The 117,377-nt window shown below is 39.8% G+C and overlaps 7 protein-coding genes across 17 annotated transcripts; 4 read left to right on the top strand and 3 right to left on the bottom strand.

Annotated features, from left to right (window-relative positions):
* Nucleotides 1–5,463: 5,463 nt before the first annotated feature.
* prr18 (proline rich 18) lies at nt 5,464–7,193 on the bottom strand. The gene has a single exon (XM_047350824.1). The coding sequence runs from the start codon at nt 7,032–7,034 to the stop codon at nt 6,282–6,284; it is 753 nt and encodes a 250-aa protein (XP_047206780.1). The 5' UTR covers nt 7,035–7,193; the 3' UTR covers nt 5,464–6,281.
* A 4,914-nt stretch (nt 7,194–12,107) lies between these two features.
* Nucleotides 12,108–24,908, bottom strand: sft2d1 (SFT2 domain containing 1). 2 transcript variants are annotated; one of them, XM_047352315.1, is made up of 9 exons: nt 24,707–24,908; nt 24,109–24,195; nt 22,535–22,617; nt 18,459–18,540; nt 17,842–17,877; nt 17,702–17,760; nt 16,718–16,784; nt 15,421–15,450; nt 12,108–12,820 (listed from the first exon to the last, which is right to left on the bottom strand). In XM_047352315.1, the coding sequence occupies exons 1-9, from the start codon at nt 24,770–24,772 to the stop codon at nt 12,665–12,667; spliced, it is 666 nt and encodes a 221-aa protein (XP_047208271.1). In that variant the 5' UTR covers nt 24,773–24,908; the 3' UTR covers nt 12,108–12,664. The 2 variants fall into 2 exon arrangements, with proteins under 2 accessions (XP_047208271.1, XP_047208272.1); XM_047352316.1 differs by lacking the exon at nt 16,718–16,784.
* lhcgr (luteinizing hormone/choriogonadotropin receptor) lies at nt 24,855–38,773 on the top strand. 3 transcript variants are annotated; one of them, XM_047352313.1, is made up of 11 exons: nt 24,855–25,000; nt 31,503–31,574; nt 31,822–31,896; nt 31,990–32,064; nt 33,155–33,229; nt 33,379–33,456; nt 33,561–33,629; nt 33,725–33,799; nt 34,049–34,234; nt 34,996–35,064; nt 36,062–38,773. In XM_047352313.1, exons 1-11 carry the CDS (start codon nt 24,855–24,857, stop codon nt 37,272–37,274), a joined length of 2,133 nt encoding a protein of 710 aa, XP_047208269.1. In that variant the 3' UTR covers nt 37,275–38,773. The 3 variants fall into 3 exon arrangements, with proteins under 3 accessions (XP_047208269.1, XP_047208268.1, XP_047208270.1); XM_047352312.1 differs by lacking the exon at nt 24,855–25,000 and adding an exon at nt 26,504–26,953; XM_047352314.1 differs by lacking the exons at nt 24,855–25,000; nt 31,990–32,064 and adding an exon at nt 26,504–26,953.
* A 345-nt stretch (nt 38,774–39,118) lies between these two features.
* mertka (c-mer proto-oncogene tyrosine kinase a) lies at nt 39,119–65,189 on the top strand. Of its 2 annotated transcripts, none has more exons than XM_047352311.1 (19): nt 39,119–39,430; nt 42,512–42,827; nt 42,914–43,014; nt 43,103–43,273; nt 50,520–50,606; nt 50,685–50,800; nt 50,880–51,069; nt 51,746–51,891; nt 55,940–56,078; nt 59,324–59,468; nt 59,915–60,003; nt 60,117–60,212; nt 60,885–60,965; nt 61,056–61,148; nt 61,257–61,375; nt 61,473–61,582; nt 61,667–61,826; nt 62,443–62,579; nt 64,343–65,189. In XM_047352311.1, exons 1-19 carry the CDS (start codon nt 39,346–39,348, stop codon nt 64,821–64,823), a joined length of 2,862 nt encoding a protein of 953 aa, XP_047208267.1. In that variant the 5' UTR covers nt 39,119–39,345; the 3' UTR covers nt 64,824–65,189. The 2 variants fall into 2 exon arrangements, with proteins under 2 accessions (XP_047208267.1, XP_047208266.1); XM_047352310.1 differs by having other exon boundaries at nt 39,120–39,430; nt 59,318–59,468.
* A 1,028-nt stretch (nt 65,190–66,217) lies between these two features.
* tmem87b (transmembrane protein 87B) lies at nt 66,218–82,896 on the top strand. 3 transcript variants are annotated; one of them, XM_047352284.1, is made up of 19 exons: nt 66,218–66,409; nt 67,151–67,211; nt 67,756–67,847; nt 67,944–68,078; nt 68,177–68,230; nt 69,782–69,929; nt 70,075–70,136; nt 70,490–70,673; nt 72,677–72,776; nt 72,866–72,959; nt 73,480–73,551; nt 75,594–75,702; nt 79,829–79,887; nt 79,981–80,084; nt 80,165–80,238; nt 80,342–80,412; nt 80,582–80,634; nt 80,741–80,771; nt 81,076–82,896. In XM_047352284.1, the coding sequence occupies exons 1-19, from the start codon at nt 66,260–66,262 to the stop codon at nt 81,115–81,117; spliced, it is 1,695 nt and encodes a 564-aa protein (XP_047208240.1). In that variant the 5' UTR covers nt 66,218–66,259; the 3' UTR covers nt 81,118–82,896. The 3 variants fall into 3 exon arrangements, with proteins under 3 accessions (XP_047208240.1, XP_047208241.1, XP_047208242.1); XM_047352285.1 differs by lacking the exon at nt 73,480–73,551 and adding an exon at nt 73,158–73,229; XM_047352286.1 differs by lacking the exon at nt 66,218–66,409 and having other exon boundaries at nt 67,769–67,847.
* Nucleotides 82,897–85,486: 2,590 nt separating this feature from the next.
* On the bottom strand, nt 85,487–104,134 carry LOC124859485 (fibulin-7). Of its 3 annotated transcripts, none has more exons than XM_047352287.1 (8): nt 103,127–104,134; nt 100,999–101,164; nt 95,177–95,353; nt 90,061–90,186; nt 89,838–89,975; nt 89,276–89,413; nt 88,771–88,909; nt 85,487–87,503 (listed from the first exon to the last, which is right to left on the bottom strand). In XM_047352287.1, the coding sequence occupies exons 1-8, from the start codon at nt 103,202–103,204 to the stop codon at nt 87,131–87,133; spliced, it is 1,335 nt and encodes a 444-aa protein (XP_047208243.1). In that variant the 5' UTR covers nt 103,205–104,134; the 3' UTR covers nt 85,487–87,130. The 3 variants fall into 3 exon arrangements, with proteins under 3 accessions (XP_047208243.1, XP_047208244.1, XP_047208245.1); XM_047352288.1 differs by lacking the exon at nt 103,127–104,134 and adding an exon at nt 101,507–103,035; XM_047352289.1 differs by lacking the exon at nt 103,127–104,134 and adding an exon at nt 101,259–101,473.
* A 733-nt stretch (nt 104,135–104,867) lies between these two features.
* On the top strand, nt 104,868–116,857 carry LOC124859483 (zinc finger CCCH domain-containing protein 6). Of its 3 annotated transcripts, none has more exons than XM_047352282.1 (12): nt 104,868–105,144; nt 107,795–108,020; nt 108,597–108,719; nt 108,804–109,038; nt 109,176–109,318; nt 109,439–109,567; nt 109,657–109,771; nt 110,466–110,575; nt 110,667–110,899; nt 110,979–111,376; nt 111,548–111,670; nt 113,534–116,857. In XM_047352282.1, the coding sequence occupies exons 1-12, from the start codon at nt 104,915–104,917 to the stop codon at nt 115,045–115,047; spliced, it is 3,579 nt and encodes a 1,192-aa protein (XP_047208238.1). In that variant the 5' UTR covers nt 104,868–104,914; the 3' UTR covers nt 115,048–116,857. The 3 variants fall into 3 exon arrangements, with proteins under 3 accessions (XP_047208238.1, XP_047208237.1, XP_047208239.1); XM_047352281.1 differs by having other exon boundaries at nt 111,467–111,670; XM_047352283.1 differs by having other exon boundaries at nt 104,868–105,374; nt 111,467–111,670.
* The last annotated feature ends 520 nt before the right edge of the window (nt 116,858–117,377 follow it).

Below are 117,377 nucleotides of genomic sequence, written 5' to 3'. Positions count from 1 at the left end.
ATCTTCTGTTTTTGCAATGCAGAAAAAGACAAAAATAAAAGCAGGAGGAGTGAGTCCACCTACTCACATTTTGTCACTTTACAACGACAAACTTCTCTGTAATTTAATTAAGACTTTATGACAGACCTACACAACGTAGCACCTAATTGGTGCAGGAAATATTATATATGCCCTTTTTTTCCAATAATGGGGCGCTGGTGATTCGGTTGGTAGGGCGAGCGCCTCATGTGCAGAGGCTGTAGTCCCTGATGTGGTTGTCCTGGGTTTGATTCCTGGTCCGGCTGCATGTCTTCCCCTTCTCTCTCCATTATTGCTGTGCAATAAAGGCCACTAGTGCAAAAATAAATCTTAGAAGTGTATTTGTATTTGCTCCCCTTTTACCCTGAAACCCCTTAATGAAATCAAGTGCAACCAATCACCTTCACAAGTCACCAAAGAACTAATCAGATAAGACGAGTCCATCTGTGTGTGATTTTATCTCAGTATAAATGCAATTGTTCTGTGAAGGCCTCAGATGTTTGTTGGAGAACATCTGTGAACAAACAGCATCATGAAGACCAATAAACAGAGCAGACAGCTTAGGAATATATTTGTAAATATGTTTAAAGCAGGTTAGGTAATAAAACAATATCCCAAGTTTTGAACATCTCACAGCTTAATCCATTATCTGAAAATGGAAAGAGTATGGCACAAGAACAAAAATACAAATACATGCCTGTACACCTTAATCAGAAAAGCAGACAATAGGCCTATGGAAACTCTGTAGGAGATGCAGAGATCCACAGCTCAGGTAGGAGAATCCAAAGAGAGGAGGGCTATTATCTGTGCACTCTACAAATCTGGCCTTTATAAAAGAAAGCCATACAAAGTCCTGTTTGCCATGAACCATTTAGGGGACACATCAAACATGTGGAAGAAGATGCTCTGGGCAGATTGCACAAAACTGAACTTTTTTGGTCTACAAGACATTATGTGCATCAGAAATTAACAATGCAATCATGTTTTACCACAATGGTGTAAACCATTGCGGTAAAACATAATCTATATGTTAAAGTGGCCTAGTCAAAGTTCAGACCTAAATCAATTCAGAATCTGTAAGACCTGAAAATGTATATTCAATCAGGCTATTACAGGGGTTGGACAATGAAACTGAAACACCAGGTTTTAGACCACAATATTTTATTAGTATGGTGTATGGCCTCCTGTTGCGGCCAATACAGCATCAATTCGTCTTGGGAATGACATTTACAAGTCCTGCACAGTGGTCAGAGGGATTTTAAGCCATTCTTCTTGCAGGATAGTGGCCTGGTCACTACGTGATACTGGTGGAGGAAAACGTTTCCTGACTCGCTCCTCCAAAACACCCCAAAGTGGCTCAATAATATTTAGATCTGGTGACTGTGCAGGCCATGGGAGATGTTCAACTTCACTTTCATGTTCATCAAACCAATCTTTCACCAGTCTTGCTGTGTGTATTGGTGCATTGTCATCCTGATACACGGCACCGCCTTCAGGATACAATGTTTGAACCATTGGATGCACATGGTCCTCAAGAATGGTTCGGTAGTCCTTGGCAGTGACACGCCCATCTAGCACAAGTATTGGGCCAAGGGAATGCCATGATATGGCAGCCCAAACCATCACTGATCCGCCCCCATGCTTCACTCTGGGCATGCAACAGTCTGGGTGGTACGCTTCTTTGGGGCTTCTCCACACCATAACTCTCCTGGATGTGGGGAAAACAGTAAAGGTAGACTCATCAGAGAACAATACATGTTTCACATTGTCCACAGCCCAAGATTTGCGCTCCTTGCACCATTGAAACCGACGGTTGGCATTGGCATGAGTGACCAAAGGTTTGGCTATAGCAGCCCGGCCGTGAATATTGACCCTGTGGAGCTCCTGACGGACAGTTCTGGTGGAAACAGGAGAGTTGAGGTGCACATTTAATTCTGCCGTGATTTGGGCAGCCGTGGTTTTATGTTTTATGGATACAATCCGGGTTAGCACCCGAACATCCCTTTCAGACAGCTTCCTCTTGCGTCCACAGTTAATCCTGTTGGATGTGGTTCATCCTTCTTTGTGGTATGCTGACATTACCCTGGATACCGTGGCTCTTGATACATCACAAAGACTTGCTGTCTTGGTCACAGATGCGCCAGCAAGACGTGCACCAACAATTTGTCCTCTTTTGAACTCTGGTATGTCACCCATAATGTTGTGTGCATTTCAATATTTTGAGCAAAACTGTGCTCTTACCCTGCTAATTGAACCTTCACACTCTGCTCTTACTGGTACAATGTGCAATCAATGAAGACTGGCTACCAGGCTGGTCCAATTTAGCCATGAAACCTCCCACACTAAAATGACAGGTGTTTCAGTTTCATTGTCCAACCCCTGTATTTTGCAATGAAGAATTGACTTAAATTTCAATCTTGATATGCAAAACTGGTAGAGGGATAATCCAAATGATTTACAGCAGTAATTGCAGTTAAAGGTGATTCTAAAATTTATTGATTCAAGAGGGGTTTAATATAAATGCATGTAAAAAAAAAAAATGTAAATCAGGTATTTTTATGCTGGTCTATCCCAGTACAATACATTGAAGCATGTGGATCTATTATGACAAAATGGGAAAGATTTTACAGGCTCTGTATAAAGCACATATAGATGCCAATGATAATTAATCTTTTCATAGCTTTTTATTGGAGGGCGCCACTCGCTGATGTCGCTCTGTCCTTGAGAAATGAAATGAAATTTTATAGGCCAAGTTCATGCAAGAAGCATCTGTGTTGCTGGTTTAACAGGTTAGCTGCTACAAACAGAAATACTGTCACTGCTAGGGCAAAAAGGACCTGCAGCTCTCCTATTGTTAGTGCTGTGTGCAAAGTGTCAATGATGAGGCGGAGGCAGCATCCATCTGTTCTTCTCTCTGACACTATAAATCTGCTCCAGATAATTTTGCTGCTCTGCTGCACTTAGACACCGACCTAGAAAGCGATCTCAGGACTGAAGAGGGTTGCAGCAATTTCCTTTTCATTTGTTATCCAAAAAAGGCAGACATTTGATTGAATTTGCATTGTAGACAAAAAATAATTAAAGCATTAGATGCTCCAGTTTGAAAATGGCAAAAATAAGAAAATAATCATAATATAAATGGTTTTACACAAGGATTCTTGTTTGCTTCAGAGATAATACATTTGCCCATTCACCCTTAGACAAAGTCATGAATAGCTTGGCTTCAGGCTTAAATAAGGCTCAACTGAATAACAGACAGAGACACACAGACAAGGCTACGATTGAAAAGACACAATAGAAGAGGGGATTGCATAACTTTTGGTCAACAAGCCAGATGATAATATCTTTACAGGAGACACTGAGAACCAAACAGGCCCTGGTACACATTGTTTTGGCCCTGACTTGATCCAAGTCTGAACCCATGTGACTGGAACATCTGCAGTGACCCTGAATGAGAGCGCCTGTCCAGGGCAAGGTGCTTTGTTTGGAACAAAGTGTTTACTTATTTGACATACTGTGGATGAGAATGAAAGTAATGTATTGCGTTGGGTCACACAATAACAAACGTGTAAATGGTGTCTGAATAATTACAGTATTGCTTGCCAAGACTTTAGCTGAAGAATTAGAAATGCCTGTTGCCAATAAGTGGAATGGATTGGAACCTCACATAAAATAGTAGATACTACTTCCATTTGTTTCATATTTCATGAAATCAAGATTGCAAATATTACCTGAAGATAGATGGGGAGTTATTTTCATGCAGTTCTGATCGAAAGTCTGAGTACATTCCTTTTGCACGAATGTTTGCATGAATGTCATTAGTTTGGGTCTTTTAATGATGCATTTGAGGTGTTGTTTTTTTTTTTCCACATACAACTTCAGGGGTTTTCAAAGCAAGAACTGGATGCAACTAGATAATTTACGTAATGGCTCAAATATATACATAAATCCTGGCTAATATGTGAAGAAACTTTGTTTAGCAACAGTAGAGAAACAACTCACTTTTGTAGCATTCACAGAGATCCTGGCCTAATTCTGGCTTAATGTTTGACCAATCTGCTTAGCAGAATTGGCAAAGTTCATTGAAACAAGTGAACTTTTATAATAGTCCACACGTTTTCAACACTGTTGAGATCTGGGTTTCAGGGAGTCCATTCCAGAAGCTTAACGTGAGCCACCTTTATCAATGACTGAGTGAACGGAGAGTGTGCAACTGAGAAAGGGCCTCCACCAAAACAAATAGCTTCCAGCAGCTGCCCAAACAGACAGGCTAAATGCCCTCTGGAGAAAGGTTTTCATGGTCACACGAGATGAAGACTCATCTTTTTTTTATGAAATGAAGAATTTTTAAAGGAGTCAAGGTGAGACTATTCATCCAAACAACATCATGCAAGGTGGGGGAAGCATTATGATTTAGGTCGTTTGTTATTTGTGCAATGCACAAAGTGGGTGGCTGTTTGACTTGTTTGATGATCTTTCATGTACAATGACATAGAACAAGGTGAAATTAATCAGCACATAAGTGAAAAGAACCTGCTATAACTTTATTTCTCTTTCACTGTGACACTGACTATATTTTGCCACCATGTTTCCTGATCAGCTGTTTTTGTCCCTGAGCAGCACACTTCCAGGGTATAGACATAGTTCTCAGTGCAGAAAACAATAGAGAACATCAGGATGAAGCCTGCAAAAACGCCTAACCTTGAAACGGAGATGCAGAAAATAATAAAGTGTCATTTTTGTATGAACATAAGTGGGATATTTAGTTTGATGTAACAATATATTTTGGAGGTAATTTCCTGAAAGGATGGTGCACCTGGACATAGAGCATGCAGCACATTTGCCAACCCTGCTTAACAGGAAATCTAAGAAGCTTACAACACTAATGCCAAATGGCCCCAGGTAGCTACAGAGTAGAAACAAAGAGCCTTTGTAAAAATACAAACTGAGAAACAGCAACAAGATGAGACCTAAATGACCACAAATCAGCAAAAGAACAACACACGAAAGTAGTGGATTTAAGTTATTTAAAATGGTCAGTTAGTATTGAAAACATTTTTTTATTCAAAATGGATAGGAAGCATCAGCTGAGAAGAATATATGATCATATAAATATTATATTTAATAATTTTTAAATGAGGGAGATTTTATTAGGGCATTTCTTTGTTATCAAGTTTAAAAATTAACCCAATGTATAAAAAATTTTGAATTCGACTTCCTGTAAGTGAGAAAAGTTAAGTGTGTGATAGTTATGAAAGTATAGCTCACAAAATGATTTTCATTTGACACATTTTGTAAATTGGGTCTATTTAACTGTAAATATAATGGATGGTTGTCCATTCTCTAATGTGTTTCTTCATCCTGTCCCCCCTCCACCTGTTCTTCCTCCCAACTAACTTTCTAGTTAAAACAGTACAAAGTGTACAAGCAGAGACTACACACACATCACACTAAAATTGCTTTTATTGAACTGCCAAACAGCATCTGGTGTCATTTAATGTATATAAATAATTTGTCAAAAATTATTTCAGAAATGTGTCAATTATAGCTTTATTTCAGGTCTTATTTCATGTTATACACGTTTTTAATAATTTATGTGTAGTAGTCATTCAAATCTTAGCCTATACCTTTGAATGTGATGTCACTTCTATTATATCATGACTTTGGTTATACATTTCAAAGTCACTGTTAGCAGCCTTAGCTATGCCACATACATTTTAAGGCAAGGATGACATGTTTTTTTTACCTATCCTGTCCCACTTTACCTGAAATCAACCCTACAAGGAATCCATGCTGGGTTTCAGCAGTCGGTGCATGAAGTGCTGATGTTATCCAACAGTTTATTGTTCTCTAGCACCAAAGGAGCGCTTTGGGTACCTCCACTGACCCCTCAGCCAATTTATGGGGGCCTTACTGGAAACAAATCCGTGTGCAAAAAGAAACTGAACAGAACAGTAATAAAATGGGATCATTTTTGGAAAAAACAAATCAGAACTTGATCAAAGATGATAAAAAGGAACACGACTTCCATATACCTGGCTTGTATTATTAAATGTTTTTTTTATCATTCAAACATATTCTTCCCCTTCTGCCATTTTAAACTTAGTGACATCAATTTAAATCTTGGCATAAACCGACATTCTTTTGGAGTAGATCTCCTTTACTTGCTTGGAATCTTGTAGAGTAGATACAACAAGTAACACTAGTCCATCATGTCTTTTTCCCAACATAAAATAATAAAGATAAAGATTTTAAGTCAGGTGTCAGCAGCCTTTAAGGTGCGAAAGTGCTGAAAGTTTGTCTGCTTTTCCCAAAGCTGCTGCATTCTCCACTCCTTTCAGCCACTCTTTACATTTCCTCACAACAGTCTCATCCACATCTCCGTCCTCGTCCTCGTACTCCACATCGTCGTACTTATACTGGTCGTTCAGCAGAGAAATTTTAACAATAGCGGTGATGTCCTGCTCAGCGCTTTCCGTCTTGGCGCCCGGAGCGCAGCTCTTGGACGCTCCGTGCGCCTTTTTGGACGGAAAAACTCGCCGGTGCCGAAAGTCTGCGGAGCCGCAGCACTTCTGCTGTTTAGCCATCATCTGTTTTTCCAGGTTCCGCTTTTTAATAACTAGAATGGCTTCAGGAGTCAGACTGAGAGTGAACTGGATCTCCTTCTTTGTTTCCTCTTTCCCACTGAGATGTTTGGAGGAGTCCATGGAGCTGGAGCGCCTTATTCCCAAGGATGAATCCTGTGGTTTGGGCACCGACAGCCAGGAGCCTTTTCCCTGAGTCTCTTGCCCAGAGCTGGGTTTCTGAGCTTGGCTTTTATTCTTCTCCGGCTGCGATCTTCGCCCCAGATTCCTCAGGTTTGCTGATGCCCAAGAACGGGACTGTTTTTCCTTTTCGGATGCCGATTTGCCGGTTTGATCAGTCTGAGTGTGGTCTGCGTTGGCCTTCTTTTTTCCAAATAGTTCCCTGCCAGGAGAGGAGATCCGCTGTTGGAGGCTGATCGGCGGAAAAGGCATCTTTGTGGCTGGAAAAATAAAGAAAATCAAGACATAAAAACCTGCGAGTGTAGCCTGGAGAGCCCTGAGCAGAGCGAATGCAGACGCTCTGCAGGCATCATCCAGCAGAGCGGTGAGGTACACCTGTTGTCCTCACGGACTGGAGTAGCACACATGCGCGTCCTGGCTGTTTTATAGTGGAGCTGGCAGAGGGGGCGTGGCCAAGAGGCGCGCCAAACAAAGAAACGGAAAACCTAGTGACGTCATTTAATAGTTTTAGTTTTTTTTTAGGGACTTCCCCAGAAGCAATGAGCCACATCAACCTCCTGATGGTCAAATATATTCATAATCCGCTGTTCCCTCCATGTACTCTTTATTTCGGATTTTCTTTGGATTTAATAATAGAAAGCTGTGTTTCAATAATGCATTCTCAATCAAGAATATTCATTTTATCTTTGTATATTTTGCTATTTTCAGACCTATCTCAAGCTAAGGTTTCCCAGATTTAAAAATGGCATAAAAGGATCTAAAATAAAGGTTTTATAAATCTCTGTCACAGATGACTGTAAGTTTATACATTATAACAATGTTTGTATATGATTCAAAGCTGAATAAAATAAATGTACTGGTATACTGTCTATTTAGGTCAAATAATGCTGCCAAATCTTAACAAATGATTTATAGTCGTTTTTGAGTAGTTGATCTTTTCAAGTGGGACACAACTTTTCATCTCTGACATCTATCTAGAAATAGGGAGACGGACTTCCATATAATGGTTATACACTTTCTGGCAATGCAAAAAAATCAATTTCAGCAACATCTGTTGGCTTTTCCTTAATTGGGTACCAACATTTTTAAAGTCCCATAATAAACATATTCGGGGAACTAATGAAAATGGTATTTTCTGAAACATTTGACATAATGTTGGAAAAGTCATGCCAGAATGGGTTTATTTATTTATTTTATTTTTGCAAAACCACATAGTGTGTAGGAATGTACCCTCTTTAATGCCACATCTAAAGCACAAAGTACTTAACTCTGGTTTATATTTATGTAATTTTTGTGGCATACGTTTAGTAGAGAAAAATGTAATGGGTCAGTCTGTATCTGCAATTTATTTATGCATTTAAACATTTTTGATATAAAAAAAGTTTTATAGTTCTTCCTCTGGTGATGTAAGGACATCAGGGATCCCTTTTCATAGCAGTCCTCCAGGTAACAAACCTTTCTGATGCCCCTGTTCCAGAATCTTATTATCCAATGATCTAGGTATAAGTTCATCCTTTTTCAAAGGTGTTTGGGGGAAAATATTTATTAATCCAATACCTTTATGGGCTCTATGCCATATGTAAATTATATGAAACAAAACAGGGTTGTCCGTTCAGCTAATAATAGTTGTATGTGTCCATTTGTAAACAAAGTCTGTGGGCAAACTTTCTTTAAGGCCATTCAAACCAATATAAATCTACGGAGGCACATTTCCCTTCTCAAAATAAAAGGAAACAAATCATATTTGGCCAGCCAAGTAATACTTTTCCAGGTAAGGTAATTTTGAGATTTTTAAAGACACTGCGAGGTACTGGGATGGGTAAAGACTGGAAGAGATTCTGCAGCCTAAGTAGTATATTAATTTAATGCAATTTATCCAGTCAATCAAAGTAAAAGGTAAAAGTATCCATTTTTGTAAGTCCCCATCCACCTGCTTACCCAGTGCCAAATATTTGAGTTTGTACTGATTTTTAAGATACTTATCTACCATAAACCCAAAGTATTCTTTTCCATCTGGGGACCATCTAAATTGATTTGTTTGCTGATATTCAGCATAATAAAAATTTGAGAGCAGAACAATTTCTCTTTTATCACAGTTAATTTCATATCTGGAGATGAATCAAAATAATGTAAAACTTTCTGTAGTTTAGCAAGAGACTCCGATGGGTTTGTTAAATAATAAAATTATGCTATCTGCTACAAGATCAATTTTATGTATCATCTGGAGCACTTTTATACCATTTATCTCTGAAACCTGTCTTATTATCCTAGTTAGAGGCTCGAAGGCTTTTACAAAGAGTCCTGGAGACAGGTCTGGATCGGTTTAGAGGGACGTTTGCAGCACATATTCTACACTGTTCACCTGGTTTGGATGTAAATACCTTCAAATTAAAGCTGAAAGTCTGCAGTTTAAGCACATCTTGGTTGTTGTCAAATCTATTGTGGTGGTTTATAGAGCCTAATAGATAAGAATGAGTAAATGTCCCAATATTTATGGACCTGACTGTATGTCCATTTTCTATTTGAGTAATTAGATTTAAGTTCTCCTCCTTAATTGCAAGGATAAAACCTGGATCTTTAGATTTTCTATTAACCAATGAAATGTATATGATTTGGTTTCTCTTTTTCAGTTATTTATTCTTCCAAGTTAAAATAGAGGTATGTTGTGTATGCCTTTTAAAGCTCCTTTGTGTAGAAAATTGTCTTCTTAAATAAACGTTTAAAGTGTCCCATAATATGAAACTATTAGCTGAGGAAAATCAGTTAGTTTTGGTGATTTGCTTCCAGATGAATGAACAAAAGTCCTGCTTCTTGAGAAGGGTTGGATTCCAGTACCATCTGTATGTATTCTGTATTTTTTCTAGCATTTCTATGGACAGAGTAAGTGACAAATGATCTGAGAGCAGCCTCGGCAAATATTCAGACTTGTTTACGTTAACATTAGAAAAAGCTAAATTCTGGTATGTCTGTTAGAATAAAAAGAATAATCTATAAATTGGGGTGCAAATACCTTCAAACATCTGCTAAAATTTGATCTTCCATAAATGACAAAGTAGTGGTGGCTGATTTATTTTTAGAAATTGAGGTTACTGTTTTGTCTAATCTTGGGTCAAGCAAAAATTAAAATCTCCTCCAATGAGAATACTTTTATTACTTCCTTATGGTTTTGAGAAAGATGTCCAGAATAAAAGAGCCATCATTGTAGTTCGGAGCATAGATATTTAACAATTTGACAGTTTATTAATATGCAGCGGCCTAGAGAATCACCTCACGGATAGTATTTTTGTTTATTAATATAGCTACTTCCTGCGCTTTTGAGCTAAAGGGTGAAAAACGCACCTGGCCACACCAGCCTCTTTTTAATTTCCTGTGCTCTTGCATGGTAAGTTGGGTCCCCTGGATAAATGCCACATCTGTTTTAATCTTTTTTTAAATATGTTAATACCTTCTCATCTCTGTGTTTTAAAGAATCTCAGTTGAATGTAGAAAAATCCAGTTAATGTTGGCTAGTCTAAGCATTGACGTTGTGAACCAGAGATGAAAAACTCCTTAAAAAAACAGCAAAAGGTCTCTTTATTTTGGAGCCAAGCTTTAGGTTGGTCTACCACCTGATTTGCACAGTTAGTCTTTTACAATGCTTACAATGTTCACAGCACAGCGGAGGCAGTCCCAACTGACTGGACATGCAAATAAGCATGCTTTTTCAACAGGAGTTGATAATATGGAAAGTTGAGTGGAAGGAAACAGTTTTGTTGAGTTTATCTGCAGCACATAGACCAACTGAGTCTGATGTATATCAAAAGGCTGTATACTTAGAAATGCACCTCATAGGTCCATTAAGTACAGTTGAGGACCTGTGATGATGTGGGCCTGTTTCTTCTCCCAATTCTATGGGTAAGAGTGAATGGCATGGTGAATGACATCATGAACCCCTAAAAATGACAGGACATTTTAAACATTGATCCAAATCAATACAGAAAAAAAGACCTTCTACCACGGCCTAAATCCTATAAAAAACCCTTTGAGGTGAGCTGAAGAGTAGCGAGCATAAGACAACTTTTAGAACAGCCTTTTTTTAAAACACATGTAAAAGGAAATAAGTGATATTTTCTGTTTTAAAATTTAAATATCAGGTTAACTTACAGAACCTCTAACAAAAGAATGTTTTTTCGTCAGAAACTGTCACTGCTCAGTGGGCTAAAAGACTTGCAATTTCTACCTATAACTTGTATAATTATAAGGATTTAGGGTTCCTACACATTGTCATGGAGAAAAACATTTATTTATGTTTATAGAGGGTAGCCTTAAATATGCAACCTGCAAAAAACAGAACCTAAAAGGAAGAAAGGACATCAGAACAAAAGCAAAATAACAAGGAAAAAGGCAGCACACAATGAAAAAAGCATGAATAGCAATAAAGACACAAAGAAGGAAGGATATAAGGAAGTGAAATGGAAGGAAGTAAAGACAAGGAGGAATAAAGAAACACAAAGAAGAAAGGCAAGATGGACGGATAAAAGGGAGGGAAGAAGGAAGAAAACAGGGAAGGAAGTACGTAAAAATGAGGAAGGTAGGACACAGGGATAAGTAAGCGACAATGGGAAGAATATGTAGGACCCCTGTTCACTATGCTTTAAGAAAATAGTATTTTGTTGTTCACAGGCCTAAATTGATGCAATATCACTTATTTCTGCAAAAGGGATAACAAAAAAAAAAACACCCACACACAGCACTGGCCAAGTTATTTATCTTTACGAGAAGATTTGGAGCGTTAATCTAAAGATGCAGCACAGGCGTGTGGGCTCCCTCATCTCTGTGACATAACCCCAGATTAAAAACTGTAGGAAACTGCAGGAACACCAGCAGATTACACTGACGGATTTAGTGGATCTCTGCCAAATTAGTTGCACAGATGAGAGGAGATTGTGTGCATGCAAATCCACTGCATTATCCAAACATCCAGTGGCTTCATGGGCATTATAGGACAAGAAAAAGAATGCAGTGATTAATCGGGAAGAAACCCTTACAGAGGAATCTAGAATGGATATAATAAACTGTTGGTCCAGAAAGACTTCATTTAACAAAAACCCACCTCGGTATAATGTGAACATCTGCTCTAAAAATGGGGGTAGGCAGAGACATTGCATCCTCTAGAGGAGGTTGTCAAGGCAACCACGTCCTCAAAGGCTACATGCCAACGCAACAGAGGGAGAATGATGCAAGCTGGGTTATTAGGTCATGTCAAAATCACAATGCTCAGGGAAGCGTAATTAACTGGGTCACCGCTACATATGGCAGGAAATCATATCTGAAAACGGAGAAGCATTTCTTTAATGTCATTTATTGTGAGGAGGTGCAACGTGTGTGAGAACGCACACACTTAAGACCATTAGAGAAGACACAAAAGCAGCATCTTAAAATCTCATTAGCAGAAAAAAAAAAAAAAGAAATCCTCAGAAGAGATGTATACATTCCAGTGCATCATCAGTGAAGCATTGACTCAAACAAAAAACACCCTTAAGCGTCAAACATGCAAGAAAATGCTTCACACCTCTTCTAATAAGCCTTAACACCACTTTAAAAACCCAGAAAACAAAGAACTGCAAACTTACACTGCTTAAAGAAATGGATAATGTGCTTGGCATAAATACAGACAGACATCGTTGTTTCATTGAGGTGTTAAGGTGCTGTTGTTGATGTTTGCTCTGCATAAAGTTAGTAATTTCCCTGCATGTGAATTGCATAAAAACTTCAGAAAGCATAAGAATATCATCAGTATTTCTTAAATATATTAAGCATTGAAGGCAATGATTACAGATTATGTTAATTTAGTTAGTGTGGTAAAATTTAAACACTTTAAGCTTAACCCGAAAGGCAATAATTCACAATGCAAAGCAGAAATTGACAAAAACTGAAGGAATACTGTATAAACAATGTATTTTACAAGTATTGTGCATATTGGGACCAGTCTTCATTGGAAACTGCAGCCTCCTGAGCTTTAACTCAAGCAGGTTGTGAAGCACTTGATCACTGCATCTCTGTAAAAAAAAAAAAAAAAAAAAAAAAAATCACATAAAAACACCAGGAATAGATTTAGCATCTCAGTTTAAAACAACATCGTTTATGAAATAATAAACAGATTTATAATAAAGGGAATAAAGATATGATGACTGAGTCTATCTCCATGATGTTTGAAGAGACCAGCATCCTTTGTCACTAACATTTGGGTGGGGCTCGTCATGAATAAGTGGGTATGTTTTGGCGGGGAAGAACAGTGGTGGGGGCTCCCTAGCTGCAGGTGCACCATGTCAAATGGTGATGCAATGCGAGAGATTCACCATGGCAACCATGCATTGTTGCCAAATCCATCTCCTGCCTCTTTGCTTTTTGCCATCAGTGTGTTGCTATGCAAACTTCAGCTTGAGCCACCGTCCAAATTCAGCGCAGGAGCTGTGAAACCCCGTCAAGGTTAAAAGGAGGCAGGAAGAGGGGAGGTCAACCCCCGACAGGAGACTCGCTCCTTTAATAGATATTTTTAAAAACAGGTCTCCTTACTGGATGGCTCAATGCCAGAGTTAACTCAGTCATCAAGGTTTCTCTTGTTTTAGTATCTGAGGCACATTTTGGTTCCCAATAAACAGGAACACATTTCCAACATGTTGTCAATTTCAACCTTTCATTCTTTTTTTTACTTAAATATTGAAAATTTCAGCAACTTTTAAAGGATTTGGGTTTTATTATATGTATGCTCCACAAATCATGAAATCAAATCTAAAAAAAGATGATTTAAAGCTCAGTTTGTGAACTTTAACATCTTTACTGTGTTTGTGGACTTCAAAAGTTACTGGTCCACTTTTCATTGATGTCACGTATTTTCAGGATTTAAAGAGATATGATGGTAAAAAAAAATATTTAAATCTCAGATGTAATTGTTTTTAAATGTATATCGTCTCAAAACCTTTTTATTTTGATTCTGCTCCCTGTTCGTACCAGCTGACTCAGAATTGTACAGATTATGACCCCTGATAAAAAAAAAGTCCCCTCCTGCAGACTTTAAGAGAAAATAACTTTTAATTCCTTGTTTGTCAGAGTGGATATAAAATGTCCCCCCTCAGTACAGTTCAGCAATCAAGTTTCAAAGATAAAAAATGGGAGTGGGGGTTGTTATCTGAACCAGACACTGTTTAAGAAGCACCCTGAGTCTAGGAGCCTAACATTGACATTTACAACATAAAATGCTTTTTCCATTATCGTGTTTACTATTTAGTTTGATTTCTTTAGCAGATCAAAAAAACCCTTCTTTCATGACACTCAGAAGTTCCGATTTTTGTTTTTCAGATACTAGAATAAGGAATAATATCCGGAAATGTTTTTTTTTTTTCTCAGGCTCAGTTTTGTGTTTTTTCAGACAGATCCAATTCCATCTGTTTGAAGCTGAACCAGAGCAACAACAGCCTGACAGGTCAATGGGAAGTGGACATGCAGCAGGTTTTAGTGCCTCGATCTACGAACATTGGAGGTTATCCAAGGCAACAAGGTAAAACACATTAAGGGATCAAGTCTACTGGCCATGTGGTGTCGAGTTGACAGGTATGGGTTAGTCTGACTAGAGACAGCTAGTAAACCTGTGAACTCTGCTGCCGTCCAGCAACAGTAAAGACCATAGGAAGCCAAGTGATCAAATCTGAAGTATATTAAAAATGGATTATTGTAAAAGGCTTAATAGAAATAATGAAAAACAAAAACTTTCAATGCAAATAAAAGCTGATACCCAAGATTAAAATAAAAAAAAACTTAAAGGAGGGAGATAAATGTGTATTTCTTCAAAGGAATCTGCTTTTCAGGAGACTGCCGTGGTTCCTTTGTCTTGGTTTTGTTTTGTTGTCAGCATTTGTGTTGGGGGAGGGAGATCTCAGGGTGGCTACGTGATGTCTCTCAGCTGTCAGGACAGATTATAGGGGTCACCCAAACACACAAGGCACTTAATGGGGGGAGCTGCACGGAGGCGAGGGGGATCCGCACCGTTCACCAAATGAGATATAACCCTACTTACAGCTGGACTGACAAAACAACATCACACCTCCTGCTTGGTTCAACAAAAGCCCTCAGATGGCACACCATATGACCACATTTTTAAACGGGAAGGCTTAAACATTTTCATCTTAACACCGTTAATCATTTAAAGCTGTAAGATTTTTGTTCTGGTAGAAAAGCACAAAAAAAAAAAAAAAAAAAGACTCGAATCCCGTCTACATCTAATCAAATATTTGCACTGAGCGTTAACCCTCGAGAGCTTATAACATAAGCTCATTAGACGCAATATAAAAGCTAGATTGAAGAAATGTATTTGTCAAATCTGTCTGAAAGAGCCTTACTCCACTAAAAATCTATTTATTCTGATATTAAGAACAAAACAACCTCACAGGACTAATACCTAGAAAGACAAACAAACGGGCAGCCGCCATTTGTCTGACACAGAGAGCTCACACTTGTCATAGTGAGGCGGATTAGGGCCATATGGTGGAGACAAACAGTGGCAAATAAAAACATGTTTTCAGGGACGACTCTCTAAGCAAATTTCTTATTTTTACACGTGAACTGCAGACGAACAGAGCATCATTAACCGTTAAGGTCTTACCTGGCAAAAGGAATGTAAGAGATGCTGTACCTGAAAACAAACAAAACATGACACACAATTACTGGTTATGTCAAACTGCAAATTTGAACAGGATATATTTGTAATAATCTCCTATTTGTTTTATTTTCCAGGATTCTAGTCGGCTTGGAATCTAACATGGATTTAAAATGTAAATGTAAGTTTCTTAATGTCTCTGTTGTTGTTTAAGCTTAATTAAAAGGTGTGTCTTCGACTTGTCGTTCAAAGCGAAATTTATTTGAAATAAAAATCTTAGTTTTATCAGTTTAATCAAAAGTATTCACTCCCCTTGAACTCTGTCACACTGCGTCATGTTAAAGCCACAAACATTAGTGTATTTTATTGGGATTTTATGTGAGACCAACACAGCGTGGTGCATATGTGTGAACTGGTTGGAAAAAGATGAATTGCCTGAAATTCTTTCACTAACAGAAGTCTATCTAGAAAAAGATGAGCATATAGATTCAGCCTCCATTACTCTGATATTAATTTATGACAGTGTAAAGAATTGGCTTAAGAAGGCACCTAATTAGTAAATAAAATCCACCTGAATGTGTTTTAATCACAGTACAAACACAGATGTTCTGTGAAGACCACAGAGGTTTGTTAGAGAACAGACCAAGGAACACAGCTGACAGGTCAGGGAGAAAAGTCAACAAGACGTTTGAAGCCAGGTTACATTAAACCTGAGGATTAATTAAAGAAGTAGCCAAAAGAACAATGACAACTCTGCAGGAGCTGCAGCAATCCACAGCTCAGGTGCAACAATCTACTGACAGCCATTACTCATGAAATCCACAAATCTGTCCTTCATATAAGAGTGGGAAGAAGAATGCCATTGCTGAAGAGTCCCTTATGAGGTTCTCCACAAAATGTGTTTATTGGATTTATCAAGTAGTTAAGTCATAAATACCGTCAACAATGATTTATAAATGTGTTGGCAAATCATATGCAAATACGTTTTTGACAAGGACTTCCAACCTAAACATTACTGGAACCTTAGTTTGATCTTAAGAAGCTGTTATTAAACATATTCTAAAGATGTGAGGTATATGATAGAGATAGATAGAGCTGAATTATTAACCAGAGCCCATTAGCCTGTCTTGTTGAGCAAATATTTAACCCTCATGAGGAGAATCGAGAAAAATCAAACTGATATTTTGTTTTCTTTTACCAGCTGCCTTTGCTGAATTGTCAGATTTCTGACTCAGTCATGAATTAAGTTCAACTTTCAGCCTAACAACTGGACTTTCTGTGAGGGTCAGTGGTGACATCTTACAAAACAGCTGGGGCCTTGCTCTGAGTCTGGGCTTGATATGTGTGACTTGTGGGTCCCATGGCGACACCTTTGAAGACACAGGCAGACAGGAGATGAAAGAAGGAGAGGCACCTGAGGTTAGGAGGCTGAAGCAGAGATGCTAATTCACCATCTTCCTGAGTATCCACTGTCATCCTTAAACTATTGGTGAGGAACTTTGTTCAGATCACTAAGTATATCTCCTGACATGCTGGTGTCGCTGTTAGGGTGAACACAAACTACATCAATATGCAGCTGCAGTAAATAAAGTGCTGTAGGAAGGTATCGCTTCCGTTTTCTTCTAAAACAGGCCGTTCGTTTTCAAAAACCCTCCAATGTGTTTAAATTAAAACAACTCTGCAAAAAGGAGTAGGCCAAAATTCCTCCACAGTGGTGTAAAATCATGGCCAGTTACACATGATGGCAGTTTTTGCAGCCAATGTTGGGACATTCAGTCCTTAGGTTTAAGAGACAATTACTTCCAAATAGGGCGCAGACTTTGCTAGCTATTTTTCCCGTGAATGAATGAAACTATTGAAAAACTTCATTTTCTACTTGTTCTAGTTATCCTTCTCTAATATTAAAACATGTTTGATGATCCAAAACATTTTAGTTTGACAATAAAGCAAAAACAGAGAAATCTGTTAGAAGGGAAAACACTTATTCTCAGCATTGTAAATCTATCCTTATTGCAAAGACCCCACACAGTTTTTATATTAATACGTCAATACTATCCCAAACTCAAGTTTCTAGAGTTCTCTATTTTTTAATATTTACTATTCACTCTAAGGTTCACAAATGGATTTATGGCAGATATTTCTACAGAGTCTTTTTTAAAGATGGAACTGGCAAAAATAAACTGTAAAACTACTAAAGTCTTGGGGATTTAGTTGAAGCAAAGGGAGCAAGGCTCTGTATTGTCAAGATAAACCTAAGAAATATGACCTAATGGAGGGTCAATCTTACCAGGTCATTGCCAAAAACTGCAGAATACAGAAGATGATAGCCAACCCATTTTTTTTCCACTGTAAAAAATAAATATATTAAAACAAGCATTTCCAATGGGCCGAATACTGATATCTATACATTATTTGTTGAACACTTACCCAAAACGCTGCACAAAGTGTCAAGACAAGGCAGAGCTGGTGGGAGAACACAAACAACTGTTACCACATTTAATAGGAAAAGATAATTGCACTTTATGCTGGGATCAGTCAGGCCTCTCTTTCAAGCCTTCAGCCCGTTCCGAATGCTGCTGCTTGTCTTTTAACCGTTACAGTCATCTCTCGGCTGGCTGCCAAAATGTCGAACAATTGATTTTAAACTCCTTCTCTTGGCTTTTAAATGCCTTCACAGTCTTGCTCTTCTGTACATCTCTGACCTTGTTTTTGGTTGTATTATTAGTATTATTATTTCTTGGTTTGACCTGTTTTAGTACTATACAGCACTTTAGTAAGATTGTTTTTATATGCTTTATAAATAAAATGGGTTTGAATTTTGAAAGGTAAACTTCAATGCACGTAACACACCAACACTCTACCTAAAGAAAATATCTGCATAATAAAACAGATTTCAGTTGAGAGAACAAACTTTTTATTGCCAGTTCCAAAAAGATCATAAGATGAAAACTGTAGAGCCTTTAATTATCCCTGATAGGAGTTACAGTTAAATATGGTGTGTATATTAAAGTTTTACTAAATGTGTAGTAAAAAAGGATATTTACCAGCATAACAATGGTTGCTATGAGTCGTGTTGGTTCAAACATCCTCTTCAGCTGTTTTAATGGTCCCATCAAGAAACAGGTGCTTTAGAAATTGAAGAAAAGGAGAGAAAAATGGCATGTTAATATGGTGCAAGGTAATCTTCACAATAAAGTTAAAGATATGAGTCACTTTTCATTTACGGTCTTGTGTCATAAAGCACAACCAAGATACGAGTTCACAAATGTTTCTTTGGCCAGCCCAGCACAGTGGCCCTTCTTTAAGTTAACTTTCAGATCCAAAGAAAAATAAAAACCTGTGTTAGAAGTTGTACAGAAACAAAACTCCACAGTAAACTGTGTGCAAATAGTACCTTCTACATGACCATAGCAGCACACTAGGGTTGGGTGAAATGACCATTGTGGTATCTCTCAGTGAGGCGTTGCGATTTATGCAATGTGGGAAATGTGGCCAATGCCATGCACATCAGCAAACAGCCTGGAATCCATTGGAAAATATGGAATATCTTAGAACTTCAGTAACAATCTAATCATTCTTCACCCTTTACACTGACGTCCACTGTGAAAAGGCAGTAAAAAGACCATATTGGTCGCTGCAGCTTTCCAGCTGTGTGATATGACGTTCCCAGCGGGTGATTAGCTCTCTCACACAGACGCTTGTGCGGAGGACACCTGAAGTTGGCCTTAAAGAATTATTTGTTACAGCAAGATTCACTGGAACCTCAAGCAAACACGTTACAGCAGAATTATCAACAAGGCATATCAAAACAGTGGACTAAAGATAATGTCCTATCTACAGCACTGTTTTAGAATGATATATTCATGATTATTATAAATAAAAACACCTCTCTTTAAAAGCTTTCCATTTTCCTAACTCAGCATTAACCAGAACACTCCCATTGTTTAGTGCGGTTTCAGCCCAGTGCGCAGAAAGAGATAACTTGGTTACAAAAATCTAATAAACAGGTGAAAGATTTTTATAAGAGGATATGAAAAAGAAAGATTAGCTTTGAGGCAATGCCTGCAGGAGCTTGTTGCTGGACCTAATTCTTGACTTTAAGAATATGAAGATGGTTTATATGTAAACGTGTCTCATACTAATTAAACAGAAAGATACAGTGTGGAGAACAAGTATTTGATACACTGCTGATTTTGCAGGATTTCCCACTTGCAAAGCATGTAGAAGTCTTACATTTTTATAATAGGTACTCTTCAACTGTGAGTGACAGAATCTAAAACAAAAATCCAGAACATCACATTGTGTGATTTTTAATTAATTTGCATTGTACTGCATGACATAAGTATTTGACACACCAGAAAAACAAAACTTAATATTTGGTACAGAAACCTTTGTTTGCAATTACAGATATTAGACATTTCCTGTAGTTCTTGATGAGGTTTGCACACACAGGGATTTGGGAGTCCCTATGATAAAAATTTAAGACTTCTACATGCTTAGCAAGTAAGAAAACCTGCAAAATCAGACGTGTATCAAATACTAGTTCTCCCCATTGTAGCTCTACATTCTGGTCCAAGAAAATAGAAATTTCCATTGGTGAAATCATTCTCATTTTTCAGAACATAATGTCTTTATAATGTGAACATCACAGTGGTTCAGGACTCCAGATCCAAGCAGTATGACTAACACTAAAATGGTTTGACCAATGGGTTCAATTTAACTCAACATGCTGCAGTAATTATGGGTCCGGCGCTTCCTGTCCATCAGCATGATGACGCACTCAGAGCCACCTTGCACATGATGGATGTCTTACGTCAGAGACGTTAAAGAGGAAGGTTTTCCCAACTGGTGAGGCATGCTGAAATGCGCCCAGCACAGCTGAGTGGGTAGCAGGAATCACTTGAGTGTCACATCTGTTAGATGAGAAATTAGAGTAGTGCTTGTTGACGTAGAGTCTTTAGACTGACCGGAAGAGAGGGTCTGTTGCTTCGTCTCTCCGTCGTTACTCCAACTGCTCGGTGTGACAGAGACACTCAGGACGTCCACGCACATGATGCTCCTGCTTGCTGACGGGAAGGAAATCTGTCACCTCTAAAAGTCTACGACCGACTGCAAAAACGACTCAGTCATTCACCCGAAAACAAGGTTTTCTCTTTTGTTTTGTTTTTTAGACACATGAATAGGTAAAAAAAATTAAAAAAAAGGACTTCCCATAACCCATCCAAAAAAAGAAAAAGAAACAAATTAAAGCTTAGGCACAGGGACTCTAAACTCAATAAAACTTAATCCAGTCTTGTTCAACATTTTAATGGGGATTATGAAGAAGGAGATTCAATTTCTTTGTACAAATCTCTTGGGGATTTAGTATGTTGGGGACCGTCTCCGGTCAGAAATGAAACAAAACCCTGTATAACAACTCTGCTCATCGAGGACATCAGAAATGGCACCTTTAGAAGCAGACTTTGAATTCTCCTTTGGCTTCATAGCCAACATAGACCCTAGAGAGCCAGTAGTCAAACCAGCTACTGAAAACAAACCAACAATTTAATATTTCAATCTAAACAAGATTTAATGAGAAGTTGCTTCTGGTTTAATTAAATTTGGTTCTAGTTTCTTGATGGCATAACCACCTTACCACCTCTTTAACTTTTTATACTGCAATGAAAAAACAAAAGTCACCAAATATATTAAAGCCATATGGCAATCCATGCAGTTTTTCAGCGTATGCATGGTGCGTGCAGTGGGATTGTGATAATTATAAATCTGCAATATATAGTACAGAGACAACCAACGCTTTTATAACACATCTGATTTAGCAATGCTGGCATGTTACTTCAAAACATGCAGTGCTACATAAAACGTATGGAAACTCATTAAACTTTAACTCATGTTGGTCATGTTACAACTACAAGCTGATGTATTTTATTGGGGATTTATGCAGTAGCCCATCACAAATATTATTAAACATAGCAGCAAAAAGGCCCAGGGTAACTCTGGAGGAGCTGCAGAGATCCACAGCTTAGGCAGGAGAATCTGCTGAAAGGAAATCTATCCGTTGTGCACTCCACAAATCTGGCCTAGAATAAAGAGTGCCAAGAAGAAGGCCATTGCTAAAAGAACCCAACAATAACTGATTTCCACAAGCCATGTAGGGGACACAGCAAATATTAGGGAGGAGATGCTCTTGTTAGGAAAGAACTAACTTGATTCCCCCGAACCCACCAGCTAAACAAAGAGAAATGATGGTGGCAGCATCATGCTATGGGGATGCTTTTCTTCAGCAGAGATGGGGAAGCTGGTAAGTTTATAAGAAGATAGATGGCACCATATACAGGACAACTCTGGAGAAAATTTTCAGAGGCTGCAAAAGACTTGGGACTGGGACAGAGGTTCACCTTCCAGCAGACAACAACCGTAATTATGCACCATAATTAGATAACTTCTAAAGGAATGATTTAAATCAAATCATATTCTGGCATTAGAAAGACCCCATCAAAATCTAAATCTAATTGAGACATTGTGGAACAAAGTGTATAATCCTCTTTACAGACATTCTCCATACAATCTGACTGAACATGAGCTGTTTTGGAGAGAAGAATGGGGCAAAAACAACTTGTCTTTAAAAGTTGGTAGCAAGATACCCCAAAGGAAGCGCAGCTATAACTGCAGCGAGGATTTAAAAACCATGTGTCCCTCCTCTGCACTTCTCAATACCGCACAACTTTGTATTGGTCTGTCACATTACATTCAACCAAAAAAAAAAAAAAAACATCACATTTTTGGTTGTAACGTGACAAAATGTAAAAATGGGTAGGAATGCTTTTGCAAGGCACTGTATAAAGCATCTTTTTAAGCCATGTTGGCATTCTAGTTAAAAAAAACAACAACTGTTTGGTCACTTTGAACACAGAAGCACATGGACAGCGACATGATCAACTTTCGTTTGAGCTAATGGAGAAAGTATTTGTAAAAATAAAAATAGGAAAACATATGATTTTCAGATGATAGACAACTCCGTGAAAGGAATCAGAGCAAATAAAAATAAATAAAAAACTCGCCACACTCAACATCAAGTGAAATATCTTTAAATGGACCTGCGCCATCACCTAGAGAGTCTTACCTGGACAAAGCTAAAACATTTCCTAGCGTGTAGAAGACAGCAAAAAGCTTGTAGCCACCAGGAATGAAGAGCAGTGCTGACCCCTGGAAAAACAGTAGAATGTTATTGGTGAGCCGCAGAGAATAAACATCCTCACACATTTATTAGAGGTCAAAGATAAGAGAACCCAGCCATGGCATACCGCTATATCAATACATCTAATTATTATGATTGAAGATATTATAAGTTATTCCTTTATCAGAGAATGTAACACAGGTAAACATTTTTTGGTGTGCTTTTAAAACTTCACAGAAACATAACTGTCTCCCTCTAGTGACAAAATAACAACGTTTGGTTTAAATGTGTTTGTTATTATATTTAAGTACATTTCTACACATAATGGATAGTTGTCAATAATGAAGACCTGTAGAACAATGCAAACAATTTAAAGTCATGTGCGATGCATTTAGACATTTTATAAATTAAAAACATATTAAGCTATTTAAAGTGCATTGCAAAAATATTCATACCCCTTAACTTTCCCACGTTGTCACCTTACAATCACAGTTGGATTTTATTCAATGCCTTTTTATTGGAATTTTGACTTTTTTTTGTTTTATTTTGTTTACAGATAAAAATGTTTAAAGTGAGACATTCATGTTGTGTATTTCTATTAAGTGTAAAGACTTTGTGGAGCCACATTTTGTTGCAATTACAGCTGCAAGTCTTTCCATCCATCTTCCCATGAACGATGACCAGCCTCCTGTCTCTGCTGAAGAAGTGCACCCTCACAGAATCATGCTGCCACCGCCAAGAGTCCCAACGAGGATGCTGTATTCAGGGTGATGTGCAGCATTGGTTTTCTTTTACACGTAGCATTTCGCGTTCAGGTCAAAAAGTTTAATTTTTGCTTCATCTAACCAGAGCACCTTTGTGTTTGCTGTGGCTATGGCTTGTGGGAAACTGCAAACAGCAATTTTAGGTTAACTTTATTTAATAATTAGGTAACTTCTAAACGTAACTGTTACACTAGATTTTTATTTACTGGTATCAGAGTAGCATGAGCGGAATAGTAATACAAAATTTAAAAGCATGTGAAAAATGATGTGCTACTTTGTATCGGTCTGTCTCATAAAATCCAAATAAAATACATTAAAGTTTGTGGTTGTAACGTGACAAATCACACCAGTGTTTGAAGGGTATGAATAATTTCGCAAGGCAATGACTGCTTGGTCATATATGGTAGTTTTGTTGATAGATCTGCTACGCCTTTTTAACTTTTACTTCAACTCAACAGGCCTGACTCTAGACCACAAAAGGCTGTTTTCTTGCGTCAGTGTGAATTATAACAGTTAAGTGTGTGAGTCGAGACTTCCTGTCATCTTGCAAACTGTATGCCCCAACTGGTTAGTTCAGGTATTTAATTTATTAATGTGGAAATGATGACAATTTCCCCTGCAATGATTATTGAACAATGGCTCCTTCTCATTTTAGCTAATTTAAGTTTAAAGAAAGAAAAAACAGGATCTTTATGATGATGTGCATTCTCTGTATTTTCACGGTCAGTTTAAAACCAGAGCTGCAGAAACACTCACTAGTATGGAGCACAGGACGCCTCCAGCAAAGCATATGACAAACCATTTCACCCTGGTGCTGAAGCTGAGAGAGCTGCCATCAAGGACCTGGTGGGAACAATGGGAGGATATCACACGACTAGTCTAATGACCTACACTGAGACCCACTGGCTTCCCACGGACATTCAATCGTGGTAGCTGGAGCCAAAAATGTTAAAGTTGCAGAGCATACAGCAGCTTTGGTGTTTGTTAAAAAGAGACAAATAAGAGCAAAAAGTTCAAAAAGAAAAGCAGCATTTGGATAAAAGTGAACCTAAGCCGCACCTTACCTCGTATCCTCCTAAACGTGAAGGCGTGCAAACGTGTAAACAAAACAATTAGAGTTAAAGCTAACAAGGGCATGAAGGTTAATTTAAAAGCAGCATAACTTACAAATATGGTGTTACCAATTCTGCTAAAGGCTACAGAGTGAATATTAGCTGTTATATTCAAAAACCGAAAACAACAAGAAAACAAATGTGTAAGAAAAACAGGAACTCATAAATTTCTCGAAAAAAAGGAAACTATCACAACACTTTTTATACAGTTAGCATTAGCAGCTGTCATACGTTATGCTAACCTGTGCAGTTAGCCCGAGCTCTTCATTTTCCTCCCGGCCGCTCAGCACACGACGAAGCTTATCCATCGCTAAAATTCAAACGAGTAAACTTTTTGGGAAAAATAATAACGTCCAACTGTCTAAACTGAATCTTGTCCTTCGGGGGTTAATGAGTACTATCGCTGACATCAGTAGCTGTACACACTTCCTCGCTTCCTGTACGACTTCTCTTCGTCGTGCTGACCTGGAATCAGTTTATAGTCACTCAGGATGTGGTCTGTTTCCTGAAAGAGGCGTTTTACTAACAGAACGCAGGTCAGATACTTAACGCAACTAAACGACACTTCTCTGAACGGTCACTGCTGCTACAAAACTTTCTAAAAGTGAACCAAATAGCAGGAAGTTTTGTTCGTCTTGCTGGACAAAGTTTTGATAATGTTATAAGATTTTATTAATGTACCTGGCCGGAGCCAGTTTACTGTTAAAAAACGACCATAAAATTGTAACATACTATAAAAAGAGCGGGGAAGTTTTATACATCGTAGCAAACGGAATTTTCACATTCTAATATGTTATTATTATTATCAGTTAAATGAGTTTAACCGCTACATTTGGGTGTCCATTTTCATGTCCCGTTGTCGCCATCTAGTGGAGATGTCACAAAATGCAGCAGGCTCTCCAGGGTCAAGAGTTATGAGGTATGGCAAGCTGGATGGGTATTTATTCGACATCAGCAGTTGATGAATCCGGGTCAGTTTCTCCTCTTTGCAGTTTGCACTCACGTTTTTGCACATACGAGTTGCCATTTCATCCTTCCATATCCCTATTTTATACCGTGAAATTAAACTATTAGATATTGTTTACGACCGATTTTTGGTGAAATCAAAGAAGTACCGAAACAGCCTGCCATACCGCTTAAAAACTAAATGGACTGAACTTAAATAGCGCTTTTTCAGTCATACAGACCACTTAAAGCGTTTTACACTACAGCCACATTCACCCAATTCACTCACTAACGCTCACACATTCATACACCGATACGCAGTTCGGTAGGCAACTTGAAGTTAAGTGCCTTGGCCAAGGCCACATTGACATCTGGCAGGAGGAAGCTGGAACCGAACCCACAATCTTACTCTTCCTACTGAGGCACAGTCGCCTCTTTGTGGCTCCTATACTGCGGACCAGTTGGCCCCTGCAACATGCCATTATTTCATTGTGCTTTTTATGCTTGTTTTCATACAATGTGTAACTTAAGAGGGGTTAATGCTGTTAAGCGCTTTGTGACTTTGTGTCTGTGAAAGACGCTTTATAAATAAACTTTACTTACTCACTACTTTAACATATCTTTAGGCAAAATTTGGACTATTTTGATGTCAGTTAAACACTAACCAACCCAACCTTAAAACAAATAAAACATTTTTTATTCCAGTGTGTTAATGAAGGGAAAATACTTAAAGCTGTTCACATCAATTGATGATACTATACTATTTACATTTATATTCTGGCTGGGTTTGTCCCACACATTCATGTGGGTTCAAGATGAATGCATTTAAGAATGGAATATTTTCTTCTGTTGTAATATTTGCCAAAACATTATGTCAAGGCTGAATAAATTGAATAACAAAAGAGATATAATTGTGGGAAGCTTTTGAGGTCACGCTGTTCTTCTGATGCGCCGTCACTGATTGGGTGTTTGTGAATATGCCAGCAGGAACGTTATTTCACAACAATGACAATAAGTTGCTGTGGAGATACAATTTCTTCAAAACGTGCAAATGAGTTTACATCATCCGCAGGGTTTGTTGAATATTTTTCAGACACAAACGGGCCCAGATTTGAAGTGCAAACTTTAATTAATCAGATAACCTAACTCGCATTCATTTGTGGAAAAACGACAAGGGGACGCATCAAAATTTCATAATAATGTTGGGCATTAGAGCAAAAACAAGAGTTAGAAGTTCCTGAGAACTGGCTTTAGTTCAGGTGACCGAGACCCGTCTCTGCGCTGCCAGGATGATCTGTTTCAAAAGCTCCAGCAGGAGCAAATATCTCCATGCGCAGTAACCCGGGAGTGGACAGCCCGCCTTCTCGGTGTTCACAGACGCGAGCAGCGATGTGGACGCCGCTCCCAATATTCCTGCTCCTGTTTGTCCCGTTCTTTTACGGATGCACCAGTTTCGTGTGCCCGAGAATCTGCCGGTGTTCCTCCGAGACGATCAGATGCAGGGTTACAGGAGAGGTGGGAAGGGATCAGAGAAACATAAGACTGTAAGTATCAGGGTATTGTGCATCTCATAAAATCTTACAATGAATATGTTTAGCAGCTGTATAGTTGTATAAAGCTATTTTCCAGACGTCCGCGCGTAATTACGCACAGTGAGATGTTTAATCTTGATCCAAATATATTGTTTGGGTGGATTGTTAAATAACACTTTTCAAATAAATAATTTTATTAGCTTATTAACTTTTTTCCAGCGGATCCAACTCACCACCAGGTGAGTTGGATCCGCTGGAGGAGGAGAAAGCAAAACAGACTCGGCAGGCCCAAGCGCATAGTGAGGGTCTGCTGGGAACGTCTGGCGGAGCCTTCGGCCAGGGATGTATTCAACTCCCACCTCCAGGAGAGCTTTGACCTGTTGGAGACATAGAGTCCGAGTGGACCATGTTCTCCGCATCTATTGTTGATGCTGCTGCCCTTAGCTGCGGCTATAAGGTCTGCAGTGCCTGTTGCGGCAGCAATCCCTGAACCCGGTGGTGAACACCGGCAGCAAGGGACGCTGCCAAGCTGAAGAAGGAGTCCTATTGGCTGTGGTTGGCTTGTGAGACTCCTGAGGCAGCTGACGGGTATTGTGAGGCCAAGCGTGCCGCAGCCCGGGCGGTGGCAGAGGCAAAACTCAGGCCTGGGAGGAGTTCAGTGAGGCCATGGAGAAGGACTACCGGATGGCCTCAAAGCGATTCTGGCAAACCGTCCGCCGCCTCAGGAGGGGGAAGCAGTGCTTCGCCAACACTGTTTACAGTGGGGGTGGGTGGCTGCTGACCTCAACTGGGGACATTATTGGGCAGTGGAAGGAGTACTTCGAGTATCGCCTCAATCCTGCCATCACGCATTCCGTGGTGGAAACAGAGGCTGGGGACTCGGGGTTGGACTCTTTCATCACCCAGGCTGAAGTCACCGAGGTGGTTAAAAAGCTCCGCGGTGGCAAGGCTTCGGGGGTGGATGAGATCCGCCCTGAGTACCTCAAGTCTTTGGATGTTGTAAGGCTGTCATGGTTGACACGCCTCTTCAACATTGCGTGGCGGTCGGGGACAGTGCATCTGGACTGGCAGACTGGGGTGGTGGTCCCCCTTCATAAGAAGGGTGACTGGAGGGTGTGTTCCAACTACAGGGGGATCACACTCCTCAGCCTCCCTGGTAAGGCCTACCAGGGAGGCCTTACCAGGGTATTGGAGAGAAGAGTCCGGCCGATAGTCGAACCTCGGCTTCAGGAGGAGCAGTGTGGTTTTCGTCCCGGCCGTGGAACACTGGACCAGCTCTATACCCTCTACAGGGTACTCGAGGGTTCATGGGAGTTTGCCCAACCGATCTACATGTGTTTTGTGGACCTGGAGAAAGCATTCGACTGTGTACCTCGTGATGCCCTGTGGGGGGTGCCCCAGGAGTATGGAATCGGGGGCCCTTTATTAGGGGCCATCCGATCTCTGTACAAGCGGAGCAGGAGTTTGGTTCGCATTGCCGGCACTAAGTCGGACCTGTTCCCGGTGCATGTTGGACTCCGGCAGGGCTGCCCTTTGTCACCGTTCCTGTTCATAACTTTTATGGACAGGATTTCTAGGCGCAGCCAAGTGCCGGAGGATTTCGTCTCTTCTTTTTGCAGATGACGTGGTCCTGCTGGCCCCCTCTAGCCAAGACCTACAGCATGCGCTGGGGCAGTTCACAGCCGAGTGTGAAGCGGCTGGGATGAGGATCAGCTCCTCCAAGTCCGAGGCCATGGTTCTCGACCGGAAAAGGGTGGCTTGTCCTCTTCAGGTTGGAGGGGAGTTCCTGCCTCAAGTGGAGGAGTTTAAGTATCTCAGAGTCTTGTTCACGAGTGGGGGAAGAATGGAGCGGGAGATCGACAGACGGATCGGTGTGGCTGCCGCAGTAATGGGGTCGCTATGCCGGTCTGTTGTGGTGAAGAGAGAGCCAAGGCGAAAAGCGAAGCTCTCGATTTACCAGTCGGTCTACGTTCCTACCCTCACCTATGGCCATGAACTTTGGGTCATGACCGAAAGAACGAGATCCCGGATACAAGCGGCTGAAATGAGCTTCCTCCGTAGGGTGGCCGGGCACTCCCTTAGAGATAGGGTGAGGAGCTCGGCCATCCGGGAGGAGCTCGGAGTAGAGCCACTGCTCCTCCACATCGAGAGGAGCCTGTTGAAATGGCTCGGGCATCTATACCGGATGCCTCCTGAATGCCTTCCTCGGGAGGTGTTCCAGGCACATCCCATCGGGAGGAGGCCCAGGACACGGCCCAGGACACGCTGGAAGGACTATGTCTTTCGGCTGGCCAGTGAGCGCCTTGGGCTCCCCCCGGAGGAGCTGGAGGAGGTGTCTGGGGAGAGGGACGTCTGGGTGTCTCTGCTGAGTCTGCTGCCCCCGCGACCCGGTCCAGGATAAGCGGAAGATGACGAGTACGAGTGTTAACTTTTTTCTACTTGTTTCTTTGCATAAACCTGAAATGAACTGGCAGACTGTGTGAGCACTGTCATATTTAATAATGTAGTCCTTGTAAATCTTACTAACTAGATCTAAGCTTGTTCCTAATTTAGAGAACATCTTAATCTGGCCATCATTTATTTTATTCAGCCTAAATATTATCTATTTGTTTTATATTTATGCATTATATAGACTCATTGCCCAATATAAAATGGACACAGTTGATATCTGACTGTAAACAATAGTCTAGACTTTGTTCTAGAAGACTTTATAGCAACTGCCCAGCTGGCTTCCTAACATAGTATATTGTCATAATAGGAACAATTTGGATTTTAAAAACAGCTGACTAAAAACATATGTCCAGATCTTCAAGGTTACGTCATTCAACAAGAAGAACCCCAGTGTGTGTTCGACTTAATTAGCTCCGAAGAACATGTCAAGTTGGCCTCACAAAGTCAGGTGCAAACAGCATCCTCTCATCCTATGAGATTCCTTGGCGACTGAGCTCACCCGCAGGGCCCACCAGGAATCTTGACCCCTTCTTTTGTAAATCACTGGACCTTGAATCTGGACTGATAAGTGCCTGACCAAGGCTGGCAGCTTCGTGACTGGATCAGATGCCAAACCCCACCCCCCTTCCCACAGTACAGGCACTACAGAAACTTCATATTTGGAAAATTAGATGCTGTTGGGACAAAAAACAAATTCAAAGAATTTTAAAATCAGAAATTGGATTCACAAAGTTAAATTTATTAAGGATTTTCTAAGTCTACTCTGGCCAAATATTTTACATACTAGCTCAATTATTTACATACATTTTTACTAATGTCCGATTAAAACATTGCTCATCAAGTTCCACCATGGCTGCATGGTTTTTGTACCCTTCAACAAGGTTTTAGTAAAACTAAATATTTGACCACCCTTCCTTTCAGAAATATTAGTTAATTTTTTAGTAGCTGTTTTCAAAGCACTGATCTGGTTGTGAATATATAGCATATAAGTTTATAAATACGGTTCGAGTTCAAGGCCCTCCTCAAAGCTGAATGTTAGCTTGCTTTAGCCGTTCTAAAACCAGTTTTGATGTATGTTTGGGATTGTTTTACTGTTGGAACACCCCACTGTGTCCAAGTTTCATGTGTATGGCTCAGGGGGTCTCAAGCTCCAGTCCCCTGGTGGTCCTATTATGTGATTTTGGATGCATCCCTGGTCCAACACCCCTGAAACAATCAATAACCACCTCAGCATGCAGCCAAGTGCCACATAGTTGTGGTGGTAATTGGTTGTCTGATTCTGGCGTGCTGAAACATACACATCCAAAGTTGCACGACATTGCCCCCCAAGGATTGGAATTTAGCTTGTCCTTGTATGCAACTGCAAATTGTAGATGAGCTTAAAGGTGTTGGAGGTTGGAGCACAGGGCTCTTCCTTAGTCAGTACCCTTTCAAGAAACGTTGATGTTAAACTCACTTCAGTGTGGACAGTGACACCGCTTGTCCAACAAGTTTCAGTGCGTGTCTGGCATGAACCTTGGTGGTTCCTGGATTTTCCTTCATCTGAAGATAACAGTTTCGGTCAGATGGTTGAAACCTGGACACAATTTGGGCAGCCGGACAGTCATCCCAAACACACACCAAAATGGTTTTGAAATCAGTGAGGCAAGCTATAAATATGTTTTTAGAAAGCCCTGTTCTCAAACCTTTTGAAAAATTGTGAATCGGGCTTTAAAGTTTGTTCCGTTGAAAGTAACCAAGCAATTTAAATAAGTTCTACTAAATCTGTCAAAAACAACAGTCAAATATCCAAGCAGAAGTACACCAGAAGTTAGCTGCAGGTAAAACCGGCTACAAAAAGGGTGTGGTCAAGATGCAACTTGCAACTTTAAAATTAATTGAAGTCGTTGCTCATCATCATTCCACCCTGGAAAAGCTTAACTGATACAAAAATACTTTCAACGTCCTAACTTGTAACAAGTTTTATGCTATGCAAACATCTTGCGCTGAATCTAAACTGATCATTTTATGCCTATATTTACTGAAGTCTCACCATCAAGCGACATTAAATCAAGATGATGTGTTGGTTAAAGATTCACTGTATCTAATGCCCATCTCCTATCTCTTGTAGGTTTCTTTATCATCTTTCTTTTAAAACTATATCAAGCCATTCTTTTGAGGACTTGACAGGAGTTCAGAGGATGTATGTATTTGTCTTTTCTTTAGTGCACTACAATGAGAGACAAAACTAAAATGTCAGCTGTATATTGTGATATGTGAGAAAGTGCTACATATATAATCATGCAACATGTTTTTAGCTCTAAATTTCTATTGTTTGTGTGTCAGAATAAGCTATTCTGCACTTTTAGAGGTCATGTTTAGTTGACACTGAACAACAATGGGTACATTGAGTTAGTATCTTAAGTGTGCTTTGTTTGTGATGTTTGCAGTGAGATTGCTCAAAGTATAACCCTGGAAACCATCGAGGCATTAGCATTTAACAACCTTCTCAACCTCTCTGAGATGTAAGTCCTATCTGTGGGTTTCCTTTGGATGAATTTTTGTCCCGAACACTGTGGTCCACCTCAGCTGCTCTTTTCTCCCACATAACTTAACAGTTCAATCCAGAACGCAAAGAGTCTCAGGCACATTGACAGAAGAGCCTTCAACAACCTTCCAAATCTTCACTACTTGTGAGACAACTTGAATATAACGTTATAACTTTTTCAGGTTTAAAATCAAACCTAAATAAATTTATTTTACATATTTGTGCCTTTCAAAACGAATCATCCATTTGACTTTAACAATATATCACATTACAACCACAAACTTCAATGCATTTCATTAACAATTTGATTAATAGATCAACACAAAATACTTTTTAGCAAAAAAAATCTGAAATGTGAGATTTGCATTATTATTCAGCCTATTTTACTCTGAAACTCCAAAATAAAATCCAGTTCAACCAATTGGCTGCAGAGATCACTGAATTAGTAAATAGTTTGAAGCATGCTTAGGTTAAAAAGCTATATTCCATCAGCAAATTGGTAATTATGGGGGAGCTACAGAGGTCCATAGCTCAGGTGGGACTTTATGTCATGCTCTGCACAAACGTTGTTTTTATGGAAGAGTGGGAGGAAAGCCATCAACGAAAGCATTTTATGTGAAGTCCCATTTGTTATTTGCCACAAGCTATATAGGGGACATAAGAAACATGTGGAAAAGGAACTTTTTTATCCCACATGCCGTGTGGTAGAAAACAAACATTCCACATCAGTGCCAACGAATCCTCCCTATGGTGAACCATGAAGGTGGCAGCATCATTCTGTGGGGATGCATTTCCCCACAGCATGGATAAATGCATTTCTTCTGCAGGATTAGATAAGCTTGTCAGAGTTGTACATACCGGGCAACCCAGGATAAGAACCTGGGGCTGAGATTTTCTGGCATGGCTGCACTGAATCATTCACTAGATTCAGTGTCAGTTTGGTTGAATACAAATGTACGCCACACTTTTCAGATTTTCCTTTGTAGAAAGTTTTGAAATCAATGTATCCTTTTCTTTCTACCTCACTATAATGCAGTACTTTGTGCTGTTCTCTCAAATAAAACCCCCACTGAACATTTTCGGGTACCATGGGTATGAATAGTTTTGCAAGGTGTGCTACAGCATCAGATGCCTATAGAAAGAAGCCCAGATTATAAGAAAGTTTTTTCTGTGTTTTGCTTCACATCAAAGTAAAAAATTATTGCAGATGTTTCATGTCTGCTTTATCACTACAGGAGCATCTCAAACACTGGGCTAACACTCTTCCCTGATGTTACATCAGTCAGTTCTCTCAAATCAGAATTTATTCTGTAAGTCCACTGAAAAGTCACAATAATAAAATGAAAATCAAACATAACAATGATTTTTTTTACCTCACACCAAATAGCTCAAAGGTACATTCTGACTGTTAGTGTTGTAACAATACAGATTGTTCCAGTCTGAACTGTGTCTGTTGCAGGGAAATATGTGACAACCTTCATCTACTTGAAGTGCCTCCAAATGCTTTCACTGGAATGACTGACGGATATGTTACATTGTAAGTGTGCCGCTGCAGCCTTCATTTTATCAGCTGCGGAGATTCACTTAATTGACTGTCATTTTCTTTCTAAGCCAACTTTAAACACAAACTGTATATCGCAGGAATCTCTACAACAATGGTATCAGAGGAATACACAACGACGCCTTCAATGGGACAAAGATAGATAAGCTGTATTTGACAGATTCCTACTTAATTCTCTTTTTTTTTATTTTCTGCTCAGGCAGTGAAAAATGTGCTCACTGGTCTTTTACTCCACCCTGCCCAGAGTACTGAAGAATAATCGAAACCTTGAAGTGATCCACAGAGACGCTTTCCAAGGAGCCACTGGTCCTGGGGTCCTGTAAGTTAGACTGTGTGTGTATGTTCTTTTAACTCAGATTGACATAAAGAAGAGAGACATTATTCAAATTTGCTTTTCAGATCAAAACGTTTTATGAGTTTAGGCCATTCTGTGCCATGACCCACTTATGAAATATGTGTTACAACAGCTTGTTGACTGGTGCTGTGAGCTTTTACAAGGCAGTGTACTTGTGCTAAGGTCCAAAAATAAAAGGTTGCTCATATGATACTGTTCTTGGTTATTTTACAGGGATGTTTCTGCAACAGCTCTCACAAAGCTACCTGCTCACGGACTGGAGTCGGTTCTGGTGTTGTCTGCTCAGTCAGCATACGGTATAAAAAGTTTGCCTCCTCTGAAGGGACTGGGCAGCCTTCGAGAGGCCCACCTCACCTACAATAGTCACTGTTGTGCCATTCTGAGCTGGAGCACTCATAGGTGACTTGCTCTGTGAATTGTGTATATAAATATATATGAAAGGATACAGTGCCCTGCAAAGGCATTCATACCCATCAAACTGTATGTATAGGGCCATTGTCTTCCTAAAAGGCAGAATACCTTTCACAGCCTTTAACAAATTTTTTTATTTGATGTCGCTGTATTTAGTTCCCCACAGCTTCCCATCAGCTCTTACCAGCTTATTATCAACTGCTGAATAAATGGATTCTCACAGCATGATGCTACCACCTCAGTGTTTCATCATGAGAATGGTGGGTTCAGGGTGATGTGCAGTGTTAGTTTTCCACCACAAATTACATTTTCTATGTGGGCAAAACAGTTTGATTTTGGTCAAATCTGACTAGAGCACCATCTTTCATGTGTGTGCTTTGCCCTTCAATGTGCAAAGGAAACTTCTGATAGCTTTATTCTATCCACTTTCCCATAAAGGTCAGGTTTGGTCAGATTTGGAAACAACATCACAACCCTGGAAAAATGAATCTAATGCTCTAAAAGAGCTTCTGCAATAGAAGCAGAAAGCTCCAACAAAAGCAGTTTATTGTTTTTTTATTTTCAAGAATCAGACAATAGAGGGTTTCTTTGTTATTGTTGCAAAATAAAAAGTAAAAGATCGTGTACACATTTTATACATTATAAATTCACATTTTAGAATTTTGTGGGTTCTTTATGCTCTTAGCAATTTAATATAAGACATTAGAAGTATGAAAAGTGGAAATAAATTTCCTTCTGTTTTTTTCCAGGGACTTCTCAGTTAATCACTCTTGGGATAATATTTCTACATCTTGCGAAGAAGGGAATCCATCAGCAAGGTGAAACATTTGTCCTGGTCATGCTAAACTAGTGGTTCATACAAGTTTCTATTCATCATTTTCCAAAAGAGATCAACGTGCCGAAAAATGTATTTAAAGTAATTTGGATTATTTTAAGCAAATAGTTTTCTTATTTGTAACAGAAGGAGGTCATATTGCTGTAAGTTTATAGAAACCCCTGGTTTTAGTTGATCTTGGAAACTTTAACAGCTCAAACTAAAATATTCAAATGTATAGGATGAAATGCTGTATCTGTGGATATTAAACATCTACACTTTCATAAGGGACTGTTAACGGTGTTGTTTTTTTCTTAGCCAACAGTGTCTGTGTTAGTAGGTGAAATTACGCTTCCATCTGAATGGAAGGATCCCCCTCATCCGCTGCAATTCGACAGTCGATGATTCTAAGCCTGCTAAAAGTGGAGTAAATTTGAGATTTGTGCAACTGCATGGAAGAATGAATGTTCCCGTGCTTTCCATTTTTCTGAGATTTTGGAAATAATCATGTCCAGCTGGTGAGGAGCACTGATACAGCCTCCCTCCTTTGCCAGCGAAATTACATGCTGTAGCACGGAGAATGTGACAGACTTTACGGTGCCTTCTTTTTGTACTTGGAGTTTTCTGAGTTCCTATTCGGAAAATTGACAAGAATGCCCCCTGCAGCCGGGATTTCTACCAGGAAAGTCAGAGCTCACTGTGTAAGCTCAAGGTCTGCATTCAGTTTAGATTTGAACATATTAAAAACAGTGAAAGCTGTAGGTATGATTTTTTTTTCCAGCAGTTCTTATAGTTTGTATCTCATTAAACAAATGTCAAACATAGAGCTTTATAATATCTGTTTTGGGTAGGGGAACTATTTCTGACCTTAAGTTTACAGAACCTCACCTCAAAACATCCAAACAATCCCTCAAAGAGGAAAATCTTTAGTCCTTATTCTTTATTTTACTGCTTGTTTTACACAAAGTTTTTTCTCCTCTTTTTCTGTCTCTTAAAAACAGATTTCAGAGGGTTACTGGAGGCACAGCTGACACACCTCCGCTTGTGGGCGTACCCTTTTTTTCTGAAGCTGACCTGCAGGATATCAACTTCCAAGATCTGGATTTCCACTACCCTGAGCTGGACTTCTGCCGCTCCCACCCAATAATCTGCACACCTGAAGCAGATGCTTTCAATCCCTGTGAGGACCTCTCCGGTTTTAGTTTTCTCAGAGTTGCTATTTGGTTCATCAACATACTTGCTATCACAGGCAACCTGATGGTGCTTCTGGTTTTCTTTACCAGTCGGAATAAGCTGACTGTGCCTCGCTTTCTCATGTGCCACCTGGCTTTCGCTGACCTCTGCATTGGCATCTACCTTCTGGTGATAGCTACTGTAGACATGAGGACTCGGGGTCACTACAGCCAGCACGCCATTGAGTGGCAAACTGGACCTGGGTGTAGTGCTGCGGGCTTCCTGTCTGTGTTTGGTGGTGAGCTGTCGGTCTACACGCTTTCCACCATCACCCTGGAGCGCTGGCACACCATCAATAATGCTCTACATGTAGAGCGCCATCTGGTACTGACACAGGCTGCAATTATAATGGCAGCTGGTTGGTTACTATGTCTGGGGATGGGGATACTGCCCCTGGTTGGTGTGAGCAGCTACACCAAAGTCAGCATGTGTTTACCGATGGACATAGAGACCCCTCTAGCTCAGGCCTTCATCATCATCATCCTACTCCTCAATGTGGGGGCCTTCATCGCCGTGTGTGTTTGTTATGTACTCATTTACTTGACTGTGAAAAACCCAGAGTTCCCTGAAAGAAGCACAGACACCAGGATAGCAAAACGCATGGCTGTGCTCATCTTCACTGACTTCCTCTGCATGGCACCCATCTCCTTCTTTGCTATTTCTGCTGCCTTTAAGGTTCCTCTCATTACAGTCACCAACTCCAAGATTCTGTTGGTCCTCTTCTTCCCCATCAACTCCTGTGCCAACCCCTTTCTGTATGCTATCTTCACCAAGGCCTTCAGGAAGGACGCCTTTCAGCTCATGAACGCCATGGAATGCTGTAAAAGCAAGGCCAACATTTATCGTTTGAAGGCCTGCTGCTCAGATAATGCAATAAAGAGCAACTTGAGTTCCAAAAACAAAGGAGCCCAGACTGGAATAAACCTGGCTCCCATATCACAGCAGGATCTGCAAATTAAGGATGAGCAAGAGATAACCTGAAAACTGAAAGGGGCAAAGAATCTGGGCATTAGGGTCCATGGGGTTAATGATCTTTAATTTTTAATGGAAATCTTTACATGTAGTTATGTCTATAAATGACAGTGCTGTCACGCTGCACTGTTGAAGATTTACTTCGTTTTTACAGTTTTTTAGTTTACTACTAAAAACATGAATGCAATCCTCTGACACATGATGCATCTCTTCATGTTCAGATCACAAAAAAATACAGGTTTAGGAAATAATAGCAGTTACATCATTAGTCATGAACCTTCTTGTTTTTCACATCTAGTGCCTTGCAAAGGTATTTATTCCCTGCGGATCCTTTCAAATTTTGTCACGTATAAACTTCAAACTTAAATGCAATATAGGGATTTTATTTGATAGTTCAACACAAATAAGTAAATAACTGCTACAAATAAAAACCTGAAGAGTATTGTGCATTTGTATTCAGCCCCTTTACTTTGATACCCTATGTAAAATCCACCTGCCTTCAGAAGTCAGCTAAGTAATAGAGTCCAGCAGTGTGTCTTAATCTCGGTTTGAAGACCACTGTTTTGTGAAGGCTTCAAATGTTTGTTAGACAACAGAACTGACAGGTTGGACAAGGTGCGCAACACAACCAAGACACCTGTAGTAACTCTGGAGGAGCTGCAGAAATCCACAGCTTAGGTGGGAAAACTGTTAGTTTTGCACCCCATAAATCTGATATTTATGGAAGAATAGCAAGAAGAAAGGAATTGTTGAAGAAAACCCATAAGAAGCCCAATTAAACGTCTTCAACAAGCCATGTGGGGGGCACATAAAGAAGATGCCCTGGTCATATGAGATCAAAACTGATCTCACTGTGAAACATGGTGGTAGCAGCATCATGCTGTGGGTATGCTTTTCTTTAGCAGGGACAGGGAAGCTGGTCAGAGTTTTTGGGAGGATTGGTGAAGCTAAAGACAGTGCGATCCTGGAGGAAAACCTGTTAGAGAAGAAAGACGGAAGATTGGGGTGGAGGCTCAGCATCCAGCAGAACAACAACTCTAATTATAGAGCTGAAAATACAATGGAACAATTTAGATCAAAGCATGTGATAAAGTGGCCTAGTCAAAGTCCAGACCTGAAGTCCTATTAAGAGCCAGCGGCTAGCCCATGAAATTTACGTTTTCAGGCGTCCCCTATCTAGTTTTACTCAGCTTAAGCCATTTTAGCATCTTGAAAGACAAACCCTCAAAGACCTGCAGCTCTAATTTCTGCAAAGGGCAATTCTGCAAATTATTGACTCCGGGGGACTAAATCCAAATAGTTAATAATTATGTTTGTGGTTCTAACGTGACAATATGTTAAAAACAAACTTAATTGAAAATACTTCTTCAAGGTACTTTAAAATAACCACATTGGGACAAATACATTCAACCTTGTGAAGATAATTGCACAGAAAGAAATCTTGCGAGCTATTAACTGTGGTGTGGTTTGTTTTGTTAACTTTTCTGAAGAATAAACAGCAAATTTCATGCATGGAAGTCCTTAAAGTGCTACAAAGGATATTTAAACGTCTAAATCCGGGGACTGATAAAGACACTGAAAAACATGTGCAGTATAATTCTAGCAGTGACCTGTTATGGAAAAGTTTCTATTCTTAAAATTGCCACACGGTGGAGCAATTGGGCACAGATATTTATTAGCTGCTGATGTATTTATTAACTGTGTGATGGTTGCCTGTTTAGAAATAAAACAGCAGAAGTTAATATAAAGTAAAAACCAAAGCTTTTGGGTGATAACTTGATTTAGTTATGCCTGTGTAGCTCCACTGTTTTTAACTCCTGGTGTGTTTGGTTGCTCTCAGTCCCGCCTTTATGGGATCCATCTGCTGTGACGTCCCAAACACTAAAGTTTTCTCTCCAGCCATGCAGCCCTTCAGGCAACAGCTCCACTCAAACAGCGTTGAACCCACTACTGTGTGTGATGGTGCGCTTTATCGGTGCTGAACAGTCCCAGTCCTTCGCTGTCTGTGTATATTTAAAAACTTTCCTCCGCCTGTTACCGCTGCGGGACTGAAAAGACAGCGACGTGGTGAGCCCAGATTATGACGAAAAAGATGTTAAACTCTGACTGGTTCGAGGTTGTTCTCCTGGTGATCACAGCCTGTCTTTTGGGGAGTTCTCTCAGCGGTAAGTTGTTTGTTTTCTTTCGGGGTGTATGAGTTTTCCTGAACAACTTTATGGACCCTGAAGTAGCAGTAGGAGAAATCTGCTCCTGAATTGTAGCTGAAGGCACACCTCTGTGCTGGGGAATGCTGCTTATGTGCATTTAAGTTTAGATTTTAATGGGTTTGTAAAACATTAAAGCCATTCAGGAAACCTTAATTGATTAGATTAGGGTTTGGAGGCTGCTCTTCACCGTTTATACAGGTTAGAGCAGTTCAAAGTTCATTTCTGATAAGAAAAAGACAGTACACTGTAGTAAAGGAGTAAATTATGTTTTGGATTTCACAGGCTTTTAGATTGAAAAAATAAAGAACAAATAATATTTATAATTACTTATGAAAGCAGTTAAGCCACATACTCTAATGTACTTTATTGGGTTTTTATGTAATGGGTCCACACAAATTAGTGTATGAATGTAAATGAAGGAACATTAGAATTTTTCTATGACTGAAAATATGAAAAGGTCGACACTGCACGTAATTTGCCTGTTCTTCAAGCTCAGTCAGATTGCATGGAGCAAACATTTCCAGTCTCCATATTGGATTTAGGTCTGAACTTTGACAGGGCCACTCTAAACACATGAATACAGGTCCTTCTCAAAATATTAGCATATTGTGATAAAGTTCATTATTTTCTATAATGTAATGATGAAAATTTAACATTCATATATTTTAGATTCATTGCACACTAACTGAAATATTTCAGGTCTTTTATTGTCTTAATACGGATGATTTTGGCATACAGCTCATGAAAACCTAAAATTCCTATCTCACAAAATTAGCATATCATTAAAAGGGTCTCTAAACGAGCTATGAACCTAATCATCTGAATCAACGAGTTAACTCTAAACACCTGCAAAAGATTCTTGAGGCCTTTAAAACTCCCAGCCTGGTTCATCACTCAAAACCCCAATCATGGGTAAGACTGCCGACCTGACTGCTGTCCAGAAGGCCACTATTGACACCCTCAAGCAAGAGGGTAAGACACAGAAAGAAATTTATGAACAAATAGGCTGTTCCCAGAGTGCTGTATCAAGGCACCTCAGTGGGAAGTCTGTGGGAAGGAAAAAGTGTGGCAGAAAACGCTGCACAACAAGAAGAGGTGACCGGACCCTGAGGAAGATTGTGGAGAAGGGCCGATTCCAGACCTTGGGGGACCTGCGGAAGCAGTGGACTGAGTCTGGAGTAGAAACATCCAGAGCCACCGTGCACAGGCGTGTGCAGGAAATGGGCTACAGGTGCCGCATTCCCCAGGTCAAGCCACTTTTGAACCAGAAACAGCGGCAGAAGCGCCTGACCTGGGCTACAGAGAAGCAGCACTGGACTGTTGCTCAGTGGTCCAAAGTACTTTTTTCGGATGAAAGCAAATTCTGCATGTCATTCGGAAATCAAGGTGCCAGAGTCTGGAGGAAGACTGGGGAGAAGGAAATGCCAAAATGCCAGAAGTCCAGTGGCAAGTACCCACAGTCAGTGATGGTCTGGGGTGACGTGTCAGCTGCTGGTGTTGGTCCACTGTGTTTTATCAAGGGCAGGGTCAATGCAGCTAGCTATCAGGAGATTTTGGAGCACTTCATGCTTCCATCTGCTGAAAAGCTTTATGGAGATGAAGATTTCATTTTTCAGCACGACCTGGCTCCTGCTCACAGTGCCAAAACCACTGGTAAATGGTTTACTGACCATGGTATCACTGTGCTCAATTGGCCTGCCAACTCTCCTGACCTGAACCCCAGAGAGAATCTGTGAGATATTGTGAAGAGAACGTTGAGAGACTCAAGACCCAACACTCTGGATGAGCTAAAGGCCGCTATCGAAGCATCCTGGGCCTCCATAAGACCTCAGCAGTGCCACAGGCTGATTGCCTCCATGCCACGCCGCATTGAAGCAGTCATTTCTGCCAAAGGATTCCTGACCAAGTATTGAGTGCATAACTGTACATGATTATTTGAAGGTTGACGTTTTTTGTATTAAAAACACTTTTCTTTTATTGGTCGGATGAAATATGCTAATTTTGTGAGATAGGAATTTTGGGTTTTCATGAGCTGTATGCCAAAATCATCCGTATTAAGACAATAAAAGACCTGAAATATTTCAGTTAGTGTGCAATGAATCTAAAATATATGAATGTTGAATTTTCATCATGACATTATGGAAAATAATGAACTTTATCACAATATGCTAATATTTTGAGAAGGACCTGTAGAGATGTTGTTCAGGGCTATGTACATTGTTAGATTTCTGCCACAAAGCATTTTGACCGTGAGACAAGATGTTTTTTGATCTAATCTGATCAGTGATCAGAGCACCATGTTTGCTGTGTCCCCTCAGTGGCTTGTTGCAAACTGCAGATGGGACTTGTTATGGCTTTCCTTCTCGCCACTATTTTGTAAAGACTGAATTGGTGGCAATCCCAACTATTATTTGTTCTGCCAACAGATTCTCTCATCTGAGCCTTGAATCTCTGCAGCTTCTCCAGAGTTACCATGGGCCTTCTTGGCTGCTTCTCTGATTAATGCTCTTCTTGCCCAGACCGGTCAGTTTAGGTGGAAGGCCACATCTTGATAGGTTGATAGATAACAGTGCTTTGTGGATTGATTTATACCAATAATAAATTACACTCAGGTGGACTTTATTTAATAATTAGTAGATTAAAGGCAATTATTTGAGATTTATTTCAGTTAGGGGTATCAGAGTAAAGAGGGCTTCAGATTTTTATTTGTAAAAATGTTTCACTTTACACTCATGTAGTACTTTCTGTTGGTCAGTTCAAGGGGTGTAAATACGTTTGAAATACACAAACTGGGTAGGAATAATAATAAAATACAAGATTAAATTTGGAATGGAATATAGAACATTGATTTCATTAGAATCATATGTGTTTCTCTACAACCCCGAAAGTCAAAAATAAAATTCATGAGCGTCCACAAAGAATTGGTACAACAAAGTTTAGGGTTATTAAACATGCATCACATCAAAACAGCATTTTTCTCCTGTTCATTGCTAATGTTCAACGTTCAGAACATCCTAACATCTCACCCTCTGTGCACAGTTCAACAATCCAGGGCCAACTTCTACAGACGAACCAGGACCTCAGATCCTGTTGTGATTCCACGCCATGTTTCTTCAGTTTATCTGAACAAAGACCAGCTTAGACGGCTGCAGTTCAAGCCTACCATCCACTCAATCGAGCTGTCAGAGGGCCACGAAGCTAAATTTAACTGCTCCATCGACATCCCCGATACGAGGCTGGACCCCTCCATTGTCTGGAAGAAGAATGACGAGGACCTGTCCAGTGACGATCACGTGGGGATCAACGAGCTCCAGAGCATCACAGAAGGAGTCACGACTTTCCTCTCCACTGTCATGTATGTTGCATTGTGAGATGAAATGCAAAGAAACTGATTACAGAATGAGTAGGGAGAATAATATATCAATATGTGCCACATTACAGCATTAAAGCAGTGCAGAGAGTGGATGCTGGTGAGTACTGCTGCACACTGAGTGTCAACAGTGAGATAAGAAGGTCTGAGCCAATCATTCTGAAGGTAGAAGGTGGGTTTTAATACGATTATAACACCGGATGCTTCTTTGTCAGCAGCTTTTGGTCAAATCTTTGCACTTTTTCTTTATTTTCCCTTAGGTCTGCCATCATTTACACAACAACCAGAGGACCTCAATGTGACAAGGGACACACCTTTCACATTGACCTGTATGGCAGAGGGACCTCCAGAACCGGTTCATATCCGATGGCTCCGTGATGGACTACATATTACTGACAAAGTCATGTCTCCCTACACCTTGTATGAACAAGGTAAACCCATCAGCACACAGTCCAGTCTTATTTATCTTTCCCTATTTGAGTTTTATGAGCATCTGCCTCTGTCTGCCTGTTGAAGCGTGAGAAGTTCTTGCTACTCTCCTTATATTTTATTTAATAAAAGAGTCTAATGACAGCAGAAAGTCTTGGTGACTCTGTGAATAAGTTAGAAGGAACCTGAGATTTATCACACTCATATTTTGTTACTTCCCTTCCCTTCAATTTCCTGACTTTTCTTTTTTAAATTAAAGTTCTAGCTTTAGAACTTTTAATTTAAAAGTTTAAGTTGGGTTCGACTGCCGGCCGAGGATCTTTCTGCATGGAGTTTGCATGTTCTCCCCGTGCATGTGTGGGTTCTTACTGGGTACTTTGGCTTCCTCCCACAGTTCAAAAACATGTCTGTTAGGTTAATTGGTCTCGTTAAATTGCACTTCGGTGGGTATGGGTGTTTGCGTGGTTGTTTGTCCTGTATGTCTCTGTGTTGCCCTGCGATGGATTGGCGACCTGTCCAGGGTGTACCCTGCCTCTCACCCTAGACTGCTGGAGATAGGCTCCTGCTCCCCCATGACCCACTATGGAATAAGTGGTATAAGAGATGAATGAATTAATTAATGAGTTCTAGCTTTAATTTAGAAGCTCTGATCTGTCCATAGAGATGCACTGAACCTCTATTTGTTGGTTGCCAACTAGTAAAATCCAGGTGACTTTTTAAAAGGACCTCATGGTTGCCCAGACTGTAGTGCAGTTAAACTAAACAAGCTCTAAACCTTTTAAAGATCATTAAGTGGTTTTGTGTTTGTTCTTTTCCTCCTGGAACGGAAAGTGGAAACAACATAATCATCAGCGTATATAGATATTTAACATTTCTGGATAACCCTGTCGATGGTTTCTATTCTGCCTCGTTTCTGCTGCCTCAGCAGCTGCACCTTGCTTACAGCAGTGAGATTAGTCAGCATGTTGCTCTGCAGAGCAGTTAACAGCGGTCACTCATGTGTTGGCCGTGCGTTTTGTAACACTGCTCAGCCAGTGAAACACTGGAGAAAAAGCTAAATGTGGGAACAGCACACTTCCTAAAAGCTTTCTGAGACCATTGCAAAAATGTTCAACGTTGGAAGTCATAACATTTGAATGATACTGAAGAGACACATGTTGTATAGAAAGAGTGCATGGATATTTAATGTTCTGAGGACGGGGCAGGCGTCATGCTAATTATCAAACTTCAGATGCAGCATATGGTTTTGTTGCTTTTTTATAAACAAGGCTAGACGTGTGTTCTTCTTTCCTGTCATTAACCACACTAATAACGCCGGGGGGGCATTATTACTTTAAAGGAGACATGCGATGCATCTTTTTTCCACAAGTCAGCCACCACAGTTTTTGAGGTCTTCATAAACTGGTTTTAAGTCTCTTTAATGAAAATACAATTCAATGCAGCACAAAAGCTCTTGCATGGCGCAAGTTTTTATATAATTTATTGGCTGTTGATGTAATGGTGTGCAGTGAGATATCTGACGACACTCCTGCCCTCTCTTCACCCCAACAGTTTTACTATTTGTTATGATAATGATGTATGTTTTTGATCTTCTAGGGAATAATACAGTGAGCATAGGCTGAGTAACTTCACACCTAGGTGGGTGGTTTATGCATTGGTCCCAGTTTCACCTTACTCAAACCTTTTGAATTTGTTCTTATAATGTTCAGTGTACTTTACTGGGATTTTATGTGATACACCAACACATAGAAGTGCATACCTCTAAAGAGGAAGTAAAATGACACATGGTGTTCAAATGTTTTTACATTTAAAAACAATATAACATGCATATGGGTTCAGCACCTTTGGTTTTTGTGCTTAGCCCCTCTGAGTAAATACTTTGGAGAACAGCTGCAAGTATTTCAGGTTATGTCCCACATTTGGAAAATAAAGGTTTTACCATATTTTTTGGCAAGAGAGCTTCTTCGCAAAATAGCTTGGTTGGATTGGATGGAGACCATCTTTGCACATTGATTTTCGTGTCTTGCCACAGATTCTCAATTGGATTTAGACTAGTCAATTGGACTTTGACTAGGCCATTCTAACAAATAATGCTTTGATCTGAGCCATTCTATTTTAGCTTCTGCTGTCTCAGGTCTTCTGCATAATTGGCATGTATTCTCCCCATCCACTCTGTCCACCTTTCCTGTACCTGCAAAATAAAAAGCATTCCCACAGCATAATGCTGCTAGCATCATGTTCATGGTGATGTGGAATGTTAGTTTTCTGCCACACATAGCTTTGCATTTAGGCCAGAAATTGTAGTCTTGGTGTGATCTGACCAGAGCAGCTCTATATTTTTGCTGTGTTCCTGACATGCCCTATGGCTTTCTTTTGTCAACGGTTATCTTCTTGCCACTCTTCTATAAATGCCAGATTTGGAGGGACCATTTTAGCAAAGAGGTGTACAGGGGTTGGACAATGAAACTGAAACACCTGTCATTTTAGTGTGGGAGGTTTCATGGCTAAATTGGACCAGCCTGGTAGCCAGTCTTCATTGATTGCACATTGCACCAGTAAGAGCAGAGTGTGAAGGTTCAATTAGCAGGGTAAGAGCACAGTTTTGCTCAAAATATTGAAATGCACACAACATTATGGGTGACATACCAGAGTTCAAAAGAGGACAAATTGTTGGTGCACGTCTTGCTGGCGCATCTGTGACCAAGACAGCAAGTCTTTGTGATGTATCAAGAGCCACGGTATCCAGGGTAATGTCAGCATACCACCAAGAAGGATGAACCACATCCAACAGGATTAACTGTGGACGCAAGAGGAAGCTGTCTGAAAGGGATGTTTGGGTGCTAACCCGGATTGTATCCAAAAAACATAAAACCACGGCTGCCCAAATCACGTCAGAATTAAATGTGCACCTCAACTCTCCTGTTTCCACCAGAACTGTCTGTGGACAATGTGAAACATGTATTGTTCTCTGATGAGTCCACCTTTACTGTTTTCCCCACATCCGGGAGACTTACGGTGTGGAGAAGCCCCAAAGAAGCGTACCACCCAGACTGTTGCATGCCCAGAGTGAAGCATGGGGGTGGATCAGTGATGGTTTGGGCTGCCATAATATGGCATTCCCTTGACCCAATACTTGTGCTAGATGGGCCAAGGGCTACCGAACCATTCTTGAGGACCATGTGCATCCAATGGTTCAAACATTGTGTCCTGAAGATGGTGCCGTGTATCAGGATGACAATGCACCAATACACACAGCAAGACTGGTGAAAGATTGGTTTGATGAACATGAAAGTGAAATTGAACATCTCCCATGGCCTGCACAGTCAGCAGATCTAAATATTATTGAGCTATTTTGGGGTGTTTTGGAGGAGCGAGTCAGAAAACGTTTTCCTCCACCAGTATCACATAGTGACCTGGCCACTATCCTGCAAGAAGAATGGCTTAAAATCCCTCTGACCACTGTGCAGGACTTGTATATGTCATTCCCAAGATGAATTGGCGCTGTATTGGCTGCAAAAGGAGGCCCTACACCATACTAATAAATTATTGTGCTCTAAAACCAGGTGTTTCAGTTTCATTGTCCAACCCCTGTATGTCTTCAATTCCAAGTCACAAGTCTTCCAAGTGACATCAACTTTTTTGGGGTTTGCATTAATTCTTTTTTTATTTCAGTTTAAAGAGACTTTGATTATACACCGTTGCTTAAATGAGTTCATTTAAAGCAACATAATGATCAAGGGAGATTTATCAACTGATATTAAACTGGAAATTAGATCTGTGTTTCTCAACCATGGTCCTCAGGGCACTTTGTTGGGCATCCGTTGTTTCTCTACTTCAACAAATGGAGAAGGTCGTTCAATCATTGTTTGCAGCAGAGTTACATTGATAGCTTGAAGTACAGAACCGGGGTCAAAAGGGCCAGGGCTGAGTAATGCAGCCATAGACAAAGCACTGATAGCACATTTTCATCTATGTTCTTGTTGGATTTGATTTTTCTTTTTTACATATGTACCCTCTGACATTTATCTAAAATATACCAAAACTACAACAAATTATTTTAATAATAATACAAGTTAACAACCATACTGAGTGAATGTTGGTTTTTGTTTTTCGTACCACACACTTCTTTGAGTCAGATTAAATTTGTAAGCAATCATTTGACACAGTCAAGGTCAGAGGAGTATCTGTTTAAAGAAAAACTGAGATAACAGAGCAAATAAAATTACCCCTTTGACTGTGACTCTGCCTAATTCAGTCATATTTCATTGCAGTGTTTTGGATGTTGTTGTGGCTAAACTGGTTGCCATAGACTGTGGATTCTTAATGGGATGTGATGTCATCTTTGTTATGACATATCGGTACAGCTGTGGATGTAATGCATTTGAATAATTGTTACTTTTTCTGACTGCTTTTATAATGTTGACTCCTCATCCTCGGCTTTGCTCTTGTGGTGCATTAAAAAACTGCATTATGTGAGTTACTCTGGTGTTGTGTCCTAGTCTGTTGTCAAAACAAAGTAATGTCCTTGTATGTTACATAAGAAGAGAAACACAGACATTTCTGGTAATCGCATTGTCTTAGTTTCCCAACAAACACACACACATTTTTATGGATCCTTTTAGGCAGAGTAAACATTATCAGAAGCATAAGATTTAATCTATAGGCTTTAACCCTTCCCTTGCAGTTTGCTGCAGGCTAAGCAGTCCTACCACTACCAGAAGAGGTTAAAAGTTTAAAGCTGTGCTCTGGTCCAGTATGTGTAAAGGGCCTGGCTGTTCGGGGGTTGGCTCAGTGGACAATGGCCCCATTCACAGGACGGCCCACCCTCCCAGTAAGAAGAGGCAGAACACAGAGGCTGGCAGAGCTTTGTGCAGGACCAAAAGTGGCATAACAGGGCATTGCAAACATGCTTTGGTGCATACTCACCACTGCACACAGTGAGGGGTTAAGGCCCCCTGATCACAAAAAATTTGGTCTGTTGATATAATTAGAGTGCCGTTATTACAGTGGTGAATTATGGTTAGCAAGAATTGAGTTAGAATTGCAATATATTTTTACAAACTTTGATAATGTCTAATGTTTAAACATGGAGGGTTTTCATATGTTTTTCATAACTACCTAAAGAGCAGACAAGTCTATTTCTTTATAGGTCATTATGAGAGTTTCTCAGATCTCACATATTGGAGTGGAGAATTTCTGGAGTTTCAACAATTAAAACTTCCTTGATTTAAGAACGTCGGAGGGCGGCTGAGCCACCTGACCAAAACCTAATGATCGAGTGATTGGGTCAGCTAGATCTGCTGGTCTGTCTTAAAAAATATTTTATGGACACTTTGTTTTTCTTTTCCACATTTAGCATTAATGAAAAATCAGACCAGAAAACAATTTCTTAAAAAAGAAATAAAAAACCTTTTTTGTGGGTAAAATTACATTTTTTAAATAAAAAGATTGCTATTATTACAAGAATTTTGCTGCAATCTGCTCTGCAAGTATACCCTTATTTTTCTAGTTTAAGTGCAATAAAGTGCCATGAGTTTCCAAACTAAATGAGTAATTATGTTAATCTGGATTTAGAGCCCTATGTGGAAAACATTAAAGCAGATGCGTCCTGTTCAGAGCAACGAATGCCTCAGGGGAGAAAACAGCTGTGCAGCGTGGAGACTAAGTCAACCCTCATCTTAAAAATAAGAGAGACGTCTTTAAGAGGGTTTGACAGGAGCGTCGTTGTTAAAGAGGAGACATTTTAAAAAGATGTTTTGACTCTTCAGCATCACCTTCTAGAGCCCTGTTTAATGTTTGTCCCCTGGAGGCTTCCCTGAAATATAACAAGTCTGTTATCTGAGAGGTGATCTCATAAAAACTCAGTCACATTCTTTTAGGAGATCCTTCCTGCCCACAGCCATCAGCATCTACAACGGCTCTTTCAAGAAACCTTCATAATGAGCTACAACAACATTTAATTTCCCTTTGGGATTAATAAAGTATTTTTGAATTTGAATTGAATTGAATTTTTTTGTTCTAACCTGCCTGTACAGTTTTGGATTGTTTTGGCTCCCTGAATAGAAAATGGAAAGACAGCCGGCTTCCCAAGCTTCTCAGGGAGCTGGAGAAAACCCAAACCTGAAAATTAGAGGGTGCTGGATGCACATTATGCTGTTTAGCTATTCTGGCTCTCTCAGAACCTCATACCAGTTTCCATATGAGAAGAAACCCACAGATTTTTTAGGTGTATTATTTCTTTTGATTTGCAGAAATGACTACACTTGACTCTGATTCACTTCCTTTTTGCAATAAACTCATGAATTCAAATAGTGTGTTGTTTTTGTTTGTATTCCTCCCACCTGAGTCAATACTTTGTAAAAAACCCTTTCACTGTAATTACAGTTGCAAGTCTTATTGTGTATCTTTCCACCAGCCTTACACATCTGGACATTTCTGCCTATTCTTTTGTGCTAAACAACTCAAGCTCAGTCTGACTGGATGCAGAGATTTAGGTCTGTAGTCTCAGACTTAGGTCCGAACTTTGACTAGGCCATTCTTACAAACTGAATATCGTTTGATCTAACAGGTTTTCTTCAAGGATTGTCCTGCGTTTACTTGAGGGCACCGAACAGCTTATTCTTTTGGATTTTATTTGTTAGGCATCAGAGTAAAAGCACAGTAGGCTTTTTTTTTGTCATTTCTAAAAATATTTGAAAGCCATGTATCGTTCTGCTGCTTAATGTTGATCTTTCACACATTAAGGGTTGATCAACAGTTCAAGGCTAACCAGACATTTATATCAATGCATCAATTTGATTTATGAAGAGACTGGTTTCAGGTCGCCAGTGGGAATCAGTTTATAATTGATGTTTTTGCACATTTGTAGTTAGTTTCAGTTGTTTTCAGGCTGCTCTGGGACCAGCTTTGTGAAAATATTTAGGGGAAATAGACGCTGGAAAACAGAGCACACGCAGGACATTATTTCACAGATGGCCTGGTCCTACTCTACTGTAGCTGGGCAGATCTGTGGCTGTTGAAAGAGGAAAACTGTGCATCCAGGAAAAAAGACCCCTCTATTAGGAACCGTTACCACAGTACATCAGAGCAGAAAGGTCTGGGTGTGCCTGAGAAAATTTGGGTTGTTGGCCTAAATCTAGAAAATGGACACAATGTTTCCCACTTGTTTTTACTTGTGTTTTTTACAGCACTGTTGGAAAATGGTAGCAAAACTGTGCAACTTTGTTGAATTTATTGTTCCAATTGCAGGTGTCAACAAGCAAACCCAGTTCAGCTGCGAAGCTCACAACGCAAAGGGTGTCTCTACGTCCAGGGAAGCCAATATTAACATCAAAGGTAAAAACTAGAGCTTTTTGTGAATGTTTTGAGTGCTCCTTGTATGGAACTTTATCAGTGTTACTGGTGTGTTTTTAGTTCTTCCCAGTCCTGTGACTAATCTTATGGTGATTGAGAGACAGTCCAATAAGCTGATACTGAGCTGGAGTCCCGGACATGATGGCTTCTCTCCCCTCACCAAATGTCACATCAGGGTAAGTCTCACATGTGGGTTAAAATGCTGCTACACTTTCATGTCTTCAGATTGCTCACCTGCTCTCTGCTCCATCCAAGGTTAAGGAGGTGAGCCAGAGGAAAGGGGAGGTGACCACAACCAGACTCGTCAACGCCACAGTGCCGCCTTTCCATTGTGAAGTCCCCGGGCTGAAGGCTATGACATGTTACAACATGAGTGTTTCCTGTAGCAATGAGTTGGGGGCCTCTCCGCTCTCCATGTGGATCCAGGACAACACCACAGAGGGAGGTGCGTCATGGTTTAAGCAACAATTTAATCAGGGATTGGATTTTGTTAGCTGTTGAATCAGATCAAGGCTGAAATGGATTTAACGTGAGAAATTCAATTTGAATCCATCATATCTTAAAGAAAACACATTATAATTTGAGCCTGTTTATGTATTTGCTTTCCATACCCTTAGAGTTATGTTATCATTCCTCTTTGGGTTTTAGGGATTGCAACACTGTAATTAGTGAGCCAGCTTCCAATTCCAAATGTACTCAGTATAAGCCTCCTTCTTGTATAAGGGTGTAATAACTGGAATTTCATAACTTACACAACTACTACTTGTACGAATGTCCTTCAGAAAAAGCGTGGTGTCCACAAAATCTGTTGTTTTCTTGATGGGTCACTCAGGAAACAGGAGTGGCCGTACTGACAAAACAGAAAGTTCTTACTGGGTGGAGCTGCTTTCAATTTCCTTCCTAAAGCCTCCACAGGGAATATTGTAACTGAAAGATTTGACGTGGCATTCCTGAAAGTCACCAAATACCAAACTGCATTCAAAACATTTCAGTAATTTCAGTAAGTTTGATGTGGGTCTTGTTTCGTTTTGTTTCTTAGGCTCCAGTTCTGTAGGAAGTCACTTGATTTTGTTATGATGCTATCTTAACCGCTTTGTTCCCTTTGCTTGTCATGTTCTCAGTGCCATCAGGTTATCCCAGAAATGTCACCATGCAGCTGAATGAGTCATGGCTGGTGGTCAAGTGGAAGCCTCCACCAGAGGACAAAATAAATGGCATCCTGAGAGGTTATGATGTTGTTGTAAGACACGGAGCAGCTCAAGATAAGGTGAGCTCATCTGCGACAGAGTTAAAAAAATACACATTCTTTTAGCTTTTTAAAAAAATCTTTTGACTATGTCTTTCGTTAGGAAATATACACAGATTCAAGCTTGAAGCAAGTTAGGAGGAAAAAGAATAATGTTAGGATTAATTGAATGTATGTACCCGACTTGAAATCTGTATGATTCGATTGAACTGACTTTGTAGAGTGCCTTGAGACGGCATGTGTTGTGAATTGGTGCTATATAAATAAAACTGAATTGAATGGAAAAGAATAAGTGATAAACCGTTTCACTAACAATAAATTCTCCAGAAGATTTGTTTTTACATTAGTTATTTAGTTTGGATTGTCAGGAAAATCTTATAGTAAGTCTATAGTAAGTTTATAGTAAGTCCTGTTGGCAGTTTACTTTGGATACTTCCATCTATGCATTAAACAAGTAAAAACAAATGTATTGTCATTTTATATACAGTCATTTTAGTCACTTGTTAATGTACACCTTGCTAGCATCGGGTTAGACGCCTCTTGCTTTCACAAGTACCTTCATTCTTCATGGCATAGATTGAACAAAATGTCGGAAACATTCAGCAGAGATATTGGTCCATATTGACATGTCGTGCAGTTCCTGCAGATTTGTTCACTGCACATCCAGGATGCAAATCTCCCCTTTCCTTCCCTTCCACCACATTTCAAAGTTGCTCCATGGAGATCTGGTGACTGGGGAGGCCATTGGAGTACAGTGAACATTGTGACATTTTCCTGCTGAAAGTTGCCATCAGGAGATGGGCACACTATGGTCATAAAGAGATGGACATGGTCAGCATAATAGATCATCTAGACATCTGCCACACTATTACACCACCACCAGTCGGAGCTGTTGATGCGAGGCAGGGTGGATCCATGATTTTATATTTACACCAAATGCCAGCTCGACCATCTGAGTGTTGCAGCTGAAATCGAGACTCATTACACTATGTGGTGGTTTTCCAATCTGTGTTTTAATTTAGTTGTTTTTATTTAGCCACGCTGGAGGGTTTTCGAGCATGAATGACCTGCCACAGCAACTCAGTAAATATTTATGTCTGGACTTTGACTAAGTCACACCAAACCCTTCATTTTGTTTTGTTTTGTTTTAGCCATTTATAGGTGGACTTCCAGGTGTACTTTGGATTACTCTCCTGCTGCATAACCACGTGTGCTTGGTTTTAAGGTCACAAACTCCATTTAGTATTTGCTCAGGTTATCTTTGCTTGATATTAACAATTGTTTGATGATCTGAAACATTTAAGTGTGGCAGAAAAGCAAAAACTGAATAAATCTGCAAGAGGGGGTGACTTATGACTAAAAGTACCATTATGCAAAGGAGTGTCACAATGACAATATTTGATCCTTCCTCTGTTCTGACTTGTGAAACAACAGTGAACTTCCCTATTGTCTGTCAGCAATAGTTCAACTAGATTTCAACTAGATTTTTTCCTGCTTCTCTCACCAATTACAAAAGCTAAGGAATGTCACAATTTATTATTCTGAGACCATCTTTAGGATTGCTTTTAATTTTATTGCCCTTTTTCCATGGACTCTACTTTGGCTGACTCCACTCCACTCAGCTTGTTTTGTGACCATTACTGGCTTGTCCGACCTGGTACTGACTTTTATGGCACCTGCCCAGCAGCAGATCCCATTGGGGCTGTGCAGGGTCAAAATGTGATGTGAACAGACTGTTGTTCACTGATTGCCCATATAACGTGGTCAACCTTATGAATCTGTGAGCCTAAAAGCAATGGCCCTTTTGAAAACTCACCACACTACAAGCAATCCCTGAAATTCTCACTAGCAACCAGCAAGTCTAACCCTCGGTTAATGTGGTGCAGGTGTTTCTGTGCATCATAGGAGACTGCAATATTCAGCTTGGTGGTGTCTCGGAAAGATGATGAGGCGCATTTTGGTCGCACAGCTATGAAGAACAGCACATGATTCTGATGGCTGGAGAAGCTGGAACGGTGAATGGAAAAGAGGCATATGTGTTCTTCATACAGCGACAACAAATTAATGTGAATCTGAGTCAGAATCTTATTCATAAAAAGTTTTTCTACAAACTAAACCATCAGTTGTTTACTTTTACACGTCAAATACTCATGTATAAGTAGTCATACTTGTGTGTAAAAGGGCACTAGTACAATGCTGTTTCCTGTCTTTTCTTTATGTACTGAAGTCAAAGGAAGTTGACAGTATGAAAACTGGTCATCATTATTTTTCTCCATTGGACAATGAGTCATCTGAGAGAAAGAAGTATGAATACAAAAGGTTGCATACCTTAGGCCTAAATATATTGTAAGATAGTGATGTCATTATTGTGTATGTGACTGAAAATGTGCACAAAGGCAACTTGTTTAATCATTGTTCCTTCAGTGGTTCTCATCTAACCAATGGAGAAGTGTTGATCGACAGTCAGCAGAGTTTCTTGTTTATGATGAAGTGTTTTGTAAGGGACAAGCAGTTAAACTAGATATTTACATAAAGTGTACAAAATATTAAATCAAACTAAACATTATATGTTTTAGGTCTGTTACCAAAATTATTTCTATTTCCCAATTTTCAGCCTGCTTTGAGGGCTGAGGCCTCCATACATGGGTCGTACGCTTAAACTCCTACACCACCAGTGCTGCGCCCAGAATCACTTTTTATACTGAAGGACCAAATGTTTCCTGCCATCAACTTCTCAATGGCTTGTGTGAATTTTGGCCCTTTCCTCCTAAGAGAAACTGAGTCGGGTCTGTAGGCTGCCTTTTTCTATAGAACTAAGATTAGGGCTTTGTAAGTTTAGCAACTCCAAAACATGTACTTTTTTCTACTTAAGCAACTTTTTAACTAATACAGTCATTGTCTATTAGAAAAACCTATTTGTGACCAAGATGTAAATTCATACCTGATTGTCTTGCTTCATTGTTTCCACATAATGTTCTATTGTCACAACACCATCATTTTGTGAAATGTTCCAGTCCCTCCTGCAGCAAAACACCCACACAACATGATGTTGACCCTGTTCTTCAAAGTTGGGATGGTGTTCTCAAGCTTGCAAGCATCCCCCTTTTTTATCCAAGTGTAACAATAATCATAATGGCCAACCACTTTATTTTTAGTTTCAGCAGTCCTAAGGAGAAGTTTCAAAAATGAAAGTCTTTGTACCTGGGTGCATTTGCAAACTTGGTTAATGGCTTCTTCCTCGCTGAGCGGCATCTGCGCTACGGCACTGGGTTAATTGAAGAAAATGACCATTTCTTACCATCTTTAGCCGGCATCTTCACCAGGTCTTTTGCTATTCTTCTGGGGTTGATGCATTTCACATCCAAAAATATTAATTGTTTAAATGCTTAATAACCTTAGGATATGTAAGCGTTTGGAATTGAAGAATGTGAAAATCTCTCATTATTCTGGCATGTAGCTAATGTTGGTAATCCTGAAAGCAGGAAACGTTTAGCCTGATTTAAAGGTTAATTAAAAAAGTTCATGACTTTTTATAGATTGTATGTAAATATCTGGTTTCAGCTGTAATGAAGCCTTTTATTGGTTTGGTTTGGGGCTGCGGGATGGTTTAACTGCTAACCTTCCGTTTGATGTCACCAACATGTTAGATCTCAATCATGGGTTCAGTGTCCTCCATCAGCACTTCGGGAAAGCCAACCACCTCCAGATGGTGCCATGCGGTGTTGTGAAATTTAGAGCCATGTCTGTCACATGTTCCTTCACATTTAGCACAAGCTTGTTCAGAGAGTTTGTGTCCTTCCCTTTTTTTTTGAAGGAAGTTTACAATAATTCCCCGTGTACAATTCTTAGGACTTTCCACAAAGGTTTCATACTGGAAGTGCTTCATAACACCTCCACAGTTAAAGTTTTCATAATGTTTTTACTTTTAGTTTAATTTAAATGCTAACATTAAAACTTGGCTTTGTACTTTTTTCTAAAAAAAAAAAAGATGAGTGAATTTTAAACAATGTTTTTATTTCATAAAAATAGTGGTACACATCTTCATTATAGTTGTTATGTTTTATTTTAGGTCCACACTAACTACACCACTGCCTTTGTACCTGTGAAAGAATTCAACATGACGTACAGCGTGGAGGTGGCTGCATGTACGCAGGCAGGGAGCGGCATGGTCAGCCCGCCATTTTGGCTCTTTGTGCCACCAACGGACGGTAATAAGCCTTATCGTTTTATCTTCTCATCTTATCACCCAGGAGCTCTTGACTGTAAGACCAACCCACAATGTTTCGCTGATGTGTTTCTGTATTCTAACAAGTGTTACGGTTAAGTATTTTAAAACACAACAGCTCTAAATAAATATGAAGAATAAAAAGCTTATTGTGCATTCCTTTGTATTACATTTACTGAACTTCAGGGCTGTGATGTAAAACGTGTTCACATCACTTTTTAAAAGTATCGATACCCGTGAAACTTTCATCACTTCTATGCATTTTATTATGATTTTATGTGTTAGGCAATGCAAAGTAGGGCAACACCTGATAGTGTGATGCATATGTGTTCAGCTCCTTTTAATCTAATACCCCTAAATGAAATATGTAGTCCTCCAGTATAAATGGAGTGGCTCTGTGAACGCCTCAGAGTTTGGTAGAGAGGATTAGTAAACAAACAGCCTCATGAAGACCAAAGGAACACAGCAGAGAGATCAGGGATAATGTTGTGGTGAGTTTTAAAGCAGAGCTAGGTTACAAAACTTTATCTCAAGCTGTGAACATCTCAGCACACTGTTCAATCCATCATCTGACAATGAAAAGAGTATGGAACAACTGCAAGCTTACCAAGACAGCCCCCATCAGCTGGCCAGCTGGACAAGGAGAGCAATTATCAGAAAAGCAGTCGAGAGCCCCATGGTAACTCAGAAGCAGCTGCAGATATTCACAGCTAGTCATAAACACCTTGAATCTGACCTTTATGTAAGAGTGGCAAGAAAAGCCTTAGTTAGAAGAAAACCATAAGAAGTCCCAAACGTACCGGCCTACATGCGACACAATAAGTGGGGCAGAAAACTTTTACTGCACATCACCCTGAATATATCATTCCCATCTTGAAATATGGTGTTGGCAGTATGATGCTGTAGGGATGTTTTTTTAGCAGGAAAATGTAAGCTGAAGATTGATAAAGCTAAATACAGGGCAATCCTGGAAGAAACCCTGTTAGAGGCAGCAAAAGACCTGAGACCGGTTAGAGCTATAATGGGATGTTTTAATTCACGTTTTAAGCTGTTAAACTCCAGTCCTCGAGGGCCGTGTTCCTGCAACCTTTTGTGTCTCTGCTTCAGGAGACCTGAATCACATATTTAGCCTATTAGCAGGACTTTACACAGCATGACTTAATGCTGAAAAGGTAATCCAGCCATTTGATTTAGATGTGTTGGACCAGAGACACATCTCGAAAATGCAAGAAACCAGCTCTCATGGACTGGAGTTTGACACCTTTAAGTTAAAATCCAAGCATACCATGCGTAAAATGACCTAGTCAAAGTTCAGGCTTAAATCTAATTAGGTGTCTCTGGCAAGACACCACTTGCAGCTGTATTTGCATGTGGTTCTAGAAAGTATTCACTCTGGGGTAGCTGAATGCAAATGCATATAAAAAAAATGTCTGTGCAAAAAATCATGTATAAATTTTCTTTAACTTCACATTTATGTGCCACTTTGTATTGGTCTGTGACATAAAGATCCCAACAAGACCCACCCATCAGTTCTCAATGACTATAGACTTGTTGCCCTGACATCCCACATCACGAAGGATCAAAACAGACCACAGTTTGAGAGACTGAATGGCTGTGTCTAACCAGGTAGTCAGAAACACAGGAGCACCACAGGGGACTGTACTCTTACCTTTCCATTTCACGGCTGACTCTGCAGTTGTGGGGTGTATCTGAGATGGACAAGCAGCTGAGTACAGGGAGCTGGTGGACCGCTTTTTGGCATGGTGTAGAAACAATCATCTCATCTTGAACTTGAATAAAACAAAGGAGATGATTGTAGATTTTAAAAGAGGAAAATGAATAGGTCAAACACTATTTCTATCATGGGAGAAGAGGGTGAAGTGGTGGAGGAGTATAAATACCTCGGTGTTCACCTGGACAACAGACTAGAGTGGAGATGCAACTGTGAAGCCGTCTACAAGAAGGGGACAGAGCAGACTTTACTTAGGTGTTTGCAGCAAGATGCTGCATATCGTCTATAAGTGTTGTGGAGAGTGTGATCTCTTCTGCCATCATCTGCTGGGGTAGTAGCATCAGAGCCAGGGACTTAAAAAAGTTCAACAAGCTGATAAAGAAGGCTGGCTCTGTTCCGGGGACTCCTCTGTAACCTCTGAAGATTATCGTGCAAAGAAGGATTCTTCATAAAATGAAGAACATTATGGAGCATCCTCTTTATGAGACTGTTGTACAACAGAGTGTCTTCAGTCAGAGGCTTCTTCAGATCTGCTGTGAGACAGACCACTACAGGAGATCCTTTCTGTCCACATCCATCAGCATCTACAACAGCTCTTTGAAGAAACCAGCATAATATGAGCTACAACAATATTTAATCCCTTTGGGATTAATAAAGTATTTTTGAATTGAATTGAAAATAAACTTCCTCATCCAGTTTGTCACAGTTTTGGTTGTTTAAAACTGTTTAATTTAGACTCTTACTATAGATTTGGACAAATTAAGACGAGTAACAATTTTCTTGAAGCCTTGCCTGACTTATCAACACGTTTCCCTTACTTAAATGGCATGTTCTGCTTCCCATTCTGAGGAGTGGTTAAAACAAATCGGCTTCTTTGTCATGTTATGTTTATACCTCAGCCAAACAAGACGTGATGGATTACTAATTAAAAGTTGCTAGACATCATGATCAACACTAAAAAGTGAAGTATAAATAAACAAAATGTCTCAATTTTTATTTATTTCACAAAGAACACTGTTATTTTTTACATGGGGTTGTTTCCTCAATGTCAAATTAAAAGATTGCTTTTTGAAAAAAAGAATTGTTTCATTACTGGAACTACAGTAAAAGTTTTATTTGCTATGAGACTTTATAGACACATTTGTTCTATAATGGTTTGAATAATCATGGAGGGTGCTGTGGTTGAAGCTACCTTGCCTCTTAGTTTAGAAATATTACAATTTAGCTTCTATTGTCATGCTCCAGAGGGGCTCTGATTGGTCAGTTTGGGGTTAAATGTGGAAAAGTCAAAGGCAGCTGTTTATCATTGGAATCTGCTTAAACAATTAGTTTGATTTACAATGAAAAATTGGAAATAAGTTGGTGAAGAACCAATACTGGGCGTAAATTGTAGTCAGTTAGTACATAGAATGTCAGAGTTTTTTTTTTTTTTAGATTGAATGAAAACATTTATTTTGACCATGGTTTTAAAAGTTATACTCTTGTCTCAGTTACAGGGGTGATCCCTACGTCCGTCCCAGACACAGAGGTCCCACACGCTGTGTCGGTCATTCTGGCCGTGTTTTGTGCCATCTCTCTTCTGCTGCTTATCATCTGGGGGGCCCTGTGTTTACGGAACAGGACGTCCGTCTCTTGTTTTGGGTATGCTGACAATCACACAGTAGTTTTGATTATTCAGTCTTAGAAGTCGTCACCTGTTACTATACATGTAACCCACATGTGTTTCATTTTGGTTAATTTTGGAATAATATTTAGAAGTAGGAAAAAATAAAATAGATTTAAGCTTATCTTTATGAGCTGGAGTTGGTTCATGTTAGTCATCACTGAATGCGGATTATAATTGGTGCAGCTGTTGCTTTTCTTTTTAATGGCGGCAATGACTCAAGGTTGAATTTCAGGAAATGGATAGGAATGTGTCACAGGCTGCTGCACTTGTCTGAAAGTCAAGTCAGGAATAAACAGCCTAGATTGCTTCCTCTCTGCTTTATGACCATTAGATCAGAAAATTCTCACCCAACCTTTCTCTGTTTTTATCTAATTCCAATGACATCAGTGTAAATATTTTCCTCTTCTGTCGCCCTCTGCAGATGGGAGCTTGGAAGTGCAGAAAAGTCACAGCCAGTCATACAGTACACAAACCAGAGATCATACAGCCGCTCTGCCGTTACAATCTCTCGTACGCTCTTCAATATATCATTGAAAACAATAAAATTCGTTCATTTATCATCATTAATTTTGTCAGTAGGTATTTAGAACAATATCAATTTAACACCAGCTTCTTCTGTTCAGTTGGGAACCTTAATATAAGTAATGAACTCCAGGCCAAACTGCAGGACGTTATGACCGCAAGAAACCTGCTCACAATAGGAAAGGTTCTTGGAGAAGGTGAGGGAACCATTTTAGGCATGTGCAGTGCAACCAGAAAGTATTCACACCTCTTTAGTTGTTCCACATTTTGTGACGTTACTGACTTATTCTAATTTAAGTACAACTTTCTTTAAAATAAAGCTACATAAAATATCCTAAAAGGGGCAAAATAAAAACATGTTCTAAGATATTTTTGGGAATTTATAAAAAAGCATTTAAAGTACGTAAGTATTCACAGCCTTTGTTGTGACACACAAAATTAATCTCAGGTGCATCCAATTTCCACAAAAATCGAGAGGACTGGGAGAAAATACCTGAAGACAAGCGTGTCAACCTTGTGGAAACATACTCAAAAATGCTAAATGCTGTGATTGCTGCCAAAACGAATCAAAATATTAAGCCAAGGGTGTGAAATGTGAATACTTAGGAAACACAGAATAAACAAGCTTTTGGAAATAAAAACAATCTTTCTACAAAGCTGGTTTTGGCATCTCATTATTAAATTCTGTGTTTCAGTGTCTGAGAAAAAGAATGATCAAATTGAATTCAGAGTATGTCTGTAATGTAACAAAATGTAGAAAATCTAAGGGTGTGAATACTTTTTGGTGGCTCCATAAATAAAGATCACATATTTTAAATCACATTGCTTGCAGAGTAAAACCTTCCTGAATGGGTTCTGTTGATTACCAGGTGAATTTGGCTCAGTTGTCGAGGGACGGTTAGGACACACAGATGGCACGTCTGAAAAAGTTGCTGTGAAGACAATGAAATGTAAGGCTTGCGGTTATAAACAGACTTTTAAACATTTATTATTTTTAAAACAAAGACGACAAATAAATATTTAACTCTTTTTTTAAACAGTGGACAGCTTCTCTCAAAGGGAAATTGAAGAGTTCTTGAATGAGGCGGCTTGCATGAAAGATTTCCACCATCCTAATGTCATCAGTCTGCGCGGTATGAAAACCTGAAAGACCTCTTAGAATTATGGTACAATCTCACTGCTCTCTTTCCCTTTATCTGTTCTTATCCTGACATTTTTCTGTGTTGACTTGTCCTTCTAAGGTGTGTGCTTGGACGTTGGCTCTGGACATTTTCCCAAACCGATGGTCATCCTCCCATTCATGAAACACGGAGATCTTCATAGCTTCTTGCTGCGTTCACGCCTGAAAGAGAGCCCATTTGTAAGATTTCAGCCAATATTTAATATATAGAAATTTTTTGTTAGAATGGCATTCTTACATCAATAGTATTGTTTGTTTTACCATCTTTTTTGCACAGTTCTTACCCACTCAGACTCTCCTGAAGTTCATGGTTGACATTGCTTCGGGCATGGAGTATCTCAGCGGACGAAATTTTCTGCATCGGGATCTGGCGGCACGTAACTGCATGTGGGTTCCTTGGGGTTTTTTTGTGAAAAATCTTCATTACTCAAGAGGTTTATTTGACCTTACCGGGACGTGCTTGTCTTACAGGCTGCGTGATGACATGACGGTCTGTGTCGCTGATTTCGGGTTATCGAAGAAGATCTACAGCGGAGATTATTACAGGCAGGGCAGGATAGCTAAAATGCCTGTAAAGTGGATTGCAGTGGAAAGTCTGGCAGACAGAGTTTTTACTGTAAAGAGTGATGTTGTAAGTATCATGTGGATCTTTTCCTGTTACAGTGTTACCTGAAAAGCACCAGACAGCAACTAAATGAAGAACTGACTTAATGTGAAAGTGCAGTTCTACGTGTTAAAGCTTCCAAGTTCCTTCAACAGAAGGCTGAATAGTCATCTGTCTTATTTGTTAGATGCCTAAAACATCAGGGTAACAGAACTGCTGGAAGGTGTGGGTATATGTCAAATATATGACAATTGTTCTATTTTTCATTTTATCATTCTCCTATTTAAGAAAAGCCCTAAAAGAAAAGGGAAAAAAACAAAGAATTTAGCATTTAAACCAAAGATCATTTCAGTTTAGTTTTGCCAGCTTGTGTGAACTATAATTAGCCCAAAGAAAACAGCTTGAAGGCCAATTTCTTATCAAGCCTAGAAGTAAACTGATACCGCCAGCTCAGGAGACAATATACAATATTTGAATGAGACAAGATGAGATCTCAGGAATATGTTGTAAATCCTAAGAATCCCCAGTTTCACAGATCATAATCCAGTCCAGATTTTACAGGTTTATACATACTGCAGTTTCTCCGCTTGTCAGATCCCAGTCGTAAAAAAAAAAGGTTTTTACTTTAAAAAAATGTTTGCAGTGGGCATTTGGTGTTACGATGTGGGAAATTGCTACGCGAGGCATGACGCCATACCCAGGGGTCCAGAACCATGAGATTTATGACTATCTTGTTGAAGGCCACAGACTGAAGCAGCCAACAGACTGTTTGGACGAACTGTGAGTGTTTCTTACATCAACCCTAATGTTCGTTTTTAATGTTTTTTTATTACACCTTTGCTGGAAAAGACATGTGTAGCTTTATTTGTTTATATTTTAATAGCAAAGAAGATAAATGTTTAGGAAAATAAAATATATGATATAATAAAGCATATCACAACTGGGCATGTCAATTCCCTTTTAACATATAAAATGTATAGGAAATGCTTGCATAATATGATGTAAAATGTTTCTTTTTGAGTAGGTGTCTGAATAAAGACAGTGCAGTTTGAAAACTCTTCACCTTCAATTAAAATATTTTACACAATTATTTCTTTAATTCGCTTGAATATTTTTTTCAATTAGTTTTATAGTTTTCGAAACTGAAACGCTGTATCCATCTTTGTCAAACTCCTCTCAGTGAACATGTTATCTTGCAGTTATCAGAAATTACATTTCTTTTACAGCCTTCACCTCGTTTCTTTAGTGGTGCTTTGCAGAAATGTTTAATCCCCTTGAACCTTTCCCTATTTTGTCAAGTCACAACCAAGAATATCACTTTTAATAGGATTTAATGTACTAGACCAATATGTGTATGTGTTATTTTTACAAAGAAAAATCTGAAAGTAGTTGTATACGTTTTTATCAAGTCCTCTATTACTCTGAAGCCCCTAAATGAAATTCAGACCCACAAAATACTTACAGAAGATTATTAACTAGTAAATATAGCCTGCCTGTGTGTAATCTAATCTAAGTACAAATCCAGATGATCTGTGAAGGCCACAGAAGAGAACATTTGTAAAAGAATCACGAAGACCAAGGAGCACAGCAGACAAAGAGAGAGATGTAGAAGCTGTGTAGCGTATTGCTCAACTACAAACGTTCAAAGATATGGCTGCTCTCCTAAACCAGGGGTGGCTAACTCCAATCCTCCATAGCAGGTGTTCTGCATGTTTTAGATGTGGACCTGCTTCAATACTTCTGAATTAATGGCTAAATTACCTCCTTACCATATCAAGTTCTGCAGAGGCTTCGTAATGACACATTCATTTGATTCAGCTGTGTTGTTTACCTTTTAAGAACTGTAAGAAAACAACATACAGAGAGGCAGCCAAGAGTCCCTTTATAGCTTTAGGAGAGCTGTAGAGAAACCCAGCTCAGGTGGGGGAATCTGTTGACAGGACAGTCATTAGTTGTAAACTCCAGAAATCTGTTTATATGGAAGAGTGGCAAGACGATGACCACTGTTAAAAGGAAGCTTAATAAATCCTGTTTAAAGTTTGCCACAGACCTTCTAGGAGACACAGCAAACACATGGAACAATGTGCTTTGGTAAGAGAAGACCAAAATGTCACTTCTTGACCTTCATGTAGAATGCAATGTTTGGAGGAAAAGTAACACTGCACCTCACCGTGGACACACTATCCCCATCTTGAAACATGGTGGGGGCAGCATCATGCTATGATGATACTTTTCTTAAGCAGGGACAGGGAAGCTTTCCAGGGTTGATGGAAGATGGATGGAGATAAATACAGGACCATGCGGAAAGAAAACATCATGGAGGTTTAAAAAAATTTGAGACTGGGGCAGAGGGTCAATGAGATTAAGGATGTTTATTATTTATTTTGACACAGTAGCATCCAGCCCAGCAAACACATAATTTTATGTATAAAAAATGAGAGAAAATATTGATATTTTATTAATGTTTCCATTTTTCTTTGTGGTTTACTAAAGGATGAAGTGGTATATGACTTGTATGCTTTTTTGTTTTTACCCTTACCTAGGTATGAGATAATGTGCAGCTGCTGGGTAGCTGATCCAACGGACAGACCGTTGTTTCCCCAACTGCGAGAAATGTTGGAAAAGCTGTTGGAAAAGCTTCCAGAGTCTTCCAGTAGGGAAGATATAATTTATATTAACACCAGCTTTCCTGAAGAGGACCCTGATCTGGAAGAAGGGCCTGCAGCAGGGCTAGCGTTAAGCTCCTCCCCATCCTGCAGCCATGAGGCAGCAGAAAACACAGTAGTTACTGCAGACATTCATGAACACCAGCAGCAGGAGGAGGAGGAGGAGGAGGAGCAGGAAGAGGAGGATGGCAGTAGTCGTTACGTAGTAGTGGTCCCCCCTAATAATTCCCTGGGATCTCCCACAGTGGACACTCCATTTTTGCCGAGGAATACTTTGAGTCGAACAAATGAAGATCGGGCTTCGGACACGATGGCAGTGGAACACAGTTCAGATGACACTTCATTCCTGTTAAAATGATTTACTGCTTGCACATAAAACTGTGATTAACGTCTCACCAAGGTTCGCCAGCACTAACGGTTCTGCCTGTTTGCACCACAAGCCCCTTCAGCATTCCTGCTCTGGATCTTCTCTTGTGATATTATATGATCAGTGTGTGCTTCACATGGCCAGCTTACATTTCAGTGTCAGGAATACTTGATTTATGTAAACTCCAAACACGTTTCAGGACTTATTAGATACACTTTGCTGATCTGTGAAACTCTTTGCAGTTTTGAATAATGTGTTTCAGTGTAAATATGGAAATGTACAGAATGTTTATAAAACAATCCTCTGTTGTAAAAATAAATTTTGTGCTCATAAAGAGTTTTGTACATTGAAACTGAACTATGTGGCCCCATCACTGTGATATTTAAAGGATATAATATATAACCTCACAAATATTTTTAGAAAAACTCCACAATTTGCATTTTCAATAGTTTAAATAGTTTACAAACAAGAATGATCTTGCTTAAAAATGCTTCATGTGTATTTTCCAGTAAAGTCAGTAAAAAAAAACTAAAATGTGGTAAGTAATAAATAATATTAGGGCAATTATTCTGTACTTCAAATTATTTAGTTTAAAAAGACACAATAAAAATAGCTGCATCATTTTATGTCTACACCAAATCTAATCTTTTTTGTGGTGATATAAGAATATGACCTGCCCTTTAATTATTCTATCTTCTTTACAGAGGATGAGTCAAATTACGTTTATCCCCAAATAAGTTCTTGTTATCCAAACATACAGCAATATTATGCTTTTAGGGGGATGCTGAAAACATTTGGAAACAAAACTAGTAAATACCAACATTATTGCTCGTGAGTTCTCTCAGAAAATGTATGGTTATTTATCACATGTTAAGTTCCTTTGATAACTATGTGCTTATTTGTAGGACATGGCAAACATTGAATTCCCAACTTATTTATTAAATGCTGAATGAACAAGTAAATGAATAAATAGCCAGAGACATAAAGGACTACGTGTTATGGACAGTCACTGAAGTGATGCTTTAAAAAGCAAAAAGATCACAATGTGAAAAACATTTTAAAAGAATAGGACTTGTTTAAAGAAATTGAATTTCTGTGCATTTATTACATGAATTGAACTAATAATACCAGTAATAAAAAGCACTTCTGAACAAACGTAAACATGCTATTGAAATTTATTACAACACTGAAGACACTTGTGACAAATAGCCATCTTAATGAGGTGATTTTTTAACTTCATACTTCAAAATAACATAGCAGTGAGTCTAAGGAAAGTATTTATGTTCCGTATAATACTTTGTGATTTTTTTGTCTCTAGTAATAAACAGCCTTGAGATTTGCTGCTGATTTCAGGCCACCTCTCCTGCTCCGGTTGCTGCGTTCATGGCGCCCCTTATAGGGCAGTGTTGGAAACTGCAGGAGCAAACATGGCAGCTGCTGTCAGGATGAGGACGTGGAGCTGTCCGAGCATTGGAGTTTTCTCTCAGTGGATGGTGTTTTTTACAGTTTTATTCAGTAGCGTAAATGAAACAGTCGCCGCACCAGAAGCAGGGCTAAAGGAATTTGTGGTTGTTAATGTGAGTGAGACCTGGAAACACTGTAGATAACTGCATAACCCCAAGCTAACGTTAGCTACATCATTCTTTACATTTTAACTTGTAAGGAGCTTAGTGTGTGATTGTGATAAGTGGCATTTATTTGGAGTTTCGTTTTAACCTTATATTATTTTAAACGTTCTTTTTTGCTATACTAATAAAAGTTAGGTAGGCTTTAAGCGTAATGCTAGGAAACATTCAATGGTTAGCTGTGGGCTAACTAGCACCAGCTAACTCCAGCTCAACATAACTGAACTTGTTTAACCGTCTTTTGCAATAAACCTTAATGTTATTCATGTGCCTATGTTCACGTATCTGTATTTGTCTGGGTTATTTTGGACCAACCTGCCACATAACATTATAACATTAAGATTTTTTACCTCTGAAAGTGTGACCTGTTAACATTCAAAGCTGAGTCCTTTTCTTGTTTATTACCATGATTGTACAATTCTTAGAGTCTGCCCTTGGAGAATCGGAACATCTTGATCAATAATTCAAGTAGAGATCTGAGAAGATCCAGTTTCCTCTACTTTAGTTGCAGTATTACTTGAGCTCCATTACTAGGTGAACCATATGGACAACATCTTTTTTACTTCACTGCAGCACAGACAGAACCCAACTTTGGTTTTAATGTAGTAGACCTTCAGCTTCAGGACTCACTTAACCGCTGTCTTATTCCCCTCACTGGATTTTTGCTCAAAAGCTTTATTTACTGTTCCACAGGGCTCACAACCGCTCATATTACAGAAAGCCATGTTTAAAGACACAGATGTTGTACTTAAAGGTAAGACATGATGGTTATTTTATTTTTGAACTAAACCAAAAACAAATATGGGCTGTTCTGAGATTCTCAGGGTATGCTAAGCTTGGGTAAAAAGTTATAGTAATCTAATCTGTTATATTTATTTATTATTTAATGCATAAATATGATGCTAGCTGATTTTAGTATGTAGTCAAGACTTTATTGTGCAGGATATTATACCCTTATGTTGTTTTCTTTCTAGAGTAACACAAGTATAGCAAGCAGATATTGTCCGGGTAATTAGCTGAGCTATCTGCTCAGGAAGAGCTTTCAGTCAGTTACTTAAAGAACTACTTGCAACTTGCCTGCTGTAGTTTAAAGCAACATTGCCTTTATAAGAGTGATAGGTGACGCTCCTTTAATTTCCACACCATGATGGTCTGAAAAATCTCTAAACAGCTGAATTTCTCTTTTAGTTGAGCAGCAGGGAAGGTGTAATAGCCTCTGCTCAGAAAGCTGAGTCAAGTCTTAACCTAAAATGTTGCAATTTTTGTGTCGTTGATTAAAAAGTATCTTTATCTCTCAGTTGTGTCTTTTAGATGTCCCAAGAAGGTGGAATTCACGATCCACTGGGTTTTAAAATATCATCCCTGTTACAATGAATATAATAATATTGAAGTAAGTAAAATTGGTTCATGCTATCTGGTTCACCAGTTCAGTTTTTCTTTAGCACTTTACGGCTAAATGTTCAGTTGTGATTCTCATATTCTGTAGGAGATATACAAAATGACGCAGCTGAGCCGAGGGGAGAGCCTGGACCCAAAACCCAATGCTCCGGGCGAGTACATACAACACAAACACAGTCCAATTACCTGTAAAAGCGACCTGCTCTCCTTTCCTGGGCTCAGCGTAGGTTTGCTGTGTTGGTTCTTCAGCATAGATACAGTATCTACATATTTAATAACTTGACATTTCTCATTATTTGCCATCTTTTCTTTGTTTCCTAGAAAGCCAAGGCAAAGCCACGGCCAGTCATTTTACCTGCAGAGAGTGAAGTTCTAGTAAGAACACATTACTTTATAAAAGTGCAGAAAAACTAAATGTTTCCATTCAGTGTTCCTGCAGTCGGGGAAACGTCTATTTCATTAAAAAAAAAATTTCAAAGTCTGAATCAGTATGAAAAAAGAAAGTAAAGTATGGAAACAGAGTTTTTCAGTGTCTGTCGCACTGTCTAAATCATCTATCCATATTTTCATCTGTATGTCCATCCATCCATGGGTTTTGCATGTTTTGCATTTAAAACCTTACATCTGTAAAAACGTCTGTGGTAAATGTCAAAGTGGACTTTTGTATCAATAGTCAGACTGAAAACTGTGCAGGAACCCTGTAGATAATACTCTGTATTTCAAATCATCTTTAAAGGGAAGATATCATGCTTTTAAATCTTTCATTGTCACATTTAAATTATGAAGTTGTGGACTATATAAAGTGGAACTGCAATGCTTTGGTCTAAATTCCTTGTTATTGTAGCTCCGCAGGCTCCTCTTTTAACCCTGTTCTGCGGTGCGTCTGAGAGCGACTTGTTTTGGTGTGGTCGCTTTAAGAGCTACTGAGGCACTTCACACCCCACCCCCCCTCCAGGTCAAGGAGCGCTCCATTTTAACCCATTCGCCCATTTTTGTAGTTTGATAAGAGAGATACAATTATCCAGCTCCACAGAAACAAGACAAAAACCGCAAAAACAATGTAAAATTGTTGATGAATAATACTATTTGAAACACGCAGTATGGTTATGTCCTCAAGGAGCTAAAAGCAGCACACCGCGCTAACATAAGCAGAAGGCACAATGCTACTGCTATCAAAACAATGACTAGGACATCATATCAGTACACAATAAAATAATGTCTAAAATAAAGTTTGTCATCATTTTAGCTTTATTTGCAGCTGACCGCTTTGCTGCGTCCATCGTTTCCATAGACAGACGGAACTGAACCCTTAATCAGATGATTCCTTCCTGATACAGGCGGAGGTTGCTGAAGGCACTCATCCTTGAAGTGGGGAAAATAGGTATTTCCCCACTGATGTGGGAAGATTTCCCTTAAAATAAAATGTAACCAGGTACTTTGAAGATGTTCTGATGCTGTAGGACGGTGTAATGAGTTGTGTGGGTTAATAAACTCAACAACTGTCCTGAACTTATCCTCTTGCAGTGTAGACATACTTGAGCTTGGACTACAAAATGACAGCGAGAAATAATTATGGCGGATACGCGAAATTGATCAGCTGGAAGTCCATGACCTTATTTAGCTGTTCCACATCAAATACTGTAACGTAACTGTTGGAAAATGTAACAGATGAAAGAGAAAACTGAATGGACTGAAAAATATGACCCAGACAGATTACAAAGATATATCCGCAGCACCTGGATAGACTAAATTCAACTTTTCTGCACTATTACAGATTCCAAGTACGCAACAAAATTTATTTAAGGGCTAAACAAGTGGATTTTGCATGATATGTCCCCTTTATGTCAAGTATGGATTTATTTTTTTTTCTCGCTGTTAAACCTTTGCAAAAATGTATCTCTTTTGGATTCTTGTTAAAATTTTCAGGAAAAAAGTGATCCTGAATGGATTTCAGCTGAGTACAACACCAACAGCACCAGAGAGAACGTTATAGCCACCACATGGAGGGATGGGCCTTATCTGCTAGTTGTTAAGGTTATTTCCAATACAAAGGAGGCCAACTGGAATTTAACAGGTGAGATAGTTCACCAAAAAAAAAGCTGATTTAGAAATCAACTGGCATAGAGGACAATAGAAGAGATTGGTGATATGTTCCTCAGTCTCAGATTTAAAGGTGTTATTTGACATTACAGAGTTTCTGTGATTTTGTTTTTTTCCAGTTAATGTGGTGATGAGAGGCAGCCACGGCTACATTTCTATCACAGAATGGCCGCTCATGATTGTAAGTAGAAATCTTTAGGATTCAGTTCTGTGACTTGTGCCAGAGCCACGAATTTCTATGTTCATTTTAAGGTTATTTTTAATTACATATGTTACAGCACTGCAAAGGTTAATTCTGTCTCTTTTAAATAAATGTGAATTTGTCAATTGAAAATTAGATGTATATAAGTTTGGGTATGTTAAAGTGAGCCACAGCTTACAGATCTAAACCTCGCTCTGTACTCTGAAGTGGAAAAAATGCAAGATACCTGTAGATAAGCCCCTTCTCAGGACATTACTTCACAGTAAATGAAGAACAACTGCTTCCATGTGTGACGTGTGATTATTGACTAATACCTTGCTGTTTGTTTGTAGTTTTACATGGTAATGTGCATCGTGTACATCCTGTACGCCTTGCTGTGGTTCATATGGGCAGCCTGCTACTGGAAAGATTTGCTGAGGATCCAGTTCTGGATAGCAGGAGTCATTTTCCTCGGCATGGTGGAGAAGGCTGTCTTCTGCGCTGAATATGAAAACACCAATGCTGTCGGCTCTGCTTGTGAGTATCTTTAGATGGACAAACAAACAATGTGCCATCTCTTATTTACAGTAATACACTGTTTATTATGGCTCAAAATCCTAATGATAAATTTTATTTCCAAACAACTAAATACATTGGGCAAGACAAGTTTATTTGTATACCATTTATACACAGGTTCATTAAAAGTGCTTCACAGAATAATGAATGGCACATTAAAAATATAAAAAATGAAATGCACATTTAGAAACATTAAGCATCATATAAAAAGAAACAAATGTTAGGGCATTATTTGATCTTTATAGGTAAGTTGCAGTAATGTTTTAGCCCTGATTTAAAGAAGTTGTAGTTTGGTTTAGGAGGATTGTTTCTGCACATTTCCAGGAGTTGATTCCTGAGCAGAGACGCATGGTAACTAAAGGCTGCCTCACTGGGACTGGGAACACTGAGTAAGCAGGTCTTATTTGACGGAGGGCTATGCACGTTTCATACCTGAGAAGCACCTCTGAAATGTAGGCTTGTAGACCTTCAAGAGGATTTTCAGTTGTTTCCTTTTACAAACAGGGAGCCAGTGCAGTGATTGAGCAAATGGGGATTTTGTTTTAAGCAAGACCAGTAAAGACCCCATTACAATAATCTAACCCTAATAAAAATAAAAGCATGCATGCTCCTGCAGCTTGTTTGTGTGTGTCCTGTTTTATTCTGGCAAACAATTGAAGGTGGTAGTTGGCTAATTTAGTTATAGACTTTATGTGGTTGTCAAAGTTCAGGTCTATATCCTTGCATTTCTGCCACCCAAAAAAATGACTTCTCGTTTTTCTGCATAACGCTGGAGGAACCTCTGGTCATCCACTGATGGATATTTTGGACACACTGACTTAGTGATTGTAGTGGATTTTGGTCAAGTGGTGACACAGAAATGTGAGGTCAAATGTCATCAGCATGTATACATAATGTAAGAGATACTCCATTATCTGAGTTAAGCGAATTATGTAGACGCTGAATAAAAGTGACCCGAGATTGGAGCATAGAGGAACCCCACTTTCAATTGTTCAGATTTATAATTACCAAATTATATAAGCACCAAAGTAGGAACCATTTTTCCAATTTATCGACCAGGATGTTATGAACCGTTTTGAATGCAGCATTGAGATCCGGTAAAACAAGGAGGGTTTTGATTCATGGCTGTTAAGACGTATGCCATTCAAAACCAAAACAAATAAAAAAATGTGTTATGTTTGCAAAACGTCAGGTGAAAATAGCAGTGTCTGTAGTTTTCTTCAGAAACTCAAACATTTACATAACCTAAATAATGCTGAAAGAAGTCCGGTGAATCACTAAGATAATATTTATTTATAAACCTAAATATTGTCTCTTATCTTTGTTGCATGGAATTGACTTCACTTCGTTTCTTGGTTTTCCCTCAAAAACAGCATATTTGATGCCAACCCAGTAGTTTGCTATTTTACGCCTGGGGATTAGGGTGACCACTGCATAATGTTTCGTCCATCCAGAACCAAGAGGCACAACAACTCGGTGCTCAACACAGGGGTGCTCACCAGCTGTGCATGTGGGAGAATCGGATGCAGCAAGGAAACAGGAAATGACAAACTAAGTCACCAATGCTGCGCAATATGTTTGCAATGAGCTTCCCTATTTTTCAAGCACATAAAAAACTTCTGTAATCCATTTGCTATTAATATTGAGAACCCCTGCAGATATAAAGATGGAGCTAGTGGAACTGCTGTGTAACACACGATAGTAGCAAATATGACTCTGTGGGTCAAGCACAGTTTTTCCCCTTTATTTATGAAATTATGCCACAACTCCTCCTCCTCCAAGCTCCTTGATTGCTTTGTATGTTTGACCGCTTGTACGCGTGTACCCAAGCAGCTGTTTTATAAATAAGTAAATAATACAAGTAAATAACTGTAAAAATATAGTTCCTACCAAAAACAATGGGGATCTGGTATGTGATGCACGACTGCTGTGAATACACATGTTCCTTTCTTCCATAACTGTAGCTCCAGGCTTGTTGATCTTTGCTGAGCTGGTCTGTGCCCTCAAGAGGACTTTGGCACGGCTGCTCGTCATCATCGTCAGCCTGGGCTATGGCATTATAAAGTATGTCATTTTATATAATATAATCATGTAGTTTTTGTTTTTGAGAAATTAAGCATTAATCTTTATGTTTTTGTTGTCTTTTTGTTCAGGCCTCGGCTTGGAACTGTGATGCACAGAGTCGTGGGGCTCGGCGTCCTCTACTTTGCATTTGCAAGCATTGAAGGTGTCTTGAGAATTACAGGGGTGAGTTTTTATGAAGCTAACCTAAACAAAGAAACATTGAATTTAATAGAGAAAAACTGGAGAAAAAAAGTCCTGGTTTTGCATTACAAAATAGACTGAAATCAAACTTAAACCAAAATTAGATTTATTTTTATTTAATGGTGTTCAGACTTAAATGTAACCTGTTTTTCTCTATATGTTTTGGGATTCATACTGAAGGGTCGAGACAATGGCCCTGCTCTCATTACAGCAATTGTTCTGGCTGTGTTTGATTCCTGCGCCATCTGGTTCATATCCTTCCAGTAAACTCATCAGTTACAATAATCAGCAGTTAATGAAACATGAAGAGGTCATGTACTAAGTCAGTGGATTTTGGATGCTCCTTCTTTTGGGGTTTGGTTTGTTTCTTTATTTTCACTTGGGTAAATAGTCATGTTTCGGTTGTTATAGGGCCTTTCTTATCTCCCATCCAATCTGAGTTTTTTTTCCCCGTAATCTTTCTCTTCATTTTTTGTGTCCTTTGCACTCTGATCCCCTCCAGACAAAAGACTCTGACTTGGCCCTGTTGGCCAACATTCCCCTGGCTCTGCTTGATTCTTCTTTATGCTGGTGGATATCCTTTTGTGGGCCTGCAACCTTTCCCTGTGTGGTTCCCTTCTGCTCCTCAAACCTTACATAAGCATATTGTGAAGTAATTTAAGTTCAATTCAGTGGTTGTTCTGCATCTTTAGAAGAAATAATCCACATTAATCATTAATCTGTAAATGATTCCACTGTGTCCCTCTGATCCTTTCCTGTGCTATGACATTTTCCTGTATTTATAGTCTGTGTAGTGTTGAACAAACAATGCATCTGCTTGTCATAATGAACTGTTGAAGCTCTTATTGTCTTGTTTTACACTGAGTCCTCCTGTTGTCTATTGTAGGGATGGTGTTGCGGTTTTAATTTACAGGTTTACATATTTGGAAAAAAACTTACTACACCTAAGCTGGACATAATCAATGAAATAAATTATTCTTTCAATTTTATCGCTGAAAATAGTTCCTGAAATCTAAGTAAAATTTTATTTCTATGGCAGCTTTTACAGACATGTACATTACAAAGTTCTTTACAAGGGCAAAGCAAAACACATTAAACAAAGGCATTCCTGAAAGAGCGTTCCTGAAAAGCCCGGTCTACACGGGTTTTACAACGGGTTTGTGGTACCACCAACAACATTTGACTCGTGGACCTAGATGGAGATAGAGGATCTAAAATCTACCCTTTCTAAATCATTTAGCGTCGTGCTTGGAAGCAGAAACAATGTGATCATAGCCATGAAGCAAAAAATGGGAAAGTTGCAACAGAAGACTGGAAGTAATGCGAAAAACTGCCAGTATTGTGACTGGTTAAGAAAAGTCTAGTTATAAGTGCAACCTACTAAAGCGCTGCATTTATATAAGGTTCTACGGTTCTAGTTCTTAATAAAAAGTTCTAAAGAATCTGGTATTCGTAATCTATTAGATCTCTACGAAATAACAAAGTGAAGTAAAACAAGATGATTGAGTGCAGTGGTTCTTAAACGTTTATAATTATCAGAGCAGTAAAAACATTTTGCAAGTAGGACTGGTAGTTGTACAGCAGAACATGGTTAGTTAATTGTGTTATCAATGAAAGGGGAAAAAATAGAAAATGTTCTAATCTATTGCACCGCATAACTGGTTGAAGGATTCACTTTAGTTTTACTCTCTATTTAGAGTCAAGAGGTGAAATATCCAATTTTCTAAGATGGAAAAATTAGCAGGTATCCTAAAGTTGGGATCTTGTGTGGAAAAATCTCACCAGCCATTGGGGGAAAAAAAAGATTTCAAGGTTATCTTATTAAATCCTTCACACAATACTGCACAATCTTCCTTAATGAACATGTTGCTACAGTATAAAAAGCAGAGAAATGCTTTATTAGCATTTATAGTATTTAGCTTAGTCACTGAAGATACCAGTGTGCTATTTTTAATATATTTTAAGCTAAATGAAACGTAGCCTAATTAGTAACCAGCACTTGTTTTTGGTTCACTGCTTTCTGGGATGCACCGTCACTTTTTGATGTCCTGTTTCGTTAAGCTTTGAATTGCTGATTCGGATTTAAGATGATTTTTCCTTTAGTGACTATGATCCAAAATTATATCAATAAATAAAGTAAAATATTTTTGCTGCCCTGAGCAGTCATCTTTTTATTTTATTGGACCAGAAGTGACATCAAACTGTCTATATGAGAGAGAAATCGTCATGAAACAGGATTTTAGAATTATGCTGAAATAACAGTTATGGATCTAACATTTTAACCCTCCCGCAGTCCTGCCTAAGCACTAGTACAGAGCGAGAAAGATGTCACGGGAGGCGCCAGAAAGAACTGCAAAGGCAAGTTCCGGGAAGTTTCTGAATAGGCAAAAGGCAAGACAAGTTTATTTGTACAGCACATCTCAGCAACACCACTGTGCCACCAGTGGTGCCACAGTTTGAGAACCTTGGTCTTAGCTCAGAAACCACTGTCTGTCAACAGTTAAGTCTCAGCTACGGTAAATAAATCAATTCAATCTAAAGAGTTCAAATGGACCTATTTTTAATTTATTTTCCATGTGATGCCAGTTATTTATTTCCCTTGACTGCCACTTCCACATCTTCGTCAGCTTAGCCCAGACCATCAAGACTCTGAAGCTGAGGAGAAACCCTGTGAAGCTGTCTCTCTACAGGCACTTTACAAACACGCTAATATTTGCTGTCATTGGTAAGTACTGCATCTGTGATAAAACAAACCTGGAGTGCCAACCAGATTTATTTTCACCCCGATGTGGAAAAAAAAAAGACAAGGGATATATGACCTTTCCCCTAGATCAGGTGCCTCAGTCTTCGTCCTTGAGGGCTGGTGCCCTACATCTTTTTGATGTCTCTATTTTTTTCTGTTTTTTGGTGGACCCATAATGCCATGCAGTCTAACAAGGTTCCCAGGACCATTGGTGTGGGAAACCTCCCTCACCATCCTGCTCTGTCTACATCATAGCAAGATAAATATGGCGCCTCATCAAGCCTATTGACCGGTGGCTAAAAGAAAGATTGACCTCTGTGTCAGAAGTATTAATTAGAAGTTGCCAGAAACTAACCAAATTAAAGTACAGCATAATTTTAAAAAAATGTTTAATTTACAGGATTTTGCTTCCACTCAAATTAAGGGATTGGATTTTTCTCAGTAATTTACTGTGAGATTATGCTTCTGTGACTATGACCAAAACTGTTATATTTAGTTGGTCTGTCTTTTACCCATAAGGACATAAAGAGGCACCAACTTGGATTGGTTTTAGTTCTGGCATCCAGATGTTTGTAAATTAAGCTTTGGGTTCTCAGAGCTGTAAGGAGGCTCCTTGTCGATTGTGCTTGTTTTCAATCAGATCTTATCCGTTTATAATCCCAAGACCAAAACAAAACAAAACTGAGAAATCTTATTCTTTGAGCCTTTTCTAAGTGTGTGTTTTTTTGGCCATGGCTGAAAAGAAGGTGCTGGTACTTTAGAGGTAATGCTATTACTCGAGCAAGAAGCAAAGTGAGTCTTCCAGGGTTACTACACAGTCTGGAAAAGTATTGAGAAATCTGGAGTTTTATTTCAGTATTTTCCAGGTCTGGATAAGTGTGAGAAATAAGTATGGAAAGGTATGGAAGATATTTGTAAATCCTATCTCCTTTCCAATTGTCTAAATTATGTCCTTTCTTGCGTCATCCCTTCTTTTTTTCCCCTTTATTTCTTTTCTACCTTTCTGATATACTTCATGTCTGTCCTTTCTTTCTTCCGTCTCCTTCATTTGTTCATCATATACACTACTGGTGAAAGGTTCAGATCCTTTATCACTAAATGGGTCTCTTTATTTTCATGACTATTTACATTGTAGATTCTCACCAAAGGCAACAAAACCATGAATGAACACACAGAATTATATAGAAAACAAAAAGTATGAAATACCTCTAAACATTTTTAAATTTTTGACTTTTTAAAATAGTCACCCTTTGCTTTGAGCTGTCCACTGATCACCACCTGGTGGTGAGTTGGATCCGCTGGAAGAGGAGAAAGCCGGACAGACTTGGCAGGCCCAAGCGCATAGTGAGGGTCTGCTGGGAACGCCTGGCGGAGCCCTCAGCCAGGGATGTATTCAATTCCCACCTCCGGGAGAGCTTCGACCAGATCCCGGGGGTGTTGGAGACATAGAGTCCGAGTGGACCATGTTCTCCGCATCTATTGTCGATGCTGCTGCCCGTAGCTGCGGCCGTAAGGTCTGCGGTGCCTGTTGCGGCGGCAATCCCCGAACCCGGTGGTGGACACCGGCAGTAAGGGACGCTGTCAAGCTTAAGAAGGAGTCCTATTGGCTGTGGTTGGCTTGTGGGACTCCTGAGGCGGCTGACGGGTACCGTGAGGCCAAGCGTGCTGCAGCCCGGGCTGTGGCAGAGGCAAAAACTCGGGCCTGGGAGGAGTTCGGTGAGGCCATGGAGAAGGACTACCGGTTGGCCTCGAAGCGATTCTGGCAAACCGTCCGGCGCCTCAGGAGGGGGAAGCAGTGCTTCGCCAACACTGTTTATAGTGGGGGTGGGAGTACTTCGAGGATCTCCTCAATCCTGCCATCACGCATTCCCTGGTGGAAACAGAGGCTGGGGACTCGGGGTTGGACTCTTTCATCACCCAGGCTGAAGTCACCGAGGTGGTTAAAAAGCTCCGCGGTGGCAAGGCTTCGGGGGTGGATGAGATCCGCCCTGAGTACCTCAAGTCTCTGGATGTTGTAGGGCTGTCATGGTTGACACGCCTCTTTAACATTGCATGGCGGTCAGGGACAGTGCCTCTGGATTGGCAGACTAGGGTGGTGGTCCCCCTTTATAAGAAGGGTGACCGGAGGGTGTGTTCCAACTACAGGGGGATCACACTCCTCAGCCTCCCTGGTAAGGCCTACGCCAGGGTATTGGAGAGAAGAGTCCGGCCGATAGTCGAACCCCGGCTTCAGGAGGAGCAGTGTGGTTTTCGTCCTGGCCGTGTAACACTGGACCAGCTCTATACCCTCTACAGGGTGCTCGAGGGTTCATGGGAGTTTGCCCAACCGGTTCACATGTGTTTTGCGGACCTGGAGAAAGCATTCAACTGTGTCCCTCGTGATGCCCTGTGGGGGGTGCTCCAGGAGTATGGAATCGGGGGCCCTTTATTAGGGGCCATCCGGTCCCTGTACGAGCGGAGCAGGAGTTTCGTCCGCATTGCCGGCACTAAGTCAGACCTGTTCCCGGTGCATGTTGGACTCCGGCAGGGCTGCCCTTTGTCACTGGTCCTGTTCATAACTTTTATGGACAGGATTTCTAGACGCAGCCAAGGGCCGGAGGGGGTCTGGTTTGGGGACCAGTGGATTTCGTCTCTTCTTTTTGCGGATGACGTGGTCCTGCTGGCCCCCTCTAGCCAAGACCTACAGCATGCGCTGTGGCGGTTCGCAGCTGAATGTGAAGCGGCTGGGATGAGGATCAGCTCCTCCAAGTCCGAGGCCATGGTTCTCGACTGGAAAAGGGTGGCTTGTCCTCTTCAGGTTGGAGGGGAGTTCCTGCCTTAAGTGGAGGAGTTTAAGTATCTCGGGGTCTTGTTCACGAGTGAGGGAAGAATGGAGCGGGAGATTTACAGACGAATCGGTGCAGCTGCCACAGTAATGGGGGCACTGTGCCGGTCCGTTGTGGTGAAGTGAGAGCTGAGCCGAAAAGCAAAGCTCTCAATTTACCGGTCGGTCTACGTTCCTACCCTCACCTATGGCCATGAACTTTGGGTCATGACCAAAAGAACGAGATCCCGGATACAAGCGGCTGAAATGAGCTTCCTCCGTAGGGTGGCCGGGCACTCCCTTAGAGATAAGGTGAGGAGCTCGGCCATCCGGGAGGGGCTCGGAGTAGAGCCGCTGCTCCTCCACATCGAGAGGAGCCAGTTGAGGTGGCTCGGGCATCTATACCGGATGCCTCCTGGACGCCTTCCTCGGGAGGTGTTCCAGGCATGTCCTACCGGAAGGAGGCCCAAGGGACGGCCCAGGACACGCTGGAGGGACTATGTCTCTCGGCTGGCCTGGGAACACCTTGGGCTCCCCCTGGAGGAGCTGGAAGAGGTGTCTGGAGAGAGGGACGTCTGGGCGTCTCTGCTGAGTCTGCTGCCCCTGCGACCCGGTCCCGGATAAGCGGAAGACTACGAGTACGAGTACCCTTTGCTTTGATTACAGCTTTGTTCTCTTGGTGTTTCCTCCATGGGCTTCATGAGGTGGTCACCTGAAATGGTTTTCTAAAGAGTCTTGAAAGAACTTCTCAGACGGTCATTGAGAGACGGCTAAAGGTTAATATTTCAGTCATTACAGCAAAGGGCGCTACTTGAAAGATTCTAAAATACAAAACATATTTAAAGTTACAAGTTTTTGTTTGCTACATAATTCCATGTGTTCATTCACAGTTTTGATGCCTTCAATGAGAATCTATGTACAATGTAAATAGTCATAAAAATAAAGAAAACCATTAAATGTGAAAGCGTCTAAAACTTTGGACCGGTAGTGGACCTTACAACCTTCTTATTTTCTTCTGTGTCCATCCATCCTTTAACTCTTTCTTGTGCCCTTTGTTCCTCCTTGTTTTGGCTTCCTCCTTTTTTTTATTCCTTCTGTCCCTATTTTCTTCCTTGTGCCCTTCCTTATTACCTTCCTGCCTGCATTGTGTCCTACCTCCTTTCCTGCATTATTTGCTTCCTTTGTGGTATCCATCCTTCCATCTGTGTGTCATAACGCTTTGGCCATAGATTCTGAGTCGTGTGTTTTTAGCTGCGTAAAATGTTGCAGCTGCAGCAGTTTCTCACCATCACCTTTCCCTCTCAGCCTCCATCATCTTTATGGCTTGGTCTGCTAAAAAGCTACACTTAGCAGATTGCCAGTCTGTAAGTATGATTTGCTCATTTTTCAATCATACCATTGTGTTTTTCACTAATCAATTTGTTTTTTAGGTAAAATCCTTCAATTTTTATTCTTAGGACTGGATTGAGGTGTGGGTAGAGGATGCTTTCTGGAGATTCTTGTTCTCCTTTGTTCTACTCGTCATAATGTTTTTATGGCGCCCGTCAGCAAACAACCAAAGGTAAGCAGTTGAAGCAGATTCAACTGACCACTGTCACCTAATTAAAGGCTCTGAATTAATTAGTTTTTCTGTGCCAACAGGTACGCCTTCACACCTCTCATGGATGACTCTGATGATGAGGAGATTGAGGAGTTCATTGCATCTTCAAACATTGGTGCGGTTTTATCATGGTGGCTTTATCCGTAACACTGCAAACATGTTTTCATTATTTGGGGGTGTAAATAGTTTTTTAATAGTTTTCTCTGCTAAAATCGTAGCTGATGGCATAAAGTTCAGAGCAGCTAAAAGTGAGACAAATGGCACAGCAAAGCCTTCAGAAACAAACGCGGTGAGTAACACACCTTTAACTACATTCTGTCTAAATTCCTTTAATCAGCTTTTTCCATAAACACCAGTTTGATCTGATAAAAGCAACATTTGGAAAATAAGTCTTTGTCTGTCTTGAATCAGCAGGTGGCAGTATTTGCTCTGAATCTTTGTTTTTCCTACTTGTTCAGGATGAAGACTTGAAATGGGTGGAGGACAACATTCCTAGCTCTCTTACTGATGTGTAAGCATCCTTAGAAGTGCAGCGAGTTATTCATTGCTCCTAGATTTGTTTTCTAATTTAAGGCATGTGTGATTGTAACCGTGTGCTTCTCATTTTGTCCCTGCAGAGCCCTTCCAGTTCTGCTCGATTCAGATGAGGTACGAAAAACTTTGCCAAAAAGAGGAGCCACAAAATGATTTATGAAAGACATACAGCTACTCTTACCAAAATTAAGATTGCCATCTAGCCTGCAGAAAATACTGTATGACCTCTCACTTTGGTATTTGTTAGAAAACTCCTAATTACTTCAGTTGTATGAGTTACTCCATAGCCATTTGCTGAGGATGGTAGCCCTGATGCTTGTAAATGGTTTCCTCTCTGCTTTAAATAATTGCAATTAATAACATTTGCTGTTGGTGGATTTCTAAATCATTAAAATTATTTTTACGTGTTGTTGTCCAGGAAATCATGACGACAAAGTATGAGATGTCAAAGCTGGAGTGATGCAGAAAGCTCCCAGCTGATGGATAAACAGCAGCTGCTCCTGACACTAAGACAGAGCTTCCACCAGGATTATCTACTGGACGTGGTGGAGTTATTGTTTTTTTTCCAGGGCATCCTCTTGAGTAGCTGCTACCTCACAGGGTAGTGCAGGCAACACAGTTTATGGGGTGGATGTGTTGCTATTTTCCATTTTCTCTCTTTTGTTGTTTACTACAAAAAACAATTTTTGTCCCTTTACAGCCTAAAAGATTCTCTTTTTTCTGACACTCGATCGGTTTTGAGCTTTCCAAAGAGTAATTCCTTTTATATCAAGTTATATATTTATTGTAGTTGTATACTATACATTTATTCTACTGGAGTGGGCCTCATGCATATACACACTCTTAAATGTATGTGAATGGTTTAACACTTAAAAATGTCTGAAAGCCTGTTTTCTCCAATAAGTATTTAACAAATGATTTATGAAAGTTAAATTTACGAAAAGATTTTAATTACACCAAATTCAATATTTAACAACAAGTCATGATTTTGGTTTATAAATAAACTTGCCGATGTTTGTATAAGTCGGAGGAATTCGTTTTGCAAACATCAGGAGTGTCCTGAGCATCCTGTTTTTACCAGATTAAGAATCCTAGCTATGGCAACTTTTTAAACTGCAACGCGATCATTTTGCATAGATCATTTGCTATTATGCACTTTTCAGGATCAAAGCTGTGCCTACATGTCTGTCTTTTATTCGTAAGCCCTCATTTAGTGGGTGTCTGAGAGCAACATGACTGAAAGGATATTTTGTGTCTCAGATTAAAACAACCCGGCAACCCGAGAGTGAACGTGTGTGTGAGGAAAAAGCAAAATTGAGGATTTGTATAAATTTAATTGTGGCTGGGTTAGTTCAGAAGTGTAGAACTAGAGATGGTTGTCGTGTTTTCAAACTACTGTGTTGGTGTGGGTGGGAGCATGGGAAACGGAGCAATTTGCTGTATGTCAGGAATGTCATTATTTATTTCTGTTTCAAGTGTACTTATATGTTTAATGGCTGTGTTTACCCATGTTTACTGTAAAGTGTGATTACGTCATGTGCTTCCAGTTGTCGAGGTCTTTTGGACTCTGCACTATCCTAAAATATTGGCATCCTGCAGATTTATTTATTTGTAATCTTTGTGGGGTTTTTTTCGCATTCACAGAAATCTTCGTAACGTCCAAATTCTTTCAGTCTTATTCCGTTTTATTTTTCTGAAATGACCGGCCCAAGTTTTGTTGGCGTCGGCTCTGTGTCGGCAGACTAGACTGTCACACTTCTGCATGTTGCCTGAAGTAAACGTAACAGCAGAGGTGGTTATGTTTGTCTTGGCGACGTTGTCACACATTAATATGAGTAATGTGGTAAGCACAGGCTGACCATTTGAATGGTTGATAATGTCCTCATTGCATTTGTTTTTGTATTGGTTGGAAACCTGGAAATATTTGTGCTTATGATGGCCAGCCGTTCTGTTATATAAAACTGCAGACACCTGCAGCCGACCTCGGATTATTTGTACAGGTGGGTTTTGGCCCAGTTCTGTTTATTTTTTTTATAATTCAAGAAGTGGGAAGTGTTTGGATAAGAGAACTCGTCTTTTTTGTGTCTTTTTCCTTGCTGAAATTGACCTGAAGTATCGCAGTTGAACCATGCTATAACGAGGGTTTTCCTTATTTTCACAAACTGTGTTCAACGCACTCAATAAATAATAAAGCTTTCTAGAAAATTTCTGATTGAAGATTAAATGACGAGAAACATTTGTTCCTTTGTGTAGACTGATCATTTCCCCGATTTTTAAAACATGATGTTGGTGCTTTTAAGGTTTAATGTATTGTAAATGTTCTCTTATACATACAGGCTCAGATATTAACCAGACACTTAATATTTGGTTTAATGCACTTCCATCACACACATCTTTTGTTGCCGTCAACAAGCTTGTTTCACAATTCTGGGTCAGATTTGAACCACTTATCAGAAATTGTAAAGCTTCGTTAAATTGGCTGATTTTTGGTTTGGACCAAGCTTTTGAGATTAGTCCATCAATAGAGTTGAGGTCTGGGCTTCTGTTAAAGCATTTTAGGCTTAAGATTATCCTCCATTTTCTATTTTAAAACCAGTTTAAAGGTTTGTTTGAGATAATTTTTTCTGCTGGATCACCCAATTATGACCACGCTTCAACCGCCTGATCCAAACGGTCACTCAGATAGAAACAAATATGTTAGGATGTTGAAGAACAACCCAGGAACCACAAAGAATCAAGCCATCCATGATCTAAAGGATGCCAGAATACCAAAGTGATTGTTCATTGTGAAGAAAGCTTCATAATGCCATGATCGAGGTTGCCATCAAATACAGATGCCCTTATTCCAATCTTGACTCCATTAAGCTAATTTGCAGCCACCAACCCAGACAAGCTAAATGCCTTCTGCAGAAAAATTAAGCGGTTTGGCTGCAATGACAAGAATGTCTAGAGGAGTCAAGGTGGGACTTTCAAACTGGAAAGCATGGTGCTGGTAGGATCATTCTGTGGGCCTATCAGTGGTACATTGCACTTATAACTTTGACCCTGTTTGGATTAGATCTCAAAAACTATATGCAAAATATTTCTACAGTCCCACACCTTTTTTGCTGCTTTAATGCAAATCAGAGATCTGTTAATTCATCTAAAGTCTTGTATCCTGGAGCTTTCTCATCCAACCACTGTTGGTGGACAGAATTATAAAAACAGTATAAAATACATTAGATCCCAGTTTGACACTTGCTTTTATTTTTTGTAACATGCAAAACCTGATTATGTCTGCTGTTCAGCTGTTATGTTACGTCAGCTTTGCTGAGCTTGAGAACCCGAGTCCTTCAGTCGGTACAGTCCAGCTGAGTTCATGCAGTTAGGATGTGAACATGAACATAGACTTGCTGTAAGTAACACAAAAATCACATAAAATGCATAGGCATTTTTCAGAGACCTTCAGCACAGATCAGGATGAAAAACTGGAGGAATTTGAAGAAAGGCTTCAAGTATCACATAAACGTTGTGCTTTGGTTGTATTTAGGTCTTTACCGTATATATTTATAATTTCTTGTTAATAAATAGCATTACAGCCACAAACTCCAATGTATTTTTCTGGGATTTTATTTAAAAGGCCAGTACAAAGTAGGGCATAATTGCAAAGTGGAAAGAAAATTATACATGGCTTTTATGTAAAATCTGAAAAGTGTGGCATGCATTGTATTCAGCCCCTCATGAGTCAATACTTTGTAAATCCAAATTTCACTGGAATCACATCTATGAGTCGGTATATCCCTACAAGCTTTGCACATCTCTTTGAACTGGAGGGTATCAGAGTAAAGTGTCGCTAAAATCTAAAGCATTGGGTTTTCTATGTTTAAAAAATGGCTACACGGTGGTGCAGCTGGTAGCACTGTTGCCTTGCAGCAAGAAGGTCCTGTGTTTGACTGCTGGCTGGGGGTCTTTCTGCATGGAGTTTGCATGTTCTCCCCGTGCATGCGTGGGTTCTCTCCGGGTATTCCGGCTTCCTCCCACAGTCCAAAAACAATAAAATACAAATAAAATAAAATTGTATACAAATAAAATACATATTAAATACACTTTAGCTGTAATTTGACAAAATGTAAAAAGAGGGATTTGAATGCTATTTAAAGGTCCTGTGAACAGCTCACTGCACTCTAGTTGCCTCCTGTTATATAACTTCCCACTAAAAATGTGAACTTCAAACAGCCTGAGTGCAGGACTGAAACATAGTACTATGCATGCTAAAATTGGTTATCTCTGCCACTGGGGCACGCAGTCATCTGAGGAGCAGAGTGTAACGTTGGGACACGTGTTTTGATTTTCTGAAAGCATGCAGCTGTCTTGGTCTCTTTCATTGCAATGTAAACCCCTGGATGGAAACGAGTGGAGGACAGAGTGCGGTGAGTCAAGAGAACACATGTGGTGAGCATTAGCCCATTTTTTTCCTCTCCGACAGAAATACGCAATGAGGTATGTTTTTAAGATGTGACTGTTGGTGTTCCTTCTACTTATGTCAAATAAAAATACTGCGAGAGTCGTTTTTTCCCCCTCCAAGACATTTTGGAAATGGTTTGACTTGTGCTGCCAAGGAGTTTTTCCTTCATGGGTTACATTATTGAACCAACATTCTTCTCTAGCCTTTCATCCTTTCATCAAGAAAACCTTTTTCAGCTGTCCAGCCTTCATTTATCAGCTATCCACGGGTTTGTGTTTCACTCATTAAAATTCACTCCCCAGTGGTAGCTGAATGAAACAAATACCGCCATGAGGACATTTAATAGCCCATTGTCTAGCATCAAGAAAGGCATTTTTGATACATCTTGAAATCTTGGACTGGCTTTATTGCAGTAATTTTTGAGAATTTTGGCATAACGTACAGAATCTGACAGAGAAACACTGCAGCAGCTGTTGGAAAAACATGACTGCAAGCTTGTACAAAAAGAAAATAACAAATATACAGTATATGATATGATTTGCACATAATATGTTACACTTTAGAACCTAGCACCAATATTTCCAATAAATTAGAGCCACACAAGCACTAATGTCATGTAGGGATGTTTATGAGACCCTGCAAGAGCTTCTATACAGACATAATACTATTCCTTAACCAGATTTCATGAACTGCAGTACTGTGAAAAGGTATTTTGCATTTGACTTAATATAAACAGCAGTTTCTAAATGAGGATTTCATTCATCAGAGGAAAAGGCTATCCAAACCAACCAGGCTGTGTGTCAAAAGTAACTGGTTGTGCCATTACTGGTGGCAATGGCCGGCATCAGATGTTTCTGAAAACAGGCAGTGAGTTTTTTAGATTGTTTAGATGTGGATGAAATTCGGCCCACTCTTCTTTTTTCAGCCACATCGGAGGGTTTTCGAGGATTATTGGCCTTTTCAATGTCTCAATCCGATTTAAGTCCGGACTTTGACTAGGTCACTTCGAAACCTTCATGATTTTTTTGAGCAACTCAGAGGTAAAATTGCTGGTGTGTTTTGGATTGTTGTCTTGCTGCATAACCCAGGTATGTTTGAGCTTAAGGTAACGTGTATAATTTGACATTCTCCTGGAGAGCAGAATTCATGTTTCCATTAATTTCAGAAAGTCCCCTGTGTCACCGATGCGCCCCAGCTGTGTTGGTTTTGAGCCAGAGGCACACCTTTCAAACAGTATTATCAAAATGAATTAATTTGGACAAGGGTGAAATAGGCCTTTGTGTTGTTTTTGGTCAGCAGTAGTTTTGGCCTTAGTGCCTCCCAATGGATGGCTTTTTCCCCATTCTCTTTCTTACTGTTGAATACTATGAGTATCCGTTACTCTTTTTGTTATTTTGATTGGCTCACCACTCTTCCATGTCTACTCCATTTGCAAATAATGGCTCTCATTGCAGTCGGCCAGAGAGACAGACTCCTTGTAACTCTTTCCAGAACAAGGTCAATGACTTTTTTTATTACCTCTTCTTGGATTCCTTCAGATCAGGACATAGTGTGTTGTTTTTAAGTCTACCTCATTTGGCCTACCTCATGTTGTCAGACACGTCATTTTTAAGTGATTTCTTTATTCTGTAACAACTGTTATCAGATCTGGGAGTGGCTGGTAAAATTTAACCTAGCTTTCTAAAACCTTGGACCAAGAGCCGGGTATGTGCGGGTAGCTTTTTTCCCTGACTAAATAAAATCGTAATTAGAAAACTGCATTTTGTATTGATTCAAATTATCTTTGTCTGATGGTAGAAATTTTTTAATGACCTGAAACACTCAAGTATGACAAAAAAGCAAAAACTGAAGAAATGTATACTTTTTCCCAGCGCCAAACACCCTGCCATCACTCTAGATCGTACTGGGAACATTTAAAGACGCACCTGTGATGATTTTCTTTTCACCTCAGTGGCCATTGTGCACTCTTCCTTGTTCCTATAAAGGTTTCATTCGGTCTAATTTCTTCTCCTCCTCCAGGCTCTCCCATTTAGAAATTGTAAGGCGAAACCAGAACATGGACCCTTGCTACATGCTTGGCCTGAAAGCTGCGATCGACGTACTCAGACATCTCCACGTCGACGCTGACCTCCTGTGGCCCACGAAGCTGCTGCACCAGTATCAGCTCGCCGGTCTGTCTGTCCGAGCGCTGCATGACAAAGATGCCTCTGGAGTTTCCCCCCGCTATGCCGAAGCGTAAGCTGTCTGGTCCTGTGCGGCCGGGGGCGGCTGCGGTTGCCATTCGGAACAACGTGGCAGGAGTTTTCAGGTTGGAGGGCAGGGACAGGTAATGGAAGGACACGGTCTTAGGAGACAGATGGCATGAGCGGCTGTCCATGGGGCATGGGTTTCTCTCACACTGACTGCAGCATAAGATAGTAAAAGAGTTCAAGAAGACTGCATTAGGTGACAAAATGCTAGACTTTCTCTGGTGCTTGTGTCCACTTACAGAAAATAGTTAAGCTATGAAGATTCTTCAGTGATAAAACGTTTCAGACACATATAGAAACATTCAAGTTTGGACACTGTTTAAACATATGACTAGTAGTCTGGATAGAAGACATAATGTACAGGTAAAACACAATGAACACTAGAAAAATGGGAAGCTAGAATATATTTTTCCTTTGTTTTTAATGCAAAATACTTATTAAAAGTTTCAATACAGACCCAATGCTCACAAACAGCTTTTTAAAATACAAAATAAAAATGCAATTCTCTTCAAAATACAAAAAAAAGGGCTGTCCAGATCATATGCTCTATGCCGTTAAAAATCTTTTTATTTAAGTGTCCCAGCAGCTCAGGTAAAAAGTGCGGTGGTTCCTTTGCTGTGTGCGTTATCTGTTCAAACATTTATATGCAAGTATAACCACCATGGAAATGTCCGGTTATCATGGCATCCAAGGAAGAAGACGAGTTCTGAAGAGTAGTTCTGTGTCCCAGAAATGAATTTAATGTGAAATGTGTGCATCAACTCCAGAACAAAAGCAAAAGAACTTGTTGGCTGAAGCAGGTAAGAGTGTGCCATCATCCAAAGTAAAATGGGTACTACAATATGGGCTTAAATGCCACTCAGAGATGAAGAAGCCATTACCCCAAAAGCAACACAAAGCCAGGTTACAGTTTACTTATCCAATCAGGGACAAAGACCTTCATTTCTTCTGCTGTGGTCTGATGAATATAAAATCAAAGTATTTGGCCATTATGAACACGGTAACATTTAGAGGAAAATGAGATAAACTTTCAAGCCTGAGAGCACCATCCCAAGAGTGGCAGCATCATGCTGTGGGCAGGTTTTGTTGCAGGAGCAACTGGTGCTCCTGACAAGATGAAAAGGTGACCTACAAACCTAACTCAGTGACACAACTTCTGTCAGGAGGACGGGGCCAAAAGTCCAGCACACTTGTGAGAAGCTTGTGAAAGGATACCCTAAACCTACAGTTTAAAAGGCAATGCTAATAAAATATTCAGTGGCAGCCAATTAGTGCCTTACAGTTTGTACTGTAAAAACTGGTTGCTCTTTAAAAAATATTTCTTATCCGTTAAATATGTAATACTTTATTTGTTTAAGCAACGTTGATCAAGACCCCACATGATAAAACCAATCAGCCTCTCTGGGCTGAGTCTACTTACAAAGGAGATGTCTTGACATAGCTGATGTTGCCATGGGAACGAGGACACTCTGGGTTGACACACCGACAGCCTCCCCCAGTGTTGATGCAAGATGTCCCTCTGCTACAGTTATGCTTCTGGCTCAAACACTCATCCACATCTGGAAGACAACACAGCAATGGCTACAGCCAGTCTCCCTGATTCATGGTTTCACAGTGTGGACATTGGGTTGGGGGTGGTGTTCTGCACCCTATCTGGGTTTTTAGTTTAGTCCCAGTTGAATGCCTTGCTGCAGGAAAAACGTGAGGTCATATTTTCCAGCTGCAAAGCACCATTACCTTCAGGGGTGAAATATGAAAGACGAAGTGAAGCTTGAGACATACTCCTCTGCGAAAAGCCGAAAGTTCTCTTCTGTTGAGGACTCTAAAACACTGATACCACCCTCTGCGGACATGCATACCTCGGCAGTTCTGCAGCCAAAGCCCCGTGAATGAGCCTTTGTCCTCAGCTCCACCCTGTCACTCACCTTCACAGCTCCGCCCATCTGGAAGCAACTTGTAGCCGCTGGGACAGGAGCAGCGGTAGGAGCCTGGGACGTTCACGCACTCATGGACACACAGTTTCCCTCCTTGGTCCAACCGGTACACTTCGCATTCATTAACGTCTGCAAAGAAAAACTCATTACTGTTTGTGTCGGCCTTTAAGAATCCTGTTGCTTAGCTTCTTCTAAGCTTATCCTAAAAAAAATCCCTCTACTTTCAAATTGTTACTCAAGACGTAGAAATATAAACAACTAAACTCTGGCCTAAATGTATGCTAATCAGCTTGTGACCATTCAAGAGGATTATTTTGTTTGTCACAGACCAGCTTCACACATTGATCTCCCTGTTGCAACCAGAGGAGGAAAGGATTTGGGCCTTCAGTGATATTTTTCAGCAGTAAAGTCTGTGCAACATCTGCTATTTGCAGCAAACCGTGCAGCCACAGGCAGTTGCTCTGAGGCTGACCTTATATTCCTAAGAGGACGACCAGCCGAAGGAGAATTTCCCTACAGGGATCAATTAAGTTAACTCATCATTACAGCTTACCCTGACAGATACTGTTGTCAGACGTGCCACTCATGTGAAAGCCTGCGTCACAGCTGCAGTGTTGGGCCTGGTTGACTTGGGCGCACCGAGGTCTCCGACTAAATGCTGGATCATTCATAACGCTCCACTCTGGCGGGGCTGCATCAGGGAGACATGGTTAAAGAGCAGGATCAGACTGACATGCTGCTGCAAATTAACCAAGCAACACATGGTTGTTACTGACCGGTCTGGGTTTGGTGCTGGCAGTGGGAGCCGCTCCAGTTGTGGGGGCAGGTGCATTTGTACTGGCTGACGCCTTCCACGCAGCTCCCTCCGTTTTGACAGGGGTTACTCGCACACTCGCTTATATCTGCAGACAAAAAAGAAACATAATTTCATTGTTTTGAAACCACATCATAAATGTTACCAGTAACACAAGAACTATTTATTTTTTCAACATGAATCCTTGAAAGGGAAACCTTAGATTCAACTACCAACTTTGAACAATTATTTTGAAATTTATGTTATTAATGGAGGGTTCTTGTGTCGACATACAACTGTGTAAGGCATCCAAAAATGTATTTATTATGTCTGTTTGTGCAATGTTAGGAGATAAAAACCTTCTTGATTAAGATTTCAGATATACGGTGCCTTGCAAAAGCATTTATTCTCCTGGAACGTAACGCTAAAACCAAACACTTTAACGTATTAGGATTTTAAGGGACAAAATAACACAAAGTAGTGCATAGTTGCTAAGTGGGAAAAATTTTTTACATTTCTTCAAGAATTAGTAATTTACAAATAAACATCTGAAAAGTGTGGTGTGCATATGTATTAGGCCCTCTTAACTTTGGTATACTTAAATAAAATCCAGTGCAACAAACTTGTTTCAGAAGTCCCATAAACAGAGTCTACCTGTGTGTAGTTTAATCTCAGTATAAATCCGGCTGTTCTGTGAAGGCCTCAGAAGTGTATTATGAACATTTATGAACCAGCAGCATCATGAAGACCAAGGAACACAGTAGGCAGGTCATGGAGAAAGTTGTAGAGACATTTAAAGCAACACTGTTTAATCCAATCCATCATCCAAAAATGGAAAGTGTGGCACCACTGCAGACCTACCATGACATGGTCATCCATCTAATCTGACAGGGAAGGTGGTCATTTATCAGAGAAGCAGCAAAGCTACACAAGCCAGCTTTAGAGAAGAGGCAGAAATCCACATCTGTCAACACAACAACTATTAGTTGTGTGGCTAAAATAAAGCCACTGCTGAGAGAAAGCCATGAAAAGTGTCAAATAAAGTTTGCCATGTGCCACATAGCGGACACAGAAAACCTCAGTCAATCAATCTAACTTTTTTTATAGAGCACTTTTTATACAGCCAAGTGTAGCACAAAGTGCTTTTCAAACCACAAGGGCAGACATAAAGAAACTTTAGACGCACACCTTTAAAATGATCAAACTAAGTAAACAGACAGATAAAATAAAATTAGATGATATGGCCCAAATTCAGAATGCTATCCACATATTTAACATTGCAGATGACCCTGTGTCCTCCTCTTCACAGTGACCCAGGGTACCAGCAGCATCGTGTGGGACCTGTTAAGAGGCCACTGAAGTCTGGAAATTGAAGCAGAGGTTCATATTCATCTTCCAGCAGAACAATGATGGACAACAATGGGATGGTTCCGATTGAAGTGTGTCTATGTGTTACAATGGCCCAGTCAAAATCCGTAAATAAAATCATTGTAAATTTATAGCAAGACAAGAATTCAGTTCACAAAGGGAATTCATTTGACTAAGCTTGAGCTGTTTTGCTAAGAACTGGCAAACTTTTCAGTTTCCAGACCTGCAGAGCTGTTAGGGTTCCAGGGGGAATAAATAACTTTATATGACACTGTAATTTTTTTGTAATGTTTGCAATGAAACACCGAGAAGGCATATAGACCCATCTACATCCATTCAGGGAACAGACATTTAGATTGTAGATTTCTGGGTGTTTGTCTGAACAATAAACCGGATTGTACGCATGACACTGATGCACTTTACAGGAAGATTCAGAGATTGTCGAGGAAGTGTTCAGGAGACAACTCTTTTGAGATGCTGGAGGAACTCCTAAATACCTTTTTTGAGTCTGGGGAGGCATTTTATACAGAGTGCTATGATAGAGAAGCAGAAAAAAAGAAGCTGCTTCCAATAAGTTTGATGCCCCACAATGGCAAACCATTCCTGTGGACGCTGCCTCATGCAAGGATTAAGAAGTTATTCAAAATAGATGGATACTTATTTTTATTGAGTGATATTTTTCCTTAAAATAAATAAATTAATATTTCTGACTTTATGTCATAGACTATCCTTTCTGCTGCTGAAAAGTTGCAGTTTTCCTGCACTGGGACTATTAAAGCCATATTCTACAGTTTGTTTTTTTTGCCCTTAAGTTGTCAAATAGAGCACCAAGCCTTAAGACTTTTTATTCTGTCTGTGGCTCTCAACACTGAGTAGATGAAGAAATTACAAAGCAGTTGCTGCCCATTAAACTGTAAACTAAATGACAAGCAGTTCCTTTAATTTTCATTTAGCTTCTCCAGTGGTTACCACTGGATCGTGTCAAATAAAGACACACAGCACTCTACTAGATATTTTTAAACTGTTTATAGCATTCAGATTTTTCTGTGATTGCTTTTTTAGAGAAGGAGTAAATATAGACCTCTTTCCTCTTTTGCTGAGCAGAAAAACATGAACAGTTATCCTATAACATGCAGAGTCAAGTCTCATCGTGTTGTTTTACCAGTAAAGTCAATAAACCTATGTTTTTATGTTCAACTGAGTCTGCTACTTGGAACATTTTTGGGAAACTTGCCATCAGCTTAGGCTGAAATGACTATCAGTAGCATGCCTGGCATACTTCTGTGCTATCAGACCATAGTCTGGTTATGATTGGCCCTAACCCCATCCAGGGACCGCTGACAAAGAACCAGAGAAACATGAGCAGTGGAGAGGGGTGGTGGTGGCTTATCTTACAGTAGCCCAGGCTCTGCTGATAATGAAGAAGAGAAACCTACAGGGGAAGGCACCCAGCAGTGGAATGTAGTACAGGTGTTATTCTGTGTTCAGAGACATTTAATCCCAAGTTAACAAGTGCTTCATTCAGTACACCAAGGAACTCCAGACACTCTGAATAAAAGCTTTTTCTTTCTCTCTTATCTGTGAACAGCCGTTCGGTTTTTGAGCTGAAGTTTCTCTCAGCACCTTATAAATGAATGACTTGCCACCTCCAGACAGTTTGGAGTTAGGTGGCCTGATGGTGGTGGTGTTGGTAGTGAAAGGGGGTGGGGGTGATATTCTTGAAAACTGCAAACCATATAATTTATTTCAGGAGTTCTGGTGGACTTACATTAGTCCATGGGGAGATGGACAATCAAAGGTTGCTTTAGTGTGTCTATAAAGAACATAAAGAAAAGTTCAGTTTGGATGCAACTTTATAGTGGTGGCTTTTGACTCATCTGCATCCCTCCCCCTGCCTTCAACAGTAGCAAACGCTAATTACTTGATAAAAGATTCACTAGACCAGCTGATATATTTTCATACAGCTTAAAAGTTTAACTTAAAAACATGTTTCAGTGAATCTGATTTATCCACCTAAGGCGTGTTGTGACTATGACAGCCGGGTTGTTTTTCAAACGAAACTTGTTGCATTCTGATGCAGAGATTACACTTTCTAACTTATAGAGTCGCTACTAAGTCTGTAGTACGATGGAGTATTAGGGCCAGGCTACGAGAATGTTTTTTTCCAACTACGAGAATAAAGTCGTAACATTACAAGAATACAGCCGGAATATAACAAGAATAAAGTTGTTACATTAGGAGATAAAACTCAAAATATTATGAGAATAAAGTTGTAATTTTTATGTGAACTCTTACAAAAAAGAAAGCAATTGCTTTTTTTGTGGAAGAAGAGCTGTCACTACTTTTTTCTTGTAATGTTACAACTTTACCCTCATATTGTCACGACTTTATTCTCGTAATATTATAACTTTATTCTCGTGATTTCCAAAAAATAAATCTCCTAGCCTGGCCTTAATATTCTGTCGTACTGTGGAGAGATGTGACTGTAACACATAACACACATGTTCTCTCACCTTTGAGGCAACAGGGGGCAGGAGGTGGGGATAAAAAGACAACACCGTTTTAGTCATAGGTTGTGATTGTTTCACAGCGTTTACAATGTAAAACCAAATTATAATCCCTTCAATGTCAGAGGAAGTGTGCAACATTCACAGAGGTTAATTACCACAAATTCAATGTAAATTGGGGGATTCTGTATGACAGGCCAACACAAAGTAGTGCTTAATACGAGGCGAAGGGAAAAGGCTACAATTATTACTTGTAAAAATCAGAAAGCATGGCTTGCATATGTTTTCCATCCCCTTTACTCTGATAACCCTATATAAAATTCAACTGCCTTCAGAAGTTACCTAATTACTAAATAGGACCCACTTGGTTGTAATTTAATCTCAGTATAAACGCAACTGTTCTGTTAAGACCTCAGAGATTGGCTAGAAAACATTAGTGAACAAAAAGCATCATGAAGACTAGGGAAGAGGAGAGGCTTAAGGCATGGTTAGGTTATAAAACAATACCTCAAGCTTTGAACATCATTGTGTAGCTGTAAAGATCCTCAGTTCATGTGGGCAAGACTATTGACAGAACAACAATTGTTGTGCATTACACTATCTGACCTTTATGGAAAAGTGCCACGAAGACAGCCATGAAAAGTCCCTTTTAAAGTTTTCACAAGCTTTATAGGGAATACAGCAAACACGTGGAAGAAGAAGCTCTGGTCCGATGAGACAGATGTTAAACTTCTTAGTCTACATGCAAAACACTAATTGTGGTAGAAAATTAACACTTCACAAGCACATCACACTGAACACACCTCATCCTGCTGTTAGAATACCTTTCTTCAGCGGAGACAGGGCAGCTGGTCAGCTTTGATGGAATTATAGATCTAACTAAACACAGGGCAGTAGTGAAAGAAAACATTTTAGATGTCACAAAAGACTTGCGAACACAAAACCACAGAAATGCAGTAGAATGGCTTAGACTCATGTTTCAGCATGGCCCAGTCAAAGTCCAGCCCTATTTTTAATTCATAAGCGAAAATGTAGCTCTCTATATGTGCAAGTCATTACAGCGAAAAAGGGGATCTATAACGTACTGACTCTGGGGACTGAATACAAATGCAAAGCACACTTTTCAGATTTTTATTTGTAAAAAATCTGATTTTCCTTCCACTTCTCAATTATGTTTTACTTTGTGTTGTTTTACTTTCTGTTTCTCCACAAACTGTAGCTCACCTTTACAAACTGCACTGACACCGGACCAGGTGCCGTTGTCCCGACAAACCCGGGTAGAAGACCCAACAAGCTGGTACCCCTGCGAACAAGTGAAATGGACCTCGTGTCTGACAAAATGCTTTGAGCCAAACTTTGCTCCATGAGCAGGGGCTTCCAGGGAGGGGCAGGTGGTCAGAGCTGTGGGAGAAAGAAGGAGAGCATGAGAGGAAGGAGGGTCATATGTGGAGTAAGCCTCCCAACATCCCCTGGCATTCTTCGCCTGGGGATATACACATGTCACTGGGCAGCGCAGAGCCTTCATGGGAACCAAATGTTCGAATGCCTCATTTACAGTCAAACAGAGCAATATCAGCCACTGTTATGGGTTAATGAAGCCCTGCAAGTCAGAATTTATTTCATTTATTATGCTTTAATAGTTGAATAATAACATTATATAACACTGTTGTTGGAAAAGATTTTTTGGCTTTAATGAGAGTTCTGTTCCTTCTCCAAGTTGACGTCCTGCAGGAATTTTTGTGTGAATGCTGTAAAGCATTCACACCTATTCCAATGTTTGTGCCATTCATACTAAGTCATCAGACTGCAAGCTTTCAGCTAGAGAATTCAGCTTTCATCATTCACACTGCATTTTCATAGGAAATGCAATTTTTCTAGTTTTATTTGAAGAACACCCTTCACACTTATTGGTGCTCCTGGTAAATGTGTGTAAACAGACTTGAAATAAGATCACTTTTAATTGCTTGGATTTAGATGCATAATATCACACTGCAAAACAACTGAAAAGTCTACCTTTAGTTTGAGTACATTTATTAAAAGGAAATCCTGAAAATCTCACGATAGGAAATATTTTTAGTTTTTTATAAATCAACAATGCCACCTTTTTGGACAATCCAAAAAATGAATGTAAAATAAATGTAACTGAAGCATTTTTATTCATACTTTTATGAGTTAATCAAAGTGTTGAGGAGTATTTAACTAGTAACCCCTAACCTGCTTCCCCGTGGTCTACATATGACATAAAACAAAGGCCAATAGCCACTCTTTAAAACAGGAAAAAACAAGAAATCATGCAATTTAAGTACAGCAAATGTATAGGTCAGGAAAAGGATAAAATAATTTAGCAACTTGTGTACACATATATACAGTCAGAGCAATACCTAATGCAATACATCTAGAACTATGATTAATAAACCTGGAAGAGGGGTTAATACAGGCCCCATATTCATTGAGGAGGATAGCAGGAGACATAAGTTTTGGGCTCACCAAGTCCCCACTGCAACCATTTGATGCTATCTACATGCTAACTTAGGAGGCATGACAGCAAAACAGGGATTTCTGTCCTACCATCACAAAGGGTATGGAGTTTGCTAACTCTAATGGTAATTTAACTGGAACCATATGCTTTAGTCAGGTGAGACAAAAATTTTGTTTTTGATGAACAAACATTTTTTTTAAACAAAGGATGAATATGTGCAAAACCATCTCCTGTGTATTGTTATGTACGGTGGAAAATCTGTGGTGCTGTGGGCCTGTTCATCTACCAAAGGTCTTGGGTCTTGTTACGGTGCATAGCATCATGAAATGTTTAAAATATCAGGACATTAGCCTGAAAGCTAGAAAACTGAAAATAGAATGTTATTGGACCTTTTAACAGCACAAACATCCAAATCTACACAGAAATGGTTCACCAGGCACAAAATCAATCTTCTTCACCAGAATCCAAGACCTAAATCTTGCAAACAAATGTGTGTGATGTTAGCTGAGGAGAAGAGTTCATAATGGAGGACTCATTTTGTATGATCTATAGAGAATTTTTTAAGGAGGAAAGGTCAAAGATCTATCTCTGTCTGCATGCTCCAACCTTGTGAAATGTTGTAGAAGACTAAGTATTGTCCTATTTTCACAAAGCATTAACGATAGGAATACCAATTATTATGGTACCTTGGTGTTTGTAAAACAACAGGCTGCTAATGCAATAAAATATTAATTTATTTAAAGGCTTTTCGCTTTACTTTTCTTACCTATCTTTACCATTGCAGCTAATAAGTTAGTATTATTATCTTACTGAAAAAGCTCTCAGTTACATAGGTCTTTAACTATTGCCATGCTATCAAAATGTTTAAAGGTTTCAAGTACAAACATGTCCTCACTACATTTCCTAATACATGTAAAATTATAATAATAATGTATCCAACTTTAATATTGACAATATTAAGGTTATTCATATGTCTAAGTATGTTCTGTGGGAAAATAAAGCTGGCTTGTAAATGTGTAAGTTCAATAAGTATATGATTTGTAGGGTTTCTGTGAGTCTTTCCATCCCCTTATTTATCTGAGGTTTCATTGCTCTTGAAAATATCAGCCTCTTCCTGCCTTGTGCAGTCCTTTTCAAAGAGTTATGAGCTGGATGGTCCATCACGAACAAATTTGTCCCGGAGTCTGCTGCCAAGCAACACTATTCCACAAATCCACTTCCCTTGTCAAGTAACAAGTTCTGTAACTGAGAAAGCCTTGAACTGCAGGATGACTCCATTATCCAATAACACAAGAAGTTTCATCTGGCTTTCTGTTGTCACTCACTGAGCAAGAATCTCGTTTAAAGATAAACTTCGACCAGAGAGTTTTTCCAAAATATTGTAAACTTGATACTTTTGGAACATTTTCTTCCACTTGACTGTCCTTCACTGCAAACCTCAGACATAACACGAATACTAGAACTTGTAAAAGTATCCATACCCCTTGAACCTTTTTACTTATCGTCACAAGACAACCACAAATGCAGATTTTCATTTGCAAAAATCTGAAAAGTGTGATGTGCATTTCTATTCGGTCTGCTGCATTAATACTTGTACGGCCAATGTTTTGTGACAATTACTCCCACGAGTCTTTTTAGGTATGTCTCTAACCGCTATCCCAATTCTTCTTTGCAAAAAAGCTCAAGATCAGCCAGACTGCAGGACGAATTGTGAACAGAAGGTTTTAAGTTATGCCACAGACTCTTATTTGAATTTAGGTCTGGACTTCGACTAGGCCATTCTAACACAAACATTCTTTGACTTATTCCATATGTATGTCTGGCTCTATATTTAGGGTCATTGTCCAGCTGAAAGGTGAACTTTCACTTCAGTCGGAAGACTTGCACACACTGTCTCCATTTCAAAAACTGTGAACGAGCCAAACAGCATGATTTGTTGCTGCAGCAGGAGCATTTTAAACAGTTGGAAAGAAGATTACTAGACAACAGTGAATGCAGCGCCAGTTTCGGGTGTTAATGTGCTTAATATTCGAGTTGGACACTGAAAAAGGGAGAGGAGGATAAGGGAAATATGTCATTTTTGGAGGTGCTGGCGGCTAGCAAATAAGAGATACATTTCTGATGCTGATTGATACTTGTTGTGGATCTTCTTTGCTCAGGAGAGTGCCAAGTTGGCAGCTGATGCATCTGTCACACGGAACAACCACAGATCGAGATTCAAGCTAAAGACCAGAAACTTTCTTATTATTCTTTCATGATGAAAGATTTTCCCTAAGATGGCTGATCATTTCACAGTGTGATCCCAGCCATCTAACTTCTCTTACTTCCTATACAAATAAACTGAGGCATGCTTCCATGTCTCTGTTTAATAAAAGCATCCCTATAGCATGATGCTGGCACTACCATGTTTCACCATTTGAACTGAGTGTTCAGACTGATGTGCAGTTAGAATGCTCCACCAAAAATGGTGTTTTGTATCCAGGAGAAAATATTCAATATTTGACAAAAGCAGCTTCTTACATGCGGTTGTTCAGTGGTGGATGTTTTTCACCACTATTCAACAAAGGTCAGATTTATAGATGACTAATAGTTGCCATGTCGACAGACTTTCCTCCTGATCTGTGGATTCCTGCAGCACCTTCAGAGTTACCATGGGGCTCCTGGCTGCTTTTCTCATTAATGCTGTTGTGTCCATTACTGCACTACCTCATGTTGGCCTATCATACAAAATTCCAATAAAATACATTAAATGTTGTGGTCGTAATACTGGTCCTTCTCAAAATATTAGCATATTGTGATAAAGTTCATTATTTTCCATAATGTAATGATGAAAATTTAACATTCATATATTTTAGATTCATTGCACACTAACTGAAATATTTCAGGTCTTTTATTGTCTTAATACGGATGATTTTGGCATACAGCTCATGAAAACCCAAAATTCCAATCTCACAAAATTAGCATATCATTAAAAGGGTCTCTAAACGAGCTATGAACCTAATCATCTGAATCAACGAGTTAACTCTAAACACCTGCAAAAGATTCCTGAGGCCTTTAAAACTCCCAGCCTGGTTCATCACTCAAAACCCCAATCATGGGTAAGACTGCCGACCTGACTGCTGTCCAGAAGGCCACTATTGACACCCTCAAGCAAGAGGGTAAGACACAGAAAGAAATTTCTGAACGAATAGGCTGTTCCCACAGTGCTGTATCAAGGCACCTCAGTGGGAAGTCTGTGGGAAGGAAAAAGTGTGGCAGAAAACGCTGCACAACGAGAAGAGGTGACCGGACCCTGAGGAAGATTGTGGAGAAGGGCCGATTCCAGACCTTGGGGGACCTGCGGAAGCAGTGGACTGAGTCTGGAGTAGAAACATCCAGAGCCACTGTGCACAGGCGTGTGCAGGAAATGGGCTACAGGTGCCGCATTCACACTTTTGAACCAGAAACAGCGGCAGAAGCGCCTGACCTGGGCTACAGAGAAGCAGCACTGGACTGTTGCTCAGTGGTCCAAAGTATTTTTTTCGGATGAAAGCAAATTCTGCATGTCATTCGGAAATCAAGGTGCCAGAGTCTGGAGGAAGACTGGGGAGAAGGAAATGCGAATCTGTGGGATATTGTGAAGAGAACGTTGAGAGACTCAAGACCCAACACTCTGGATGAGCTAAAGGCCGCTATCGAAGCATCCTGGGCCTCCACAAGACCTCAGCAGTGCCACAGGCTGATTGCCTCCATGCCACGCCGCATTGAAGCAGTCATTTCTGCAAAAGGATTCCCAACCAAGTATTGAGTGCATAACTGTACATGATTATTTGAAGGTTGACGTTTTTTGTATTAAAAACACTTTTCTTTTAGTGGTCGGATGAAATATGCTAATTTTGTGAGATAGGAATTTTGGGTTTTCATGAGCTGTATGCCACAATCATCTGTATTAAGACAATAAAAGACCTGAAATATTTCAGTTAGTGTGCAATGAATCTAAAATATATGAATGTTAAATTTTCATCATGACATTATGGAAAATAATTAACTTTATCACAATATGCTAATATTTTGAGAAGGACCTGTATGTCCAAATGTGAAAATTTTCAAGTGATATGAATTTTTATTATCGAAGGCACAGTATAAAACTTTGTTTAGCATTGATTGCATTGTAAATGACCATATAACCTTAGATTCTTCATATAATTATTGGAACAGCTCTGAAAATCTGTTGGGATGTTTCAGAAATCCGGCATGCTTTTAGAATGTTAATTTTAAAATAATAAAAAAAGATTTCTAAATAATAATGTAGAAAATTAAAAGTTGGAATTAGTAACCATCTCATGTTTTAAATAGTGAAAATTTTGATGTTATCTTTTTTTCTTTTCTACAGATTATGCCATATAATGTAAAAGCATAAATAATAATTCACTTTACTGCAATGCCAACACTAACCAGGACATTTAAATTAAACAGAAATTTTAAAAACTGTTTTCTTAAAGAGATCTTTAACTAAGGACTCTCTAACAATAATGGTGATGATGATAACGTTGAAGATGATTTATGTCTGTTCTCTGTTGTTACTCACCAGCTGACTGATCAGCTTGAGGTAACTTGGAGACGGAGTTCTGAAGCGACGCCAGCTTTGACTTCATGATCCGCAGACCCTCTGTAAACCGGATCTCCTGGCCTTTCAAGAATTTCTCCATCTGACGCAGCACCCCCACCACCTGGTGCTTATCCATGCAGGATTGCTGGTAAAACACGAGCCAAAATAGCAGAAAAGGGGAGTCTTGGCATTAAAAAAATTTTTTCAGAATGCAATTGGTGCATAAGGGTAGAGGTTACCTCAGTTTAATGGTAGTAAAACATAAGTAGTGAAAAAACAGCATCATCCAGATGCGAAGGATGATGTCATTTGTAATAAAATTGATTAACTTGGAACAGAGTTCCCATGGTTACAAACTGTTAACCTTGTAATTAAAACCATATTGATGAAATATTTTTGCTGTGCTAAACAACACTCGCCAAGATCTGTTAAGATTTTAAATCCCACAGCTTTGTCATGAACCATCTTGGTTCCTTAGTCTTCTCACCTCCTATCACTTCCACTACCACAACCCCAGTGGCAAGCACAGCTGGACAAAAGCTGTCTGGCAGATGTCAGAGGAAACTAAGTCCAAAATGTTGTTCCTCTGTATTTTGTGCATGACCGCAGGTTAAGGCACATTGGATAATCCAGCTCAAAAATAGCATGGGCAACACAGTCACTTTGGGGAAAACACTTGTTCCAAGCCATTAGAGAATTCCTCAAAGAAAGTGCCTCTAATCCTTTCAGACGGGTTGTTAATCACGAGCTCACTGGAACAATTTCCCTTTGCAGCATACCTTAAATTCCTCCTCTGGCGTATGGAAGCCTTTGTACAATTGCAATTAGTCTCAGAACATTTGAACTGTATCTCAGAGTCTGGCCTGGGCTTATTTTACCTGCTCCAGGCAGAAGGGAAATGCCACCAGCTGACAAGACATGGAAACATTCATATCCAGATGTAACCTTTTTTTTATTTTTGTATAAAGTAGCTTCCCAATAGTGAAAACTGTAAAATCTGATTACAGAAGTGACACAGCTTAAAATGAAGCACATGCTGTACAGCAGCTTATGCGAGATAGAGGACAAAAAAGAAAATTGTCATGAACATTAGAAAGGATAAAGAACTAAACTATGAGAATAATTTGCTTTTCAATTTCTTCAAATAAATTTAACAATACAATGACTTCTAAAAATGTTCATACCCCTTAACGTTTTAACAGTTTGTCATTGCAAGCTGGTATGTATTTTATCAGGATTTTATGTGATAGGCCAACACAAAGTAGAGCAAAATTGCGAAGTGGAATGAAAATGATACACAGCATTCAAAATGGTTTACAAAATAAAAATCTGAAAAATATGATATGCATTTGTTTTCAGCCCTCTTGACTCTAGTATGCCTAAATAAGAACTAGTGCAACCATGTACCTTCAAGAGGTCACCCCTTATTAAACAGAGTCCATCTTTGAGTAATTTAATCCATCAATTTTCTATACTGTGGGGCCGAGTACCCATGTCCAACCGCACATTGTCTCGAACACACCATCCCAATGGTAAAACATGGTGATGGTGGCATCATGCTTTGGGGATGCTTTTCTACAGCAGAGACAGGAAAACTGACGGGAGTAGATGGGAAGATGAATTTAGATAAACACAGGGTAACCCTGGATGAAGACCTATTAGAGGCTGGTAGTTTTGTCTTTCAGCAGAGCAAAGACCCCAAATATGAAGCCAGAGCTCCAGTGGAATAGTTGCAATCCAAGCATATTTATATGTTGGAATGGCACAAATAAATAAATGAAAACTTGCCAAAAGACTTCCAGCTTGAGTAGGAGAGAATCGACTCTGCTGGGATTAATTTAAGAATGTGACACACTTTTAAAATTTTTATTTGTGAAAAGAATTAGACCATGTATCATGTTTCTGACATCTTCACAAGTATACACTTCATTTGGTTGGTTTATCGCATAGAATGCATTTAAAATGTTGTGACCTGACAAAGTGGAATGGCGCTTATATGCTTTTACAAAGCACTGTTATTTCTCTAAGGTTATACAAACATGCATTGTATGAAGACGGTTTACCCAGATTCTTCAAACGTGCTTGAAGCAGACTAAAATTTTCCTACCTGAAGAGCTGCAGGACCGCAATGAACAGCTGTCAAACACAGCAAAATCAAACACCTGCTTCGGAGAGACAAAGCCATTTCTGAAAGACAAGCCGTTCTGTTGATATCCCTTTAAATGTTTGTCAGATTTCCGATTTTATTGAGCTTTAACAAAATACCCATAAAACAAAGTTCGAACGTCCGCTCGTATTAAGAAATGAGACGATGCTCATCAGGTGCCCGAAACAGAGATGCGCATTTCTCTCTGCCTGCACTCTTGGAAAGTTTAACCCTGCCTCTCTGAGCTCTGCAGGCTACCTTGGGTTGCTGCAACTGGAATCCCTCCCCCCGAGATACTTTATGCACTTTCTCGTTCTTAGATTTCTTTAATACTGACAGGAAAAAAAGCAATATTAAATACAGCAATGGTAAACAAAGACATTGTCTCTTCAAGCTGATGTCTCAGTGGATGAAACAGCATAACAGAATTTTGTCTACTTTTGCAGCTTTATTGACACAATTTTTATCGTGCATACGACCTGATTTACCAAATTATATTAATTTAAGTGTTAAAAATCTGTATGAAAATCAGTCATCTAAATCACTACATCAGCGGTTAGTCAAAGGAAAATGCTTTTTTAAAATTGTTTGGTTTTGTGACACCTGCTGGTCCATTTTGGGATTGCAAGGCAAGGTGTCTGACATCAGTGTAGGTGAACGTCGCCGCCACCTAATTGTGAATGACATATTTGCTGAAACACTCGACGTAATTAATAATGATAATAATAATTATTATTATATTACAGCAATAACAACGACAGTTGAATTTTAAATTATGAGATATTTATGTTTATAATAATGGGTATTGTCACAGCTGTTGTTGTTTCTTGGCCTTTTGCTTCTTCTTCTAATTATTATTATTATTCATGATCATTATCTCATTATTATTATTATTAGCATTATTATTATTATTACTATCTACGAAAGTTCATTGCATTCACCAAAGAAAAAACTAGACGTCATAATTACGAGATAAGATGTCATAATAACGAGATCTTATCTCGTAATTACGAGAAAATATGTCTATTTTTTTTCTTTGATGAATGCAATGAGCTTCCGTACTTTTCGGGACATTTTTAGATGAAAATATGTCAGTTTAAGTGCAATTTAATCGCATTGTTTTTTATCCTTTTTCTCTATATTGTCTCTTATCGATCACCATTATTAGTAATAAAACAAACACATACTATTTTATACAAAAACAACACATCAAAAATAGTTAAATGTAAACTGTAGTGTTTCCTTTTTTACGAAAACCCAGTTTCTAACCATGCTTGCATTGGTTTCCATGAAAAACATGCCTCTCACAATATGGCGGACGCATCGCCGTGCCTGAACTACGGCACAGCAAAGAGTGTCTACTCTTCTATGACTATGGTCTGTGGACGCCTTCACCACGGGACAAGCGACGACATACGATGTTGCTTATAAAGCGATAAGCAAAACAACGACTTTATGAGTTTTACATATTAAAAGTCACATAGGCGCGTCGTGACAACATAGCACAAACAGCTAAAGCAATAAACGGCCGCGTTGGAAAAACCGACGGTAATTTTGCTGTGAATATACTGATATCGACTGACATTTGTATGAGCCAATCAGAATAGACGGTTTCTTTACCCGTGCCATTTTTGGCCAATTGCTGGACAGGGTTTGTTGTTCCTACGTTAGATAGACCCGTCCAGACTATAAATTGGTGGAGGAGTCATTGTTCAGGAATGTGCAGCATAACTCAGAAGCCATTTTGTGATGATATCCCTTGTTGAGAAAGCCTGTGAGGATGCTGAAACCAGCGAACATGGTTTACATTCCTGTCTGTTTCTCCCTCCGTCTCCTCTATTTTCACCGTGGCAGCTGTCAACCGACGGGACATTAGCAAAGCAAAGCGGGGTGTCGAGCTGTGCTCACAGGGTTAAAACGCCACTGAAAATGAAAGAGGAGAGTGTCTGTTTACTGTCTCTGTCGAGACATGTAACACCGTGAGTCTTTTCGAGTCTGAAATCTTCCAGCATCTCTCACAAACCAACCGTCTCCTTTGAGTGACCGTGTTATAATTCACTCTTGTTACCGGGGAGAAGGAGAAGCAGATACGTTATTTTTACCTTTTTTTTTTCTCTCTCCAAATGGCTTCTGTGAGCCTTGTTTCCAGTCCCCCAGCCCCTGTCCTTGACAAAAACATGACAGGCTCTGAGCTTGCAGGGGATGAAAGGTCGAGTAATATTCTTAATGCAATTCTTAATACGCTCATCTGTGCGATTCAGTGCTGTGGGTCTACATGCTTGTGTTACTGTTTATTGCAGACATTTCCAAGATTCCTCCCCCTCTAAATATTCTTTTTGCATGCCTTTTTGGTGCTTATCTGTGCAAGCAGCCTATATTTTTCATAATCGTGCCTACGATTCATTATCATTTCCATGCGAGGTAGCAGACCTCACCGTCCTGTTGTTATACTGCTGGGATTCATAGAGCTGTTGTTGCCATCTGCAGGATATTATGCAAATAACAAATGACGGAGGCGCCACGCCCATTATGCTCCCACACTCCCCCTGGCGGTCACCTGGCAGAACTGGTCAGAAACAGTTAATGCAAGGTTGACATTTGTTTCTTCAAGGTCCAGTCCTTTGCTCTCATACTTCTATCTTTCATTGAAACCTGGCAAATGGTTTTAAAAACTGTGAGCAACAAAAGAACCATTTGCTTGTGATGCAGGATTTGTCTTGCAAAAAAAAGCTTATGGTTACCTTTTGGCATATGTGATATCATGCAAATTTCTTGCCACTTCTGTAATTGTTAAAAATGGACATCAAAATAATTTGCTGCTCATTTGTTTACATGAAGTCTGATTAAACGTTCTCAGGTCAGAAGATGTATTGCAGGTTTAAGTTACTTAATTACTCAAATATTTATGAACAACAAAAATAAAATTATGAAGAGATCTGCTTATTCTGACATTAATAACAGTATTTACTTCATTTAGCTTTAGGCATAGGCCTATACGATTCTTAGGGTATGATAAACTTGAGTAAAAATACCACAATATCAAAGTATTTACACAAAAAAAGTGGAGCTAATCTAATTGCTTTTTTTTTTTAAACCGAAAGGTAACAATTATTCCCACTATTACTGAAATAAACAATAACATTCATATTGAATTATATGAAGGTGAGCTGGCCAGGTTTTACTGCAGCAAAACATTCCCAAACCATGACACTTCCAGGTCTGTGCTTCACTGTTTATATGAGGTTATTTTCCTGGAATTCTGTTTTTAGTTTATTCCAAACATGTTCTCTCTTCTGGTGTCCACATAATTTAATTTTAGACTCATCGATACACAGAACATTGTTCCAGAGGTCCTGGTTTTTCTCTACATTCCCTGTGGCGAACCTTAGTTTGGCCCACTAGCTTTTTTAGAGGACAAAGATATCCTTCTAGCCCACTGAGCATGAAAGTTAAAGTTCTGTGTTCTTCTTCTGATCGTAGAGAGATGCAATTTTACATCAACATTTTACGTACATTTTAGGGTTTTTGGAGACTTCTTTTAGCATCCTTCTGACTGTTTTTAGGGTGCACTTATTTGGATGACGAGACCTTAGACTATTTCAGGAACATCTAAATGTCTGATATCAGCTTTTTTGAGCCATCTTTAATTAACTTCCCAGACTCAAAAGGTGCTACAAGCTTCTTTCTAAAGGCCATAGATGGCTTTTTGGATATCACCATGGTGTTCACTCAGTTCAATTGTCAAGGAACACACCACACTAAATATGTATACATTTAAACTTTCAGAATGCTGAGTAATCATCCTCTCATCATGGATACTGCAACTGATTTAACTGGGCATAAATGTAGGGTTGTCCTAATTTAATTCCTAATCAGAGATTGTATTTTATTTACTACATCTTCCCAAACAATTTTAAGGGATCCTTTCTTCTTTTTGAATTGTTTGATTATGTTACTTGAAATTTCCACTGTTTTTAGTTATAAACTAACCAGTTAAATGCATGCCTTTTGCTGAATAAAGCGAGAGGCAAGATTGTGTTTTCTTTAAAAGCTTTCTACTCTAGTCCACAGTCATGTGAGAAGAAGCACTTTTGCCTGGGAAAACTGTCCTGTAACTCCAGGGTTAAACATATCTACAGTACTTTCTGTCAGACTGGTTGAGTCCTGCTTTTCCACCCGCACCATATTTTGAAAGCACCTGCGATGTTATGAAAATACATCAAACACTAAAACAAGATTTATTGTGTCCCATGCTGATATGAAACTGTACCGAAATGATAAAAAAACAAAACAAAAAAACAACATCTGATATCAGGTCACCCCTGCAAACCTCTAGAGCCTTGATCAACACTTAAATAAATCAGCTATTGGTGGGTTTATATAAAGAGCCATATACTGTATCTTATGGGTAAAGTAGAACTTGACATATTTGCTTTTCCAGGTAAAGGTGATGAGTATATTTAATAGTATTTCCTAATATATTAAATGTTTATTCTGGAGAATTTGGTCCTATGTAAGAGACATTTAAGGGGTGTTAGAGCCTGAATATACTGAGGATGTTAAGCCTTTAAAAAACATTTCTATTTAAAATTATTAATGCATTAAATGTAAAATGTTCCTTTCTTATAGGGAGGATGGTGAACTGGAAGATGGAGAAATAGACGATGAAGGAATAGAGATTGAAGAGGAGAACAAGGAGGCTGCTGAGGTAAAGGATGACAATGAGAAAGAGAAGGAAAAAGAAAAGGAGAAAAGTAAAGAGAAAGAAGAGAAGGCACGCAGACATGCCAGGAAAAGATACAAAAAGACCAAGGAGAAGAGGAGGTCCAAAAGGAGGAAACGTGAAAGACAAAGAGTAAGTTATAATCATGCTTATCATTACAACATGATCACTATAAGGCAGAGCTGTCAAGTACAGGCATATCTCTATAAATTAAATATCATCAAGTAGAGTGGCTCCAAGACATGTGGCTCAACCCAATTGATGTGACACATGGGCTGCAGCTTCGAGAGCCTCTGTCTTGGCTCTCGAAGCAGTAACTCAATCTCCAGTGCATGATTTGTTAATCTCCTCCCAAGCTGTGGTTATCCTGTTGCTTATGCACATTTGTCTGTCACAATTTGTCCTTCCACTAACCTTTACATTATTACACATGAATGCAACACTCTGTGAAGCAAAGACATCTTTAGCCAACGACTTTTGTGGCTTACCCTACTTGTGAAGGGTGTCAATGACTGTCTGCTGGACAACTGTCAGTCAGCAGTGGATTTTTGTATATAGATTTCTGTATATAGAAAATATTTTAGTAAGTCTTCTAAATCAGAAACCTGCACATGGAAATGCTGCTTTGCTGCAGCTGAATATGTTTGCATGAATGTGGACCATGTTGGCTAATTCAGAATTAATGGTTTCCTTTTATCTTCTCTTCAGCATCATTCCCCCTCCAGCAGCTCTAGCTCCGACAGCTACGACTCAGACTACGACCGAGCAGAAAAGCCCAAAAGCAGGAAGGGTCAAGGTTACAGTCGTGAATCTGATAACCAGTCCTCTCAAGTGAGTTTATCCTTGCTTCTAGCTGACACATTAGTAGAATTTAGAGTTATTGGGTGATGTTATTATGTTTGGTTCAACTGACAGCACTCAAAGGGACTCCATGGGAACTCAAAGAAATCGTCTCCACAAAAGAGCAGTGATTTTGATAAATACAGCGACGACTACAGTGATGACAAGTATGACTATGACGAAGAGGAGGAGGATTATGAAGATGACATGTCAGAGTACCAGCAGTCCAAAGATGGGAGTCAGGGGAAGGGACGCTACTCAAAGGAACAGATGAGCAGAGGAAGCTTGAGAGGGATGAAGCAGCAACAATGTATGAACCATTTACAAATATGATCACGCTTTGCCTACAGATGTTAATCACCATGCAATGCAGATTGCAGAAGTTTTTCTCTTCAGTGTTACTGGAATGGCTGCAATCAAAGTGTTAAGAGATTTATTTACTTTCAGTTGGACAAAGAGGAAGGGGCAGAGGGAGCGGACCAGGAAGAGGGCGGGGGATGCTCATCAAGAACAAGAAACTTAAGGGCAAACCATGGGGAGGACGCGGGCGTGGCCGAGGAGGAGACCAGGGAATGGAAGACATGGGACCAGTAAGTACTGAATATCCCTGAAAACTCACCCAGTTTTACTGTATTTGTATTTTAGTTGCACTTTTTTCATCTTTTTTAATGTTAATTACTAACTTAATTTTTGTTTATTTTCTGCCATAGGAAGGAAAGAGCTCTTCTGGCTTTCAGAAAAAATGGCCAATCATGAGCAAGGAGTTCATCAGTCAGCATACAGTTGAACACAATGGTAGATACATCTGCAAGTATTTCCTTGAGGGTCGCTGCATCAAGGTACAGAGACTTGAATGTCCTGCAGCTTCTTCTCACAATGATGACAGATGATAATTACAGTTTAAATATTTTCTTTTGTCTTTGCACAGGGGGAACAGTGCAAATTTGAACATGAGCTTGTGGTGCCTGATAAGAAAAAGGAACTTTGTAAGTTTTACCTGCAGGGATACTGCAGCAAAGGAGATCACTGCATTTACATGCACAATATCCTTCACTAAATGTTCTTATGTACAGTGTCTGGTAAAAGTATTCATGCCGTTTACCAAATTTTGTTAACTACAAACTCAATGTATTTCACTGGGATTTTACACAATGGATAAAGACAAATAATGAAAATGAAAACAATACGTAGTTTTCAAAATGTTTTACCAATTAAAATCTGAAATGTGTGGCAGACATTTGTATTTAGCCCACCAGAGTCTTTTATGGACACACCTGCACCACTGCAGTTACGACTGTGACTCTTTAGGGCGTGTCTCGACCAGCGTCTCTAGTTTTGAACATTTAGAGAGTGAAATTTTACCCATCCTTCTTTGCAAAGCAGCTCAAGCCCAGTCAGATTTGATATAGTGTTGGTAAACATAAATTTTTATGTCTTGCCAAAGATTAGATTTGTGTCATTCTAAATTTAATTTTTGCAATTATGAAACAATTTAGAAAACCATTTATCCTAACCTACTTTATTTAATTCCCCCCCGGGATTAATAAAGTACTTTACTTTTGCAATCAGTTTGAATTCGAATTGAGAATTATTTTTATTCAGTTTTACATTTACACAAAAATGCCAATATAGGTGCCAATAATAATGCAACAAAACTAGAAAGTTCACAGGGTATGAATATTTTTGCAAGGCACTGAAACGAACATCCAGAATGGGTTCCTTAACTTTTGTTTGCACATGAATATCCCTGCAAGTTCTTTCACACAGGAGCCAAATGTTATCAAGGGGACAACTGCAAATTCTCCCATGATGCTTTGAATGATGTGACCAAAGAGCTGCTTGATAAGGTAAAACAGACCTAGTTTTTAATCTTAGGAGTTTATTAACAGCACTAGTAGTCTGTGTTTTACCACTTCCTCTCTCTGATTCATGCAACAGATAATTAACACGGAAGAGGAGAACGCCCGGGAGGACGAGTTGGAGCTGGAGGATCTTAGAAAGCAGGGTATTGCTCCACTTCCAAAACCTCCTCCTGGAGTAGGGTTGCTGCCCACCCCGGGTCAGAGCAGTCCCACAGATGGGGCCTCTGGTCAGTGTGGCAAGAAGATTCCCTCTCTGTTTGAAATCAAGGTTCATCCTACTGTAGACTTGGCACAAAAAATTGGTCTGAGGTAACCAGAGTATTCTTAAATCATAGTGATCATAAACTCTTAACATTTCTTCACTATAACAATTGTTTTTCATTTTCAGTGGCTCCAACTTCTCCCAGAATCAGGCGGATGGGACGAATCAGTTTAGTGGCATCTCAGAAGACATGCAGGGTGCAGCTACTGTGGCTTCAGGTCCTCCCCCAGTATCACCCGCTGAATCAGCTGTTGTTATGGGTCACCCCGCCGGGCCCCCTATGCCACAGAGTCCCCCAGGAAAGCACCTGCCCCACGGATTTCCAATGCAACCACCACCCCCGTCTGGTCAGCCCCCACCCTTTCATGGAGGCAGTATAAACCAGCAGATGAATATGCAGAAGCCTCCCTTCCCACCAGACGTGCAGATGTTACAAAACATGTTATCCTTCTCATCGTTTGGTCAGAACCCAGTAGATTTCTTGAGCAGCTACTTCCAAAACCAGGCCATGGGTCAACAGGGAGGTCAGTAATATTTTAAAATAGCAATTAAATCAGTTTATTGCCCTTCATTTGTTACTAAGAAAACATGTTGTATTGTTTTGAATAATGTAGTCGAACCTGGTCAGGCCTTCATACAGAGCTTTCAGCAGCTGATGGGTCCAGAGTCACAGTTACAATCTTTGCCGCCTGCAGTGCAGAAGGCCATCTTATTACATCTGAGACAGCAGCAGCAGCAGCAACAACAGCAGCAGCAGGAGTCCCAGGGCAAGGAGCCACAAAGAGCAGATGGACAGGCTGAAAAGAAAGAAAACAGGGGTAAGGGGACATGTTTCATCTGCTGATTGGAGAAGAATTTGACTTATTGCAAGTAAATAAACATGTAATACATTACAAAAAGCAGAGGGGATGATGTCTTGCAAAAAAGAATCATACACCTTGAATGTTTTTTTACATTGTTTCATGTTATAACCTCAAACTTAGCAGTATATAACTGGGGTTTGATGAGACAGACTAACACAAAGGGGTGCATAATTGTGAAGTGGATGAAAAAAATGAGACAGAGCTTTCTAATTTTCTCAATTAAAAATCTGTGACATGCATTTCAGTTCAGGCCCCCGGCGTCAATACCTGCCACCATCTTCTCTTCTTTTGCTGTACGTCTCTACCAGCTTTGCAGGGGATACTGGAGACTAAAAGTCTAATTCTTTCCTCTATTCCTCTCTGGAAAACAGCTCAACCTCAGTCTGGTTTAGTGGAGAGCATCTTTGATCAGAATATTCGGGTCTTGTTAAAGTCTCAAGCCTTTTGTAGCCTCTAACAGGTTTTCTTCCCGGATATCCCTGTATCTAAAATGGTATAAAGACTGATTTTATATATTCACTTACTATTCATACTGACCACACAAAGAGCTTTACACTAGAGCCACATTCACCCAGTTGCACTCATGAAAATTCACACACCGATTTGACGATCAGTAGGCAACTTGGGGCCATATTGACATGTGGGAGAAGTAAGCTGGAATCGAATCCACAACTTTCAGACTGCGAGATGACTACTCTACCTACTGAACCACAGCCGCTCTATCGATCCTTTATTTTTTGAAGAAACAAAATCCCCAAATCATGACACAGCCACTATATTTCACAGTCTAAATGGTGTGTTCAGAGTTGTATGAAGAGTTGATTTTCTGTCTCTCACAGCGTTTTGTATTTAGCCCCAAAGCTTGATTTTGGCCTCATTTGACGAGAGCACGTTCTTCCAGATGTTTGCTGTGTCCCCCACATAACTTGTGGCACACTGGACTTCTAATGACCTTCACCAGTGGCCAATCCTCCATAAAGGCAAGATTTCTGGAATACATGTCAAATAGATGCATCTAGATTGAATCCCGAAAAATACATATTTTCACATCTGCTCTACTGATGCACTTACATGTGTATTTGTGTATCGATGCAAATCAGTTAATCTTAACATCCATAATGCCCATAGTGTGATCAATGGTCAATGTGGGGGTGGTACACTCAGCGTGATGTGCAGTGCTACAGCGTTTTGCATGTAGGCCAAATCGTTTTGGGCTTAGCTGCTTCTCTGATTAAATCCTCTTTGCCCAGCTTGTCATATTAGGTAGACAGCCACGTCTTGGTAGGTTTGCAGTTGTGCCATACTATGTCTATTTTCAGATGATGCATTATTGGTCAGTACTTTGTGAGATGTCCAAAGTTTGGGAAATTGTTTTTTAAGCCAACCCTGCTTTAAACCTCTCCACAACTTTATCTCGAACCTGTCTACTGTGTTCCTTATTGTTCATAATGCTGTGTTCGTTCACCAACAAGCCTCTGAGGTCTTCACAGAGCAGCTGGATTTATACTGAGAAAATAAATTACACACAAACGGACTGGATTTTATTTAGAAGTAACAGAGTAAATGGGAATGAATATAACTGCACACCTTACTTTGTAACTTAAATCTGATGAAAAATGTAATCTGTGTATCTGTATTTTTCCTTCCACTTCACAATGATGTGCCACTTATTGCTGGTCTATCCTGTACAATACTAATAAAACAAATTAATAAACAAAACTGAGGAAAATAACTTAGTGGTTATGATATGATATGATGTTAAAAGGTTGCACTTTTGCAGGGCAACGTAAGTGTTTATAATGACAAATTTTTCTGCAGATGAAACAACAAACTGGTATTCAAGTGATGAGGAGGATGGGGGCTCTGGTGTCTCCTCCATCCTCAAGTCCCTAAAGAAGCACAATGAGATGCAGCAGAGTCAGTCGGCAACTCCAGCATTGGGTGATCCCAGGCTCATGAAGGAACGAGCCCCATCCAGCGACCCTAGGGTGAAGGCAGACCTTAGACAGCGACTCCCAGATCCCAGTAAGGAGTTGGACGGAGCTCCAGATCCCAGGCTTCCCAGAGACCCCAGGAAGATGAGACCAACTGATCTCGGTCGGCAGCAGAGTCACCCTACTCCACAAAAGGCTCCAACAGGAGAGGAGGATGAAGAAGGAGAGAGAGAACTCAAGGACAGAGCAGTTCTTATCCCACTAGAAGCCAGCCCTGGCATAGTGCTGCGGGACCCTCGCTGTCAGCTAAAGCAGTTCAGTCACATTCGGGTGGACATTCTGCTCCAGCGGCCTGCCTTTGCTCAGACAGTGGTGTGGGCACCTGAGGACCTTATCCCTTCCCTTGTTCCCAAACAAGAGCACTCCATCAACCTGCCACTTCCACCACTGATCGCAGACGCTCAAATGAACCGAACAAGTCTGCCCGACCATTCCATAGTTACAACCCCTCCGCCGTCTGACCCCAGACTAACAGCTGCCCGTTTGAAGGAACGGTTGGGTCGAATCCCCACTGGATCCCTGGAGTCAAGATCGTCCACAGACAGACCTGTAGATCCACGGCAACAGAAATCTCTGGACCCAAGACTCAAGCGTAGAGGGAGCCTGGACTCCAAGCTGCTGGGTCAGAAAGAACCTTCCTCTGCTGGAGGACTTGTGGACCCCAGACTCCAGGAAGCCAGTACCGACTCCTCTCCTCAAGCTGCCCAAGGCAAGCTAGAACCTGACAAACTACCGCCGTATGCCCCCCGGTTGGCTTCCTCTGACGGAGGGCTTGAGAGTCCCACCACAATCCTTGGCGGCATCAGCTTGTACGATCCCCGCTCTCAAACAGAGCAGACACAGAGGGAGCAGGTTAAACCTCCTAAAAAACCAGGGATTCTGAAACAGCCTTCCAAAATGGATAACTCTCCTGCACCATCTCTCTCACAAACCCAGCGAAGTGGCTCGTTTGAAGAGGTAAAAAGCACAGAGGTCGCCTCACATACAAGCCCTCCTCCTACTTCGACCAACGGGCCACCTCCAGCCTCACCCGTCAAACCCCCCGCAGTTCATAATCTCCCCATCCCAACTTTGGCCGGGCTGATCCGACCTCAGTACGCCGACCCCAGGCAGGCTAAGCAAGGAGGACAGGGTACTGCAGGACCACAGGAAGAGACAGAGGTCAACAAGGACCAGGAGGGGAAGGTGGAGGGGGACAAGGATAAGGATAAGGACAAGGAAAAGGAGGAGGTTGTGGAAGAAGAATCAGAGCAGAAAGATCCAGACGAGACAGATGACAGGACACTTAAAGATGTGTTTAAGACTTTTGATCCTACTGCTTCTCCTTTCTGTCAGTAGATTCTTCAGTGTTTTGTAAATTGTTGGATCATTATCACGCATCTTTATTTAGCAATACATGACCCTATTTATTTCTGTAAATAATCATGTACAGGTTATCACAACATCACGTTTTTCAGAAAACCGAATTGCGGGGACGTTCCGGTGTCATGTTTTGGATTTTTTATATGCAAATCTTCCGCTGTGAGAAACGAATTCACTCTACATGCAGACAGTCTATTATGATTATAATTAGGACTTTGCTAGTATTTATTCCTTTCATCTGAGAGCTATGTCTTTACTTTTATATTTACATTTTTAATAGAATCAGAAAACAGATTTTGTTTTGTTAATGACTTGTTATTCTCAGATAATCAAAAAGAATCATCACATGTATCACATAATTACACTGACATTTATTTTCCACTTTTTAAACTTTCTATACAGTTAAAGTATTTTGCTGAGATGTATGCACTGCATCATCTTAGCCGAACTTGATATAGCTTCTTCGTTTTGCTCTTTCTGCTGATTGGTGCAAATTTATATTAGGTATTAGGTACTCATTTTGATTTACAAGGCCTTGCAAATATATTTGTATTTTTTCCAAATTTTGTCACATTACAAACTTCTGTGTATTTTTTGGGGGGGATTTTATGTGGGAAGTTGCAGGAAAATTATGCATTTTTAAAAATTCTTGACAGATAAAAATTCGAAAGGTGTGTGTTTGTATTCAGCACCAATGAGTCGGTACTAGAATCACCTTTCGCTGCAATTGTAGCTTCAAGTCATCTAAACAATAGGAAGCTATTGTTGCTTTTGCTGTAAGTTTGGTGGTGTCCTGGTGGAAGGACAACACCAACCCAGTCTTAAGTTCTCCATCCATCTTCCTATAAACTCTGAGCAGCTTTACTGTCCCTGCTGAAGAAAAGCATCTCCGCGGCATGACGTTGCCACTACCATGTCTCACCATAAGAATGGTGTTTTCAGGGTGATGTACAGTGTTGGGTAAATTCACTTCACAATTATGCACTACTTTGTGCTGGTCTATCACATAAAATCCTGTTAAAGTACATTTAATTTTCACTGGATTTTACTGAGGGTTAGCCGAGCAAAAGGGGCTCAATACAAATACACGCCACACTTCTGATTTTTATTTGTGCAAAGATTAGAAATGCATGTTTCATTTCTATGTCACTTCGGAGTTGGACACTGCTTTGTGTTGGTCTTTCCCAAAAAATCCCAGGAAAACACATGGAAATGTGGGGTTATAAGGTGGCAACTTTTTTGCAAGCCAAGTCTGTGCCATTTTACAAAAAAGAAGCACCAAACTTGGACGTAGCAGGTAAACATTTATTTTGTCCCAAAAATCATAAACAAAATGAATTAAAGCATTTCTTCTGTGTATTTTCTGTACATAAGCACTATCTGAAAGGCATTAGAAGTAAATGTATATATGTAACAAATGTTCCCCTTCTTGCACTTTTTATCTTTGTTTGGAGTTTGTAGAGCACTGTATTTGATAAATGTATTCATAAAGTATGAATGAATTGTAGAATGAAGCATTTCAGTAGCTGCTTGACTCTGTAATGTGTTCAGCTTTTTGTTTGCCTGAAAATAAGCTATTTCCTTTTTTTATTTTCTTCATATCCATTGTAAATGAGCATTTTGTATTATGTGCACAGTGTGTTTTGCTGAGTGCTTTGTTGTATAAACACATTTTTATTTCTGTTCGTATGGTGACACCAGATTTTCGGTTTTAAATACACATTCTCATCGTTAAAGTGATTTTATTATGAATAAATTGAATAAAGAAGTAAAGAAGAAAGATTTACCTTTCAGAATCACATTGTAGTTTTTATGTCTTAACTCTTAAGAATGTCTCAAGGAGAACTTGTAGCACTGCGTGAGCAGGCAGCCTGCTTCAGCAGCTCCTACTCTTTCCTGAGTTTTTCCTTTTTAAATCAAATTTTTTAGAAGTTTTGTCCGCCTTGCTGTACGCATTATGGAGCTGGCCCTTTTGTGGACAACTTTGCTTTTCTTTTTAAATAACATTTGTGTTTGGAGACCTCATGAAAGGCCATGCTCCCATTGTTTACTCCAGAGATCAGCTGCTGGCTCGCGGTAGCTTCTGAGTTTACACGTTATTGTGATAAAAGTGTATGTTCCCCCCTCTGCTAATGCAGCAGCTGCCTGTGACGTCATCCACACTGTTACCAGCAGACGGCAAACACGCATGTTCAGGCCCTTCTCCAAAAATCCTGGGATTTTAATCATGTCTCCCTGTCCTCCACGTTCACCCAGGAAGTTACCTGCTGCATCAGAGACAATTAAACACTGGACTTATTGTATGC

The sequence above is a fragment of the Girardinichthys multiradiatus genome, chromosome 22 (genome assembly GCF_021462225.1).
Source record: "Girardinichthys multiradiatus isolate DD_20200921_A chromosome 22, DD_fGirMul_XY1, whole genome shotgun sequence".
NCBI classification, from domain to species: domain Eukaryota; kingdom Metazoa; phylum Chordata; class Actinopteri; order Cyprinodontiformes; family Goodeidae; genus Girardinichthys; species Girardinichthys multiradiatus.
The sequence above is the reverse complement of the archived record's forward strand: the minus strand, read 5'-3'. Positions and strand labels throughout refer to the sequence as shown.

Bases quoted from the DNA above. Each gene is read 5' to 3' on its own strand.
- LOC124859483 (XM_047352281.1), top strand. From the start codon at position 104,915: ATGATATCCCTTGTTGAGAAAGCCTGTGAGGATGCTGAAACCAGCGAA. The intron at 109,039-109,175 runs GTATGAACCATT...ATTTACTTTCAG, and splicing joins AGGGATGAAGCAGCAACAAT to TTGGACAAAGAGGAAGGGGC. The intron at 111,377-111,466 runs GTCAGTAATATT...TGAATAATGTAG, and splicing joins GGCCATGGGTCAACAGGGAG to TCGAACCTGGTCAGGCCTTC.
- lhcgr (XM_047352312.1), top strand. From the start codon at position 26,739: ATGCGCAGTAACCCGGGAGTGGACAGCCCGCCTTCTCGGTGTTCACAG. The intron at 31,575-31,821 runs GTATGTATTTGT...TGATGTTTGCAG, and splicing joins TTGACAGGAGTTCAGAGGAT to TGAGATTGCTCAAAGTATAA. The intron at 33,630-33,724 runs GTATTTGACAGA...CACCCTGCCCAG, and splicing joins GGGACAAAGATAGATAAGCT to AGTACTGAAGAATAATCGAA.
- LOC124859485 (XM_047352287.1), bottom strand. From the start codon at position 103,204: ATGGCTTTGTCTCTCCGAAGCAGGTGTTTGATTTTGCTGTGTTTGACA. The intron at 101,165-103,126 runs GTAGGAAAATTT...GTGTTTTACCAG, and splicing joins GCGGTCCTGCAGCTCTTCAG to CAATCCTGCATGGATAAGCA. The intron at 89,976-90,060 runs GTCAGTAACAAC...TCCCTGATGCAG, and splicing joins CCAGCACCAAACCCAGACCG to CCCCGCCAGAGTGGAGCGTT.
- mertka (XM_047352310.1), top strand. From the start codon at position 39,346: ATGACGAAAAAGATGTTAAACTCTGACTGGTTCGAGGTTGTTCTCCTG. The intron at 59,469-59,914 runs GTATGCTGACAA...CGCCCTCTGCAG, and splicing joins ACGTCCGTCTCTTGTTTTGG to ATGGGAGCTTGGAAGTGCAG. The intron at 60,966-61,055 runs GTAAGGCTTGCG...TTTTTTAAACAG, and splicing joins TGCTGTGAAGACAATGAAAT to TGGACAGCTTCTCTCAAAGG.
- tmem87b (XM_047352284.1), top strand. From the start codon at position 66,260: ATGGCAGCTGCTGTCAGGATGAGGACGTGGAGCTGTCCGAGCATTGGA. The intron at 67,212-67,755 runs GTAAGACATGAT...TTTATCTCTCAG, and splicing joins CACAGATGTTGTACTTAAAG to TTGTGTCTTTTAGATGTCCC. The intron at 80,772-81,075 runs GTACGAAAAACT...GTTGTTGTCCAG, and splicing joins TTCTGCTCGATTCAGATGAG to GAAATCATGACGACAAAGTA.
- sft2d1 (XM_047352315.1), bottom strand. From the start codon at position 24,772: ATGGATAAGCTTCGTCGTGTGCTGAGCGGCCGGGAGGAAAATGAAGAG. The intron at 18,541-22,534 runs GTAAGACTCTCT...CAATTTCTAAAG, and splicing joins AATGTTTTAGCTTTGTCCAG to CACCTGTTTCTTGATGGGAC. The intron at 17,761-17,841 runs GTAAGTGTTCAA...TATTTTTTACAG, and splicing joins CACTTTGTGCAGCGTTTTGG to TGGAAAAAAAATGGGTTGGC.
- prr18 (XM_047350824.1), bottom strand. From the start codon at position 7,034: ATGCCTTTTCCGCCGATCAGCCTCCAACAGCGGATCTCCTCTCCTGGC.